At 40.8% G+C, this 144,179-nt stretch overlaps 1 pseudogene; it reads right to left on the bottom strand.

Annotated features, from left to right (window-relative positions):
- Positions 1 to 37,651: 37,651 nt before the first annotated feature.
- LOC132499578 (uncharacterized) lies at positions 37,652 to 102,874 on the bottom strand (annotated as a pseudogene).
- Between the last annotated feature and the right edge of the window lie 41,305 nt (positions 102,875 to 144,179).

The raw sequence follows: 144,179 nt of genomic DNA on the forward strand, positions 1-144,179 counted from the left end.
GAGATCAGCTCGGTGCTTTGTGACCACCTAGAGGGGTGGGATAGGGAGGGTGGGAGGGAGGGAGACACAAGAGGGAAGAGATATGGGAACATATGTATATGTATAACTGATTCACTTTGTTATAAAGCAGAAACTAACACACCATTGTAAAGCAATTATACTCCAACAAAGATTAAAAAAAAAAAATAGAACCACCATATGATCCAGCAATTCCACTTCTGACTATGCATCTGAAGGAAATGAAATCACTATCTCAAAGAGATATCTGCACCCCCATGTTTACTGCAGCACTATTTACAATAGCCAACACATGGAAACAACCTAAGTTCCCATCAGCAGATGAATGGATAAAGAATATATGGTATGTATACACAATGGGATATTATTCAACCATAAAAAAGAAGAAAATCCTGCCATTTGCAACAAGATGAATGGACCTTGAGGGCACTATTCTAAGTGAAATAAATCAGACAGAGAAAGACAAATACTGTATACTCTCACTTATATTTGGAATCTAAAAAAACCCAAACTTATAGAAACAAAAAAGATTGGTGGTTGCCAGGGCGGGGGTGGGATTAGGGGAGGGAAATGGATGAAGGCAGTCATTGGGTACACTCTTCCAGTTTTAAGCTGAATAATTTTTAGGGATGTAATGTATAGTATGGTGACTATAATTAACAATTACTTTATTATATATTTGAAAGCTGCTAAGAGCGTAGATCTTAAAAGTTCTCACCACCCACCCCCCAACCACACACACACAAAAACTGTAACTATGTGTGTTGATGGATGTGTTAACTAACATTATTGTGGTAATCATTTCGCAATATACAGTCAGCCCTCTGTATCTGTAGGTTCCACACCCACGGATTCAACCAACCCCAGATTGGGGATTGGGAACATGGAGGGCTTGACTGCACTACACTATTTTATATAAGGACATAAGCACTGATGAATTTTGCTATCGGTGGGAGCTCCCAGAACCAATACCCTGTGGATAATGAGGCATGACTGTATACATATATATCAAATCATTCCCTTGTACATCTTAAACTTATACAATGTTATATGTCAATTATATCTCAGCCATGTTGTAAAAAAATAAAATTAAATAAACAATATTTAAAAAATAATAATATGGGGGCTCCCCTGGTGGCACAGTGGTTGAGAGTCTGCCTGCCGATGCAGGGGACAGGGGTTCGTGCCCCGGTCCGGGAGGATCCCACATGCCACGGAGCAGCTGGGCCCGTGAGCCATGGCCGCTGAGCCTGCATGTCTGGAGCCTGTGCTCCACAACGGGAGAGGCCACAGCAGTGAGAGGCCCGCGTACCGCAAAAAATAATAATAAAAAATTAAAAATTAAAAAAATAAAAATTAAAAAAAAATAATATGGACAAGTTGTTATTTGCCTAGTGTCATATGGAGTGACCCTTGTATTTTATAATTTTGGGGTAAAGAAATTCAAAAACTTATTTTACCCCTACTATGTTCCAGTAATATGCCTCTTACCAGTAATTTATAAATGTATACATTTTTTTCATTTTCCATTCATTTTTATAAAGTGTCCATATTTACACAAACATTTTCAAATAGGTAAAAATAGTGTCTCAACTTAAAATGCCTTCTTTCTGCTGCAAGCAACAGAAAACAGTGGCTTCAACACATAAGCATGTGCTTTTTTCACATACTGAGAAGCAGGAGGAATTTTGTCTAGGGTAATGTAGTTGCCCAACAATGCTATCATAGATTTAACTTCTTTCTATCCTTCTGCTGCACTACCCTTAAAGTAACAGTATCATTATTGTTGCCTGATGGTCACAAGGTGGCTGCTGCACCAACAGGAATAAAGTCCATCTGCATTTCAGCTGGTAAGTAGAAGCTTTCTGGGTACAGTTCTTTGAAATAGCTTTCCCTGAAGTCCCACTCAGTGACTTCCATTAGAGCTCATTGAGTCACACACGCATACCTAATCAAATCTCTGGAGCTAGGAGAAAGAGAGTTACAGAAAGAGAGAGAAAATTTATACCAAAGAAGGCTGAGGACCATGTATGAGGATTGATAATAATAATAATGTAATATAGCTAGCAGTAACAAATATTTATCTGGGACTTGCTATACACCAGGCACTGTTCAAGACACATATATATGGTAATTACTTTATTTAATATTTGCAACAACCTTATGAGGTAGGTACTATTATTTTTCCTATTTACCTATGAGGAAACCACAGCACAAAGAAATTATTCAATTTGAAGAAGATCCCATGGTGTATAAGTGCTCAAGTTGCAACTGAAATAGGTGGAACAAAAATTCCAACCCAGTTTTCGTAAGAAATAAGAAAGGGACATTTTGCTTCTTTTATCTTCTCTTTATAATAAGGTTTTCCACTGAAAGTCAACAAATGTTTAACTAGTCAATGTGAGTCTGAGACTTAAATTTCCATAGTCACATGTCCAAAAATATCAGAACAAGAATACCAGTCAGTCCATTATTTAGCAAAGAGCCCATCTGATTTGGCATCTGGTTATCCTAAATGGTGGTCCTGAGCGGTGAAATTTGCCTTGACTATGAAATTACTACTGTTACTAATAGTAGTAATATCCTCTCTATAGGCCTTTTATACCAACAGGTATGAGGACATTTTAGAGGACAGCAGATACAGTGAAAGAAAGGACCACTTTAATGAACGTGGCCTAGAATGGAGGCATCATCTCTTCATTACCAGAAGAAACAAACCACAAATCTTAGGGAGCCATAACTCCCATGAAATACCACCAGCAACAAGATGTCCAGATACAAGCTCACATCATATAGGTTTAAAGCAATGTTTTAGCCTTTTTTTCATTATTTATCCCTATGGAGCTTGTATAAACATTTTTCCTAATTGCCACTACTATGACATTTAAATACCACCATATACTATATATCTGTCTATGTAGTGTGAACCTTAGAAAAGCTAAAAGTTGTAAATTTTTTCACCCTCCAAGGACAAATTTTCACATCTCTGGGTAATATTGCCCTTGTTTAAAGTAATTGACTTATGACTTTAAAAGTCACTCTGAGAAATGAAACTGCCTCATGGCCCCACCAAAATTCTAATAAGGGATAAGATTCCCCAAAACACTTCAGTTAAAACCTCACCACTCTCAGTGTAGTAGTCATTACTGCTACCAATACTTTTGGAGCACACAGTAAGACTGCCAGCATACCCCCATGTGGTTTGGGAAGTGCTGTGTCTAGTTCTACCCACTGAGTTGTAAGTGAAAGGATCACATATCTCTTCCAGGTCAGAATATTCTACTGCAATTTAGAAACACAGAACTCTCTTTTCCTCTACATTCAAGATGAAAGCTGCTTTGTCAGCCTGGGTTCCATAGAAAGGAGACGTGGAGTGGAGCAAAGCCCCCAGCTGACCTGCAACGTACGAGAAATAAACCATTAAGATTTGAAGGTTGCTTGTTATTGCAGCACAACCCAGCCCACCCTGACTGATACACTGGGTCATTCATTTACTCATTTAAATGAATGAGAACCCACTCTGTGCCAGACACTGTCCTAGGCATTCTTAATATAGCAATAAAATAGACAAGTACTTGCCTTCCTGGAACTTATATTCTAATGGAAGAATCTAGTGAGATCTAATTCAGCCACTCTTTAGCCCAGAAAAGAAGGGATATACTGTAGAAGAAAATTACCCCCTCTCCTTGAAGACAAGGCTAAAACTAGAAAATTCCATCCTGTAATATACGCTTAACCATATTCTCTCAAATGAAGCCAAGTCCAGAGGGCATTGGTCCCCTGCTCCTCCCCAGGATACCAAAGGGACGTTAAAATCATATTTTAATTTTGCATTTTTAAGTTAAATGATTTGGAAAGGTTACAGATGGAAATGCCTGGAGAAAGGGCAGGATTTAGGAAAGTGTGAAGGTGTGGGGGGGTCTTCTAGACTGCAGAAGATAAAAGGCACCGAGATGTGAAAGTGTGGATTCTTCTCCCTCAAACCAAATGGACCGCAGAAGCACCAAGTTATAGGATGAACTAATTCGCCAAAACATTAACTTGAGCTCCCGAAAAAGGTATTTCATTCCGCCTAAGACCCTATATTACTCACAGAGAGATGTTCATTTCCCACAGGCTGAAGCCCATTCTTCCTTGAGAGGAATCCTGAGCAGATACACAAATAATTAAACTGAAATAGACCGTTTTAACCCCCACTGCAGTTCAAACACCCCAGCCATCAAAGCGGGCCAGCCAAAACCAGCTGCTTAAGATCATCCTTTGAGGTTCAGTGAACTAGGGCTTTGTTAGACCAGGAGTGAGAACGGATTTCAAAGACAAGGGCCCTCCTTGGGAAATGATTTCCTGATGACCTCTTCGAATTACATGCTTTTTCTCATAATACAGTTAGCCTCCTAATCCTTATTCCCTCCACTGTGAATCTCTCCTAAGCCCCTCAGCCAGGCTAGAAGAGAAAGACGGGAGGAATGGCCATATCTCCCCAACCCATGACAAAATTTCTCAAATTAACCTTGTACTCCATAACATAAAATGAGCAAGAGACAAGTTTTCCTGCTTCTGACTCTGTGAGCTGTAGGTAACTTGAGTCTGTGTCTTTATATAATGGTTTAATTTCAAAAACAAAAAGATGCTAAATTTTAAGCCTTGCAATTATATCACTTTCAGATGCCAGCATCACTGTCACTTTAATAGCTCCATCTACAACAATTTCTGAAGATTTTTAAAACTTCAGTAATTCTGTTTGGATTTTTTAGCTAAAAGCAAACACATGTTTGAGTTTTAACATCAGGTGTTGCTTTTTTCTTTTCTGTAAAGTTAAAATAATTATAATTTTTAAAAGGATACATACCATGGATTCAGCTGCCCAGCTTTGACCTAAGACTATTATTATTGCTCAGAAATTTATCAAAGGACTTTCTATCTAAGGAGTTAATATTACAATACTGGAAGAAAAGGGAATCAGAGGAAATGAATATGAATTCAGTTCCTAGAAGCAACACAAACCCTGGAACTCAATATCAGTTATGTTGAGAGTGTTCACAATAATCTGTTGTTTAAAAAAAAAAAAAAACAGCTTGCCTGGAAAACAGGACTGGGGGTGAGAATTCTGTTTTCGGACATTAGCTTGTTGGATGACCCCAGGAAAGTAACTCTGTGCACTGACTGTCTGCCAGGCATCGTAGGAAGCATTTCTCATGAATTAACTCACCTACTCCTCATGTCATCACCTATGTGGCAAGTATTATTATCATCCCCATTCATGAGATAAGGGAATCTGATGCACAGAGAGGTTAAATAAGTTCACAAGTTTCAGAGAAGGTTCTTGCCTGTAACTTTTTCACCATTGGATGTTCTTGAAAGTCTCATATATGTTCACTGTCATAAGCTTCCAAAATCTTTAGTTCTGAAGCCACACCCTACTGCTTTGTTTTCTAAAATTATGTATAATTCTACCAGTGACAGTGTTTTATGATTTTTTTCTTTTAAAAATATTTTCTTTTGAAGACTGCAATCAAAACCTTAAATGAAATCTTTGGCTTGGGTTAAAATTTTAAAGGAGAACATGAAAGATGAGGAAGAGAGAAAACTCCACCAATTATTTCTTTGTATTTTTAATTTTCTTGTTTTTTTTTTTTTTTTTTTGGCTTGATCATCTCAAGGGAGCCACTTTTAGCTCTATGTGAGGTCTTACTGATTTATCTCAAGGGGACTGGGGCATCATCAGTTCACTGAAAAAAAGCCTGAAGCGATAGAAACCAACAATACTCATATAAGCATCTATTCATTCCTTTGTATTCTTGTTTTTGTTTTGAAATAGCCCCATTAAACCATGAATGATCTAGGCCCTAACACATCTCACTTTCATTTTAAATCTTGCAAACCAAAAAGGCATTACAGCATGGTGGCTCAGCTCAAGGATTCTGGAAGCAAATGCCTGGTTTAAAAAAACCTGTCTCTGCTACTTGTTCAGAGTGTGGGAATGTTATTTCACCTCTCTATGCCTCAGTGAACTCATGAGTAAAATGACGACATCAGTACTGTTCTTCCAACGTTGTTTCGAGGTTAGCACGCCATGGGATGCTTATTAAGCACACAATAAATATGTGATGGCTATTATTCTAATTATTTTATAATTATGAGAACCCAATTACGGGCTCTAATCATAAACTTCTACCTTTTTTTTTTTTACGCGGGCCTCTCCCTGCTGTGGCCTCTCCCGTTGCGGAGCACAGGCTCCGGACGCGCAGGCTCAGCGGACATGGCTCACGGGTCCAGCCGCTCCGCGGCATGTGGGATCCTCCCGGACCGGGGCACGAACCCGTGTCCCCTGCATCGGCAGGCGGACTCTCAACCACTGCGCCACCAGGGAAGTCCAACTTCTACCTTTTCTGAAGCAAAACTTTTCTTTCCTTAACTCTAAACAAAGGAAAATTAGTTACCCAAGAACTATTTTTAAGCATTTTCTATAAACCAGGCACTGTTCTAAGTGCTTTACAAGTATTAACTCAGGTAATCTTCCTTCCAAGCCCACCAAGTAGGTACTGTTATCACACTCATTTTACAGCAGAGGAAGCTGAGGCACAGGGAGGTTAAGAAATCTACCCAAGGCCACTAAGGTAGTAAGTGATAGAGCTCGGGCTCAAATCCAGGCCACTGGTCCCACGGCCCCCAGTCCTACCCCACTCTGCTCTGCTGGGCTCTGAACTCTCACCGGCTGCTTTGCTCCTTCCCTCCCACCCCGCCCCCACTCAGGACCTTTGCATAAGCTGCTCCGTAGGCCTGGAACACAACTGCACGGACCTGGAATACCTATTCACTTGGATAATTTTACCCCTCCCCTCCCCGAGGACCGGGCTGGCTCTTCTGTCACCTCCTCCTTTACCACCAGGTGCTCAGCATGCCATTCATGCCTCCCCTAAGGCTCATCGCTGGAGTCCAGCAATCACTCTTCATTGTCATTATCGCTGCTGTGTTCTTTGCGAGAGTCCCCTGCAGGGCCCTGATCTCCGTAAGCGCAAGAGCTGAGCTTCAGTTTTCTTGGTGCCTACAACCATAATACCTGGGAACACCTTAGCTTATACATAATATTATATAATATACTGCATCATAGTATATATAATATTGTTTTTATATATTGTATAATATTTATACATAATATATAATTATAAATATTATAATATATAATATTTTTACATATAATGCACATATATGCAACTCTTACAGGGTTGCTCTGAGAATTAAAAGTTCTTTCACGGAAAGTGCTTAGATCAGTCTTGCCCCATAGTGAGTGCTCAGAATTCCAACTCTTATTATGGTTAACTGTTATGGACCTTATATTCTGAAGGCGGGGTGGGGAGGGGACAGATAGATCCTGTCCCCAACTACAATGCGATGGCATAAGGAGATATTTGGTCAAACAATTCGAAGTCAGTTTTGTAGGTCAAAAATGTTTAGAAAAAAGAAATGGTTAAAAAGAGGAAATTTTGTTTGACACAAATTAAAATGTTCAGAGAACATAGAGAAGGGAGTAATTAATTTGCTTGGAGAAGTAAAGAAAAGCTTTACGAAGAAGCTAGACCTTGATGGAGCCCTGCAGGCTGAGTAGACAGTCACTGAACAGAAAAAGGGAGAGATGAGAAAGTGTGACTGATAGACTCTTATGGTCAGAGCTCAGAATCCACTGGGGGGATGCCCAAATAAAGGCCAGAAGAAACCAAGTTACAGCTCTTATTTGAAGCTCATTCACAATATAATAAGAGATATTAGTGGTTTTTGAAGAGTTAAGAAGACATTATGACATAAGGAAAAGAGTACTCATGAATCTTGGTGCCAGATAGACCTGGTTTGAATCCCAACTTCACTATTTACTAAGTGAACTTGGTCAGGTGACAACTTCCATGAGCCTCATTTTTCCTTATCTGTAAAATGGGTTCAATAGGACTTCACCTTTCAGGAGTGTTGTAAAGATTAGAGATGCTGTAGATATAATCATCCCTTGGTATCTGGGGTTCTAGGAGCACCCTCACCCCACCCACAGACACCAAAATCCACTGGATGCTCAAGTCTATTATACTCCACCCTCCATATCCACAGTTCTGCATCAGCAGATACACAGGGCTGACTTTATATAAAGCACTTCATGGATTACCTGACACATTAATGGTTTTCAATTAAGAGTGACTCATATTATTATTAATGTCTTGGAGGACTCAGTGCTTCATAGGAACAAATTCACTGGCAACCTGCAAGGATTAGTAGCACAAATTATAGTATGTCCAGGCAACTAAAGGTTAAATACTATGATTTCCCAACCAGAAGACTTTAAAAGGCCAAGGGCTTCCCTGGTGGCGCAGTGGTTGAGAGTCTGCCTGCCGATGCAGGGGACACGGGTTTGTGCCCCAGTCCACGAAGATCCCACATGCCACGGAGCGGCTGGGCCCGTGAGCCATAGCCGCTGAGCCTGCGCGTCCGGAGCCTGTGCTCCGTTAGAGGAGAGGCCACAACAGTGAGAGGCCCGCGTACCGCAAAAAAAAAAAAAAAAAAAAAAAAAAGCCAAGAACTAATGTATTGAGAAGATGCATAATCCAAAAAAATCAACTAATATTTGAGTAGCAATTTTCTATATGTGAAGCACTTTCCTATGGATTAATTCATCTGCTCATCTCAATAGCCTTATGAGAGAAATTTCTATTATTATCTCCATTTGAGGGGAAATAAACTTCAGAAAATACCCCAAGATAGCAAGTGGCAGAGTTGGAAGGCTCAATATAATTGAAAATGTAGCCCGTGTCTCTGTCTATTCCTTACAAGACTGAACACAGAGTTTGTTTGAAGGTTTAGGAAGTTGTACCCTGATGGTCTCAGTTAAGAATGATAATGCAGGAGATTACACAATCATAAAATTTTGTGTGGGGTCCATCAACAATCATCTCTCTTAGTCTTCTCACTTTACAAAAAAGAAATTGGAGAAAAGAGCAATTAAATGACTCTCCTGTACTCACTTCGAAAATTCATAGCTGTGCTTCTAGTTAGAGATGGCAGATTTAACATATGCTTTACATTACACTCCATCTCCAAAACCCACTAAAAAGACAATAAAGGGATTGATTTTAAAGACATTAACCCATAAGGACAAAAAGAATGAGAAGGAAAACAACAGTAACAACATTTTGGAAGATAGAAAGCAGATGGTTGAGTGGTAACTGGCTTAGCAGACCCATGAAGCTGAAATTTAAGTTTACAGTGGGGAAAGCCCAGAAGCAACCTGATTTGCACTGCAAAATCCAAGAAAGGCTCAGAAAGTGGCAGCAAGTAGTACCTCTGAAAGTGGGCGCGCAGCTGAAGCTGATGTAGGATTTGCTAATAGTGTGTTTTAGAAGTGGTCTGTTCACCCTCCTGGGAGAAGACTGAAGACAGACTCTCTAGTGAGGCTGTATCAGAAAGATCCTAGACAGAGGGATGGCAGGCATTACTGAAAGAAGAGATATCCTACTGAGAACAAGGAGATTCACTAAAGTACACATTCTGAATGGTGAGAATCTCAACTTCTTGTCTCAATTTAGCTCCCAGAAAACTCTGACAGCCATGCTTTTATCCCCTAGACCGAAGGTTGAATGATTCTGGTCTGGGGACTCTGACCAGCTCAACATTAAGACTTAAAGATACTGATGGCCAGGTATCCTCTAATGAAATGGCCCAGCTAGATCAGTTTAGTGACACCTAGGAGTCAGCAAGTCTTATCCATGTACACAGATCTTTCTTCAGCTGCTTTATGCTCCTCTCTAAAGCTGGCCAGATTTAGCAAATAAAAAAATGTGATATTTGGCACATGCTTACACTAAAAATGTATTCATTGTTTATCAAAAATTCAAATTAAACTGAGAGTTCTGTATCTTATCTGGCAACCTTATCCTCTCTGAGATAAGAATGGACAGCCAAGAATCACCCAACATTTGAGGAAAGCCTCAACACAGAGACAATGACTAAAACATACAAATGGGGGAAAAGGAACATAAAGACCAAAAAATGCAAAGAAAAGAAAAATTTCAAGAATTGTGCCATTTGTTTTCTCAGCAAGTTAAGAAAGGATGTTGTACCTTTGAAACCAGATTAGTTTGTTTTAAAAAGAAATAGTAAAAAACATCAAAGAGCTGTTGTTAATGAAAACTATGATAGCAGATATGAAAAATTCAATAGAAGAGTTTGAAGGGAAAGCAGAGTTACAGAAAAAAGAAAACATGGGATGAATGGATAAAGAAGATGTGGCACATATATACAATGGAATATTACTCAGCCATAAAAAGAAATGAAATTGAGCTATTTGTAATGAGGTGGATAGACCTAGAGTCTGTCATACAGAGTGAAGTAAGTCAGAAAGAGAAAGACAAATACCGTATGCTAACACATATATATGGAATTAAAAAAAAAATGTCATGAAGAACCTAGGGGTAAAACAGGAATAAAGACACAGACCTACTTGAGAATGGACTTGAGGATATGGGGAGGGGGAAGGGTAAGCTGTGACAAAGCGAAAGAGAGGCATGGACATATATACACTACCAAACGTAAGGTAGATAGCTAGTGGGAAGCAGCCGCATAGCACAGGGAGATCAGCTCGGTGCTTTGTGACCGCCTGGAGGGGTGGGATGGAGAGGGTGGGAGGGAGGGAGATGCAGGAGGGAAGGGATGTGGGAACAGATGTATATGTATGACTGATTCACTTTGTTATAAAGCAGAAACTAATAAAAAAAATTAACCTAGAAAAAAATAAAAAATTAAAAAAAAAGAAAACATGGGGAATGGAGGAAAAGAAGTGATGAAAGAAATAATTCAAGAAAATTCCCCAGAACGGAAGAGTATGAGTTTTCAGGCAGAAAAGACCCTCTGAGCAAAAAGGATGACAAAATGCCCCCAGTAATGGAAAAGTATAAGAAAGAAAAGGAAGCAAGGAAGGAAGAGAGGGGTTGAGCCAAGAGATATGTTTATTTTAGTACCAGGAGGTCAGAATGAAAGGTAAAATGCTTGATAAATATTAAACAACTTGTTTACAGCTGCTCTAGTCTAGAATTAATACAAGAGTTTAATAAACCTATCAAGCTTTAAGAAATGAGGTTTCATAATAACAATGAGATACATGAATAAGCACAATGTAGTGAAAAGAACTCTAGATCAGGGGTCAGAGATACACATTCTAGCCCTGTGTCTGCCCCTGTGTGACTTTAGACCCATCACTTCATGAGGGTTTTATCATAACCCTTTTATCATGAGGGTTTAGAATTTTTAGAATTCTATTTAATTAAGCAGTCATCAAATATATGATATTAACATAATTGAGTATACAATGAAAAGAATTTTAAAAATCCATATCCCAATAGTACTTCTTAAATATACAACCTCCTCTTTCTCAAACTGCATTTCCAATCCTCTTTTTCTTAGAGAGTACATATTATTTTATTTTTATATGATGACAAATTCACATTTCCATAATACTCCACAGGTTTCATTCATTCATTCCCCAAATTCCAATTGATGTGAGGTATATAGTAATGAATTCTACAGGCATGGTACCTGCCCTCTTAGAGCTTTCATTCTAGTGGGGAAGATAGTAATAAAAAAATTTTTTTGAACAAACAAATAAATACCTTTCTATGTGGGATAAATGCTATGAAGGAAAATAAGATTCTATAAAAGAAAATAGTAAAGGGAACCACTTTTAGAGTTAGTGGTTAGCAAAGGAATTTTGGAAAAACTGGCTTTTAAAATAAGAATAAATAAGAAAATAAGAGTTTAGGCAGGCGAAGGGCACGAGAAAGAGCCTGTCAGGTAGAGGAGAAAATATATGAAGGCCTTGAGGGGGAAATCACACTTTCAAGGAAATGATGGTTGGCCAGCACAGAGGTGTGAGATTCTCCAGAGGAAGAATGGTGTGGGATGAGGCTGACAAGGAGGCAGAGACTAGATTATTCAGGGTCTTTGAATCCATGAAAAGAGGTTGGATTTTATTTTAAGGGCAACGGGAAGGCACTAAATTATTTTAAGCATTGGAGTGACCTAACCTAATTTACAACTTATGATCACTCTTGCTGTTATTTTATCTTTTTGGATCTTTGATACTATGCTTTGAGATAAACAGTGCAGATATTTACTGCATTGAGAAAATGAAGCACAAAGAGGTTGAGTGGCTGCCTTGTGGACAGATCCAATGGTTAGTTGATATGGGGTAGACCCAGAGCAAGACCTTGGGTTTTCCAACACTACTTACTTAGTATATTGCCTGACACACAGTAAGAACTCAATAAATATTTGTTAAGTGAATGTACATCACACCAGGACATTCTAGCTACTGAGACCCATGGGTCTTTTCTAAAGAAAAATGTGTTAAGTCAGCCGCCAGGGGGAGTGTATACTTCCCCCATGTAACAGAAACATTGACCTTGGCAAAGACAACTGGCAGGAAAAAAAAATCTTCAACTGAACAAAGTGCTTTCTCCAGTTTATACCAAAAAAGATTTCATGGAATAGAATTGGCAACATCACAACAGACCCTTTGTTATGTGTTTGAGCCGGCCATCTGTCCATGAGAATCAGCTATGGACAGCCTCCTGACTTAGAGTTCTCCTGATTTTGTTTAAAAGAAAAAAATGGTTCTTCCAAAGTAAAGTGTAATGAAATGGAAGTAGCAATATTTCCTGACACGATCCGAACTGTACATGCTGAACAAAAGACTTCTTATTTTTTTACCCAACCCTGCTGTTTTGAATTTCCTTGAACTTGCTTCAAAATAAAGTTTGGGAAGAAGAAAACTTTCCCTGTGGCAGAGAAGTGGTCCAAGATGGCTAGAGGAGTCTACCTGTTGAAGAGGGCTCCAATCGCCCCAAGTGAGATAGAACTACTTGTTTCCATTCTGCAGCCAGGGGAATTTGTAGTACATACAAATGCATCTGGAAACAAAACACACACACACGCTCACACACATGCACACAAATACATCGTTTAAAATTGGCTTTAAAAGACTTGGATCCCGAGACTTCCCTGGTGGCACAGTGGTTAAGAATCCACCTGCCAATGCAGGGGACATGGGATCGAGCTCTGGTCTGGGAATATCCCACATGCCGCCCGTGAGCCACAACTACTGAGGCCACATGCCTAGAGCCCGTGCTCCGCAACAAGAGAAGCCACCGCAATGAGAAGCCCGCGCACCACAACGAAGAGTAGTCCCCACTCGCTACAGCTACAGAAAGCCTGCACCCAGCAAAGAAGACCCAACGCAGCCAAAAATAAATAAATACATAAATAAAAAGATTTGCATTCCACCTGCCAACCACATTTCCCCCCATTTAACAAAGATGTAATTTTGTCAACAACATTTTTTTTTTTTTTTTTTTTTTTTTGCGGTACGCGGGCCTCTCACTGTTGTGGCCTCTCCCGTTGCAGAGCACAGGCTCCGGATGCGCAGGCTCAGCGGCCGTGGCTCACGGGCCCAGCCGCTCCGCGGCACATGGGATCTTCCCGGACCGGGGCATGAACCCGTGTACCCTGCATCGGCAGGCGGACTCTCAACCACTGCGCCACCAGGGAAGCCCAACAACCAATTTTTTGACAAAATTTTCTTGTGGCTCTCAGCCAATACATGAACCTGGATACAGATACACATGTTGTCAGCTTTCACCTGAGTTGAAGGATTTAGGAAAGTTTCCAAAAGAGTCCCTTAAAAGTAAATCTGCCATCTATAATCCATCGATGAGAACTGATTCGTCATTCACTATGTGTTAAGATCAGGATTTAATCCTGTGGGAGAAACAAGCAAGGGATTGATATGCACTCAATAGCCAACTCTTTTTTTGTTAGTTATTAAGGATATTTTCCCAATATTTCTTTTTTTTTTTAAACATAGAGAACCAATATCCAGGTAGATGACTGAGTTTTATTTTTTTCTTCTGGAGGTACAGGGTCATGAAAAAACATACAAAGACCAGTAAGGGATCTCCTTAAGGTTTTGTCATGAGGTATAGACCCTTCTGTTATTTGTCTTTCCTTAAATCCTCTTACAGGCAGAACGAAGGGGATAAGAATGGGTGTTGGGAAAGAGTCTAGGGAACTTTATGCTCAGTACCTTGGATGTCGCATTATTACAAAGCTTTGGGCATTTTTTTTTTTAAATAAGAAGTACCAATTCCATAACATCATAGCCTAGAAGCTTCTGGGTACATTACAATTGGATTTTTATATTTTCTTTTTCCACTAACTTATTTAAATAGGAATTCATGATCACTCTAAAAATGTTAGTGAGAGTAGAAGAGAAGAGCATAAATGAGTTTGTGGTGAGAATGTTTATGTGTGGTGACTAGTTTCTAGTGCTTTCCAGTTATTAATTAGAATAAAAAATAAATGGAAGAAACAAAAACTTTTCAAAGCAGAAGAAATGGATTTTAAAGTTTCCTAAAATTATAGTGATTTTTAAAAAATTCAACATCTCACAAATATATATCAGAGATGACTATGTAGAAGACACTGGCCCAGATGCTGTGCAAGCTTCTAAAAAGCTCTATGATATACTATTTGCCCCCAAAGCTCTTAGGAACTGGAGAAGAGAGAAGCAGAGAGGTCAAGCTCTCAAAATAGGCAATATTAAGCTGACAGTGGTCCAGAACACAAGGAAGCTCAGACTAAGTTTTGTAGGTCTTCAGAGAAGAGACACTCCCACTGCATTGAGTGAACGTGTTCTTGAGGGTTTTGGGCAAAAGAAAGAATATAAACAAAGGGACAGAGATTAGAAATCACTCTGGGCATAACTAGGAAATCCTGTCATCTCACTTGACTAGAAAATACGTTAATTACAGGACAATACTATTAAGCTTGGAAACATCTTTAGGACCCAACATATGGAAAGCTGTGAATGGCATTTAGAAGACTCCCAATTTAATTGAGCAGAGAGGTGAAACCATGAAAGACTTTCCTCAGAAGTAGGCTTCAAGAAGATTGATTTGGCTGAGGTGCATGAGACAAATACACAAGAAGGACACAAAATCTAGGAGATAACCACCTAACAGGTTATTGCAGTAGTCCAGACAGGAAGAGAACATGTGCAAGGAAAAGGAGGGGGCGGAGCTAAGAGAAAATTCAGAAAACAGCCAAACATAAAAAGTGAATTAAATAAATGGGGTGAGACACAGCAAAGGAGTCAAATAGTTTCGGTTTGCATGACTAATGTAATATTTGTAGCACTTACAAGAATAAAGAAGCCAGAAGGCTGACTAGGTTTCGAGGAGAAAAGAGTGATTTTGGTACTGAAAATTCTGTGCGGAGATGCCAGCAGTGCATATACAAGGAGAAGTCCAGCAGATTGTTGGAATTATGGGTCTGGAATCCAGGAGGCAAGGGAGTTCTGGAGGAAAGTTCTGTAGAGGGAAAGAGTGGTCACTGAGTCCATGGTAATGGATGACACTATTGAGAGAGAGAAGAGGAGGGGAGGGAAGAGGACAGGAGAAGGAAAGGGAGCAGAGGGAAAGAATCTTGAGAATGCCTTTTTTTTTTTTTTTTTTTTTCCTCAGCCAAGGAGGAGCCATTTAGGAAACTTGAGAAAAACTATTCTTTGTTGCAGGAGGAGACCTATTACTATCACAGTGTACAGGAACGATTTCAAGAAGAAGGGAATGCCCACAGGGTCATATGCCCTGGAGTGGGGAAAGGTGAGGGTAAGATTGAAAAAGGAAGAAAAAGCTGGCTTGATGATTTGAGTCGAAGTTGAAATAGGTATTTCGCCAACTATTAAGATTGTTTCAATGATGTCATTTGGGCAGAAGTCAGATCACAAGGGTGTATGGAAGAGAGGGGAAGAGAAAGAGGAGCCAGCCAGTGGAGATACTAACTCAACAGTTCCAGTGAGCAAGGAAAGGAGAGGATTGGTGTGCTAGTGCATGAGCGTTAAGAGGGTATTTGTGTTGATTTTACATGCTGGGAAGGACTGCGGGTCCTTCTTACAAAATGGGGAAAGGAGGTTTTGGAAAGCATGAGCCTGCCCGAGAGAGGAGAAACGACCCAAGATAGAAGACCATGGGGTGATATTTGATGATGAGCCCAGGTGGGTGCGTTCCATTTGGCAAAGAGGGCAAAGGTTTCCTCAGCCAAAGGGAAGGATGAGAATGGGTAAGAACAGAGACAGAAGGACACATCTTTGAGACAGAGAGGAGTGGTGTGTGAGGGAGATGGATCTTCTCAATGAAGTGGCTGAGAGTCAGGTGCCATGGTGGGTCTGATGGTTTGAGAATCGCAAAGAAGCATTAACGCAACCCCTTGGGTGGGGGTCAGGGGACGCAGGATTGTTTCTCTCTGGGCTCCTAGACCCTTGGGCCCCTCTGAGTCCTCACTTTCAGGCCTGAGACTGCTCCCCACCAGGCTTCAAAGCCACAGGGTTGGAGCTCTTAGCTTGGTAATTCCAAGCATTAAGACCATGCCACCCGAGACTGCAGTGAGAGGCTTTTCCAAGCCCCTCCTGCAGGAAAAGGGACGCCAAGGAGCAAGGCAAAGAAGTATCACTAAAAAAAAACAGGATTGGACCCCAGCCACCTTTCTACCACTGTCTGCGCTAACATGTCAGAATCAGGGAAATGCCTGACCTCGTTTCTTGGGAAGAGTGAGGTGTGTATCAAAATACATAAATCCTAAAAAGCTCATTGTGAGGGGCAGAGCCCTCATCATTTGTATTTTGATCACTTTTAAATATTTTTAAAGTGAGCGCTTCCAGGGGTAAGGTAAATAGTCCCATTTTGTGGGACGCTTGATTAAATTCCAAACATATCAATGTTCCGGGGTATGCCTGGTGATTCTGATACCTTTGGGCAGGTTTGCCAAGAAAGTGCAAATGTGAGAGGAGCCACAGTGAAACAAGGAAACTATTCTCCCAGTGGCAGGTTTCAGGGCTGTGCAAGCGAGAGCCGTCAGACTTTTGTCTCCCCAGTGAAGAGGAGATTAGAATGGAATAAATTAGCGATGTGGGCAAGGGTTGTTACTACATAACAATAACACTTTGTGCTCCATTCAAGGAATGCCAAGCCCTTTGACAAGACTCTTGCTTTCTCTTTGGACTTCAAGGAGGCACTGCCTAAGCGCCTCCCAGGTCCAGAGACAAGTGTGTCTCCCCACCCACCTACAATATCCTCACTCTCTGCTCCTTCTCAACCAACTTCTTGCCTTCCTTTCCTTTATGCCCACCTCTGCCCACTCTTCATCACTAAGAAACCTGCCCAGAAGAAAACAAAACGGTACTGAGCATCCACTTTATAGTAGCAACCCAGGCATTCACTTATTGAGCTGATTACGTGATCATCACAAAAACTGTATAAACAAGGAATAGTCAAGCGATGGTCAAAAATATTTGACCATTGGTTTGGCACAGCTACCTACTAACCAGAAATGATATGGAGCTTGCACTGGAGTGTGGAACTTTCATCAACTGGAACAGAAGTATTTCAGTGTTTAGACAACCAGTACTGTTGAATCTTAGCCCTGACTTATCTCCATATTACAGATAAAAATGGGACCACAGAGGTTTTAAATACTTCACCCAAAGCCATGCATTGATTATAGGATTGGGACCCAGTGACTCAACTGCAAGCTTTTTTCCACCCACCTGGCTGGCTCTCTGCCTTCTGTCCTTTGTCATTTTGCACTTAGAGAGGACATACAAGGGCACTAGAAGATTCTCTCCCACGAAACCTCTAAAGCTGCATTTATTAACTCTCTGCTGGTGCCATGGAAACTCTTCTCAGTAGTGGCAAAGTGGGAGGGGAGGGAGTGAGGAAAAATTGACTGAAAAGAAAGCCTATATTTCCTCTTTTCCCCACAAAGAGGCAAGAACCCTGTTTATTTTGTTCCTCACAATACCCTCAGAGCCCAGCATGTGGTTGATGCCCAATACAATTTAGCTGAATGAATGAATGAATAATAATTTCTTCCATTTCTGTAACACTTTATATCCTTGTAAAGAGTCGTTACACTGGCTCTCATTGGACCCTCAAGGAGTTCAGCAGGATTATAGGGCAAACATTGTTATTTCTGTTTACAGGTGAAGAAGGTAAGACACAGAGAGCTAAGGTGGTTTGCCTGCATCACAAAACCAACCATGGTGGAGCCAGGATTGGGCCCTGCCAACTCCTGGTCTGGGGCTCTTTCTCCCACATTGCAGTGTCTCCTAAATATGAATAAAAGTTAACATAATCGAAAACAAAACAACATAATTTGCGACCTACCACATACTTGGTGATACAGTGAAAGAGCATTGGGCAAACAGGAGACCTGGGTCTCCCTTGTTCTCTTGCTTTTCCCACCCTCACCTCAATTCACTAGATCATCAGATCCAAGGAAGTTCCTCGCTCTTTCCAGGCCTTAGCCACACCATCTGCATATAGCACCTAGCTTTATATTTTTTCATTTTTAAGTGAATTACCCTGGGGAATTCTTTTTGTGGCCTATACCAACTGGCACAGGTCTCCCTTCCTTACTAAGTTCAAATATGACATTTCATAGACAGAAAAGAATGTCAGTCAATCTAACTATGGACAATGCCTACTCACCAACTCCCTCTCCAAGGCCTCCAGAAGGCAAGGGAACTAGATGACTTCGGACAATGGCCATATCTTTTACCTCTTTTTACCTATTACAAGTTCCCCAGTGTGGTTTCTGGACCAGCAGCATCAGTATCACCTGGAACCTTTTATAAATGACAAAATCTTTAGTTCTAGACTTACTAGAATCAGAGTCTCTAGGGGAGGGGTCTAGTGATCTGTGTTTTAAAAGACCTCCAGGTGATTCTGATGCATGTAAAAATGTGATGGCTAACATCCTATTATATCTTATTATTTTCCTACCTGAGCCAGGGAGTCACTTTGTGTTCCTGTTGGGTCCTCTGGGACCTTCTGCTCACTCAATTCTCTAATTCTTCTTCTCTCCACATGAAAGCCTATAGTACAGTCTTGTTAAGGACAATGTTAATTTACTTCCCTGGAGTAAGGGCTGGACTAGATAATCTACTGAGATTTTTTCAAGTCAAGAAGCTCTGATTCTTCAGGGGAGTCACAACTAAGCAGAGGGCCTTAAAGGAGAGGAGTATGATGTTAGTTGTGGGTTTGTCATACATGGCCTTTATTATGTTGAGTTACTTTCCTTCTGTACTTACTTTATTGAGAGTTTTTATCATAAATGGGTGTTGAATCTTGTCAAATAGTTTTTCTGCATCTACTGAGATAATCATATGGTTTTTAAACTTTATCTTGATAATGTGGTGTATCACATTGATTTGCCGATGTTGAACAATCCTTGCACCATTGCAGCCTTATTTATAATAGCCAAGATATGGAAACAACCTAAGTGCCCATCAATGGATGAATGGATAAAGAATATGTGGTATAGATATATACAATGGAATACTACTCAGACATAATAAAAGATGAAATCTTGCCATTGTGACAACATGGATGAACCTTGAGGGTATTATGCTAAATAAGTCAGGTGGAGAAAAACAAATGCCATATGATTTCACTCATATGTAGAATATTGAAAAACAAGCAAACATAAAGTAAATGAACAAACCAAACCAAATGAAATCAAACATGCAGATACAGAGAACAGAGTAATGGTTTTCAGAGGGGAGGGGACCAGAGGGAGGGCAAAATGAATAAAGGGGATCAACTGTATGGCAATGGATGGAAACTAAAGTTTTAGTGGCGAGCAAGCTGTAGTATATACATAAGTAGAAATATAATGTTGTACACATGAAACATGTAATATTTTAAACCAGTAATATCTCAATAAAAAATTAAATTAAAAAAAGAAGAAGACAGAAAAGGACTTCTGCCTAGTGAGCTTCCTTTGCTGCAAGCTCCAAGGCTGGAGTGAAGTGAGGACATAGGCCAGTTGCCAACTCTTAGTTACGGCCCCAGGAGATCTTTGATGTTCTCCCCTTGCAGTCTGGGGTCCCTGTTTTCAAGAATTTATCAGAATGACCCAGACTTAGCAAACTTGCTCTATGTACCTTGGACAAAATATCCGCTGAGTCAATTCTGTGAGGAGCCTTGGATTGTCAGCCTAAAAACCTGTTTATAGTTGACTTCCTCTGGCAAAGTGCTGTCAGATGCAAAAAAAATAGCGTCACCCATTTGGCATATGCTGGATTATTCTCAGAATTTGCATTAGGTATGTAGTCAAGCAAGAGCAGGTAGCAAATATAAAAAGAAAGAATCTAGTCCCTGCCCACACGTCCCTCACCATCCCCCTCCCTTCAGTCCCAAATTCCCATCCCTGAAAAGGCAAACTGAGAACTCAACAGGAGGATGATTTCTCTGCATCTGCATATTCTAACAGTTAAGAGAGAACCTAATCTCTGTTCAGTTGCTGGGTTCTGATATGCTTTCCCTATTTAAGCTTCTGCAATCTACCGCTCATGAATCCATTTTGCCAACCACAAACTTTAGTTAGCTCCTAAGCTTTTGGGCTTTACTTTCCTCCCTCTTCTAAGTTCTTTGAGTTATGAAAGCACAATGAGTGAATGGAGAGAGGGTTGAGTAGGATAAAACAAAAATGTTACAATCTCCATTGAAGACAGCAAGCGAAGGTCCTGGAATTGGAGTCATAAGACTTGGGTCTACAGCCAGGGCTTTGCCACTGGTGAGCTGGGAGATTGAGGCAGGTTACTGCCCCAATGTGGGTCACTGCAAAACAAGGGGCTTGAACAAAATAAATCTCTAGGCTGTTTTCCAACTGTTTGATACTGTGAGTAGAAAGACAGGACATAGTTATATCTTATTTGGGAGTTTTATTGCCCTTGTCTGAAAACCCAGGTTTGGGGACAGCAAGTAGACTTCACCTTGTTCACCAATCTGATCTATTGGTATTGACTGCCTGGAATGTGGGAAAGGGTGTCATCATTAACTATAGGCTCTTCCATGGGCATGACAGGGAGACATGGGAGGGTCAGGTCGTTACATTCCCAGTGCCTTGTTTGTTTCTTTCCTGCCTCTTTCACAGCTAGCAAGCATTTTATGTATATGTCTGTTTAGTTGTATCTTGGCTGCCTAAAATACAAATACCATCAGATCATAGAGCCCAGTGTCTAGTACAGAGCCTGTTACCTGACAGGTGCTCACTAATATTTTTTGAATAAATCAATGGGTCTAAATAGTGTAAGGGCATATCTAGAGCAATAGTATAACAGCAGGAGAGGACTACATTAGCACTGGACTCATGTAGAGAAAACAGTCCCATTCTATGTGTTCTCTAAGGGTCCTTGCTAACTCTGATTTTTATTTTCTCTGAGACTGAATGTCTGCCTTCAACTTGAGAGAGAAGAGGATAGTAATGATGGGAGGAGGAATTTTCCTGGGATTCAGTGAACACTTCTTTTGGATATTGCTCCATTTTTGAATGTTTTCACTGAGTTTGAATAGGAGGCAATCAGCTTGAGAAAAGATTCAAAATGGAGTCTAACTACCCCTTATTGCTCTGATTTTCCAACCACAGGTGAACTTTCCTTGCATCTTAAAGACCTCATTCTGTTCCCCTTTACTCTTCGTTTGTGTTGGAGGGTGCACATTATTATAGTTGGGTATTAGGCTTTTCAGAAGGCTGAGAGAGAAGGAGGCTTTCTTGGTAAGCTTGGCTCTGTGGCTTGGCAGTCGCACAATAAAATAACTTTATCCCCAAACCAGATGTTCAAGTTGTTTTAATAATATCTTATGATCCCTCCTCTAAATAAAACAAAAACTCAGTCTATCAGAATGTCCTCTGGGATTAGAAGGTGGATCTCTGCTATCTGGTTTTACCCATCAGAGGGTAGCACCAAGACGAATTTGGAATAAATCCCTGGCAAAACTCGAAATTGGTTTGGGGTGATGCACTCTGGATTCTGTGTAAAATACCTGATAACATCAAGAGAAGTCCCTAATTGCCTCATAAAGTTTCTAGGTAGACACTGGTCTTTATTTATTACCAGGAATAGTGTTGGGACATTGAGTAAATCTCATGAAGTGGGACTGATTTGCATTTTTCTTACACAATCAGTTCACCTGGAATCTAAATGTGAGCTTTTCCAGTGTACGTAAAGTTGGATTCCTTGATTGTTGTAGTCTCTCTAACTCAACCACTCTAAAACTTTTTTAGGAATAACTTATCGACTTGTCCAGACTTTCCAAATTTGCATTCAATTGTAGTGGCTACTGACTCAGAGGCATAGAGAGTCAAAGGATGACCTACTTGACCCTTTGGTAGGATTATGGGTTTTCTCTGAGACCCAGAGACCTTTACCTTTTTTTTTTTTTTTAATATTTATTTATTTGGTTGCGCTGGTTGTGGCAGGTGGGCTCCTTTAATTGCAGCTCGAGGGCTCCTTAGTTGTGGCATGAGTCTTACTTGTGGCATGCATGTGGGACCTAGTTCCCTGGGCAGGGATCAAACCTGGGCCCCCTGCATTGGGAGTGTGGAGTCTTAACCACTGTGCCAGCAGGGAAGTCCCAGGGACCTTTAACTTTAGTTTTATTTTTTCACATAGCATTCTGTGCGTTTATCACATAGCAATATCCTGATTTTGTAATTAGACACTTCTGATTAACGTCTCGACCTCCCACAGTAGCCTTTTATGAACAGGAACCATGTATGTTTTACCACTTCAGCCCCTAGAAGAATGCTTAACACAGATAGATTCTCCCTCAATAAATATCTATTGAAAAATGAATAAATCAGTGGATGAAATAATGAATGAATAAATATAGCTAGCAATAAACATTCTTTTGGTAAGGCTCTTGAGAAGTTGGAATTAAATTGCAATTTTTTTCTTAAACAAATATTTGTTGAATAACAGATGCTAGGCACGGAGAGATATGTTTCTGTCTTTAAGAAACTCACAGACTCTAGGGGAAACAGACAAGAATTAGACTATTACAATTGATGCCACATGAAAAATAAGAGCAAAGGGTTTTGTGGAAATACCGAAAGCAACATCTGGCTAAGTCTGGAAGAGATCAAGGATGACTTTCCAGAGGGGGTGATGCCAAGTCTTTAAGAGTAGGTGAGGGAAAATCAGTTCAAGAAATGTCTCTAACAACAGATCTTCAACACAAGAGGTGAGGTGTTTTGATCCCTTCTTGTGCATAAACCTCCTGGGGTCAATAGCCAAATAAGGGACACAATTAGCAGAGAAGTTAAGAGCAGAATCTCTAGAGGCAGATTATCTGGGCAGGAATCCTGCTTCTACCCCACTCCTATGTTGTATGACCTTGAGCAAGTTACTTAAACTCTTTGTGTCTCAGTTTCTTCATTTTAGAATGAGAATAATAGCAGTATCAGCCTCATAGGATTGCATGAGGAATAAATGAAATGAAACATGCAAAGCACTTAGAATAAACCTTGACACATGGAGAAACCAAATAAATATTGGTTGTCATGGTGGTTGTCACCACTGTTGAGTACTTCCTGGATGTGGCACATGTTGAGGGCATGGCTTAGGAACAATGAAAGAGAGAGCAATGAATCAGGGAAGGACCACACTGATTTTAAAAAAAAAGACAAAAACTGTATCAACTGTGTCTAAATAATGATCACTAATTTTCAACCACCCACCAATACTCCATGGGATCATTCTGACATCACTGATTGTCTGGAGAACAAAACAGAAAATCTATGGATCTCAACATGTCACTTTCAAACCTGCCTCCTCAGTGCCTGGAACAGATTGGGAAATTAAATCATCATCATCATATTTATAAATAGGTGAAGACTCATCCACCTTTCCAAATTAAACATTGTTTGTCAAATCCATTTAATCAGCCTTCATTGAGAAACTTCCATATGCAGGAGAGTGAAAGATGACTATGACATGACCCCTGTCTGCAGAACTCAGAGTCTTATGAGGCAGATGGATGTCTGCACAGAAAACTAAAGCATAATAAATGTGCTGAGTGCCAGAGGAGAAGTCTGCATGAAGGGTTACTGAAGCATCGAGGAGAGGGTAAGATGTCCACCTGGGAGTCAAGAAAGTCTCCACTGAAGATAAGCAGGGATATGATGAGCAAACACGGGAAAGGCAAGGCCTCTCAGATTCACTCTGCTGTACCCAGTAGGCTTAGCAAAGCACCTTGTCACAAGGATTCTCAATAAATAGCTATATTATTGGGCTTCCCTGGTGGCGCAGTGGTTGAGAGTCTGCCTGCCGATGCACGGGACATGGGTTCGTGCCCCGGTCCGGGAGGATCCCACATGCCGCGGAGCAGCTGGGCCCGCGAGCCATGGCCACCGAGCCTGTGCATCCGGAGCCTGTGCTCCGCAACGGGAGAGGCCACAACAGTGAGAGGCCCGCGTACCACAAAACAAACAAACAAACAACAACAACAACAACAACAACAAAGCTATATTATTGAATGGATGACTAGAGAGGACTGCCCATCCTTCTCTCCCCCCTCTTCCCAGTGACAGCTTCCCACACGCTCTCTTCAACCCCAGGGGCACCCTCCATTTCATTATCATCTCTTTCACTGCTTGGTTCTTTGCAAACCTCTCAAAAGCCTCCTCTAATATCGGTCAACAAACGCAGGTGTCTTGGGAGAAGCAAAGAGCATTTAAATCATGAAGAAAACCTGACACAAATGAGCATCTCCCACTAATTTTTCACTGGAGAATGTGAAGTGTCTAATCAGGGGAGGACAGTGTGTGCTGTGTGGTCACTGTGATAACCATGCCACGTCTCACCTGGCCTTTCCCCTGAACCTCCCCTGCAGAGAATAGTGTCAGGTCTGCTGAGTTTCACGACTATGCACACAGACACAAAACACACACTCCCCCCGGTGCCAAGAGGGCTGAACCCAGCATGCCCTGTGTCTCCTTACCACCTCATCAGAAAGAAAGGAGACCCTGAAGGAATCTAGGAAAATGGGACCTCCAAACCATCCCACAGCTGCAAGCAATGTAATGCTTCACTCAGGGCCAGATGCTGCATCCTGGCCAATCCATCCTTCCACTCTGCATCAGCCCCACCCCCTCTCCATCCTTTCTGCACCCAGATTTCATTCTCAGTGCTAGACAGCCAACAGTCTAAAAGGTCTTCCAAGCAAAATCACATTTCCTTCTCTTTTCATCCCCGCAGCATGGTGTATCCAAACCACGCGGCAACTTCACTCCTCATAAATCAATTGTTTAATTGACAGAAGAGGGGATTTGTTTAGAGGCTCCCAAAACTCAAAATTTCATATGACCCATCTTTCCCAAATGCCCAGAAGACCTTGATAGTCTATTGTTTTCCAGGGACTTTGCAACTTCCAAGGTCTGGAGAAGGGTCAAGTGCCTGCACTCCAATTTTCTCCCCATTTCTCTGGTCTGAGAAGAGTATCATCTGGGATTTGTGGCCAAGGATAATCTGTGTGGCCTCTTTGCATGAGGATGAGATGGAATGTTTGGATGAATAGTTTTTTTTCTTATCCATAGATTGCCCACAATGTTATGCAGAGAACTTTCCAAGTTTTGGAGTAAAACAAAACAAAACACAAAAAAACTTTCAAATATTTGAGGAGAGTGCTGGGGAAATAGCAAATGGTAAGATTACAGAGAAAAAGAAATGGAGAAAAGAAAAGAGTTGAAGCAGAAGGAAAAAAAGGAGGACAGGACAATAATGAGAGGAGGCTTATATCCAGAAGCTTCTGCCTTTGAGCAGATCTTCCATTTAAATGCAATTCTAAGTTCAGAGAGGAGGTAGTCAAAATTTGTGCACTGATTTCGGTAGAATCTTTTAGAATATTGTGGAGTGATTGGTCACTGAAGAAGTGAAAGATGTCATGTTTCAGGGAGAGCTGTGTTATTTTATAATCAGAAAATGTGGGTTGTTGTTTCAGTTCTGCTGGTAAAGCCAGTGATCTCAGGCACATGCTTACCGGGCTGGCCTCAGATGTACCTCTTGTATCCAGCTCAAGTTCAACCAAATCTCACCACCTCCTCTGTAATCACTGTGGTCCTCATCACCATAATCTTCCTCCTGGGGGATTGCAACAGCATCAGAAAGGACTGAAAAGATCATCGGCCCAGGATCCCCAATCTTGAACACATATTAGAATCACCTGGGCAGCTTTTAAAACTACCAAGCCCTGGATGTCACCCCAGATCTGATGCATGGTTAAATGGGCATCTCTGGAGGGTGGCCCTGGGCACTGTATTTTAAAAAAGCCCTCCAGATGATTCTAATGAGCTTGCCAGGGTTGAGAATCACTATTCTAGCCCAGTCTCTGGGAAACCACTTATTCATGTATTCAAAAGATATTCCTGAGTGCCTACAGGGTATCAGGACCTGTACTGGGTATTTAACAGTGAACACGACAATGTCCTAAGCCCTTTCACACTCAGCTGGAGAGGGGGAAGACAATATATCAACAAATAAATATACCACATAGTTTCAGATAGTGATATATGCTGTACAGAATATAAGACAAGGTGATATAATAGAAAGTAACTGGAAGGGTACCTGAGTGGTCAGGTAAGACTGCTCTAGACTGTACTGTGGACTGAATGAGAAAAGAATCCTCCCAGATGATCTAGGGAAAGAGCATTCCCAGGCAGAGGAGAGCAAGTGCAAAGGCCCTGAGGTACATGGCCAAGAGACTAAAAGACCAGTACTGTTGGACTAAAGTACCTCAATGAAACAGGGAAGGTGACACCTGCCCCAGAACTATCACACTGTTATGTTGCAAAGATGTGTGAGGTGTCAGGAAGCATTTGGAAAAGAAAAGCCCCACAAAAATACGAGGGGTGTGCTGTTTCATTGCTGTTACACCATTCTAATGTAACTCAGTGGTCCAGATACCAGATGACAACCCCATGACATCCTACTGACTTAGCTGCGGAACCCAATCACTACACCATGATACAATTGCAGAATCCAGGCCTGGGCTTCCCTGATAAGTACTGGATAGATTTTGCATGGATGCAGCTATAGTCTAGAAATCTGAGATCAAATGCTGAGGCAGATTTCCATTTATTGGATGCTACTCTCCTGACTCAAGAGACATAGTTCAAAGTAAAAGTTGAAAGTCCTTCAAATGAACCGAAGGAAGATGAGTTACCATGCTGCCTAACTGGGAGATGGCCTCCTCTCAGGGAAAACTGACAGCTTGTCTTTTGCAACATGCCACACCTTCACCCAGTGATGGGGATAGAGAAATTCCTATCATATGATCACTTTCTACTATCCCCGAGAAAGGTACTTTGGAAAAGGGAGGTTAATTTTTTGGCTAAAATTTGTTTCATTAATGTTTTTAATCATCTTTAATTACACAAGTAATACATGCTTGCATTTTCCTTATTACCAAACTATAATATTATAGAGAAATAAAAAGTGTCTTTGAACACTACCCTGGTCCCCAAAAGTAACTACTACTGATGGTTTCTATGCATTTGTGTACCTATGTATGTGCCATGCCATGGAAAATGTGCAGAATTTCTTTTCTTTTTATATAAATGTCATCACAGTGAATGTCTCCAAGGGGGCCTGCACAAGGATGCTAACTGCAAACATTGTAAAGTAAAGCTGCCTGTATGGCTACCTGCAGGGGAATAGTTTAATACAAGGTGGTACGTTCAAATTACGGGATTCTATGCAGCTTTTTAGAAGAATGATGCAGCTCTAAATGCACAATTAAAGCTTCAAGAGGTGTTGCTGAATTTCCTTCACTTTTTTGGGACTTGCTTTGACAGTCATGTCTTGGGACTCAGGGGGGTATGGTCAGTTGAGGCAGCTGGGGGAAGGAATAGGAATAGGCTCTAAAAGAGGTGAAGTGGTGAGACACAGTGAGACAGAGGGTTCAGTTTGGCAAGCCAAGTGTGGCATCCAAGGGTATCTTGTCATGGTTCAGGCATATCAGTAGCAATCAGGGGATAGCAAGGGAAGATACGTTCCAGGAGGTGGATGAAGCCCAGAAATACAGAAGTCAAAGTAGATGCTACTCTGACATGCTCAGCAATGGGCAGCCCTGTTAGTGGTAGCTGGGTTCCAAGGTTAGGCTGGAATTCAAGGTCAGGACTGCCAGTCCTCAGAGGGAGGGAAGGAAGAGCAAGACAGGGCCACTATCTGTTGTTCCATTTATGAATGTATGTGTATATGTATTTATCATCAAACATCTCCTATGTGTTAAGTGCTGTTCTAGGTGCTACAGATACAGCTATTATTAAGACAGGCACAGTTCCTGTCACATTATAAATGCGTAAAAAATATATTTTCAGAGAGTGATAAATAAATAAGGACTTAGAGAGAGTCAAGTGCGGACTACATGAGATAGGAGTCAGAACAGGCCTTTCTGAGGAAGAGACATTGTGACAGAGACGGGGATGAAGTGAGGGATAGAGCCAGATAAACAAATCTAAGAAGAAATAGAGAATGCTTAAAAATAGGGTTACTCCAATGCAATTGGAAGGAGATGGTTTACTTCAATCCACCTTGTTTTATTTATTCATTCATCTGTCAAGTATTTGTCAAAGGCCCACCGTGCAAAACACTCTGCCAGGACTCGGGGATACAATCATAGACTAGGCAGATATGGCCCTGCCCTCATGGAGGTTATAGTCTATGGAAGAGAAAGAAGCTAACAGGCATAAGAAACACCGTGTGCAAAAGCCAGAAGTATGAAAGAACTTGAGTATTTGAGGAACTGAAAGAAGACCGCTATGGTTGGGGTCTGGTGGTATGGGGGGCGTCTGGGAGAGCGACGCTGGAGATCGGAGAGGTTGGTGGGAGTAACGTCTTGCAAGATCTTATAAGTTAGGACAAGGAGTTTGCATACATTCCAAACATAATGAAAAGACATTGAAGGCGTCAAGCAGGAGATGGGGAGAGGGGATGACATGACACAGTTTCTATTTTAAGACTACCTCTCCTGTTAAATACAGAGAGTGGATTGCAGAGAAGCAATATGGCAGCAGGGATATGAGCTGTTGGAATAGTCTCAACCACAGTGATGGTGGTGGAGAAAAAAGAAGATGGCATATTTCAGAGATACCTCAGAGATGGAATCCAAAGCCTTGATGGCAGGTTGGACTAAAGGATGAAAGAGAGAGAAGACAGGTTGACTCTGAGAAGAGTGCCTGACAGAGGATGGGTGGATGCTTGTTCCATATCTGAGATGGACATGACTGGGGGACTCCACTGACTTACACACATCTCTTCTGTTTCTCTGAATTACACCTACACCCCTTTAAATAGTGCCTTTTGCAATAGCTACCCATTAGCATCCTACGATCACTTCAGATACTTCTAAAATTAATTTTATTCTTATGTACATTTACATGGTTCAAAAAATTTTAATGATATGTCTCATAGAATAAGGTATACATTGAGAAGTCTAGCTCCTACCCTGTCTCCAGCTACTGTTATCCACCCATCTCATCATTTTTAGATATCCACTTATATCAGCTTTTGCTGTGCAACAAGCTTAGTGGCTTAAAATAACAATTTAGCTTGTGATTCTATTGTGAGCTGAGTAGTTCTTCTGGTCTGGGTGATCTTGGTGGAACTCTTCTGAGTACACTCCATGTTTCTGGAGTCAGTTGGCTGGAAGGTGGTGATCTAGACTGGCGTGGTGGTTTTGCTGTATTCATTTAGCTGAATTGCTAGCACATGTCTTAGGATTCCCTTCCCTGTATAATTCTGGATTCGAGTAGAAAACACAGGATACCTGCATGATATTTGGGGGGTAGAAGTGAGGCAGCGGCCATTATGCTTGGAATATTGGTGCAGGGCCTGAGGCACCAACGTAGCCCATGATTTTTTATGGTTTTTTGGGGTTTTTTTTTTTGTTTTTTGTTTTTGTTTTTTGCAGTACGTGGGCCTCTCACTGTTGTGGCCTCTTCCGTTGTGGAGCACAGGCTCCAGACGCGCAGGCTCAGTGGCCATGGCTCACGGGCCCAGCCGCTCCGCGGCATGTGGGATCCTCCCGGACCGGGGCACGAACCCGTGACCCCTGCATCGGCAGGCGGACTCTCAACCACTGCGCCACCAGGGAAGCCCTAGCCCATGTGTTTTGTCATTGACCCACAGGCTCCCCCTTTCGCCATGGGGCAGCAGCAAGACCCACAACTCCTACCGCTCCCATGGATCCCCTCCTGCTTCTTTGCGTCCTGGGCCAGGCACAACTACAGCTCCATAAGAAAGGGATTAGATGGAATGAAAGACAGACAGAGTTTCCAGCTCGGCCTCCATCTCCCTTGCTTTGTGTTCACTTGTTCTTTTTAATAATCTACCCTGCTGACCTTGGGTGACTTTCAGGAATAGCATAAAATACAAAAGTATCAGTCTTCTATAGACTTCTTTACCAGCTCTTCCTTGTGGTCTCTGGCTAATGATTTTCAGTTATGCAAGGTCTAATCCCTACAGTAAGTCCCTTATTCCATACCGCTCTGCAGTTGATATGCTGCTGGCTAGGTTAGGGGTTGGGAAGTGAGGTAGGCAGCTGGTCATGTGTCCCTCATCATCCATCAGGCTAGCCTGGGCTTCTTCACATGGCTCTCACAGGATTGCATGAGCAGCCAGAGAAGGCAGCTCCCAAATTCTGCTTGCTTCATATTGGTGAAAGCAAATTATGTGGCCATGCCCGGAGACAGTGTGGAAGGCACTACCCAAAGAGAGTGGATAAAGAGAAGTGTGAGTAGATTGGGCTGTTACTGCAAACAATATGTCACACCACTTTTGTTGATTTCTTCTGTATCCCTCCAGCATTTCTTCATGGGAACACAGCAAATATGAACACATATTTTACTTTCCCCCTTTTCTCATGCAAACGACAGTATACCATATATATGCTATATATAAGCTCAGAACTTTGCCTTTTTAACTTAACAACATATCTTAGCAGTATCTAGTTTTCTATTCTTTTATAAAACTGCATAGTATTTCTTTGCCTGACTCTGTTGTAGTTTGCTTAATCAGTACATCATATGTGGACACTTCTGCTATTCCAACAATGCTGTAAGAATCAACTTATACCTGTGCCAGTTTATTCATGCTGTTGCCTTTTTAATTTAGCATATTTTATAGTTTCCTCCATGGATTGTTTTATAGAGCTGAGATTTCTCCTTTGTCCTATAGTTGTCGTGTTGGTGTCATACAGTCTGGGTATCTGATTTCTCTCTTGATGCTGGACATTGGGAAGGACATCTATGCACTACCCTTAGTGCAGTCACTCTCAAACTTTGATCTACAAAACAGTCACCTGAAAGGCTAAATAAATAGCTAGTGGGAAGCAGCTGCATAGCACAGGGAGATCAGCTCTGTGCTTTGTGACCACCTAGAGGGGTGGGATAGGGAGAGTGGGAGGGAGATGCAAAAGGGAGGGGATATGGGGATATATGTATACGTATAGCTGATTCACTTTGTTGTACAGCAGAAACTAACACAACATTGTAAAGCAATTATACTCCAATAAAGATGTAAAAAAATTCATATTACCAGGTGCCAGTCCCCAGATCCTGTGAGAAGCCATTCTAGAGTGAAGCTTGGTACCTGTATTTTAAACAAACACCTCAGATACTTATGAAGCAGCTGATCTGCCACACACAGAGAAGTGGGTTTTTAAGTATTGGTTAGCTGGAATTATAGAAGGCAAACATACCGAGGGTTCAGAAGAGGAAGATACATTCTCTGGGGAAAAAATCCCACAATTTAAGGCAAATATTCCTTTGTTGATTCATTCATCCTGCCTCTCTTGATAATGCCTATCTCCCGCTGTGTATTATGGGGTGGGAGTTGTTATAGTGATGGGATAAAGGTGCAGAATTAGAAGGTGATTGTGAAAGATTGTTTAATTTGGAAAGAAGCCCAACCTAAGTACAAGAGGGCTCTGAGATGCCAAGAGGTAGCTTGAGTTCAATAGAGTCTTCTTGGGCTTCCCTGGTGGTGCAGTGGTTGAGAGTCTGCCTGCCGATGCAGGCGACGTGGGTTCGTGCCCCGGTCCGGGAAGATCCCACTTGCCGCGGAGCGGCTGGGCCCATGAGTCATGGCCACTTGGCCTGCGCGTCTGGAGCCTGTGCTCCGCAAAGGGAGAGGCCACAACAGTGAGAGGCCCGTGTACCGCAAAAAAAAAAAAAAAAAAAACAAACAAACAAAAAAAAAAACACCCCATAAAGGCAATAGAATCTTCTTATACCCAAGCCAGACTGGGCTGTCTCTTTCCTGTGTTTCCCCACCTCCTCCAGGAAAACAACACTATTGGCTGAGCAGAGTAGATCCCAGTAGTGCCTGAAAGCAAGGTACTAAGCAGAAAGCCCAATACAAAGTGCAGAGGGAGAAACGAGATTCCAGAATAAAGGAAGGGCTCTGTTATTCAATCGAGGGCTTTAAGATAGAGTTGGACAGGCTTCTTGCAACTATCCACATTACCTGGGTCTCTGTTTCATACTTAGTCCATTATCCATTAAATAATAATTATCAAAGAATAATTCCTTCCTTGTGCATTCTTATAGAACCATGCTCCCTGCCTCTGAAACACATCTCCCATCTTTTTAGTGTGGTCAATTGATTCTTCTGTCTCTGCCTGGCAGGCTGAAAGCTCAATGAAGGCAGGAATATGTCTGAATTTTGCTTCTACTGCTTACCAGGTTGACTCAGTGGTGTTCCAACAGTAAGACAAAAACCAGAGGTTTTATCTAGATAGGAATGTGTCACACAGAGCCTGGGTAGGAGAGGGGTAACCAGGTTTGAACCATACAGAACCAGAAACTAGTCTGCTGAAAACTTTTCTAATCATCACACACATAAGACTGTAAGCAGAGGATTTGGTTCTCATAGATTCTTAGAACAAACTTGAAAATGCAGCCATGTGCATTTATAATTTTTCTTTTTTTAAAATGGGGAAACAAAGGAAATAGAATTTATCATTACACCTCTTTCTTGTAGGGCACAAGCCTGTATTGGTACTATAAGTAAAGTTGATCAATACAAACATTTTTCTATTCTCTTTTCAGAAAATAATATTATTGAGACATTGTCATATGAAGAAACTATCAAAGAATATTCAATCAAAATTTAGTTAGAAAAAATATTATATCAATGTGCCAGAGAGCTAACAAAAATTTTATTTTGTGATAAATGTGTTATTTGTCAGCTTTTAAAAATCTTCAGTTTGTTGTAATTTCTTTTCCTATAAGCACAGTTTTATATTTTTCTTAATGATGATCCCCCAAACCAGGATCTGCCTGTGGTCATGACTCATGAACTTGCTGTACACACTTAGGTAATAAACAGTTGTACAATTACTTTAAATTGAGAACATAGTCTCAGTTTAGAAAGGTTAATGAGAATCTAAGATATCACTAAAAAATTCTAAATTGATTTAGAGTTGCTTCTTCTTTCCTTATCTCGGTATATTTCAGAAATATATATTGGGTATATTTGGAAAACTGCAGTCAGAAAGGGGAAGGTTGGTTGATTTCTTCTATATTTTTCTACCTCATGCTTCTCTTCTCCACCCCCTCCCTAGCTGGCCATCAGTGACCCCTCCAAGGTCAGAAAGGACTGGTGAAGAAAAGTCTTAATGGAACCCCATGGGATGGTTTCCTATTCTTTGTGCCTGGCAGATTCTACTTCTATGCAGGTATTTCAATAGGTTCACAAGACGTTCTACACTGGTTTCCTCTCCCTAAAGATCCCTTGATCCTGGGAGATGTGAATATACATTTCTTTTGAGTGGTTGCTGCTGGGATACCTCTGTACCTCAAGGATCAGAAACAACCCATCTCTCTTTCTCTAGGTTGGTCCACATTTGGTCCTTAGGAAATCCTCTTGTAGCCTTTGCTCCAACATGCCCTGAGGAGTACAGGCCAGTCCCATCATGGAGTTCTCTCCTGACTCCAGTGCCAAAACTCTGGACAGCCCTCACCGTCTTACAGATTCCCCAGGAAAGGGTCAGACTCTGCTCCCAGCTACGTAGTGCTTTCCTCAAAGTTTCCTCTCTCTAGAGGTGACGGAATAGTAGATCACCTGCCACCCCTCCCTTTTTGTAGTCTTGACCTGTCTGAGAGGTCAAAAATTCATCAACCAGTTCCTCAGGATCATCATTTCCTTTGTGAACATGCCATTGATGACTTGGTATCTCCTTTTGGAATTTTCCACCGACTGAATTTTGGGACCTGGTCATAATTTCAATTTTAACATCCTGTTACAGTCTTAATTGCCTTTGCTTCCTTTTGTGGTGTGCAGCTCCTTTGTTCCTTGGACCACTAAATTGACTAGTGATAAAGAAGGGCATGATCTTTTAAAAAAGTTAGACGTCATGTGTTCAAATTAGCTCACTCTTCCTCTCACATTTGCTCATTTTTAATTCCTTTGGAAGGAATCAAATTGCACTGAAATACTTTTGGCCAATGCATGAGCCTATTTAAATACACAATTATTTAATTAGTTAATTCCTTTAACATCGAGTATGTATGGAGTGTTTCTTTTGTGCAAAGTACTCTGTTAGACACAAAACAATCAACACACAATAGAGGTTATGTGAAGGGAGTTTGTATAAATTATTCTACAACTATTTCCCATCCCATCAACCATCTCTCTCTCTCTCTCTTTTTTTTTTTTTTTTTTTTTGCTTAAATACTTCCCAAAACCCAGAGAAACTAAAGCCAGACTGGTAGGAATATGTTGCTATTGACACATCAATGCCTCCCTTCAATGTAGGATTAAACCCTGAGTAGACTGGAACTGAGAATCTGTCTCCCTCATATTCCCAAAAGAGAGTTACCCTCTTAGCAGTTCTTGTTCATCTCACAGGTGCTAGGTTCCAATGTGGTACATCCAATGTGAATTTTCATCTCTCCCTGGCACCTGAATCTTTTCCTTGATTTCCCACCTGAGCTCTCATTTTGAAATTGGCTGTTTTTGAAATTAGGGCCCTTACGCTGCATAATTTGATGGAATTCTTCACAGGTCCAAATGCTAATGCAAGTTGGTTACTGATTCCCAAGTCTTAGGAAAAGGACTTTTTCTATCTTGGGGTTGGGTTTGGCAAAGATCCTTTTCAAGAGCCCTGAAAGAAGACAGAATCCTTTTCTTGAAGTGTTAACTTCCTCGATCAAGACAGGCTCTGTTGAGAGTTGGATGTCTCCCCACTGCTCTTTGCTTTAGTTGAGGGGGAAGGGGGAAGGGCGGTAAATTGCTTTCCTGGTACCCGGGAGAATAAGGAGTGACCTTAGATGTCTTTTTCCAGAGACTTCTGGGAAGAAGTTGCAGCTGCCATTTTAGTTTTCTTACAGACAGTATCTTGTGTCTTTTTTTTAAAATGCCTTCAAGGAGTAAAATCAAATATATCTCCTTTGTGACTATGCCAGGTTCTGCATTTTGCTAAGCACTAAAGGTTTTCTTGGGTCTTAAAACAAGTGTCAGGGGTTTTAATTCTATAAAAAAGAAAGAACTGAATGTTCTGAAGGCAGACCACATGGTCACCACTTAAAAGTACAAGTTCATAGCAAATGGTTGAAACTTTCTAGTAATGCTGAAATGATTTTGTATAAGTGTACTGTTTCCAAATATTTTTCAGGATTCATTTGGGAATGATTAAGCTAATGTTACATCTTTTCAGTGTTACGAAAAAGATGACTTTCAATCAGAGAGAGATTTCAGCAAATCAGTAAGGAAATAAAACCGACCTGGTCCTCTTCTTCCCCTGGTATGTGGAGGGAGTGGGCTTTTATTATTAGGGCACCTCAGGACACTCTGGATGTCTGCTCTGTATCCAAAAGAATGAAGAACAGGCACCCTCTGGAACTCTCTGGGGAGTTTAGAACTGACTTTTAGTTAAAGCACAGTATTGCTATCATGCCCATGACAACCTTGGAACTCTCAGAAGGCATGCCACCAATTTGCTCTGCAGTCCCAGCAAGGATATGCTTCACTGCATTATACAAATATACAAATGAAATGAAAAGGACTGGTCAGAACCATCTGGGAATAGCTCAAGAGAGGAATCTGCAAGTCGTCGACAGCCAACAGCTGAATGGGTGTTGTGAGGACAGTGTGCCTATTGGGGGGACCCCTGCATGCATTTGGACAACCCCATGCTGACAGGGAGGTCTCCTGAATGTTTTATGTACTGGCTACATTCCCACGAATGCTAGCCTGAAGTCACTGATACATGATGGAGAGAGACACAGCTCACCCAAGGTAAGATCCAAGAGAGTAAAAAGCAAAGCAGATGCAGATAAAAGATAATTTATAAATCTCTGGGTTGGTGCCCTCATTGGTTCAAGGAAGGAAGAAGGCAGGGTTGGAGAAGAAGGTCTAGGATTTCTAGAAGACATTTAAAGACTAGTCTTATTGCCTATATTAATCCACTTCCACCTTAATACAGTCATATAAATCTTAAGGACATGCTACTTTATGGATTCACATAGTGTGTGTGTGTGTGTGTGTGTGTGTGTGTGTGTGTGAAGAGAGTTATTATAAGAAATTGGCTTACAAAGTTATGGAGGCAGGCAAATCCCAAGCTCTACAGGGTGAGCTGGCAAGCTACAGACCCAAGAGAGCTGATGATTTGGTATAGTTCCTGTATGAAGGCCGGCAGGCTCAAGACCCAGCAAGAGCCAGTGTTTCAGTTTGAATCCAAAGTCAGGAAAAAAGCTAATGCTTTAGTTTGAAGGTAATCAGCTAGAAAGAATTGTCTCTTACTTAAAGGAGAGTCAGCCTCTGGTTCTATTCAAGCCTTCAACTTTTGGATGAGGCCCACCCACGTTAGAGAGGGCAACCTGCTTTACTCAGTCTACCAATTTAAATGTTAATCTCATTCAAAACATCCTCACAGACACACCCAGAAGAATGTTTGACTGAATATCTGGGCACCCTCTGGCCCAGTCAAGGGAACACATAAAATTAACCATCACAACTCCACCCTTTGTCAACTTGGCATCCACATGAATCTCCTTAAACCATACTTAATCTCCAAATGAAAACAATAACAAGATCATAATCTCACCTAATATGATATAACTATCCTGCGTTCAACCTAAAATGCACTAACCCCTTCCCCAGAAAAGGAGATTAAAGTCCTTGAGTGATGTTTATTCTTCCCCTTCATAGCTCATAACTAAAATACTATGATGTAAAATTAACAACACTTAAACACTATGATATAAAGTCAATGCATCTTATACCAATGATAAGGAGCTAAGAGAGGGAAGAAAACACACACACACACACAAAATAAGGAGTAAATACTCATGACAATGACAGCCCTTACTTTTATAACAGGTCATGTGGTTGTAACTGGTATTTATAACTACCTTCATCCATTACCCATTCCATATTCCCTTTGCCATTAGCAAGTATTTCAGCTGGGCATGGTTCTTCATCTAGTGAGGGTGATCTAAACTTTTATTACTGAAAAGTCTGCGGCATTACTAGTCCTACTTGGGTTGGGTTGTAGTTTTCCACTGTCCTTAAACACAGGGCATGGTGATACTAAGAGACAGCCTAAAGGATCTCTTGTATTGCAAACATACTCTTCCTTACCTTCATTGTGGAGTAGTAGTCCAATGTCCCCTTGGTAGTCAGGATCAGTCACCAAATCAGCACCATAACTCCCTTCTTTGCTTGTTGATTCTGAGGCATCAGGCAGCAGTCTTAAATTCCAGTTCAATGAATCTTTGTTGTGTCTCTAGGTGTAAGCACTCCTCTTTTGGGAGCCAAGACCTCTAGGCCAGCAGAGCATAAGGACATAGGAACAGGAAGCAAAAATTTTGCTAGTGAGTCATTAGGGGCACTAGGGAGTTGTGCCACTGCCATTTCCACCCCTGAATTGTTCCACCTGTGGATCCTGGCTCTCAGAGAAACAGCATATATATTGGGTGCTGATTCAGAGCATGTATAGCCTTCTAGAGAACCTTGCCCTGGCCCTGCAAGGTATTGCCACCTACCTGACACTTTAACTGAGTCTTCAAAAGACCATTCCACCATTCTATCAAGCCATTGGCTTTCAGGATGGTGGGGAACGTGTAAGACCAGTCAGCGTGGGTCCATTGCTGCACTTCTTTTGCTGTAAAGTGAGCTCCTTGATCAGAAGGACTGCTCTGTGGAATAGCATGAGGGTGAAGGAGGCATCCTGTAAGTCCACAGATGGTAGTTTTTTCAGAAGCTCTGCACACAGCAAAGGCAAATTTGTATTCAGAGTAAGTGTCTATTCCTGTAAGAACAAAGTGCTGCCCCTTCCATAATAGAAAAAGGTCCAATGTAATCAACCTGCAGCTGATCAGACAGCTGGCTGATCCCCCGGGGGAACGGTGCCATAGCAGGGACTCAGTGTTGGTCTCTGGTGCTGGCAGAGGGGCACTCGGCAGCAGCTGTAACCAGTCTGGCCTTGGGGAGTCCACGTTGCTGAGCCCATGCATACCCTCCATCCCTGTCACCATGGCTGCTTTGTTCCTGAGCTTATTGGGTGATGACAGGGGTGGCTGGATAAAGAGACTGACTGGTATCCACAGAATGGGTAATTCTATCCACCTGATTATTAAAATCCTCCTCTGCTGGGGCCACCCTTTGGTGAGCATTCACCCAGGATACAAATTTCTTCATTTTTTTTTTTTTTTTTTTTTTTTTTGCGGTACGTGGGCCTCTCACTGTTGTGGCCTCTCCCGTTGTGGAGCACAGGCTCCGGACGTGCAGGCTCAGCGGCCATGGCTCACAGGCCCAGCCGCTCCACGGCATGTGGGATCTTCCCGGACTGGGGCATGAACCCGCATCCCCTGCATCGGCAGGCGGACTCTCAACCACTGCGCCACCAGGAAAGCCCCATGTTTTGTTTTTTGCCCATTCAGAGAGGTCTATCCACATACCTCTTCCCCAGATTTCCTTGTCACTAATTTCCCAATCATATTCTTTCCAGTCCTTCACCATCCAGCCAAACCACTGGCCACTGCCCATACATCAGTATATAATTGCCTGTCTGGCCGTTTCTCCTTCCAAGTAGAGTGACCAGCCAGGTGCACTGCTCAGAGTTCTTTCCACCAGTAAGATTCCTCTTCACCACTGTCCTTCAGAGAGATTTCAGAAAGGGACTGTAGCACTGCAGCTGTCCGCTTCTGGGTGGTGACGGCACACCGTGCAGAACCATCTGTAGGCCAGGCCCAAGTCTGTCAACTGCTGATAGAGCCCTCCTCTGAGGCACAGGGGCAGGCTGGGAGAGAAACGATAGGACAGCAGGAGTGGGGACCATGGGTATTTAGGCTGCTTCTTCATGTAACTTACTTGTGCCTTCAGGGCCCGTTGGGCCTGATCATCTATGTACCACTTCCATCTGATGATGAAGTGCTTCTGTGCATGCTCAATTTTATGCCTTGGTGGGTCAGATAACACTTAGTTCATGATGGGCAGCTCAGGTTATATGGTAACTTAGTGGCCCATGGTTGACTGTCCAGTCTCTACTAAGGTAGCAGGCCAAGAGCTGTTCCTCAGAAGGAAAGTAGTTATCTATCCACAGAGGATAGAAGGGCTTTGCTGTGATGCACTTGTAGAGACCTGCAAAGGACACCAAACAGCAGACATAACTGCCACTGACACTTCAAGCACCATTGGATATGCTGGGTCAAATGGCCCAAGTGACAGAGGGTCTTTCCAGCAGCCTGGACCTGTTGCAGAGCCTTCTCTTGTTTTGGGCCCCACTCAAAACTAGTAACTTTTCAGTTCACTCAACAATGGGCTGGAGTAACACACCCAAATGAGGAATATGTTGCCTCCAAAATCTAAAAGGATCTACTAGGTAGGCATTGTGACTCTTTTTTGGTTGTGGGAGGGACCAGATGCAGCAACTTATCTTTCACCTTGACATGCTTCACACAACTGGATCCCTAGAAATTTCCCTGAGATAGAAAGTCCCTGAATTTTAGTCAGATTTATTTGCCATTCTCTGACATATAAATTTCTTACCAATAAGTCTGGAATGGTTGCTACCTGTTGCCCACCAAGTCCAATCAGCGTAACGTCATCAATATAATGATATCTTATGGAAGGAAAAGGCAATCAACATCCCTGCAAAGTAAATAATGCATAGAGCTGGGGAGTTGCTATACCCCTGAGGTAGGATGGTGAAGGTGTACTGCTGGTCTTGCCAGCTGAAAGCAAGATTCTGCTAAGCCTATGGACAGGGGTGAACAAAAAGGCATTCGCAGATCAATAGCCACATACCAGGTACCAGGGGATGTGTCACTTGCTCAAGCAATGATGACACATCTGGCTCAGCAGCTGTCACTGGAATCACCACCTGGTTAAGTTTACAATATTCTCCACATTGACCAAGATCCACCTGTCTTCTGCAGAGACAAAATAGGCAAGTTGAATGGGGATGTGGTGAGGATCACCACCCCTGCATCTTTCAAACTAAATCCCATAATTTTGTTCCATCAAAAAGAATTTTTAGAAAACCTCTCACCTGTATCTTTACTCTTTCTCTATCTCTCCTAATTATTTTCCCTTCCCACAGCTACATTCTACCTTTAAGGAGAGAAAAAAAAAACCAACAAAAAACAAACAAAAACTTCTCAAGCCTGTGTATTTCTCTAAGTCCCATTCTACTTTCTGCTTTCACTGTTGCCTATTTAATATCTAGAACAAGGAGTCTACACCTGCTTTCTTCATTCTATAACCTCCCATTTCCTGTGTAACCCATTGGAAGCTGCCCTGTGCCCCTATGTTACCACCAAAATAATCCTGCTCCTGTTACCTTCAATTTCCTAGTTCTTAATCCAATGGTCTTTATCTTCGCTTGGCACTGATGAGGGCTTCCTCATTCTTGAAACCTCTCCTCTCTTGGTTTATGGCATTCCTCTTTCCTGCTTCTCTCTTGCTTATCCTGGGGTTCTGTTCACAGGCCTCTTCTCTTTCCATTCTTCATGGTAATCCAGGTAATATCACCACCATACTGATCTCTGTCCAGTTAGTATCTCCACCCTAGAACTCTCCTCAGCTCTGGACTTGAGTATTCAAGTGCTTCTTGAACATCTCCAACTAGATGTTCTACGGACATGTAAAAATAACTCCCTCATCTTCTTGCCAACAAACCACTTCTTATCCTGTTGATCCAGATGCTCAAATCAATAACCTAGGAGAAACTCTTCACTCTTACTTTTCTTTTGCACCTAAGTTATATAAATTTTACCTCTTAAAAATATATTAAGAACACCCTTTCACCATTCCACTGCACTGCTCTGCCTTACACACCTCTCCTTTCCCATTCACTAAGCCTCTACAATGACCTATGTCTTCCTGACTCAGTCTTACCCTCTCAAATCTGTCCTCCAGAGAGGCCTCTCTAAAATATATCTTGCCACTTTCCTACTTATATCTCTAGTGGCTCACCTGTTCCCAGAAATCCAGACTCTAGCATGTCATAGAGAGTTATTCATGATCTGATTTCTGACATTTTGCCCAATTATCCCTACACACACCAGCCACCTCCAACTATTTACAATCCCTGGAACACACCACGCTATCTTACCTCTGTGTCTCCTTTATGCACACTAGTTCCTCTGTCTAGAATTCCATCATTTATCCATTTGAAAACTCTTGGGCAGTCCTCAAGCCTCAGCTCAAGAGTCACATCCTTAATGAAATCTTTTGTGACTCCCTCAAGCTAAGGTCTTCCTTCCTTCATGCTTCCATTTTTCTCATAGTTATTTGTACATCTGTAACCCCATGAGGGCTGCACAAGGCTCTCATTTATTGATTCAACAAAAATTCCTTGAGCTGGTCACTGTTCAAGGCACTGGGGACACAGCAACAAGCCAACCATACAAGCCCTGTCCTCGGAGTACTTGCATTCTAGTGGGCTGGGATGGTTTTACATTTCAACAACTTTTTGCTGAATGAATGGTCAGCTATTTCCACAATCTCACTTTTAAAGTCTGCCATTGGGAGATGCTCTTGGATCCCAGTAATTCATCTAAGTATTTCAATCTCCTTCAATCACAAGGAAAAAACCTCACAGAATCCTCAAGGACATTTTTAACTTGGAAGTCTCCTGGCCTAGTCAGGAGTCCAGATATCTAATAATGTCACTGAATGCGATAAAAAGTGATGACCTTGGTGGTGAAATTAACCAAACTGTGAATGCACCAACAAGCACTCAAAGCCACTCTGCCTGAAAGAGACCTGCATGTCTCCAGAAAAGGTGAGATGAGGTGAGAGACAGCAAAGATGACCTAGATGATAAAAATGGCCAGTAGCAAAAAAAGCTAATAAATAAATAATGTGTGGGAAGCAAGGATAAGTGATACAAGGAGGGTCTGTTGGGTTACAAGGCTCATATCTTGGTCCAAATGAACATGGTTAATCAAATGGCCAAAGGAAGACTCTAAAAACTAATCTTGATCAAGTAGCTATTGTATGTCTACTGTGAGGCCGCCCCACTGCAGGTCTGATGCTCTGAGGACAAGGATGAGATGTTCCTGCATTGCACCTGCCCAGCAGAAAGCTGTGGGCCTCAATTAGCAAAAATAAAGATCCCAATACAAAGCAATTGAGAACCACCTGGTGTGGGACACCTCTGCTCTCCCATGTCTTTGGAATATGAGGCAGGTATTATCATACTCATTCTACACATGAGGACACAAGTTCACAGAGATTAGGTGACTATTTTAGGGTCACACCTCTAGCAAGTGGCAGAGCTTCATTTAAACCCAGGTCAGCCTGATTCCTAACACCATCCACATGCACAGCCTGGATAACTTGAAGGGTGAGGCATTTCCAGACTTGAGAGCATGGGGGTCTGTCTTCTCTGAGCAGCCATTTAAGCCTCCTTGCTCAAAAGGGGTCAGGTAACTGAATTTCTGCAGATTAACCCCTGGCCAGTCCCTTGTTTATTTAATTCACCTAATGTGCATTCAATTGTGTTATAAAGCTCTGGAACACGCAAAGGCTTTTGAAAACAATTAGAAGAAAAAAGTTCTCCAGCCCACATTTACACTTGGCAGCCTGAGCTCTGGCCTGAGGCAGGATGTGAGAAAAAATATAATTAGCATCCACTCAGGCATAGAGTCTCAGGCCACAATTTCTTACCCTGGTGTTAATCAATGCACATTTAGCCCTAGCCAATGTCCACAAGCCCAGGGCTCTCAGCTTCTTCCTCTTCTCCATCAACCCCCTGGCTCAGACACACAATGGAGCTAAAAACAGCTTTCAGGTAGAGCCCTGGTCCCATTAGCTCACTCTGTGGCAAGGGCAGGGGAGTGTTTGGGATGGCAGGTTTTCCAACCCCTGGGGAATCCAGATCCAGACAGATACCCAGAAAGCAGCCAAGCATTCTTTGGTGGAGAGGGTTCCAGCAGGCGGCTTCTTAGTTTGGTAATTTTTCGTGTACCACAGGGGCTCCACTGGCTGTGCTGGGACCCCCCAGCTACAGCTGCACCACCATCACCTCCAGTCTAGACGGACGAAGGTGACAGTCCCTCCCTCTGTGTGTTCCGGGAACGCGGTACCAGAGACAGGGAGAGGGCTTTGACTTCTTTGTCCCCTTTTTTAAATGCTTAAAATAAAGCGTATAAGATTACAAAGAAAGCCAGTTGTACTAAAATAATTATCAAATATTTGAAAAATCAAATTTATCATGTAGTCATACATGTGCTTAATAGTGAATTAAATAACTAGATCTCACTCCCCCCCTTTTTTATTTAAATCAGGATTAAATTTCAAGATGAAGAAAATTAATCTCAATAAACATAACTGCACCCAGCAATTAAAGTTTTAAGCATTCCACCACTGTAATCATGTATAATATTGTTCTTTCATACTCATTCTTCACTTATTTGTTTATTCTACTAAAAAACGTGTACTGGGCAAGGTATTATGACCATTCCTGACCAGAGGTCAGAAAATGATATGCCCTTTGGATAAAGCTGGCCATACCTACTCATTTACATTTGGTCAGTAACTGCTTCCACATTATATCCACAGTGTTAAATAATCGTGTCTGAGGCTACATGGCTTTCAAAGTCAAAAATATTTGCTATCTAGCCCTTTACAGAAAAAGTTTGCAGACTTCTGAACCAGACATAGGCCTTACCCTTAAGCATTCTTTCACAGTCCACAGGAGAAGAAAGATAAAAACAAATTTCAGTACAATGTTATAAATGCACCAACAAAAATATGTCTGAGATGTAGAAATTACTAAGAGAGGAATGAAGGGTGAGGAACATGGAAGTTTTCCTAGAAGAGGTAACATTTGAGTTGGTTTTGAAAGTACAGGCATTTGCCATGGGCACTGGCTTCCTGGGCAGAGAATATCACATGAGCAAAAGCAGGATGGCATAAACAGCATTATGTTCTAGAAATGATAGACCCTTCGCTATCATTGAAATATAGAGCTCTAGAAGGGAGTGACAGGAGATGACTGAAGAACAAGGCAGGATCAGATCCTACAAGACTTTATGTGTCATGTTAAGGAACTCAATTCTTCTTCCATAGGTATCAGCAGTGTCGTCCAACAGAACTTTCTGGGATGATGGAAGTGTTCTATAGATGTACAGCCAATGTGATATCCACTTGCCCCAAGTGGTGACTGAACACTTGAAATGTGGCTATTATAACCAAGGTACTGAATTGTTAGTTTTCTATCATTTTAATTAATTTAAATTTAAATAGCCACATGTGGTTAGTGGCTACCGTACTGAACACCTCTAGGTGATGGAAATTGATTTTCATACACTGAGGTGGAGTGAAAGCCATCATGGACCATATGTAAATGATTAGGCGTTGCCAGCCTTAGCCAGTGGCATCATTTTCTGACCTCTGGTCAGAAATGATCAATACCTTGCTCAAATGTTTTTGAGTAGAATGAATGAATAAATGAATGAGTGAGTATGGAAGGACAAAACTAGACATAGTTAGAAGGGTGAAATACTTCAAACTTTACCACCACAAGAAATAATTCTGGATGCCATTATGTGTACTGAAATGACTTTTCATGATCTTGAAACTTAATTTTGGCTTAAATCAAAGAGGAGGAAGGGATTTCCCTGGCGGTCCAGAGAAATTAACAGGGTTAACAGCGGTTAATTCCCTCTTCCACATCTTTCTAAGGGTTGTCTACTGTAGAAGTTCTTAATATATTATAGATACAAGCACTTTATCCAATACATGTGTATTGCTTATCTCTTCTCCCACTCTTTGACTTGCCTTTTCATTCTCTTAGCTATCTTTTAATGATAGAAATTCCTAGTTTTAATGTCCAGTTTATCAATTTATCAGTCTTTTCCTTTGTAATTAGCACTTTTTGTGTCCTATTTTAAAAAATGTTCATCTTCTCCAATGTTGTAAAAATATACTTCTATGCTATCTTTTAGAAATTTCATTACTTTACCCTTACCAATTAGATATGTATTGCATCTAGAATTGATATTTGTGTACAGTGTGAAGTGAAAGAGTGAAGATTTATTTTTTCCATATGAATAGCCAATTGACCTAGTGACAGTTATTGAAAAGATTCTTTTCTGCGCTGTATGCAGTATTACATTTGTCATATGTTGTGGCAGTGTACGTTGCATCTTTTTCTGGAGCCTCCCATTTTGTTCCACTTTGCCTAGTTATCTGTCTGTGAATATAATATATCCCTCTACTTAGGTCTTCTCTAATTTCCCTTAAAATATTTTATAATTTTCTCTATAGAGGTTTTGTACATCTTTTGCTGGATTTATTTCTGAGATTTGATGTCATTTAATGCTATCCAAATGGCATCTTTAAAAAATTTTCATTTTCCAGTTGGTTTGTATCTGCAATATAGAAATATAATTAGTTCTTATATATTGATCTTGTGTTCAATAACTTGCTGAATTCAACTTACTGATTTTAATCCCAGTAATTTTTAAAAGCAGGATTTTATGAATCAACTATACTTCAATAAAAAAAGGAAAAAAATGTAAAAATAAAAGCAGGATTTTATCTTCTCCACAAGTTTTACAGCCACAATATATTGAGAAAGGAAAAAACTTTCTCTGGGTAACTAAAATATGAACAAATTCCTGATTTTAATTTTCTTCCTGTCATCATCAGCACAATGGCATGACATTTGAATGAACCACAACTGGATTTCAAGGACTCGCCCAGCCTTTAGATGTTCTCAATGCCACTTATTTAGTGTCAGTGATTATTACACCTAGTGTAATAATGAAACAGCCCTAATCCAGTCTTACTGTCACATCAAATTATTAATAAATATGGCAATGCCTGCAGGTATACTTATGCAAAGGGAAACCTACTTTGCTTAACCACAAAATTTAATGATCAATAAAGCAAAAAATAATTTTTTGTTGTTTTTATTTTGCTTTGTTTAGTTTCTTAAGGAACTTCCTCAGTGAAGGACATCATCAAGTAAATGGCAACAACTACTGGTGACATTTTGCTGCCTAGCTCTATTAGACACTGTGGTTATAAAAGCAGACAGTTAAGATCAAAGAAGGCTTAGAATTAATCCATTCTAATAGACTCTTTTAAAAATTAGTTTTTAATTTTTTATTGAGGTAACTGAGTTATAACATTGTATATTTCGTGTGTACCTTATATTTCTACTTCTGTAGACCCTACAGTGAGCTCACCACCAAAACTTCATTGTTCAGCCATCACCATCACCCATACACTTTTTTTTTTATAGATGAAGAAATAAACCCAAATAGATAGTGAATTACTCAACATTTCAGAGCTGGTTAACAGTAGAGCCAGAACTATAGCTCAGGTGCCTCGATTTCTAGCCCATTGCCTTTTCATTAAACCACAGTGTCTCCCAGGCTCAAGAAGAAGATGCAAGTGAGGACCCAGGGAATGCCCATGTTTGGGAGGTGTGGACAGATTTCCATGATATGGTGGGAGCAGGGCAAGAAGACTGACTTTCATTAGCTATCTCCCACATGCCAGGCAAGAGTCAAGGCATTTTCCACACATTATTTTATTTAACCCTCTCCGAAATTTATAAGACAGGCATTACTATTCTCACTTCACAGGCGAAGCTATGAATCTCAGCTCTGTGAAGTGGTTTGCACGAGAACCCATGTCCAGGGAACCCCACTCTCATCTAGAACTGCTTAACTCCAACCCCTGAGCTTTTTTTTTTTACTGTTGAGAAGTGGAAATGTGGGAGTTTTACACTATAAAAAGTTTTATTTTTTAAATACTGTCAAGAATGACCAGAATTACAACAAGGCATGCAATAGGCCAGCATCCCTTTTTCTAAAAATGATTCTGTCAGTTGGAGATTTTGAGAATTCTGGCTTTGAGTCTCACCCGCCTCCGACACTGGGCTACCCATTCACCTGAGAATCCATGGCAGCATCACTGGGACGAGTGATAGGATTCGAATCCAAAATGACCAAAGGCAACAGGATAGCAGCTACTTAGATGAGTATGTTCTGCTTTGATTATCTATAACTTTATAGTTACACCGTAAATCAGAGATTTATAATTCAGCTTACAAAATGATCCCCCAGACAAAATGATACCTTTACGAAACATACACACCCATCCACTTGCATTGCCATTTTCTCATTCTGTGTGAATTAAATCATAAGTTAATAAGTTAATAAAAGACTTGCTTCAATAATCTGGGACTATCTAAAAGTATGTGGATTAAAATCAGCTATAGGGGGCTTCCCTGGTGGCGCAGTGGTTGAGAGTCCGCCTGCAGATACAGGGGACACGGGCTCGTGCCCCGGCCTGGGAGGATCCCACATGCCACGGAGCGGCTGGGCCCGTGAGTCATGGGCTGGGCCCGTGAGCCATGGCTACTGAGCCTGCGCGTCCGGAGCCTGTGCTCCGCAACGGGAGAGGCCACAGCAATGAGAGGCCCGCGTACCGCAAAAAAAAAAAGAAAAAAATCAGCTATAGGAAGGATTATATTTGTAGAATACTGAGCACAGTGCCACTTCATTCATACATTCATTCATTCACACATTTATTACTTTAAGATATTTATTGAGCACTTATATAAATCAGGTCCACTACTAAGTGTTAAGGAGACCCAGATGGATAAGACACATCTTTGTTTTGTAATAACTTGTAAATTACATGGAGACATGCAAGTAAACTTATCACTAATCGTGACTGAAGTATAGGTCCCAAGAGTGGAATGTACATAGCACAGTGAGATCAACTCTGTGCTTTGTGACCACCTAGAGGGGTGGGATAGGGAGGGTGGGAGGGAGATGCAAGAGGGAGGAGATATGGGGATATATGTATATGTATAGCTGATTTACTTTGTTATAAAGCAGAAACTAACACACCATTGTAAAGCAATTATACTCCAATAAAGATGTTAAAAAAAAAGTACAATGTGCAGTCTGACAACACATTCTACTTCCTCTCTTTAGTCTTGCAGGTACTTGTCGATAAAAAAAAAGAGAGAGAGGCATGTGCAAAGTGCTTCAGGAACACTGGGAAGGGATTGGTTCTATCTGCTGGTGGGGAGGGAGAGGCAGTGTCAGGAAAAGTTTCACTGAGGAAGTAACCTTTAAATTGGGCCTTGAAGGGAGAGAATGATTTCCGCCCTTAACTCTTACCTGGAGACCTTCACCTGCCTTTTCAATGGCCTCCCTGACCTGCCCTTGTCACTCCAACCCATCCACATGGCAACCAGGTGATCTCTGTAAAACAATTCAGACTGTCTTCTTTGCTCAAGTCCTCCAATGACTTCTAAGTGAAATGAGAGTGAAATCTAAATTCCTAGATAAGACTTTATGATACAGCTTTGGCTGCTTCTCTCCTCATTGCCCTCCAGCCCCTCCTCTCCCATCCCCCATTACTACACTTCAGCTACTCTGGTTTTCTTTTATGTATGAGTCCTTTCTAGATGTCAGATTTATATCCAAGTAAATCTTTAGGCCCTCAAAATATTTATTATTGAAAAAGAATCTAAAATCATAAAATTAAAAGTCTAAGAATGTTTTCCTGCTTCTGGTCTCAGGACCTTTGCACTTGCTGTTGCTTCTACTTGAACTACTCTGCCCCAGAGGTCTGTAAAGCTGTGCCCTGCTCTGCATGAGAATATCCATTACTGAGAGGTTTTCCCTAATCATTTTAGTTACAACACCCTCCCACCACTTGACCCCCCCATACATTCACACAAACTTCCCTTTACTTCATTACCCTCTTTTCTCTTCTTCATTATCTTAGTACCAGAATCGTGGTATTTATGTGTTTTTCTATGCCCACTCATCTTCATAAGCAGAATGTAAGCACCTTCAGGTTAGGGACTATGACTATTTTTCTGTTTTTTTTTTTTCCTCCAGGGTCTAGGATAGTGCTTAGTAAACAATAAATGATCAAGTGGAGAAGGGGGGGAGCTTACAATAAGAGTTCTTAAAGATGCTACTCTTATTATCTAATGACATAATAAATTTGTTTTGTGGGTAGCAAAAGTTTTAGGGAGATAAGCACTAAAAATATGCAAACAGTTATGTAGCAACCTCTTGAGACATTCTTGTTTGAGATGACATCAGTTCACCGGAATGGTTGAGGATACAGGGAACACATTTTCCCCATGTGGATCAGTAAAAATCACAAAGTAAATCTTGGCTTTTTGATTCTGTTTTCACTGAAATTCCTTGCTTTTAACAGCCAATTGCCCAGCTTTCCTGTAAAGCATTTTTGGACAGGGGAATGATGTATTTAGGGAACTGTCAAAATGAAAATTGATGTTGTCATAGGTTTTCAGCAGTCAATCCCTATGAAGCAATAAAAGCCATGTTCATGGCTTGGGTGTCAGAAACTCCAACCAATACTCTGCTGTGTGCCTTGTAAACCTTAAAAGGCCTTTTAATAGCTTTAAATATGAACTTTGTCTTATAATGCTTCTATATGATCCCCAAAGAAATCATAAACATGGTGAGCTGACCCTCCATCTGCTAAAATTATCATGTATCTTTCCCCTAGTACTGGACTTTTTAAGGTTCCCAGAGCCATTTATTATTCCATTATGGCCCTATCCGTGGTAGAAGGGTCTGGTGATCTCCCACAATCTGGGCAGTAGATATCTTCAGACTTGGGGTAAAAGGGAACAGCCTTAACATGGATTTTTGGTTTGAAGAGATCTTCCCAATGTGTATTTCCTGTCCACAGCTTGGAGGTGGAAGGGAATTAATAGATAAAGCAGTTCATGAGGAGATTAAGTGAACTAAGCTATGGAAAGTGATCAGCCAAATCCTGATTATAGTAAGTGCTCGACAAATTATAGCAATTAGCTATAATTGCATCTATATACTACCGCTTAATCCATGGTGTTAAAATCTGATTATGTATCTTTCTCCCATCAGACAAGAGACTAGAGGTCATGGGGTTGATTTCTGCAGCACCAGGAAGTAGCAAAGTGTCTGAAATGCATTAGTCATTCAATTTATGCTTCCTGACCTAGACAGGGCACTGGCTTCTGGATCCCACACTATCACTGAGTAGCTGTGAAACATTGGGTAACTTTGCTTAGCCTTACCAGGTCTCCCTATCCCCATTGGTAAGAGGAAGAGATTGGATTTTATGGTCTCTAAGGCCCTTTCCAATTCTAGCATTCCATGGCTCTACTAAAGCAGTGTTATTAAGCTAAGAAAGATTATTAGGAACTGTTGGAGCCAAATTCCATTTCTCTTTGCCTGTTCTGACAAAGTCCTCTACAATGATGAGCTAATTTCCAAGCAATCCAAGTGATTGTTTTGCTGTTATTAAGATTCCATCCTAGACTTTCAGAGTTTATTCCAACCCAGAAAACATGGTGGAAGGTGGGGATGGATATGAACCAAATGTTACCCTGATCACTTTGCCCACTCAGCTTCCTAACAGCCTATGTATGGTTCATAGAGGCCCATGGTCTCAGTTAGCAAATAGTTATTTAATTGTTTGGTTAAACAATGGTTTCATTTTTTTAAATGGTTTAAGTCAGTGCAGCAAATAACTGTTGCATGTCTACTGTGTGCCAGGTACTGTTTAGATTCTACAGATGCAGATTAAATGAAAAAAAATCAAAATGTATGTTGACTAAAGAATGCTATCTGCAAGACTGATACTTATTCACAGCCAAATTAAACATTTTCTTTTCCAGATAGACAGCTAGATGCAGAAATCCAAAGCCAAACCAGTTAATTCCTAAAATGAGTGAAATATGAGAAACACAGGTCTCTTACTATCGCCTATGATCACATGTGTAAATACTTAGCACAGTGACTAGAATTCAATAAGTGTTATTTTCCTTCTCCACCTTGTTCAAATTGACACCTAGAAGTCATTTTGCATTCCTCTGCCACTCACCCCCAGGTTGTCAAGTCTGCCTTATTAATATTGCTGTATTTTAGCTACTTCCCTACCCTCCAACTTATAACAACCTTCAAGCTTCTACTGTCTCTCTCTTTGCACTAATCTTCTAAATTTTTCCTACGGCCAGTCTTGCTCCCATTAATCTGCTTTTTATTACGTTGAGGCTGTAGTGTTTTTTTTTAAGTTCAGATTTGTACTGCTTCAACCAGAGTAAGTGAGAAAGGGACAGAGTCTATAAATATCTAGAGAAATAGCAATCAACAATTGGCAGTTGAATACATTTAGGATGGAGGGGCGAAATTTATGGAGAAGAAGGAGTCAAGAATGACTTCCACTTTACAACTTCACTAAACAGAAGGATGGTGGTGTCACCAAAAGGAAAGGAATGAAGGAGGAAGAGATTTGGTGGGAATGATGCTATAGGGAGTGCTATGGCTCACTGCACTGGGTTCCCTCAGTTTCTGGAAGTGTGGCTGCGGAGGCCTGCTCCTGAGTAAAGTGTTATTGTGGTATGTAAGAGGCAAATTACATAATAATGCTCCTTTAAATTGCTTAGAATTGCGGTATGACTTCATGGTCCAACCAAGTCCTGCAGTCTACTGTACGTCTCTGGTCAGAGTGCATGGCTTGTGCATGAAATGACTAACACTTTGGAGGGGAAGTATAGTGTAGAAGCAATACATTAATCTTCAGCTTCAGTGCAATTAATATTTTTTTACTCGGTGAAGACTTGTTTTGTATGACCAGGCAGACAGATATTTTTAGATGACACAGAATAGAAAGTGGTAGAAACCAGAGAACTGGTAAAGATGAGATGGAAGAGGACAGTCTACAATGATTGACAGGCTAAAAGAAATTAAAACTGGCCTTCCTAATTTGATGATCATGGGACTTGTTAATTGCACAACACTGATTAGAATTTGACCTTAGTTGGGTAGCAGTTCTCAGAAAATCCTGCAACAAAGTTAATAGTCAATAGTCAAAAGTACAAAGAAGTCACGTGCTGTTGGCTCAGATTACAATTAAAAGTTGACTTGCTGGTTACCTTGGGTTAGCCATGTTGACCTTTGTTACACTGGATCTACATTATAAAAAAAAAAGAATTAACAAAAGAATATAATTTACTTTTTTGTGAATGGCCAGAAAATTAATAACTATAGAGATTACCTGTTATCAATAAATTAATACTAATTTATTAATTCTAAGAGATTAATAACAGGTAGCCTCTGTAACTGGTTTGCTACATGCCAGGCACTGTGCTAAGAGCTTTACATGTGTCTCATTTATTTCTGCCACAATTCTATGAGGTTAGTACTATTATTAGATCCATTTTATTTTAGGTAAGGAATCAGAAGTTTAGAGAATTTTAGGAAATTTTCCACATTCATACTGGCTAATAATAGCAGAACTAGACTTTATACTCAGGTCTGTCTGATCCCAGAGCTGCTTCTTTAAATCACTAGGCCAGAGATTATTGGGATATCTTGGAAATTCCCTAAAACCCTCAATAGAGTTAACATGAACCCAATATTCTATTACCCAAAATTCTAGTGATTGTCACTACTGTGCATCTGTCTTTACAGTTCAGCATTGAGTATCCATCAAGCCTCTTAAGGAATATAAAAGTACATTGTCTGCACCTTTAAAAATCTCATAAATGTATCATGAAGATTAATTGCACAAACAAGTGGAAAACAATACAAAAGAGTTGTGTGATCAAGAATTTAAGTAAGTCATAGTTGGCTTGGTTAGTTCACACATTAACACCCTACTTTATTTCAAACACATAGACATGCTGGGCAAAACATAAGAAGAGAAAATCAGAGAGACGTGGCTAAACTATATATTTAGAAAAGAAAGCATTTCAGCAAACTTGAAATGGAACAATAACACCAAATAATAAACAGACATACTGGACTCTGGGTCTAGAAACAGATAACAGTGACCAGAAGTTTGGCACCTGTGGGCTAATGGGGAGAAAAAGGCTCTGTGTGAGAGAAGGAACTAAAATTAGACTTCCACTCATAATAGTCGTTCCAAAAAATTTGCTGGCAACTGCTGTCTAGTGCACTAGGCTTATAGGATGTTTGGGTCCAAGGGAAGAAGGAGGGCATAGACATAACTTTACTACCAAAAATTTAAATAGCCATCCAAGCTTGGTGACAAGATAAGTGAAGACTGCAATAACACCGTAGCATAAAATCCCTGTCCCATCACTCACAGACCTACTTCTTTAAGTTGGGGGCTGGGGAACTGATTGAGGCCATTGATAAGGAGGGGTGAATACATAGAGAGAGAGAGAGAGAGAGAGAGAAATAAAACACACCCCACTCAAAAGGAACCTACAAATCAATATTTCAAAATACTTAAAGAAATCGCACGATGTACAAGACAGTTGTAGAAAATACTGTAGATTGACTTCCTTAACCTCTATTCCTAACCTCCCTTTAACTTTCCTTCCTCTACTATAGAAGCTAGAAAAAGAAATACTATTCCAGCTTCCCTTGCAGGAATAGAAGGCATGTGACACAGTCCTGGACAATGAGACTAAAGCAGAATTCCCTGGTGAGACATTTTTTTTTCCCCAAGTGAAAAGAAAGCCTCACTGAGAGAAGGCCCTTTTGACTTTCACCTCTCTTCACATCTGGAATGTATTCATGATGCTTGGAAGCACACATCCATCTTGTGAAAATGAGCACAAAAGATTATGGAGCAGAAAGACCTAATAGACCTGGATCATTGGTGACATTTTTGAGTAACTGCACAGCCCTGAACTGCCTACCTTAAAACCTCTTGTTATGTCGAATAAAAATTTCTGCTAACACATACAGACTCATACAGCCTCCCTCCCTATCAACATCCTACACCAAAGTGGTACATTTGTTACAGTCAATGATTCCACATTGACACATCATTATCACCCATAATTTATATTAGAGTTTACTCTTGGTGTTGCACATTCTACGGGCTTTGAAAAATTTATAATGACATCAATCCGCTGTTATAGTATCATACAGAATAGTTTCACTGCCCTAAAAATTCTCTGTGCTTCACCTATTCATTCCCCTTGCCTCCAGCCTCTAGCAATCCTTGAACTTTTTACTGTCTCCCAAGTTTAGGCCTTTCCAGAATGTCATATAATTGGAATCATATTCAGCCTTTTCAGATTGGCTTCTTTCATTTAGTTATATTTCTTTAAGTTTCCTTCATGTCTTTTCCTAGCTTGAGAGAAAAGTTAGGAAAAGGCATTTCTTTTTTAGCACTGAATGATATTCCATTGTCTGTCTGTACCACAGTTTATGTATCCATTCACTTACTGAAGGACATCATGGTTACTTCCAAGTTTGGCAATTATGAATAAAGCTGCTACAAGCATTTGTGTGCAGGTTTTTGTGTGGACATAACATTTCAACTCCTTTGGGTAAGTACAAAGGCCAGATCATAAGGTCAGAGTATTTTTACTTTTGTAAGAGACTGCCACACTGGTTCCCAAAGTGGCAGTACCATTCTGCATTCCCACCAACGAATGAGAATTTGCATTGCCCCCCTTCTTTGCCAACATTTGATGCTGTCAGTGTTCTGGATTTCAGCCATTCTAATGGTTATGCAGTGGTATCTCATCATTGTTTTAATTTGCATTTCCCTGATGATACATAGTGTGAAATGTTTTTATATATTTATTTGCCATCTTTACATCTTCTTTGGTGAGATGTCTGTTCAAGTCTTTTGCCCATTTTTAAATCAAGTTGTTTATCTTCTTATTGTTAAGGTTTAAGAGTTCTTTGTACATTTTGGGTAACAGGTTTTTATCAGATAGCTCTTTTTGAAACATTTTCTCCCAGTCTGTGGCTAGAATTCTCATTCCCTTGAAAAATAGAAAAATTTTAAGTAGAAAATGTCATTGAAATTAAACACACACAGTAGACACAGCTGAACACAGTGCTAGCAAATTGGAAGACAGATCTGAGCAAATCACCTAAAGTTGGAAATCATATAAGTGCTGTTAAAATACATGAAATAAAGAGTGAGAAACTCTAACAAATGTCTAACAAGAGCTCAATAAGGAGAGAACTGAGGAAATGGGCAAGAGGTGATCATCAAAGTAATAATGGCTAAAATTTTTCTAGAATTGAAGAAAGACATAAAATACTTATCTTAACACACTGTGGGAACCTACAGTGTCAAAGACAAAGAAAATATATTAAAAGACACAAAAGCCAAAAGATAGATTTTCTACAGATGAATGTGCTCTATAATTAGACCTAGAGAAAACTTTCCATCGGTACTAAATTTGTCAGAAAACAGTGAAATGTCTTTGAAGTGATGAGGAAAATGATCTGTGAGAGTACAACTCTATATTTAGCTCAATTACCTTTCAAGAGTATGGGTAAAATAAAGATAGTTTTTACATGCAAAGACAGAAAATTTACTAGTCACGTATCTTAATAGAAAGATTTATTGACTCTAAAGGCTGTAATGCAGCAACGAGATATTAAATCTAGGAAGAAAAAGTGGGAAACAAGATACAATGGTAAGCAAAAAAATAAGTATTAACCACAAAACAATGATACGTTGCTTATTTTGGGGTGGGGGAGAGGAAGGTGGGTGAAGAATGTTAAAAATCTAGTGGAAATATTTTTTTCCAAAGAAATGGCTAATTTTTCTAACATTGTTTATTAAATAAATATGTTCTTGATAGAAATGAAATATCATCATATATCAAATTCTTATGTACATGGTTTATGTTGGACTTCTTATTATCTTCCCAATGTTATTTATCTTTTGGCAAACCAGTATCATACTATTTTGATTATAGTAGCTGTATAATACATTTTAAAATCTGTTTGAGGAATTTCACCCTTTTCTATTTTTTTTCCAAAACTGTCTCTTCCACTTTTATTATTTATGCTCTACACCAGGGGTCAGGACACTTTCTCTATAAGAAGGCAGATAGTAAATATTTTAGGCTTTGAGGGCATATAGTTTCTGTCACAACTACTCAACTTTACTGTTGTAGCATAAAAGAAGTTGTAAACAATATGTAAATAAATGGATGTGGCTGTATTCCAATAGTGCTTTATTTACAAAACAGGCAGCAGGTTGGATTTGGCTGGTGGGCAGTAGTTTGCCTTGTTCTCAACTATTTCTTACTTTCAGTTTGTTTTCAATACTAACCTGGCTTTTCCAATATCCCTTCTGAGTTCTGCTTTCAGGGTTGGTTAATCGTCTAAGTATCTGTTTTCCATGTGATCTTGGCTATCTCACCACTGTAGTACCATCGTACTACTTTTGAAGTCTATGTATGGAGCTTACCTAGTTGAAGGCAGGGACAATCTCTCCCTTATCTTTATGACTCCAAGATCTAATAGAGTGTTTCATACAGAGTATTGGGTTGGCCAAAAGGCTTGGTTGTTTTTTTCCATAAGATGGCTCTAGTAGCACTTAGTTGTCTTTAACTTCATTCGAAACAATTTTATTAGATTGTATGTGACAGCTGTCATATCAGCGTGCATACAAAAAAAGTCTTATCAAAATTGGTGAATTTTTGTGTAGCTATTTTAATATTGAAGATGGAAGTAAAAAAGCAACATTTTCAGCATGTTATGCTTTATTATTTCAAGGAAGGTAAAAATGTAACTGAAGTGCAAAAAAAAAGATTTGTGCAGTGTATGGAGAAGGTGCTGTGATGGATCAAACATGTCTAAAGTGGTTTGCAAAGTTTCATGCTGGAGATTTCTCTCTGGACGATGCTCCACTGTCGGGCAGACCAGTTGAAGCTGATGGAGATCAAATAGAGATATTAATTGAGAACAATAAACGTTACACCACGTGGGAGATAGCCGACATACTCAAAATATCCAAATCAAGTGTTGAAAATCATTTGCACCAGCTTGGTTATGTTAATTGCTTTGATGTTTGGGTTCCACATAAGTTAAGCAAAAAAACCCCTTCTTGACCATATTTCCACATGCGATTCTCTACTTAAACGTAATGAAAATGTTCCATTTTTAAAACAAATTGTGATGGGCGATGAAAAGTGGATACTGTACAATAATGTGGAACAGAAGAGATCATGGGGCAAGCGAAATGAACCACCACCAACCACACCAAAGGCCAGTCTTCATCCAAAGAAGGTGATGTTGTGTATATGGTGGGATTGAAAGGGAGTCCTCTATTATGAGCTCCTTCTGGAAAAAGAAATGATTGATTTCAACAAGTACTGCTCGAATTAGACCAACTGAAAGCAGCACACGACAAAAAGCACCCAGAATTAGTCAACAGGAAAAGCATAATCTTCCATCAGGATAACACAAGACCACATGTTTCTTTGATGACCAGGCAAAAATTGTTACAGCTTGGCTGGGAAGTTCTGATTCATCCACCATATTCACCAGACGTTGCACCTTCAGATTTCCATTTATTTAGGTCTTTACAAAATTCACTTAATGGAAAAAAAATCAATTTCCTGGAAGACTGTAAAAGGCACCTGGAACAGTTCTTTGCTCAAAAGGATAAAAAGTTTTAGGAAAATGGAATTATGAAGTTGCCTGAAAAATGGCAGAAGGTAGTGGAACAAAAGGGTGAATACGTTGTTCAATAAAGTTCTTGGTGAAAATGAAAAACATGCCTTTTATTTTTACTTAAAAACAGAAGACACTTTTTGGCCAACACAATAGATGCTCAATGAACACTGTCAGAAGATGGAGAGAGAGGAATCTGGAATCCACTCTAACTCTCTTTTTTTTTTTTTTTTTTGCGGTATGCGGGCCTCTCACTGTTGTGGCCTCCCCCGTTGCGGAGCACAGGCTCCGGACGCGCAGGCTCCGGACGCGCAGGCTCAGCGGCCATGGCTCACGGGCCCAGCCGCTCCGCGGCATATGGGATCCTCCCAGACCGGGGCACGAACCCGTATCCCCTGCATCGGCAGGCGGACTCTCAACCACTTGCGCCACCAGGGAGGCCCTAACTCTCTTGTTTGATGCTATGGAAACATTCTTGCTCAGATTTATAAAAATAAGTTAATGACAAAATGGAGAGACAAGTAAAGAGACAATTGTAGTACAGAGAAGTAAGGGTTAGAATTAACATAAGAGTTCTGTGGAAACTTATGACTGGCAGGTGGAAGTCAAAGAGAATATCATGCGTAAACAAACATCCACAGGATGAACAGAAATTTGCCAGGGAAAAGGGAAAAGAAGAGGGGAGAATGCTCCACAAAGAAGGGAAGGCACGCGTAAAGGCTTAGAAGTGAGAGAGAGTGTGGCCGATCTGTAATAGCTGAATGGGACTGGAGCTTGGGGTGAGAGATGAGACGGAGAGGGAAGCAGAGGGTGGAGAAAAAATAGACTCAAGGGAATCAGAGGATAAGGAGCAACCTGTAACTGAAGTCTAGGCTTAGGAGCAAACTCATTTATCTATCAGGCTGAGCAAGCAAAGCTCTGGATGAAGTAAAGGGGATGGGTGTATCCAAGCAAAGAAAGATACTAGAGTCTTGGGCAAATTGTGATTAGCCTGAAGCAGGGGAATGGGATGAAGCATTGGTGTAAGGGACCAGAGAAAGCATGGCCACTCAGCCAGTTGAGAACATCTGCTCACAACTGAAATGGGAAGAAAGGGAAGAGGAACACACACACACCCAGGAGCTCACCTGCCAAACAGTCGTCAGTGTGGGATTCTCTTGTTCCTGCTCATGCTCTCCTGATCAAACACACAGCAGCCACACCATGTGTTCTCTGGGACAGAGAAAGTTTTCGGCAACTGCAGGGCAGGGGAGGGGGGAGTGATGGGAACACCTGCTCTGTGAAGTCACTTGAAAAGTCATCTTCTAATCACTTGCGGAAAATATCTGGGCTGCCCACCCCCAGACCACCAGTGGTGCAGTAAGCAGAGAAAGATTGGGGGAATCCATGAGGAAGGAGGCAAAATGGATGCAGAGTGAGCTGTGAGCTAGAGGAAGGCCAGGGGCTCAGGGACAGTGGAGTGGCCCCTCTGGAGACATCGGTCACTTGGGGACTCTCTCAGGCAAGGATCAAACGCAGATGAAATTTTCACCCACTGAGGTCACTGAAAAGGGTCACTTGGTCCATGCCACGTGGAAAACCATGCCCAACCCTTCAGACGTCAGAGCTCTAAACACATCAAGTGGTGAACAGCTAACATGAGAAAGAAAGAACAAAGCTTCTAAAGGTCTCACTCACTCTTAGGAAGCTGTGTGTGGACAGGGAAGAAAAGAGCCAGAACAATTTTTGAGATGCATAGACAAGGCTCCTTGAATTCAGCATGTTTCTCACGCTTGAGCCCCCATCTTCAGTCAACTCATTAATTTGGAAAATTCAACTTGAATTACTCAAGGTGCATTAGAACATCATAGGTTTTCTTCAATTCATCCATCAACAAGTATATTACTGAGTTTCTGTCTTTTTCTTTTTCTTGCACTGTGCAAGACTCTGATGCCAATTAAGAGAAATAACTTTTAGTAATTAGGAATTACATAGAGTTTCTCAATTTTCAAAATCTGGGAGTTTAGGCATACGACACACAGGGAAGTAAAACTCCTTTCAAGGATCATGTGACTTGGTAAAAGAGTAGATCCTGGACTGAATTAGGCTTTCTGGCCTCAATTCTGGTATAGATTTCTCCTGCTATCCGAAAGTAGAGCATTCCTATGAAACCTCTTGTAAGCCGAAATTGTATAAAGGAAGAAGCAATTACCTTAGGATACATCTTGCTAACAGATACACAAAATAAATCAGGATAAAGCACAGATGCTCACAGACACAGTTCAAAGCTGTGATGGGTTGATGCTGAGATGCTGAGTGTTTCCCGGGGAAGGAGCTTGGCGGGGCTGCTCTCACTGCTGGGGGTGTGAGTTGCCTCTAAAAGGCTCCCACAAAACAAACATCGAATGCTATTCCTGCTTTTCTCCTTGTTTTTGTAAAAGGAAAAGTCCTCTTCAGATTTCTTTCCATTAGTGCAAACAGGTACTAATGTAGGTAAAAGTGAGGTGGCATAAAGCAAAGTTTGGAAAAGCAGGGGATACCTGTATTCTTTCTAGAAGCCCATGTTTTCTTTCCTAGGTGGAAAGGCAAGAAAAGTCCTTTCTAGCTGGCAAGGTAAGATGGCCAAGCAGGGACTAATTAGAGAGACATGGCAAAGCTCAGCCTGGAACAAAGTGTTTGCCTTGCTGACCATATAATACTAGCAAAAGAGAGAGGCCAGTGGGCAGAATAGAGGGAGAAATGTTCTTCTTGGGGAAAGAAACCTGGATAAGGCAGACAGGGGTGGCCTTTCCCTATATCTGAATAAGCTCTATTTCAGACACATCTTTGTGCTCCAATGTCTCTTTTCTGGATCTTCAAGGTAGAACAACAGGGCACCTCTATATACCTAGGGCCCATTGCTTGTAGGAAGGAAGCGCTGCAAAGGGGCCAGTGAAAGGCATGAACCCAGTTACGTGGTATTGTGCCATCACTGGGTCAAGACACTATGTTAGGTTCCTTACATCTTCATAACAACCTCTAAAGTGGGAGTTACCTCTGTCACTTTATAAAAGAGGAAACTGAGGCTCAGAGAGATCCCACATCTAGTGAGTAGAAAGGGAAAGCTAGAAGCGATCGTCAGCATCCTCACATCACAAACGCTTTAGGGTCCATGACTGGGGTCAGCCATGCTGGAGTTCACTGCATGTGGCTTGTTACAGAAATGCAGGCTTGAGTCACATCACATCACGTTACCCACATGTTACTCCTGTTTCTCTACCCAACATTGTATATTTGACAAATCAGTTTAAAATACACCAACAAAGGGCAGCAGATGCAAACTAATCCTGAAAGGGTAGCCTTGTGTGTGTCTGAACCTGTTTAGGGCTTGCTCTGTTCATTGCAGCTGGTGGTCCAGTTAGCTGGGAATGCAGGGAACTGGAATCAGAACCATCATCTGGGAGGAGTAAGGGTGGGAGAACAGGCCCACATGTAGGATCTGAGAGGGAGTTCAGTTCCACGTGCAGAACCACACCTGGAAGAAATGGCAACAGGCAGCAGGTGGCGGGTCAGGAAAGCAGTGGGCATTCACTGGAGAAGGCCAGGGCCAAGCACAGCATGTTCTGACCCATGGAAGGAACATATTGAAAAGGGATGCTGGGAACAGACAAGCATGCATACTTGAACTTGCTTGACTAATGGATGGGACCTTTGCCTAAGCATGCACAGCTTCAAAGGAAACACATTTGGAACAGGAAAGGAAAAGAATTAGCCGAATACAAGAGCAGCCTATGCCAGGAAACCCAGGCAGACAGGCAGAGGCAGCTAGCACGTGGAGAGCAGAGGCCCACCCACCAGAGACAATGATTCTAGTTCTTGGGAGGTGACTGGCAACAATGCAAGACCTGCAGTGTGGATGGGTTAACAAGGGAGAGACTCACACACAGGAACAAGATAGGCATCCAATTCCCAAAAGGATAGGAGGAGGTGGAGAAGCCTACCTCTTTACGTGAATTCCACCTATCCCTCAAAACCTGTTGGATAACAAATGTTCAGATAGTGGGAGCCTACAGTCCCTTATTTTAAAAGATAATAATAATAATAATAATTTGTATCCCTCTTTAAACCCCAAACAATATCCCAAAACATCACTGAGTAGCCACATTGCAATCTGTTAAGGATTCCTGCACAAGTAAACCAACAGTACTTTAATAATTTTTCTAATTTTCTCATGCATAGAAAAAACTTGGATGCACCATAGATGAGGACAAAATTGTGATACACATCTATTTTTTTTTTACTCAGTCACCTCTCTCAATATACTTTATACCTTCTTATCTTTCTTCCAATGAGTGAACTTTCCAAAGCATCTCAGGCCCATCAACTTTATAAGCTTTTCTGTTTTCTTAGGAGACATCATCACTTAATGTGGTGAACATGAGAGAGATAATGCATAACATGTTGAAATAATGAGATGCAATTATATTAGACCAGCTGAGATTCAGCTGTAACATACTTGTGAGTGTTCTCTCACCTATAATCACATGTGACTTAAGCGATTTTGCTGGCATACATATACTGATGCTTTTTTCAGGGGAGGTAAATATTTGAGTAATGAGAGTTTAGACAATGAGGGATTCCTAATCAAAGGAGAAGCAGGTCTTGGGAGGTAACGGTAGTAAGGTACAGACCCATGATTTACAATGTTCGAGTCCTTTTTACACGCCATGCGTATGAAAAATGGTTAAACTTGCTATATCAGGCTTTAGGTAGAGTCTAATGAATTTGGAAAGCACAGGGTTGCTCTGCTCCAAGGTTAGAAAGGGGCGGTGCAGACAACTGGAACTCCTGTGTCCAGGTATCAATCCCCAAACATCCAAACTTGAGTGGGGTGAGTAATCATGGGTTTTTATCACGAAGTACACACTTTATTGCCTCCATTTTACAGGTAAGAAAAAAAGAGGTAAGACGGCTAATGAACAGCAGAGGCTGGTGGGAAAAGAAGGTGTGTAAGGCCCCAAGACTGTGCACTGAATGCCAGACATCCCCCCTGAGAACTCCGTACATAACTCTAACTCCAATCAGTTCATAAACATTAGATACCTAAGCCAGTGTTACTTAAACTTGAGTGATGGAAAGCATCCTTGAAGGCAGGGGTGGGCTAATTTCTCTGTAAAGGGACAAATAGTAAGGATTTTAGGTTTTGTGGGCTAGACATTCTCTGCTGCACCTACTCTAACTTTGTATTTGAAAAGTAACCACAGACAATATGTAAACAAATGGGCGTGGCTGAGCTCAATAAAACTGAATTTACAGAAGCAGGTGGGGAGCTGATTTAGCCTGTGGGCCATAGTTTGCTGACTTCTGTAAGGGAAAAATATTTTCTCTGATACCCACAGATTTCTTTTAGGATCCTCAGAATCTACGGCATTGAGTTCTAAAAATTTTGACTTGAGACAATTCTTACCTCATGAATCTACTTTTGATTTGCCAATGACAAGATGATATTTTTCCTTACAACCAGTGAAATGGTTTTGTTCAAGGTTATCCTTGAAATGAAGGAAGCAAAAATTCTCTTGTACCTCAAGGATTCCCAGCGTCTCTCTTACTACAGTTGGAGAAGTACTGTCCTGAGTGATTTCCCTCTTCCCACTTTCCTGCAGCTGGATGGGAGAGAGGGGGGTGCGGATACACAGACCAAGCCTGGTTTTTGTTACTATTGGGAGGCACGAGGCTTGAGATCTGTACCACAGAGAACAGTCCACCAAGGGGAGAATCAGAGAATTTTCCATAGTTTTCTGACCTGCGTCACTCCCGGCCCTCATCAGAATTGAGGAGTTCTGATGACTGTCAGGTATTGGATGCTAAGGACGGAGCTTTTAAAAGGAAGAAGAATTACTCTCCTGACAGGGCGAAGGAGTTAAATTAAAAATCAGACAGAAGCAGTACCCCAGCCTCATCCTTTACAATTGCCCCCTAATGCCCCTTGCTGCGCCTCTTGCTGTCCTTGCTAACTCATGCCCTTCCCACTCAACAAGGGCGATACTGATAATCCTGTACCACCCCTTCTGTAAATACCTTTCAGGCTGTGGGTATCACCCTATCTGGTTCCAGGCCTCTGATACCCTCCTTTCCCTATTTCTGCTTCCACTCTTCCAGCTTCATATCTAACTCTGCCCTAGCTTAGAAAAATAAGCGCTCAATAAATGGTTACTGTCATTATGGGAATGCCTCAAAAGCATTCAAGACTCCAAACCCCTTGGGTGGTAAAGCAAGACTTCCTTAATCACATGTTCCATCCCCTTGGACTTTAAATTCCATGGCTCTTTTCCCATCCCTTTTCCCTTCCCCACTCATTTGTCTTAAGACATTATTAATGTCATATCACTCTTTGATCAGGGTAGGACTTTTCACTATTTTGTGCCCTAGGGTAGGCTGCTTCAGGGTAGAATGCCAGTCCCAACCCTCCCGCCATTTTTCACTTGGCCAATCCCTACTCATTCTTTAAGACACATCTCATGTATTGACTCCTCTCTGGAGTCTTCCCTGGCTTCCTGAGCCAAAAGTGTTTACTGCTTCTGGTGTTCCCAATGCACTCTGTTCATACTCTTATCCTAGCACCTTCTACATTATATTGCAAGTCATCAGTTTACTGTGAATTTCAAGAGGGCAGTGATGTGTCTTGTTCATCTTTGTGTTTCCCAGGTCCTAGTGCCTAGTAATACAGAGCAGTCAGTAAGGATTGCTTGATCAAATGAATGGATATCTTGATCGCTGTGACAATGTCGATGTGGAAACTCTGTTAATGACCCAAGACCAAATACTCCAATATTTATCTTGGAACTTATTCCTCAGACCATTATTCAGAAGAATCTTTTTCTGTGGCACTCCAAGACCTTCCTTCATTCATCCATACTTCTTTCAACTCTTTGGAACTCTGACAAGACTAGGGTTGCTCAGGGCATACTATCTCCTCTTCCAAGAGAAACGTTTTCTTGGCCTCTCATAGATTCCTCAGGGATGCCTTCTCAAGAGCTATAAAATGCTCTGATAACAGATACCAGATTCATAATCAGCCAGTTACTCTGCTCAGTATATTTATTTGTGGCAGCCATCATTCAGGCTGTCCTGTTTTCACAGTTTCTTCCCTAGTCCTCACTAGTACTTGTGTGTATGTGTGTGTCTGTGTGTGTGTGTGTTCATTATCATTTGATAGCACTGCTAGATTTCTACCTTGGAAAGTCAAAACACAAAGATGAACTCTATATACTCTAAGTAGTTCAATCACTGCTGAAGAATTATTTACTCCTCCCCACCTCCCCACAAAAACATACAAAATAAATAAGCGAAACATCGCTGCCTGCTTTAGTTTTAAAATATTTCTAACTTTTGGGACTTCCCTGGTGACGCAGTGGTTAAGAATCCACCTACCAGTGCAGGGGAGACAGGTTTGAGCCCTGGTCTGGGAAGATCCCACATGCCGTGGAATAACTAAGCCCTAGCGCCACAACAACTGAGCTTGCGCTCTAGAGCCCGTGAGCTACAACTACTGAAGCCCCCGCACCTAGAGCCCATGCTCCGCAACAAGAGAAGCCACCGCAATGAGAAGCCTGTGCACCACAACGAAGAGTAGCCCCCGCTCGCCACAACTAGAGAAAGCCCCCGTGCAGCAACAAAGACCCAATGCAAGCAAAAATAAATAAATAAATTTATTAAAAATAAATAAATTAATTAAATGTTTCTAACTGGTCTAGCTGACCTCTTATCTAAGTAAGGATTTATGAGGCACCTAGCATTTTGGTACCCCAGGCACACAGAACTATTTATTTCATCTCTTTCTTGCCAAAGAAACTGTATATCTACTACTAGTTTGGCAACACACATCCACAACAATGGGCTTTTTACATACAGGCATAGAGTCAAATACTATTTCTGATCTGCACTTTCAAAGCTACTCCCACGGAAGGGGCCAAAACACATGAGAGGACAAAGAGATGATAATGAAATCAGACAATTAAACTTCTCACCTCCTATCAAACCCCATGATTAGATGTGATTTCAAATTTTGGCATTCCCTATCAAGGAGAAACTCATTAGAATATTAGATTCATCCATTTTTAAAGGCATATTTATTGAGCACCTCCTTTGTGCCAGGCATGCTAGAGGCACTGGAATACAAAATTAAATGAGAACATCAAAATCCTTGAGAAGTCCTCAAGGAAAAACAGTCGGAACAACAGCCCAGGCAAGAGACACTTACAACCTCCTGGGGCAAGTGCTATAGTCAAAGGAGGCTCAGGCTACCACAGAAAGGCGGCCCGTGCCTGCATCCCCAAGTAGGTCAGGAAAAACTGGGAGGGGAGGGTGAGGAAAGAAACTTGATTTTGTACTACAGCAAAATGACCAGAAATGTGGTTGGGATCAGTACAAGGGGGGAGGATATATTTGCTCACAATGACAGGAATAAAGTCACTGCTGGTAGCTTTTCCATCTCCTCAAGACTTTGCTCAAATGTTACTTCTTAAATGAGTCCTCCCATAACCACCATACTTAATTCTAAAATTCTGCCTCACCCACACTCCTGAACTCCTGTTACCCCGCTCCACATTTTTTTTAAATTTTATAAAATACTTTTCACTTTCTGCTGTACAATATAACTTGATTTAATGTTATGTTTAATGCCTCTCCCATGCCTTCCTGTCAATCCACAGCCAGAAGTTCCACAAAGACAGGGGTGTATTTTCATTCCACAATATATTCCAAGTACCTAGAACAGTGCATGGCACAAGAAGGCATTCAATAATGAACTTTAGAGATGCAACTCATTGAAAGAGCATAAGGGTCTGATGCTTCACTTTGAGTGAAACTTTTTAAAATACTAGTGTTGTTCCTTAGACTAGCAACCACCCATTGTCATACAACTGAGGAATTCCAGAAAATAAAAAATTGTCCCATGAAGAGCAACTGTGCACGCCCCTCTTGTCAAAAATAACAATAAAGGCCTTCCTAGATGGGATGTGTGACGTCTCTGTTTTTGTCTTATACCCTACAGAAAATTTGACCCCTCATCAAGTTTACATATTAAAAAATATTTCAAAAGTGTCCACCTTCTCCATCCCAGATGCCACAACCCAGGTTTAGGTCATCACCATTTCTTAGTAACACCAATAAGCAGGTCATAAGTGCTTATTCTGGCTCCAACCTTGCCTACATCCAATCCATTCTCTGGTCTGAAGCAAGAGGGACCATTCTAAGGCACAAATCTGTTTCTGCTTAAAAACTTCAAGCATTCCCATTCTCCTTATGATAAAGACCAAATTCTGAAATATGGGCTATGAAGAGCTGATTCATAGCCACTGGCTTGTGAGAGCTGATTGTGTATACCTCTTCCCAATTCTGTAATTAGTAGAGTCACGTGGGTAGATTGAAATTCGCCATGCTGGGAGTATGTTTGCCACGTGGAAATTGGCAAATGGTAGAAATCAGGGCTTTTTAATCCAAAAAGCAGTTTGTTAAACAGTATACCACTGGACAAACACCAATATCCTTTTTTTAAAATATGGCTAGATTTGATGTGTTAATATTTTTGTTGAGGATTTTTGCACCTATGTTCATAAGGGATGTTGATCTATAATTCTCTTGCTGTCTTTGTCTAATCTTGGTATTAGAGTAATATTGGCCACATGAAATGAGTTGACAAGTGTTGCATTATCTTCAGTTTTCTGGAAAAGTTTGTATAAAATTGGGATTATCTCCTCCTGAGATGTATGGTAAAATTTGCTAGTGAAACCATCTGGCCTGGAATTTTCTTTGCTGGAAGGCTTTTAATTACAAATTCAATTTTTAAAAATAGACTTATTCATATTTTATATTTCTTCTTGTATGAGTTTTGGCAGTTTGTGCTTTTTCAAGAAATTAGTCCATTTTATCTAAGTTGTCAAAATTATTTTTTTGTAGTATCCTATCTATCTATCTATCTATTTATTTATTTATTTATTTATTTAATTTAGCTGCGTTGGGTCTTACTTGCAGCACACACGCTCTTCATTGAGGCACATGGGCTTCTCTCTAATTGTGGTGTGTGGACTCCAGAGTGCATGGGCTCAGTAGCTGCAGTGCATGGGCTTAGTTGCCCTGCAGCATGGGGGATCTTAGTTCCCTGACCAGGGATCGGACCTGCATCCCCTGCATTGGAAGGTGGATTCTTTACCACTGGACCACCAGGGAAGTCCCTAAGTTGTCAAATTTAATGGCATAGCATTCTTATTATCTTTTTAATGCCTGTAGGGTCTGTAGTGATATCCTCCTTTATGCTTGATGTTGGTAATTTGTGTCTCTTCTCTCTTATTTATTTTTTAATTTTCTTGGTTATTCTAGTTAGAGGTTTACCAAATATGTCAACTTTTTTAAGAAAAAAATTTGTTTCATTTATTTTTCTATTTTTCCAATTTTATTAATTTCTGCTCTTTATAATTTCCTTAATTTTTCTTTGAGTTTAATTTGCTCTTCAATTTTAGTTGCTTAATGTACAAGCTTAGATTATTGAATGAAAAGTGGTATTTTCTAACATGCACATTTAATACTATAAATTCCGCTAAAAGCACTATCTTCAGCAGCATTCCACAAATTTTGTTGTGTTTTCATTTTCACTCAGCTCAAAAATATTTTCTAATTTCCTCTGAGGCTTCTACTTCAACCCACAAGTTATTTAGAAGTGTGTCTTGAATTTCAAAATATTTATGAATTTTCTAGGTATCTTTATGTAGTTGGTTTCTAGTTTATTTATGGTCACAGTACACACTCTGGGTGATTACAATTCTTTTAAATGTGTTAATTTGTTGTTTTCCTTCTTATGGCCCAGAATATTTTCTCTTTTGGTGAGTGTTCCATGTGCACTTGAAAACAATGTGTTTTCCACTCTTGTTGGGACTGTTCTATTAATGTCAGTCAAGTCAAGTTGTTTGATAGTGTTGTTCAAACTGATTTTCTTTCCAATTGTTTTATCTATTATTGATAAAAGAATGTGAATTTTTCTATTTCTTCTTTTAGTTCTATCAGTTTTTGCTTCATGTATCTTAAAGCTCTGTTACTTGGTGTATGGACACTTAGTATTGTTATGGCTTTTTGGTGAATTGACCCTTTTCCATTATGTAAGGTTTCTCTTTGCTTCTAGTAATTTTCTTTATTCTAAAGTCTACTTTGTCTACTTAATATAGTCACTCTAGCTTTCTTTTTATCAGTGTTTGCATAGTATATATTCTCTATCCTTTTACTTTTAATCTATCTACTCATTATATTTAAAGTAAATTTTGTATAGGTAGCATAAGTGTGACTTTATTTTTAAATCCAACTCTATTCTTTAATTGATTTAGATTTCATGCAATTATTGATATGGTTGGATTTTTATTATTTGTTTTTGTTAGCCCCCTCTAGTTTTTTTTTTTTTGTTGTTGTTGTTCTGTTCCTTCTTTCCTGCCTTTTTAAAATTTAAATATTTTTTATTGTTTTATTTTAATTTCTCTATTGCCTTCCTGGATATATCTCTTTATTTTATTATTTTTTTAGTGGTTGTTCTAGAGATGACAATATTCATGCATAACCTTTCACAGTATACTTAGAGTTAATATTTTACCACTTCAAATAAAACATATAAGCCTTACAACCAAATAGATCCTGTTAGTCTCCTCTTTCCCATATAGTTGTCATATGTATTATATCTATGTATATTGAAAAATCCCATCAGACAATGTTATAAATTTTCCTTTCAACAGTCATACAAATTTTTCAAGAATTTTAAGGTGAGGGGAAAAAATCTATTATATTTACTCAGCTATTTGCCATTTCTGTTGCTCTTTCTTCATTCTTGAAATTTCAAGTTTCTAGTAAAATTTTTTTCTTCAGCCAGAAGAACTTACTTTACCGTTTATTTTAGAGTAGGTCTGATGGTAACAAATTCTCTCAGTTTTCCTTCATCTGAGAAGGCTTTTATTTTATTTTCATTCCTGAAGGATATTTTTGCTGGATATTGAATCCTGGGTTGATAGTTCTTTTCTTTCAGCACTTTAAAGATACTGTTCCATTCTCTTCAAGTCACTCTGGTTTCTGATGAAAATTTCATGGTTATTTGACCTGTTGTTCTCCTAACCTTTGTATATTAAAGCCATTGAATTTTGGGGTAGTTTGTTACACAGCAATAGAAAGATACTCAAACTCTATAATCCACACTGAACTTCATTTAGTTCTTTGAAAGCCCTTCACTTTCTTCTGGGATTTTGCACATGTGGTTCCTCCTTCATGAGAACTATGCCATCACACATGTTCACATTCCATTGCACACTCCCAAATGAGACATATTACCTCCTCATCTTTCAGTTTTTGGGGTTTCTTCCTCCAAAAGTAGCTTCCTTGACTCTTCCCTGCTTTACAAGTCTAGATTAAGAGGCCCTATTACACATTTCAATAACAAACTGTGCTTTCCATATCATAGATTTTAAAGTAAAATAAAACATGTATTGAGCACTCACTACATACTAGACCTTGTTCTAAATGTTTTGTAAGAGTCTATGAAACAATCCTGTTATTGCCTCTCTTTTCCCAATGAGGAAACTAAAGAACAGAATGGCTAATTTACCTGCCCATAATCACAGAGTGCAGTTAATTAGTGGTTGAGCCAGGATTTGACCCAGACAATCTGGCTTCAGAGCCATGTCCTCAACCACTATTTTAAGCTGCTTTCAAGTTACCTCACTGTATTATAATAACCTTTATACTGTTCTGTATAGCCAACAAGACTTTAAGATTTGTAAAGAAAAGAACTATATCTATCTTGCTCATTTTTAGTATCTTTAATGCTTAGCCTAATCCATGAAACTAGATGGCAATCAATAAATATTTATCAACTGCATAGCATCAAAACACTGTTGTTTTATTTCTCATGTTACGTGTGTGTGTGTTGCCTCTATATTTTGAGATTCTAGAGGTCAAGGATCTTCAATTTTCATGTATTTAGCTCTAGATTCACAAACCTGAAATATGATAGATTCTCAATAAATATTTTGAGCACATGACTGTTCAGTGAAGAGAAAATATATAGGGCAGAGTTAAAATGTCTTATGGAACAAAAAAGGTGCAGAGGCTCTACTTAGAGAAGCCAGGAACTCAACATCAGTAGAACATAAATAATGGTAAGTGCAGAAAAATAAGGACCAAGTCTTCTGGAATCACTTTTCTATCAAAGGTTATAAAACTCACCAGTTATCCAAGTAATGGGTTATAAATTAGAATATACCATTTTTGGCCTACTAAATTATCAAACTGGAATTAATAACATACAATGGTAGTAAGGGTATAGTGAAATAATGTTAGCATTATCATGCTTGTGGAGATTTAAATCAGTATATTTGTTTCAATAGTCATCAAAAATATTTATATAATGGAGACCCTAATTTCTCTTATAGGAATCTATTCCTAAAGAAATAAGGGGAAATATGGGCAAAAATTTAGGTGTCTATGTTAGTAAAAAATGGTTAAAAAAATCAGAATCAACCAAAATAATATAGCCATTAAATTTTTGTTTAGAAAGATATGGAGACATGCTTACCATATATATGCATACAAAAAAAAAGGTCTGAGAGAAAATATTTCAAAATGTCAACAGTGATTAACTCTGGGTGATGGAATTATAAGTGATTTGAATTTTTATTTTTATACTTCCCTGTATTTTTCAATTTTTCAACCATTGGCATGTATTTTTCTTTAATCAGATAAAAACAATAAATGTTACCAAAAAACTGCAAACTAACTTTGCAGCTGACCACAAGGCCCATCATAAATAAACAAGCTGGAGCAAGCCATTTCAAGAAAACAGACGTAATAACTGACAGGGTGGTGGGAAAGCATACAAGCCAAAGGCCCTTCTCCTTCAGCAAAGTAAAAATTATGTTGCTAAAGACACCATGGGAAAGCAGTACAAGCATCAAGGAACACAAGGATCCAAGACTTGTTGGATGGAGAACATATAGGTTTACATCTGCCTATTAAATATTTCTTGGAGGAAACTTTAAAGCAAATAAATCCCAGCACTCCAGTGGTCTAAGTGAACTGCCAATCCACAGCCAGAGCCAATTCAAGCTTTGAACCCTTGATTTGAAGGTTCTTAGTGAGAAGAGAATTGGAGACCTAAAACTTTAATTCATAGCCCACCCCTCTTCATGTGCACTCTGGTTGACTAGCACTCTGCTGAGGGCCTGCTTGGATGATAGTTTCAGGCTGTTGACCTCCTTCCCCTATGCCCTGATTGTGTCTTGTCACCAGACGTTTAGGAAATGATGCAAGCACTCTCTCTAGTTCTCCATCCTTGCCTTTGAATTGTCCTGCAAGAAAATAACATATTTCCATACATCAAAGCCTGGTGCATAAAGAAAAGTCAGGGTTTCATATCTTCTTGAGTCTGTACAGAAAACTGACTATGACAAGGATATGTTTCTTCACAGCTACATTGTAAGAGCAGTGTCTAATATGTTAGTCAATTAGACACTAGACATTTAGACGCCTTTACTTTCTCATGGGGCTGAGCCTGGTTTGGGTCAATACTTTATCCAAGTGATGGAAGATGATCCATAAATACAGAATGATTAATTGATTGATTGATTGACTGACTGATGACTTTCCATTTTCCACAGATAGGATGACATATGCATTCACTGCACTGGAGTTGTCATTCCTCCTCCAATACCATCAGTGGACCTCAAAATTTATTCACAGAACTCTTTCTGAAATGCAAAGCTTCCCAAACAGTGCTCCAAGTAGACACTACCAATGAATTTGCACACAGACCGAAGTCTATTTGCCATCCATTCTACAGGATAAAGTCTAAGCTCCTTAGGCCCCAACAATCTGTTCAAAGTATGTTTCCCATTACACGACCACATGTCTCCTGCTTATATGACCAACCCCAAGCAATCACCACACTGTCTTGCTTCTCAGTCCCCAGTTCAAATCACTATCTTCTTTTCTATACTCAGCAATGTGCTTATAGATCAGTTGTAGTATTTATTTAATTCAATCTTGGAGTCTTAGTCTTACTCATGATAACCTTCACCTTTGAAAATCAGAATTCTTTTCTTTAACATTGAAAACTTTCATGGATTCCCTTATTATAGGAAGACAGGGACTATATCCATTTTAACCACATTTGTAACTCCAGTAACCAACAAAGTGCCTGTCCACATGGTAGATGCTTGGTAAATATCTATTAAATGAGCAAATGAAATACATTAATTGAAAAATTTATAATAACCGAAAGCTACTATGAATTGGTATTTTCTCACAAATTTGCATTTCAGAAATTACGTAAATATCTACATATCTTTTAAATAAAAATAGGCAGATTTGAAATAATAATAAACTTTCTCTTTAGGGGAAGGTTCTGGTTATTAAAATATTTAAGAGTTAAAGGTATCTATGTTATTCAGCAATTACTAACACCTAAAGACTTTGAAGACAATAAAACAGACTTAATACTAAAGTTCGACTGAACATAACTTCAATTTTCTTTGATGATTCAGAAGGTACTTCATGACCAAGCAATACCCTAGGGCCATAATTATGTATCAATTACACTTCCCAGCAATAACGGTTAATAGAAATTTCTGGTAGTTAAATGCCAGATTAACAAGCTGTTCCTGCCTTTAGAGTCCATGTATACACAGACTCTGCCAGCCCCAGGCTGAATGAAGTATTTCTTGATTCTACTGCTTTTAGAGTTTTCCCAGTAGAGTAATTCAAAGTCTAATTGCATTTGGGGGAATTTCAATTGGTCTTCAACATGGCCAGTTTCTACGCCCACTTCCAAAAAATAAGATGTCATTTATTAAGTGTATTACAATTGGCACTGTATAGCAATCCCAGGCACTACTTTGTGTGACTATGTGTGACTTTAAAAAAGTCACTAACTTCTCTCTTGTGTGGTTCTCTTATTTTTTAAAATTTTAAATTCTTTATTATTGCTATTATAATTCTCACTATCATAATTATCCCCTTATCTTTAAATAGGGATAATTATAGTATCTACCTCAGATTATTATTGGAGGGGTTACACACATTGAAAACTCTTGTCAGATGGTAGTTGCTCAAATAGGCTATAACTATTATTATTGTGATGTTGCTTATTCTGTCTACCATTGAATAAAACTCTTGACAAAAAAAAATCATCTCCTACCCATCCAGAAACCCTTATTGATTCATTCAATTTATTCAGCATTTATTTTGAGAGTGCACTGTGCTCCAGTCTATGAATCAGGCATCAGAAAAATAAAGACAAAAGAGTCTTAGTATCTCCTCTAAAGGAGCTACAGTCTAATGGGATAGACAGACATATAACCAGGACAGTTCTAAAACAATGTGGTGTGTGCACACCCTCTAACTGGATTGACTAGTCTCAGGGAGGACTTTCTTTAGAAATGATACCAGTGTAAGTTCTTAACAATAAGAGAGGGGGCAAATGGGAGGGGGTGGAAGAGGGGGATGATGAGCATTTACTGCGAAGACAGCATTTCAGATAGAAAGAACCCTTAAAAAAACCAGAGAGGCAAGAAAGAGCATAGCTTTATTTGGGGAGGATGGGGACTTCAGATGGTTTGGAATTGCTGGAATATAAAGAACAAGGCAAGGAGTAGTAAGAGATACAATGGAGGTGTAGGCAAGGACTAGACCACAGTAGATCATGAGCCCCTGAAGGCTTTAAAGCCAACAGACACGGGAATCAGAAGTGGCGCCTCCCACTACATCACTGTCAGAGTTCTCCCGTTCTTTAACAGGGTTCTCAGGACAGTATAAGGTTGAACTATGGCAGTTTGCCTAGGGCAGGGGGCATAGAAAACTGTTTACTCCTGAAGTTATGAGGCCAGTGGTAAGTCTTTGGAAGTGGTGAATTTGGGTTAAAATTCTCAAGAATGGAAGATTCCAGAAATGTCCATTTGACCTGGACTGTCTCTCTTTCCCCAGTGAAGCACAAAAGCTGGTCAGACAAATAAGCATGTGTAGTGAGTCTCTATATCTTTGAAGAAGTCCAGAAGAAAACCCTTGCTTCATGGAAGCTGTGTGTGAAGGCCTGGCCTTAGTCTACCCATCTAAGTTAAAAGTCACCAGAGTCTCCTCTGGGTTTAGGCCATAGTTAGTGGAAAGCCAGGGGTCGGCACTTACAGACCAGCAAGGGTGTTATGCTTATAGGTGCCTCCTAGACCCATGACCCATGACTTGTAGCCTTGTATTCCAAGAAGTTTAGCATCCCCACAGCTCAGCCAACTTTGGACATAAATGTCCCAAAATCAGCAAATAAATGCTGTACTGTGGCCAAGGCAACAGCAGCTACTTCTGAGAATATAATGGGGTAAAGAAGGGACACAGAATGCTTTGCTAAATTCTCTTTCTACAGGAAACTGGAATAAAAGTGAGTTAAAACTCCAACACTGGGCTTTTATGGTTAATAACCCTTAACAAAAGATATATATATATATATATATCCCTTGTACTTATGCAAAATAATGTGGAGAATTTGTGGAGTTCTTGATCTAGATGATTACAGCCAAAAAAAATTTTTTAACATATCCACCTAAAACGTTTGGGGGGCTTCCCTGGTGGCACACTGGTTGAGAGTCCGCCTGCCGATGCAGGGGACACAGGTTCGTGCCCCGGTCGGGGAAGATCCCACATGCCGCAGACTGGCTGGGCCCATGAGCCATGGCCGCTGAGCCTGTGCGTCCGGAGCCTGTGCTCCACAACGGGAGTGGCCACAATAGTGAGAGGCCTGCATACCACAAAAAAAAAAAATAATAATAATAATAATAATAAATAAAATGTTTGGATAATTGAGGAGAAACATCATGTATTTTCTGAATTATCTGAAACGCTCCACTTCAGTGGACTGTATAGACACAATTCTGAATTAATTTATCCAAGAAATGCTGCTTTGAGAAAAAAGATTGACATTGGAAGGGAGGGATGGGCCTCCTCAATAAAGTCCAAGATTGTTTTTAGAGAAGATTCAGAAAAATCAAGAGGAAAGGAAGGGGTGATATGAAATGCTTTTAACTTTACTGTCATTCTTGAGTACTTACAGATCCCCCCATCTCCATGAAGTAGAAACACACTCCTTCAAATTCAAATCAGACTACCTGAATGATCACATTTAAGTCCTATTTAATGTGGAAAAATGTGAGCCATGCATCTGCCAGAACATCAATAATGAATTTGGTCACTTGGGCCTGGAGAAGGAAAGTCATCCAAAATTGAACAAGGATGGAGTCTTTGAAGGTGGCCATGATGGAGCTAGTCAGTGTGTTAACAATCTTAGAAGCATTTCTCTAGAAGAAGCCAAGGCACAAATGGATTTGAATTTTCAGAGAACAGATCATCCAAATGAGTGACATCAGCCCAAAGATTAAGGATTAAAGCCAGTATGTTAACCATTCTTCTCCTCCTTCTCAGTGTCCTGGGTCATTCAACTATCCCAACATTTAAGTAAAATTTCAAAGCATCAAGAACATACATCATCTATGGACAGCTTCCCAGGCACTGGGGAGGTATCATGCTAGTCCAAATTATCTGGTTTTCTTGTATCTCTTCCATACTTAAACTGCCCAAGTAGTATACTCACCCATGCACAGACATATACACCAGATAATACTATTATAATTCTTTTGAAGCATGTTAATGGATTATACCAAAGTATAACACTATTTTTTGTCACCCAAAGTCTATAGGAACAGTCAGATTAGCCCTTCATGTGCCTGGCAGCTCCACAATTCTCCTCGTACCAAATCTCAATACTAATAATATTAATATACTAAATAATATTAACTGACCTTCTAATTGTCTCCTGTGGTTAAGATTCTCCAACCATACTGGAAGTTCCTGGAAAGCAGAGGCTGGAGTTCTACCTTTGTTTTTTTCCTCTATAGCAAAGTATTGGTAATGGAATGGGCTTGATGAAAATTACATGTGAATTGACTGGTGCACATACAAACATGTTTGTTTATGACATGAACCGACATGCTGTTTATGATATGGTCCAACCAGACAAATTAATTTGGAAAGACAAAGGGTTTAACAATGGCTTTTGTAACTAAGGAGTTGGCATTTTGAGGGTAATTATATATCCTCAGTGAAGAAGAGACTTGGCTGGGGTCACTGTAGCTCTGAGCCCTAATATAGCTCATGCCATACTCTAGATCATTACAGAAAGACCTAGAGCTCAGAGCTCAACTTCTAAGAAGTGAGTACAGGGGCCCTCTCTGTTCTAAGGAGTTGATTAATATTTTCTATCTGCCAGTTCGGGCACATTTTACTATGAGAACACAAGTTCTAAAATCCCAAAAGAGTCCCAGAAGATCACCAAGCTAATCAACAAAGCAGATCTGGCTTTTATATATATAAGGGGATACATCCAGGGGAACTTTGCAAAACTTTAGTATATGGAATAAGCAGCTCTGGTGATTCCAAAGAGGCCAAGGGAAACAAATGAGGCTTTATTTGGGGTTATATAAAATGAGACCATGTCAGAAGCATAAATCACTGGGGGGAACATTTCAAATCCAAGGTAAACCATAGCTAAATGTTCTCTGTCTGGACAATTTGCCCTCCAGGAGATCTGAATTTACCCCAGGTCAAATGAAGACCAAGGTCAGAGACAGGACCTGGAATAGAACCCTTCATTCCCAATTTGCAGGCTATAGCTCGAAGCCCAGGCTAAGGATTACATTCAAGGCTAAAACAAGCATTGTATCAGAAATCTGCACGTCTTTAGTAAAATGAAACAAGTTCATTGAAATCATAGAAATCCCATCTTCGAACAACTGATTTATGGGATGTGATGATTTGGAGGGGTGAAAATGAGACAATATCATGTATGTGACATGTATGACACCTTCTGAAGTGTCTCTTGGGGGAATTCCTAGGATTAGGCAAGCCACTGTGGGTATGGTAGAAACCACAGCTTAAGATACTCCTTGGGAGACTTAAGCCAGGCAGATCCTCATGCTGATATAAAGCATGAACACTGAGATGTTCATGTTTAATGCTGTGACAAGACATCTTATAGATATTATCCAAAGCTGGAAATGACAAATGCTACTGAAAAATAAGTAGAATTTTTTAAAGGACTTTGGAAATTGCCCACATCAAATGAACCTTGCTGGTCTTGACAGAACCTATCTGTATCTGATGACTCTGTGGGCTATTCAGAAGATTCTGTCTTCTTAACAGCTACCTTGCTGAAGAGGAGAAGAAAGGGGGACAGACCCCTGCCTTTACAAAGAAAGGGATCTTAGCAATAATGGAAGTAGGAAAGACAAAACAGTCTGATGAAATCGAAAGGAGATGATGGGAGACCCTTTCCAGATTGAAGACAACTTTCCTCTTTAATTTACAGATTACCTATAAAAGCTAGATCAATACTATCTAGCATAAATATGTATCTAGATAAATAGTATCTGATATCTAGATAAATTTTATCCAGGATTTCACTTTTTTTAAATGTTATATAAATATTATCATGCTACATGTATCATTCTAAAATTTCTCTTTTTTTCACACCCCCACCCCCACCCCCTGCCGCTTTCCCCCCTTGGTGTCCATACGTTTGTTCTCTACATCTGTGTCTCAACTTCTGCCCTGCAAACCGGTTCATCTGTACCATTTTTCTAGGTTCCACATATATGCATTAATATATATTTGTTTTTCTCTTTCTGACTTACTTCACTCTGTATGACAGTCTCTAGATCCATCCACGTCTCAACAAATAACCCAATTTCATTCCTTTTTACAGCTGAGTTATATTCCATTGTATATATGTACCACTACTTCTTTATCCATTCGTCTGTCGATGGGCATTTAAGTTGCTTCCATGACCTGGCTATCGTAAATAGTGCTGCAATGAACATTGGGGGTGCATGTGTCTTTTTGAATTATGGTTTTCTCTGGGTATATGTCCAGTAGTGGGATTGCTGGGTCATATGGTAATTCTATTTTTAGTTTTTTAAGGAACCTCCATACTGTTCTCCATAGTAGCTGTACCAATTTACATTCCCACCAACAGTGCAAGAAGGTTCCCTTTTCTCCACACCCTCTCCAGCATTTGTTGTTTGTAGATTTTCTGATGATGCTCATTCTGACTGGTGTGAGGTGATACCTCACTGTAGTTTTCTTTTCTTTTCTTTTCTTTTTTTTTTTTTTTTGCGGTACGTGGGCCTCTCACTGCTGTAGCCTCTGCTGTTGCAGAGCACAGGCTCCAGACGTGCAGGCTCAGCGGCCATTGCTCACGGGCCTAGCTGCTCTGCAGCATGTGGGATCTTCCCGGACCGGGGCACGAACCCGTGTCCCTTGCATCGGCAGGCGGACTCTCAACCACTGTACCACCAGGGAAGCCCTCTCACTGTAGTTTTGATTTGCATTTCTCTAATAATTAGTGATGTTGAGCAGCTTTTCATGTATTTCTTGGCCATCTGCATGTCTTCTTTGGAGAAATGTCTATTTAGGTCTTCTGCCCAGTTTTGGATTGGGTTGTTTGTTTTTTTAATATTGAGCTGCAAGAACTGTTTATATATTTTGGAGATTAATCCTTTGTCCGTTGATTCGTTTGCAAATATTTTCTCCCATTCTGAGGGTTGTCTTTTCATCTTGTTTATGGTTTCCTTTGCTGTGCAAAAGCTTTGAAGTTTCATTAGGTCCCATTTGTTTATTTTAGTTTTTATTTCCATTACTCTGGAAGGTGGATCAAAAAAGATCTTGCTGTAATTTATGTCAAAGAGTGTTCTTCTATGTTTTCCTCTAAGAGTTTTATAGTGTCCCATCTTACATTTAGGTCTCTAATCCATTTTGAGTTTATTTTTGTATATGGTGTTAGGGAGTGTTCTAATTTCATTCTTTTACATGTAGCTGTCCAGTTTTCCCAGCACCACTTATTGAAGAGACTGTCTTTTCTCCACTGTATATCCTTGCCTCCTTTGTCATAGATTAGTTGACCATAGGTGCGTGGGTTTATCTCTGGGCTTTCTATCTTGTCCCATTGATCTATATTTCTGTTTTTGTGCCAGTACCATATTGTCTTGATTACTGTAGCTTTGTAGTATAGTCTGAAGTCAGGGAGTCTGATTCCTCCAGCTCTGCTTTTTTCTGTCAAGACTGCTTTGGCTACTGGGGGTCTTTTGTGTCTCCATACAAATTTTAAGATTTTTTTGTTCTAGGTCTGTAAAAAATGCCATTGGTAATTTGATAGGGATTGCATTGAATCTGTAGATTGCTTTGGGTAGTATAGTCATTTTCACAATATTGATTCTTCCAATCCAAGAGCATGGTATATCTCTCCATCTGCTGGTATCATTTTTAATTTTTTTCATCAGTGTCTTATAGTTTTCTGCATACAGGTCTTTTGTCTCCCTAGGTAGGTTTAATCCTAGGTATTTTATTCTTTTTGTTGCAATGGTAAATGGGAGTGTTTCCTTAATTTCTCTTTCAGATTTTTCATCATTAGTATATAGGTATGCAAGAGATTTCTGTACATTAATTTTGTATCCTGCAACTTTTCCAAATTCATTTTTTCACTCACTATCACATTTCTGCACACTAACCTATTATTTTAACCATTGTATAACATTTCAACTTATGAAGGTAACATAGTTTATTTATTCATTATCCTACAGATGTACATTAATCTGCCTCCAAAGTTTTGCTAATATCAAACAATACTGCAATAAACTTTCTTGTTCATGTGTCCTTATGCACCTGTAGAGAGATACCCTAGGGTATATCCCTAGAAGCAGAGTTGCTGGGTCATGGAGTTTGCACATTTTCAAGCTTACAGGGTATTTGCCAAATTACTCTCAAATGACTTTCTTATCCTTACTCTATTTCGTTCACACACTCTCCCAGAGCACAAGAAAAGTAACAAGAAAAGCACACCACGAGAAAAGTAACAGGATTTTGCAAAAAGAGAGTCAGCACACTAGTGTTCTAAGCTCTGTGGCCTTAAGATAGTCACTGAAAATTTCTGAGTCTTAGTTTCCTCAACTGGAAAATAGGAATGATAATTTTTTTTACCTTATTCCCTGGGCTTTGGTGAACAAATAAAATTGTGATAGTGAATGAGTTTTGTAAACTAGGAAGTGCTGGATCGTGTTAAATATTTTTGTTAATAATCATATACACACGAATCAGTCACCTTCACTCATTACATATCTGAGTCTCTACTATGTAAACAGCCATCAGATGAAGACTTAGCTCGTACTCAAAGAAAAGGAAGGTTAGTATACATTTATTTTTTTTTTTGAGTTCTTAAGTGCCATGGTGCTAAGTACTTTATAGGCAATTCCTGGTTATTTATGATTCTAAAATGAATTTGTCAATTGGTTACTTGAAATTTAAAACAAAAATTTCAAAAGGACACTAAGATCAAGTGATCTGGGTTCAAACTTGCCTATAAATTAAGTGTAAGGGAACCAACATATACAGAGTATCGGCTGTATATAACAGAAGCTGTGCTAAATAGTTTTGTATACATTATGTAATACACTCTCCTTAACAACCTTGGGATATAAACTTTTAATAATCTCATCTCACAAATAGGCAGCTTGAAGTACTGAGAAGTTAACTAACCTGCCTGAAGTCACACAATTAGAAAACAGTGGAGTCAGGATTTGAACCCAGGACTGGTGGTACATGCTCTTTTTACTACTTTACATGTATACACAGTGTAGTCATGACTTACAACACTGAGTCTATAGAAAAGTGAATGCCAATAAATGGCAAGAAAAGGTGGTGGTAGCTCAGAGAATGTGTGTGCCCCTGGCCAGAGCCACCTCAATCTCCCACTAACTCGTAAGCAATAAATGTGACAACTCAAGTATTAGTTGTCTTTCCAGCAATGCCCCAAGAAAGCATTAACAAGAGAAGGAACTATAAAGAGAAAACATTTCCCTGGGATTGGAGACAGAATTGTTTCCCAATCCTGTCACAGCAGAGTAACCATTCTTGTAATGACTAACATCTGTGTCGTTCTCTATAGCTTATAGACAGACGTATCTGTAAAATGTAGAAAGATGAAAGGGAATCTTGATGTATGATGGTTTGGACCTTAGAGGCTGTTTTCTCATCCTTTTTTTCCTTTCCAAGTAAGATACTCAAAAATCAGAGTATGTCTGCACGATATAAATTACTATAAACTGGAAGTTATGAGAGAATTATTGAAATCATACATGAAATTAAATAAATCCCTTCAAGGACAAAGTCCCTTCCTACCAAACTCCACTAGGTTGTGCTGATTTCAGAATTATTTTAAATGGAATTTTATTTGAAGCAGTAATAACCAATTAGAACAAGTAATAGGAAGAAAGTTCTCATTCACCATAGGGGAAAAAAAAACGTATAAGCTACCTATGAATAAACATGGAAACAAAAAGAAAAGTATACACCAAATCACACCTATGAACATACTTTGTTTTTTTGTTTGTTTGTTTAATAGATCTTTATTGGAGTATAATTGTTTCACAATACCGTGCTAGTTTCTGTTGTACAGCAAAGTGAATCAGCCATATACATACATATGTCCCCATATCCCGTCCCTCTTGAGCCTCCCTCCCATCCTCACTATCCCACCCCTCTAGGTCATCGCAAAGCACCGAGCTGATCTCCCTGTGCTATGCTGCTGCTTCCCACTAGCTATTTTACATTAGGTAGTGTATATATGTCGATGCTGCTCTCACTTTGCCCCAGCTTCCCCCTCCTACCCTGTGTCCTCAAGTCCATTCTCCATGTCTACATCTTTATTCCTGCCCTGCAACTATGTTCATCAGTACCATTTTTTTTAAGATTCCATACATATACGTTAGCATACGATATTTTTCTCTTTCTGACTTACTTCACTCTGTATGACAGACTCTAGGTCCATCGACCTCACTACAAACAACTCAATTTCGTTTATTTTTATGGCTGAGCAATATTCCATTGTACATATGTGACACATATCCTTTATCCATTCATCTGTCAGTGGATACCTAGGTTGGTTCCATGTCTTGGCTATTGGAAATAATGCTTCAATGAACATTGTGGTACATGTCTCTTTTTGAATTATGGTATTCTCAGGGTATATGCCCAGTAGTGGGATTGCTCGGTCATATGGTAGTTCTATTTTTAGTTTTTTAAGGAACCTCCATACTGTTTTCCATAGCGGTTGTATCAATTTACATTCCCACCAACAGTGCAGGAGGGTTCCCTTTTCACCACACCCTTTCCAGCATTTATCGTTTCTAGATTTTTTGATAATGGCCATTCTGACTGGCGTGAGGTGATACCTCATTGTAGTTTTGATTTGCATTTTTCTAATAATTAGTGATGTTGAGCATCTTTTCATGTGACTCTTGGCCATCTGTATGTCTTCCTTGGTGAAATGTCTATTTAGGTCTTCCACCCATTTTTTAGCTGGATTGTTTGTTTTTTTGGTATTAAGCTCCATGAGCTGTTTGTATATTCTGGAGATTAATCCTTTGTCTGTTGTTTCATTTGCAAATATTTTGTCCCATCCTGAGGGTTGTCTTTTTGTCTTGTTTATGGTTTCCTTTGCTGTGCAAAAGCTTTTAAGTCTAAGTCCCATTTGTTATTTTTCTTTTTATTTCCGTTACTCTAGGAGATGGGTCAAAAAAGATCTTGCTGTGGTTTACGTCAAAGAGTGTTTTTCCTATGTTTTCCTCTAAGAGTTTTATAGTGTCTGGTCTTATACTTAAGTCTTTAGTGCATCTGGAGTTTATTTTTGTATATAGTGTTAGGGAGTGTTCTAATTTCATTCTTTTACATGTAGCTGTCCAGTTTTCCCAGCACCATTTATTGAAGAGGCTGTCTTTTCTCCATTGTATGTTCTTGCCTCCTTTGTCATAAATTAGGTGCCCATATGTGTGTGGGTTTATCTCTGGGCATTCTATCCTGTACCATTGATCTATATTTCTGTTTTTGTGCCAATACCATACAGTCTTGACTACTGTAGCTTTGTGGTATGCTTTGAAGTCGGAGAACCTGATTCCTGCAACTCCGTTTTTCTTTCTCAAGACCGCTTTGGCCAGTCGGGGTCTTTTGTGTTTCCATGTGAATTGTAAAATTTTTTGTTCTAATTCTGTGAAGAATGCCACTGATATTTTGATAGCAATTGCAGTGAATGTGTAGTTTGCTTTGGGTAATATAGTCATGTTCACAATACTGATTCTTCCAATCCAAGAACATGATATATTTCTCCATCTGTTTATGTCATCTTTGACTTCTTTCATCAGTGTTTTATAGGTTTCTGAGTACAACTCTTTTGCCTCCTGAGGCAGGTTTATTACTAGGTATTTTATTCTTTTTGTTGCAATGGTAAATGGGAGTGTTTCCTTAATTTCTCTTTCTGATTGTTCATTGCTGGTGTATAGGAATGCCAGAGATTTCTGTGCATTACTTTTGTATCCTGTAACCTTACCAAATTCATTGATTAGTTCTAGTAGCTTTCTGGTTCCATCTTTAGGATTTTCTATGTATAGTGTCATCATCGGCAAAGAGTGACAGTTTTACTTCTTTTCCAATTTGTATTCCTTTTATTTCTCTTTCTTCTCTGATTGCTGTGGCTAGGACTTCCAAAACTATGTTGAATAAGAGTGGCAAGAGTGCACATCCTTGTCTTGTTCCTGACCTTAGTGGAAATGCTTTCAGTTTTTCACCATTGAGTATCATGCTTGCTGTGGGTTTGTCATATATGGCCTATATTATGTTGAGGTAGTTTCCCTCTATGCCCATTTTCTGGAGAGTTTTATCATAAATGAGTGAGGAATTTTGTCAGTTGTTTTTTGTGCACCTATTGAGATGATCATATTTTTTCCCTTAATTTGTTAATATGGTGTATCACATTGATTGATTTGCATATATTGAAGAATCCTTGCATCCCTGGGATAAATCCCACTTGATTATGGTATATGATCTTTTTAATGTGCTCTTGGATTCTGTTTGACTGTAGTTCAGGATTTTGCATCTATGTTCATCAGCGATATTGGCCTGTAGTTTTCTTTTTTTTGTGACATCTTTTTCTGGTTTTGGTATCAGGGTGATGGTGGCTTCGTAGAATGAATTTGGGAGTGTTTCTTCCTCTGCAATTTTTTGGAAGAGTTTGAGAAGGATTGGTGTTAGCTCTTATCTAAATGGTTGATAGAATTTGCCTGTGAAGCCATCTGGTCCTGGACTTTTGTTTGTTGGAAAAGTTTTAAATTACAGTTTCAATTTCTTTACTTGTAATAGGTCTGTTTATATTTTCTAATTCTTCCTGGTTCAGTCTTGGAAAATTGTACTTTTCCAAGAATTAGTCCATTTCTTCGTGGTTGTCCATTCTGTTGGCATATAGTTGTTTGTAGTATTCTCTTATAATCCTTTGTATTTCTGCAGTGTCAGTTGTGATTTCTCCTTTTTCATTTCTAATTTTATTGATTTACGTCCTCTCCCTTTTTTTCTTGATGAGTTTGGCTAAGGGTTTATCAGTTTTGTTTATCTTCTCAAAGAACCAGCTTTTAGTTTTATTAATCTTTGCTACTGTTTTCTTCATTTCCATTTCATCTATTTCTGCTCTGATCTTTATGATTTCTTTCCTTCTACTGACTTTGGGTTCTCTTTGTTCTTCTTTCTCTAATTGTTTTAAGTGTAGGGTTAGATTTTTTATTTGAAATTTTTCTTGTTTCTTGAGGTGAGACTGAATTGCTATAAACTTCCCTCTTAGAACTGCTTTTGCTGCGTCCCACAGGTTTTGAGTCATCCTGTTTTCATTTTCATTTGTTTCTATGTATTTTTTCAATTTCTTCTTTGATTTCCTCAGTGATCTCTTGGTTATTTAGTAGTGCACTGTTTAGCCTCCATGTGTTTATGTTTTTTTACAGTTTGTTTCCTGTAATTGATTTCCAGTCTCATAGCATTGTGGTCAGAAAAGATGCTTGATATGATTTCAATTTTCTTAAATTTACTGAGGGTCGATTTTTGAACCAAGATGTGCTCTATCCTGGAGAACGTTCCATGTACACTTGAGAAGAAAGTGTATTCTGCCACTTTTGGGTGGAAAGTTCTATAAATATCAATTAAATCTATCTGGTCTATTGTGTCATTTAAAGCTTGTGTTTCCTTATTTATTTTCTGTTTGGATGATCTGTCCATTGGTGTAAATGGGGTGTTAAAGTCCCCTACTATTATTGTGTTAGTGTCGATTTCTCCTTTCATGTGTGCTAGTATTTGCCCTATGCATTGAGGTGTTCCTATGTTGGGTGCATAGACATTTATAATTATTATATCTTTTTTTTTTCTTCTGTGGTATGTGGGCCTCTCACTGTTGTGGCCTCTCCTGTTGCAGAGCACAAGCTCCAGACGCGCAGGTTCAATGGCCATGGCTCACAGGCCCAGCCACTCCGCGGCATGTGGGATCTTCCTGGACTGGGGCATGAACCCGTGTCCCCTGCATTAGCAGGTGGACTCTCAACCACTGCACCACCAGGGAAGCCCTATAATTATTATATCTTGTTCTTGGATTGATCCTTTGATCATTATATAGTGTCCCTCCTTATCTCTTGTAACAGTCTTTATTTTAAAGTCTATTTTATCTGTTATGAGTATTGCTACTCCAGCTTTCTTTTGATTTCCATTACATGGAATATCTTTTTCTATCCCTTCACTTTTAGTCTGTATTTGTCCCTAGGTCTGAAGTGGGTCTCTTGTAGACAGCATATATATGGGTCTTGCTTTTGTATCCATTCAGCCAGTCTGTGTCCTTTGGTTGGGGCATTTAATCCATTTACATTCAAGGTTATTATCGATATGTATGTTCCTGTTACCAATTTTCTTAATTGTTCTAGGTTTGTTTTTGTGGGTCTTTTTCTTCTCTTGTGTTTCCCGCCTGGAGAAGTTTCTTTAGCATTTGTTGTAAAGCTGGTTTGGTGGGGCTGAATTCTCTTAGCTTTTACTTGTCTGAAAAGCTTTTGATTTCTCCATCGAATTTGAATGAGATCCTTGCTGGGTAGAGTAATCTTGGTTGTAGGTTTTTCTCTTTCATCACTTTAGGTATATCCTGCCACTCCCTTCTTTTTTTTTTTTTTTTTTTTTTTTTTTTTTTTTTTTTGCATTTGGAAATGTAGCTTTTTATTCGAGAAATTATCTACAACATAAAGAAATGCACATATCATATACCTTTAAAAATTTTTTTAGGAATCTCATATCTAGGAAGGTCTGGAGATCTGGCTGATTCTCAGCTCACCTCCATACTTCCACATTGCTGTACCTCTCCACTTTTTCCCTCACCAAATTTGCATTATTAGCTAAACATTTAATTTCTACAGTTAAAAAAAATCTTTTTGGATATACAGGGCATTGAAATAAACTAAGTTTTCATTATTCTTCTTTGCTAATTACTACTGTAATCCTCATCTTCTTTTTTTTTTCTCTTATCTAATGTGTCTTTCTAAGTTGGGTTCCTATTGCAAAATCAGTCTTAATTTAGTGCTGGTACCTCCACTCTCCATTTTCTTATACAGATTGGCCTGTGGACCAGGAAAAAATTTTTTCTCATTTTCAAATATGATTTTATTATTTCAATATTTAAATATATGTTTTATTTCATTTTTCTAGGTTTAGGCTGAGAAGAAAATACTTCAGTGTGTGCTCATTCAATTCTATTTGTATTTCTAAATGTCTTTGCCTTATCTAGTTCAATATGATAGTATTTGGCTAGAAAAGGTTCATGATAGCGATATCTTTATTGTGTGTCAAAAATAATTATTTGTGATATGTAATGCTTTTACTTGCATTTTGCCTTGAAATTAATACTACAATCTCTGTTTTCTTTCTCATTTAATAACATTTATCACTGCTCATAATTTTGCTTTTAAAATTTAGAAGATGTGTTACATATGTTCCTTGCCAAGAAATAAATAATTAGATTCACAAAATTTAGTTCAAGGCTCTATCTTTTAATAAAGCAAATTTGACCATGGATGCTTTTGGTTAAAACTAGCATATATGATCTGCAATCTTCTTGTTATATATACCTATATAGCATATAACATATATAACATGCATATATGATCTGTATAATCTTGTATTATTTTGCAGTTTTTCTTTTATTAATTCTATAAATTCCTACTTATAAGATTATCAAAAGGGCTTTGTAACCTCTAGTTATTTTTATCTCAGTTAGGAATGAGAAAATATCTTTTGAACTTTCTAATATCTTTTTAATCCTCTAATTTTCTTCCATTCTTTCCTCATTTCAACAAAGACCATGACAGTTTCATGGTCTTTGTTGACATAAGCTTGGATTTTAAATCTAAGTTATTTATAACATAATAATATTGCTCATTTGATATTTTCAATTTGAGAACAAATTAGAAATTGACTTTGAGTTCTATAATCATATTTACAGTATTTTTGTCATATCTACTTTCTACTTTCACTGGCTTCAAGTCTTATGTCCAAAACTTTTATATATTTACTTTGACAGGCTTGATCATTTTTGCTTTGCTTCATGTTTCAGTAGGTTAGAGAATGTTTTCATACACAAATTTTCAAGAGGATGCATGGTCAGTCTATTTTCTCAGTTCAAGATATTTATATATATATGTATATACATATCTTACTTATCATTGTATCTAAAGGGCCTGACATCTAATAAGAATGGCTATATTTGCAGAACACATTAATTTAAGACATTTTAGTACTTTCCCATATGAAAGAGTAAGATAATTTGGCTGGTCATAAAATTCTTTGTCAATAGTTGTTTTATTCTCCCTCAAAATTTTGTAAACATAAAATTTATTGCTATGAAGAAGAATAAGCCTAGACTTGTCCCATTAATCCTTTTGCTACCTCAATTTTCAGTGAAGTTTTCTTTGTCCTCCTAGTCCAGAAATCTTGCTTGGATGAAAGTAAGTTAATTATTTTTTCACGGATTTTTCTCCTGGAAGGGAGTGAGCCTTTAAATCATTAAACATGCCTCACTTCACCTCAATTAAGGTTATTTTGTCTTATATCTTTAATTAATAATTTGATTCTATTTGTGTTTTTTTTTTTCTTTTCCTGTTCAGGAGAATAATTTTTTTTTTTTTTTTTTTTTTTTTTTTTTTGGTTCTCTGGTTTTGGTTTCCATGTCTGTCATCTTCTTTTTCAATTTTTAAGTCCTTTGAGCTTCTTTTGTACATTCTAGGAGACAAGATCAAATTTAACTCTCAAATCATGTAATGATTTTATACAGCATTGATTATGCTCTCTACTGCCTCTAATTCGGATATTAAAGTTTTTGTTAATGTAGTTTCAATCCTTATCTCATCAGTTCCTTTCTCATTTTCTCCTATTCTCTTTTTAATTTTATTATCATATCCTGTTGTATTTCACTTTATCCTCTTAATTTCATTTTGGTACATTTTAATTGCTGCCTGCTCTTTCTGAAGGACTTTTAAATTTATTTATTTATTTATTTATCTCTATACACATAGCATGGTGCTAGTTAGCCACTTTCAAGCATAACATAGGGCAGTGCCATCTAAAGTGTGGTGCATAGACAGGTACAATCTGAAAACTGTTCGTTGCTGGTCAGCGATAAGATGAGTTGCTTACCTCTAAACTCTTATCAGTGCATAACGAGATAAGATAAACACTCTCAACTTAGGTACTTGTTTCACTGCTGATTGGTGACAAGAATTCCCAAGACTAGTGCTGTTCTGAACCACACTCATTGCTCTAGATGATTGCAGAGTAACAAGATAGAAGGAAACTGTATCCCTTAGAGCTCCTTTCCTATCCTTGACAACCCTGCCTCTAGACCATTATATGAAAGAGGAATAAACGCCTTTGAAACACTGTATTTAGGGCTATCTTTTTTTTTTCAGCTTTACCTATACTTAAACTATACACTGCAATAGGTCAGTTTCTGAAATAGGTTATTCCTTTGAGTCTTTCAATACTTGTCCCTTTCCTTTATTCTACAGTATTCATTTTCATAAACCCTACATTGGTTTTTTCCATCTTTTCCCTCTTTTTTTTTTTTTTTTTTCGCGGTACATGGGCCTCTCACTGCTGTGGCCTCTCCCATTGCGGAGCACAGGCTCCGGACGCGCAGGTTCAGCGGCCACGGCTCACGGGCCCAGCCGCTCCGCGGCACACGGGATCCCCCCAGACCGGGGCACGAACCCGTGTCCCCTGCATCGGCAGGCGGACTCCCAACCACCGCGCCACCAGGGAAGCCCCATCTTTTCCCTCTTTATTCATTCTTGAAAATGGAAAGTAGTTTTCAGACAGAGCGTGCAGGTTGCCTTGGCTTATATTCTGTAATATAATGGAAAAATCTCATTTTCATCTATACAGCTGTGTGTGGGTGCAAGGAGGAAGGTAAACAGTGGTGAAGTTAGGTCAGGGAACTTCATTCCAATCCAATCCCTAGGTTCTATCACAATTTCACTTAACACATCTCTTACCCTACACTCATCACCTTGTTCTCTGATACTCTGAACTCATGCTATTTATTTAAAACTCAATGTCCATCATCCACTGTTAGTAGAGTTCTTTATTTAAGCATCTGCCTCCTCTGCCACACACACACACACACACACACACACACACACACACACCCCACACCACACACACGCGGGCTTTTCATTTTGCCAGGACCTGTGTGTTGGATAGGAGACGAGTATAAACCTATCCCAATTGCACCAAAGGTGAGGGATGTGCAAGAGAGATGAAGCTTAAAGGTTTGGGGCACTAAATCAAATATCAATGGGGATCCTAGCTTTTTCCCTATTATCTTCACAACAGGACTTGGTGACTGACTGGATATTAAGGGAAAGGGAGAGACAATACTTCAGGATAATTCCCAAGTTTCTAGTGTGAATGACTGGGAAGTTGGAGAAGGTGATATTTTTTGAAGGAGGGGCAGATTTGGCTGGAAAGAGGATGATTTATGTTACATACACAATACTATTCTTACATCCAGGTAAAAATTTCTAGTAGGCAGATGTTTGTGTACTCGAGAGCTGTGGACTGACTGCATAGATTTCAGAATCACCAGTGTATGGGTAATAACAGAAACCAGTGTCATGGGTGGGACCAACTTAAATAGAATAAGAGAGAAGGTGGCCCATGAATAATCCTAAGAAAACTGCTAAAGAGTCAAGTAGAGAAGGAGGAACAGGGAAAATGGACAAAGACGTAGCTAGAGAGGTATGAAAACTATCAGAAGAATATAATCATGCGAGCCAAAAAAGAGACTGCTTCAAGAAAAAAGGAATAGCCCACAGAGACAAATGCCTATTCGGAGGGTAAGCAAAATAAGTATTTAAATCAACCCTCTTGATTCTGGAATTAAGTTGACTACCAGCCTAGATTCTCAGTGTTATTCTGAGTTGTTTCTAAATCCTTTAATTTATATGTATTTTTGTGGGAAATCAAGAAATTCTGCAGTGGAAGCTGTTCTCCAGCTGACTTTTAAAACAGAAGTCTACACTAGAACTGGGTTTTTTGTTTTGTTTTGTTTTTAGTATTCTTGCAATCCTTCTTTTTTGGTCAAGGACCATTTGGTTGCAAATAATAGTATCCTATTCAAATTAGGGTAAGCCAAAAGTGGAATGTTTTTAAAATAATACAAGTGTAATTCATAGAACCCAAAGTCAGGAAGTCTAGTGAGGCCTCATGGGGGACTGGAATGAGGAACTGGAAAGTTGTCAGGGACCAAGATAGCCACTTTCTCTCTGTGTCTATCTCTCTCCAGACTCTGTGGTCTCCTGTCTCTGCTTTTCTTTGTTCATCTTCTTAATTCACTCCTCTCTGCAGTCCAGAGCTCTATTTCTCTGTGAACAGGAAAGAAAAGTGACCCACAAGGCAATTCTTCCTACCCTCTCTCTTTCAGCACAGGCTGAGCCTACATAGCATTCCTGGATCCCTATTCCAATTTTCTAGGAGAAAGGAATTGATTGGCCAAGTTTGGGTCATGTGTCCATTCCTAGTCCAATCAGCTGTGAGAGGATCAAATCCTGTGTTCTTTCTCCATTATGAGAATGGAGAGTAGGAGAGCCCACTCTGAGAAAGAGGAATGGGCAGGTAAATTAAATAAACTGCTGTATCTCCCTCATGTCACCCAGTTCCCTTTTCTGCTGAACTTATTGTCTTCACATTTTATTTTGTATTTTCATTTCAGAATGGTCTCTTCTCATGATTCTCTGCTCTTATCTTTAAAAAGCCAATGTTTATTTGTATCTTGTTAAAAATTATTCTGGTTACCATTAAAAAATAATTTTTGAAGATAAAGATCTTTATCTTCCAGTCCTCAGAAATGTGTTCTTTTTTCCACCATGAATTTTCATAGGCCTAGAGGATTCCTCTTTTACACAGTATAGTTTCATACTCTTTGGAGGTTTTTCTTTTCTTCTCTTGAAAAGAGGACAGATCTATAACCGATGTTTGCTAATAATAGGATATGTGGCTTGCACTTGTGTCTACTCACGAAGGCTTGGAAGAGACCCCCTATCAAAATATTCTGAGTGGAGCACAAATTGATGTGAACAAGTTCTTGCCCAAACACCACTGTCTACCAGGACTTCTTCTGGTGCAGTTCTAATGAACTGAGATGAATTTCTCCACCTTGGTGCCTTTCCCACTTATTCTCTAAAGTAGTCAAGGGCAGAAAAATTTATAGTCCTCAACATGCAAAGTTCCAGAAGATCAGAATCCTTAAGATACTTTTATCTTTAATTTGTCAGAGCTTCATAGAGTGTATAGTAGATGTTCAATAAAGGTTTTAAGTTGACTCTTTCTAAAATGCCAATTTGATCCTGTCATTTACCAGCCTGCCTATAATGCTTTAATGTGTCCCTGAATGCAGAGAGAATTTGAGTTTCTTAATTTGGAATTCCCAGACCTTAAAAAATTGGCCCCTACTTCTCCCACTCATAGGAGAGAAGCTTTAACTGTATCCTCATAGACATGCTGATGGGTCACATCAATCTACCTGCAGTCCCACCATATACAATGCACTCTTACACTTCCATGTCTGTATTACCTGCATCATTCCCTCTGCCTCAAATCTTTTTCCCTTCCTCCTTCTGTCTGCATGATAAAAACTCACTGAGCCCGGCAGCCTCAGGTCCATCATAACCTCCAACATCTGGGGCAACTGTCAGAGTGAAATTCCCATCCTCTCTTCCCCTACAGCACCTGCATCTATGCTTCTATTAATGTACCTAATGCACCTTGTTGGAATCACTTTATTTTTTACTTGTCTGTTTCCTAACTAAACTGGGAGCTTTGTGGAGACGGAGACCACATATTTTCTTCTTGGTATATCTAGCTTCTACTTGGAACCAAGTAAGAATTCCATAAATGCTTGATAAACAAATCCATTAGTGTCTAGGTATTAAGCTTGACAATATAAAGACAAGAGTACTTAGGTTGGTAAAACAACCCAAAGTCATTAGTTAAATGTTAATTAATCCACTAGCTAACTGTTCAGTATAACATGGTCAACTAATTTCCAGGAAGCTTGAGGAGTTACAGAGCCTCTTAATCCTAATTCACAATAACACATCTGGATCCATGCATACCAGTCAGCTGTAAATTATGTGGTCAGAGACAGGGAGGTAATTAAATGTGTGTGTACTGGCAAAGCTCCTCAGCCTTCTCTTTGTCACATACAAGAGAAAAATGGATTTTTCCAGTAGCTCATGAGGGAAACACTAATAAATACCCTCTTCTTTTGAATAACATTTTAAAGCTTACAAAGCGCTCTCACATCCCATGTAATCCTTAACACAATCCTGTGAGTTAGAGTATCATAAACCTACTTGATAGATGTGGACACTTTTAAGGCTCAAGAAGTAAAATGATCACTCTGCCGAAAGGTCATGAAAGTAGTACTCAAGCTCAAATCTTCAACTGCTATGTTTAAATCAGGGGCTCATTTCACTTAATCAGTTAGTAGAGAAACCCAAGAAACAAATACATTCAACAACTTGGTTCCCAGAAAACTACGTTATCAATAACAATTTATTGGTTTACACTATATATGCTATTCAGAGGGCTTCAAATCCTGTCATTTGCTTCATACAACAGCCCTGAAGGTAGATGGACAAATGCCCTTATGCTTGTTTAGTTGACAAGAAGTCTGAGGTTCAATGAGTCTAGGTGACTTTCCACAGCTTTTTTCAAAATTAGTCAGTGAGAGACCTGATTCCTGATTCTTTGCTCTATCCATTCCCCTTGTTAACCAATATCTTCATATAATTGAAAGGCTCAACAGCTATCAGAGAGTTAACCCACTCTTGAGAAATCAGGAAAGATAAATAGAAATAATGAGCTCATGTCTAGACAGCTCTAGACTTGTCTCAATAACAGCAATGTCCTATGATGCTGTCCCTTTTGTCCTAATTCCTCAAGGGAGTGTCCAAAACAGATCTGTCATACTCCCTGTGATGCTTGATTTATAGCAGCTTAATGCTGAGTATGAGATGCATTTCTAGTTGAATAGGATGTCCTATACTATTAGTCTAGGGTAAATTTAAACAGCCATCTTTTAGGGGATATATTTTGAGCTCAATGAATTCATACACTTCCCTTAGTTGAACTTTAAGCCTGGAATTTGTGTATTTCTTCCCTTCCATCTGAGCACATGCACGCCCCCCAAGTTGCATGCTCACTTCTGTACTTGCACACACAGACCACAAATAAATACACACATGACTTTGCATAATCATCCCTTGTACACACAAACTTTACATTTACACACACACACACGCACACACACACATCTTTTTATTATACTCCCCTTCCCCAACACGGAAGGCACATATGGACACTTAACACATATCCATGTCCCTCCGGATGTCTCTCCTGCTCATTCCTACCCCACACCCCTTTAATTAAGTATACACATAAGCTTTCACTCACACACAAAATGTCAAGTTTCATTTGCGTCATACAACAGCCCTGAAAGTAGATGGGACAAATGCCCTTATGCTTGTTTAGTTGACAATGATCAAGTTTCACAATGATCAAGAGTCACGTCAACTGTTAGGTTCTGAATGTGCATGGTAAATTCTTTGAACTGCACCCTAGGGACTGAGATTGCTCCTCAGGCCAGAGAGGAGGGAGGGTTTTTACACCCCGGAGCAGGGAGAATAGGGCAGCACAGTCGGAATGTAAGATGGGAGATTCTCCTATTAATAAAGTCAAAGCCCAGAAAATAGTCCAATCAAGAGCACCAATTCATAAATATCTCCCTGACTCAGATAACACAATACTTTAGAAAATTTCCCTGACAAGCTTACCTTGGACATTCTTAGGGTTCTCTTCCATCTAAGAAAAAGTCTACATGGAGTAGAGACCATTGAACACTGGAGACAGACCTCAATTTAAAGCCCAGACCTATCTCTTAAACTCTCTGGGCTTCAGTTTCCTCATGTATAAAAATGAAATGATAATACCATTTAGTTTTGTAGTGAGAATTAAATAAAGTATGACAACTTATATAAAGTACCTACCACAGTCTCTGACACATAGTAGGCACTCAATGATAGGATGAGTGTTATATGATACTCTATAAACACATGAGATGTTACACAAAGCCAAGTTGTCTAAGGGCATGTAATGGGTGCTTCTACAAAGAAATGGCATTTCAGCTGAATTCCTCATTGCAACACTTTTTAAAGATGGGAGGAAAAAACAAAAATTGGATTCGTGATAAAAAAATTAGTCAAAGATTTCAGAATTCTTTGCATGGGGCTTTGATTTCCAAATAGATAGAAAAAAAGATTATTGCTTTGCCAGAGAAATTGAACTTAACCATATAAGTTTTGGTAGAAGAAAAAAAACAACCCAGATTTCCCAGCAAAGCTGACAAATAGGATCCAAGAATCTGGAGATGTCAGTGCTTTTCTAAAAAGATAGTAACCTGGAGTTAGGTGAGACTAGAAAGAGTATTCACAAGGCAAATTGTGGTAACAAACAGCCAGTGTAACTCTAACCTCAGCATGTATGTCCTCAGTAGTTTTTATGTTGCCTGTAGAAAAATAAGAAAGGATGTTTCAAAGATCGATTGATAACTTGAACGATCTGCACCTCAGACCACCAGGCAGTGAGGTCCCTATGATAGAGTAAAAATAAATTAGACTTGAAGTCAGAAGTTTGGAAAACTTAGGTAAGCCTTAGTTTCCCCATCTATAAAATGAAAAAATGGGGTTGATATTTGTATTCATCTAGTGTCTTATTATAAGGATTAAATGAGATATTGCACATAATGTACTTAGAACAAGGCTTAGAATATCTAGTAGTGGCAGTTATTATTTTTACCCAACTCATAGGTTTATTGTAAAGGTGAAATAAATACATTATAAAATATTATTTTTAGTTTTATAAAGCATGCTTAATATCAGTTAGATGTATTTTGAGTGGCGGAGGGGCTCCTAACCCATATGTTCACTTTCATCCAAAGTAGACCTCCATAAAATTTTTTATTTTTATTTTTTACATCTGAAAAATTGGAATGTGGGCAGGCTCCTCCTTCTACTCTCTACTCCCCTGCTTTCATAATCACCCAGCTCTACTGTGCTTCATTAAAGAGAACCACTCCTACCCCACCTCCACAAAATGTCAAAATGAAACATGGTTTTACCCAGAAACTGCTTACCAGCAATATTTGTAAAACATTTTTGCTCATCTGTCAGACTTTTTGGCCAAAATGGCCATCCTACAAAGCTGTACTAAAGTATGAAATAAAACTTTCCATAAAACATTTAATAAAGTTGTAAAAGTTACATAGCTCATAATAAGCAACCATATAAAAGCATGTAGCCCAGCTCTCGGTCATTAACTTTCCTTAAGGTTTGGAGGAAAACTCAAGCCATTCTTTCAAACTGCCCAACTTACAGTGTGGAATTGAATCAAGGGTATTGTTCCCAGGATTCTCTCTACTTTGAAGCCAAAGGCATTTCACAATTGTTTCGCTGAATTGAATCTAAGATGATCAGATTCTGATCACTGAGGTAAAATTAACTTGCGGAGACTTACTCAATCTCTTGGAATTCCTGTGTTAGGTTTGAGAAGAGAGTGGAATTTTTTTGCTTATTTCTCTAAGTGTGATGTTAAGCAAGAAATGGGTATTGTTTTTGGCTGCGCAGCATCCAGTTCTCCTTCCTAACAATGTCCTCTTTCCTTTCAGGGAGATTCCATTATATGGATTATTGGAGGACTGGGGTGTCCCCAAAAAACAGGTGCCACCTTTCTCCAGACAAGGATGAAGCATGTGACCAAGCTAATCAGATCATGCCTCCCAGGATCTACTACCATGAATCTGATCAGAACAAAAGCAACAGGAAGCAGATAGGAAATAAAAGGTTGGTGCCCACTGGTTGTCTCATTGAACAGTGGCATCTTGATGGGTCCGTTCAGTGGTTTCTTCTGCTTAACCTCACAGACTTGTTCAGATCCCTCTACTCCTCAGCGTCCAATGTCTGGCAATCTCTTTGATTTTGTAAGTACCTTGTATCCCTCTAATAAATTCCTTTTCTTCTCAAGTTGTCTATGGTTGTTTATGCCAAAGGATCCTAATTGCCACAGAGTATCAAGTGATAGTTGTCTTTGATTCCTAGCTATTTTCAAGAAAAGAAACACACGTGGTGCAGGAAAACACCACCAAAAATAAGAATTATGCAATGATAATTTGCCTACCTCACCATTCTTCCCGTCGAAAAAACAACGACTAAGGTTTGTCTATTACAAATTGTACTAAAAGAGATTAAACCAAATGGTTGTCAGAATACAGAAGGTTTTAACAAAAGGAAAAGCATAAAACTCATATCAAAAAAATTTAACTGAGGAGGTATAGACAAGAAGTTTCTATTCCACACAAAATGATTTTAAATCCCCTAATAGCTGAGAACTTCATATAAATATTTGCCTAATGGCTTGAAAGGCATTGAGAAGAAATGAAATCCCTGTGAATTGAAACCTTATAGATTACAGTTGGTGGCTCCAAATTGTTTGAGGTTAAGAGGATTTATAATTTATAAAAGGCTAGTATTGTTAGCCCTTGCATAAAACAGCTACATCTCACAGGCTCATTTTTACCAGGAGCAGTTCCCTGGAGCCAAAATGATATACAAAATGCAATGCCAGCTTCTATACTTTGTTCAAATCCCCTCGCCTTTCAGGCCAAGATATCTTAAGTGAAAAAAAAATCAGAAACTTGGGAAGTAAACTGGTATTTAATACAATTCCATCAGATCCTTTTCTCTCCCCCTGAAGTCTTATTCACTGAAGAAATCTTAATTAAGGAGAAGGCAGGGAATTGGTCTAAATGCATATGTGATGTATTAAATATCTGACAGACCATTTGCTCGCTGACCTTGCCAGGGAACCAGGGTGCAGCACAAGCCTGTAACTAGGCTCGAAGGCAGCCTGAAGCCAGGCTGCTGTCTTTTTAAAACTCTCGGAGGTTCACATTGTAGATTTCCTTCCAGTTTCCAGTGGTATGAGAGACACCGCCAGTATAAATCTTGTTGTCACAAAAGAACAAGTTATAGTATATATTCAACCACACACACACAAAAACTTTCAAATAACATTAACTTAAACCCACAAAACCAAGGGGAGTCAGAAGCGAAGCTGAATCTCTGTCCTTAAGTCACCCCATTGTGTTTAGATCTTAAAGAATACCCAACTCATCAGAGGGCATCACCATGGCTGTGTCTGCACAATACTAAGACAACAAGTCAAACTGGTTAAAGAAGGAAAAAAAAAAGAAAAGAAAAGGAGAGGAAAGAAACAAAAAGAAGAGAATCTTGTAGCTCGTCTGGTTGACAAAGAAAATATAAACCAGTCTCTTTTATAAATTTTCATCTCAATGTGTGGAACTATACCCCCTGTCCAGCTGCCACAGAGCACCAAATGCTGAAAGAAAGGGTAGATGAAGCTTGATGCAACTTGGAGATTTCATTTCTACCAAGCAAAGGTTTTTATAAAACAAGTGTTATTATTATTTGATTGAACAATATATATCCTTTCTTGACTTATTCATGAATCATATATTCTAGTTTCCCAGAGTCACGTGACCTAAATAGTTAAGAGGCCTGGCTATCTTTGGGAATCCATTCTGAAGAACTACAAGCATTATCAAATCTGAGACAGAAATGCTGTATCTGAGGCAGTAAATCTTAATTTAAGATTAAGCTCAGGGGCCTCCCTGGTGGCGCAAGTGGTTAAGAGTCCGCCTGCCAATGCAGGGGATACGGGTTCGTGCCCCGGTCTGGGAGGATCCCATATGCCGCGGAGCGGCTGGGCCCGTGAGCCATGGCCGCTGGGCCTGCGCATCCGGAGCCTGTGCTCCGCAACGGGAGAGGCCACAACAGTGAGAGGCCCACATACCGCAAAAAGAAAAAAAAAAAAAGATTAAGCTCAGGTCAAGGACCTGAGCTTTAGAGCCATAAAGACCTGGGTTTCCAACCCAAGCCAGCAGTCACTTGAATCAGCTGTGTGACCTGGGACAGGGTGCTCACCTCTCTGAGTGATGACTATTTCACTTACAACATGAATGGAGTAACTCACAGGGTTGCCAAGAGGATTAAATGAGAGATTTGTGAAGCCCTTAGCACTATGCCTGGAGCGTGGCAAACCTTCCGTAAATGGTACCTACATCTGTGAGCATCAAAATTTCCAAAGAGGAAAAATAAGACAAGACATCTTTAAGATCAAGACTGGAAGATGCTGAAAGCTTCTAGATGCAAAGAGAATTTGCTTTCATTACATGGAAAATAACCTTCACACAAGGAAAAGGCTGCAAAAGTGAATCATTCATTCCACAGATATGCCAACTACGTGCCAGGCATTGGGGAATTCAAAGACGAATAAGATAGAAATATGGTCCCTGCCCTCCAGAAAATAACAGTCTGGAGGGCATGCAGACACAGACAAGGGCAATTGCAGCAAGCGGTCTGGTCAGTGTCCCATCTCTCTCACACAGTGCCCTGGTGCTTCCCACCCCCCCAACCCCATCAGAAACCACACCAGGCCCCCGTGCTCACACCCCACTTCCTGCCAATCCAGGAAGAGGACTTGAAATCTTTGCCCCAGGCATTGCTGGGCCAAAAGAGCTTCATAAGTTGAGCAACCAGCTTCCAACCAATGACTGAGCCTTAGGACTTGACCTGTTTTATGCTGCTGTTATGAACGAAATTGTCTCCCCTCAAAATTCATATGTTGAAGTCCTAACCCTCAGTACCTCAGAATGTAGCTGTATTTGAAGATAGGGCCTTTACAGATGTGATTAAGTTAAAACATGGCCAATTTAAGGCACTGGAGTCCTTATAAGAAGAGGAAATTTGGAGACAAAAAATAGAAACACCAGGGAGGCATGCACAAAAGGCCACATGAGGACACAGTGAGAAGGCGACCACCTTCAAGCCGAGGAGAGGCCTCAGGAGAATCCAAAGCTACCAACACCTTGATATTGAACTTCTAGCCTCCAGAACAGTGAGAAAATAAACGCCTGTTGTTTAAGCCATCCAGTCTGTGCTACTTTGTTATGGCAACCCTAACAAACTCATACAGTTGCTTTCCTAGGCGAAGCAGGGGATGCAGTGGAGAAATAGGAACCTTTATGCCCAAGAGAGGACAGAAGTGCATTGAGTGAATGGCAGAGAATGTTGATGCTGATTTCAAAAGCGTGTGATGCCCAGTGAAATGAGCCATCTCTCTAAACAGGTTTGCTTAATAAGGATATTGCCCAACGTCCCTTTTACCCACCCAAGCACATACATAATTATCAACAATTAGTTCAATGGGATATTTTCCTAGTCCAGTGAGCCCAGCCAGATGTCTGCAACAGAAGAGTGCCAAGCATATAATACTAATGGTTTATATTTTATTGAGCACGTACTACAGGACAGCCACTGTTCTAAGCACTTTACATGTTTTAACAAATTTAATCTTCACTACAACTTACGCATTAGTTCCCTAGGGCTTCTAAAACAAATTACCACCAACTGGGTGACTTAAAGCAACAGTAATTTATTCTTTCACAGTTCTGAAGTCCAGAGGCTGGACTACAGGAGGGAAATCCAAAATTAAGGTGTCAGCAGAGCAATGCTCCTTCTGCAATCTATAAAGGAGAATTCTCCCTTGGCTCTTCCAGCTTCTCATGGTTGCTGGCAATCCCTTGTGTACCTGGCTTGCAGCTGCGTCACTCTAATCTCTGCCTTGTTTGTCACATGGCGCCCCCAGCACCTCCCCCATGTGTTTGTTTTCTCGTAAGGACAACAGTCATGGAACTAAGGCCCACATTATTCCAGTATGACCTCATCTTAATTCAACCAGTTACATCTGCAAAGACCCTGTTTCCAAACAAAGTTACATTCTGAGGTTCTGGCTGGACATGAATTTTGGGGGACAAAATTCAAGCCAGCTTGTTGTTATATCAGCTTTAGAGATGAGAAGACCTGAGCACAGAGATGAAATCACTTCCCAAGTTTGCCCAGACAATCCATGGAAGAGCCAAGATACAGCTCCAAAGTCCATGTTCTTAACTGCTACGCTCTGCTACCTATCAAAAAATATTTCCCAGATGAACAAATAAGTAGTCATAAATGGTCGAACGCTAGCATGTTCAATTATGGTGCCAGGCTCACTCCTCATCATCCCTTTCCAAGACCACTGCCCCAGCCTCACAAGTAATATCCCTGTTCTCCCTTCTCCCTTGTCAAGTCCATGTGACCATAAGTGTGTCTTTTCAAAACACAGATCTTACTACCATTCTTAAAAATTCAAATTCCCAACTTAGCACAGCAAGCCATAGCCTTTGCTCTTTGGACTGAAAGCTCCATGTAGACAGAGACTGTGTGCATTTTTGCTCCCCACTGTATCCTTAAGAAAAAACACAGGTCCCTAGTACCTAGTAGACCCTCAGAAATCATTGTTAAATAAATGGAGAAATGAATGAATGAATGAATGAATGAATGATCTGGGTCAGCCTACAATTCCAACCTCAGCTCCTGATGCAACTGAGTGCCTTTGCTGATGCTGTGCCCTAGGCCAGGCGTATTGTAATCACTGCTTAGGACCCAGCTGAAACCTCCTCTCCCCATTAGGTACATTTAGACAACACACGCAAACACATCCCATGCAAAAGTTGCTTCCACTCACAACTTTGTGATGTCACTGATGATGTAATATGTTGGGTTTCTTCCTAAGTCCACTCTTGAGAGGTCCTTGGGGGCAAGGGCTGTGTCTTCTCTGTCATATGTCATCAGGGATTATCAGAGAGTAGACACTCGATAAATGTTTGTTGGATAAACTACTGAATGAACAGTCTAATGTCAGTGTGTACATAAACACAGCTTTTATTTCTATTTTGACTAGGGCTTGACTGTGCATATATGGAATCCAATTCCCAAATGATGAGGCAACTTCTTGGCTTTCCAAACCACCCAAGCGCAGATGTCACACAGCTAAGAGAAGGTTGAAGCCAAAGGTTCAAAAACAGACATCCTAGGGGTAAACTTACTACAGTGCAGTGGAGGCCCTGGGTCCTCCCTGGATTCCTATGTGTCTATGTGATGGGTAAGTGAGGTGAAGAGATGAAGAAATTGCCAGTGCGATTCCAGCCCTGAGGACTGCTTTTACATAACTGACGTAGCTTTATAGCTTTGTTGTTTTTTTGATCACATCTGGAGTCCATTTCAAAGTTAATAAGCCCACTTACTTCCCACTTAACGTAATTATGGGGATAGCATGGCATGGAGATAGAGAGCATGGGTTTTGGAATCAGAGAAACCAAACGTGCTCTAGTGACCGCATCTGTGACATGCCTGTGAGCAGGTAGGAATATATGTATGCACGGATATGCTTTCCTTGGCCACACAGCCTCCTTTTTTCGCCCTGTTTCAATGCTCTCCTTTACAGCAAGCCTCTCTAAAGAGTTACTGACACATACTTATACATACGCCCCACTTCCTCACCTCACGTTCTCTCCAGAACCCCAGTTAGGCTTCTGTCCACTCACACTGAAGTCAATTCCATCAAGTTCAACCCTGTCCTGCATGTTGTCACCTCCCTGTCCTTACCTTATTTACCCTTTCAGCACTAGTCCACACATAAGGACCACCTCCCTTGTTTGAAGTATCTCTCTTCTCTCTGGGCTACTGTTAACCCCACTTTTTCCAAAGCTGTCTCTCCCCACCATCTCCCGGACTGTCCTTCTGGCCTCAAAATCCTGGTGTGCCCCAGGACTCAGGCCGGGCTTTCTTTGCCTTCCTGTTTCTCTGCCACTGGGTCTTGTCCAGTGGTCTTACTGGACAGGCTGATGACTCTGCCTGTCCTGGCTTTGTCCTTGGACTTCTCACTCATCTACCTAAAAATTCTCTTCCCAGAGAGATAATGGAGAATAGAAGGAAGCATGTGGCCCATGGAACCAGCGTGCCTGAGTTCGAATCCTTACTCTGCCACTTTGTGAGAATTTATAAAACCTGTTACTTCATCTATGAAATGGGGAGAATGCCTCATAAAACTCTTCTGAAGGTTAAATGAGTTGATATCTTTAAGGACTGTATACCAGTTTTAAGAACGTGGTAGGTACTCAATAAATGACAGCAATCATCATCACCAGTAGTAGCAATAGGAGTGTCTTCTCTTAGATATCAAAGAGGCATCTCGAAGTTAATGTCCCTAAAATAGAACTCTGGGTTCTCCTATTAAAACTCATTTCTACTTTGGTCTTCTCACATCCCTATCATATTAATTTATCTTATTTTCTTCATATAACTTATTACTATCTGAAATTTCTTTATGTATGTCTTCAGTTGTTCATCGTCTGTACTACCCCCAGCTAGGAAGCTAGGATTTAAGCTTCATGAGGGCAGGGCCATGTCTATCTTGTTCACTGCTGAATTCTGCCACTTCAAACAGTGACTCACATTAACATATAGTAGATACTCAATACACAGCTGCTGAATAAATGGATGGAGGAATGAGTGACTGAACAATCTGACGTGGATTTGGTACCTATACCCAGCACTCACTAGTTATGGAACATTAGGAAAATATTTAACCTTTATGAGCCTTAGTTTGCTCGCCTGTTAAATGCTTCCTTACAGGATTACTGTGCACATTAAATGCACTTAACATGCACAGCACAGTCCCTGGCCCAGAGCAAGGCTTCATTATGTGGTAATGAAAAAATGAAGATAATCATTCCTATGAACCACAGAATAGCGTTTAAGAGGAACTGGCATCTAAGGAGCATAAGTCGAGATATTGCCAGAAAATAAAAAGTGTAGTATATAGAATCATGGACTTTTCGAACTGGAAGGAAATTCCAGGAAGAAACCTTTTAATCTATTTCAGCTAACATGTATGTAAACACATGTCTGGAGAACTAGGTGATCTGTCCAAGACCACAGACATAAAAATAGAACTAGAACCCAGATCCACAACTCCAAGTCCATTTCACACGACACATTGCTCTACCTTTCTCCAATTACTTTGATTTGACAATGAATCTACATACACGTACCTCATGCATGAACTCCAGGTTGAATTGCTTTCCATATAAGGATACATTGCAACTCTTTGAAAAGTATTTCTGCAGCTGGCAAGATGTGAAAATATGGACTAATGTGAACATATACATACCCATTATGTCTCTCTCCATCATTTCTTCTTTCCTTCTTTGGTCACCTACCACATGTTCAGTGCTGTGCTTGATGTAGAAGAAAACAAGTGGAAGACACAGTCCCAACTTTCAAGGAGTTCTGTGCATAGACTAGTGAGGAGGATATTTACTGATGTTGTTCACTCAGCAGACTTGGTTGGTTACCCAACAGATGTTGAGGCCCTGCTCTGTGCAAGATTCCAGAAATGCAGTTGGTGAGTTAGAGTGAGGTTAAGCTACTGTATCAAGGAGGACTGAAAAAACTCAGTGGTTTGAAGACTGAAGTGAATTCCTTCCTCTGGTAACAATTCGAGGTGAGGTTCAGGCTAGTGGGTAGCTCCACTCCACTGGGTCGTTTGGAGACCCAACTTTTTTCCCTCATCTTCTGCCATCCTCTGAGGCTTGGCATCCATCCTCTGCATAGTGGACACTGGGTCACAGTGGCAAGAAGAGGAAGGAGTAATAAAAGTGACATCCATCTTTTGTGCCCGCATTCTATTTGTAGAAACTTAATTAGGTGGCCACACATAACTACAAGGGAAGCTCGGCGATGTAGGCAGCTGGGCAGCCATGTGCCTGTCTGTAATCTTATCACCATGGAAAAGACAGCCGTCTTGGCCTCAGTGACAAAGCCTTCACAGTATCCCACCAGGTGTGCTCACAATCTAGGGCAAGACAGAAAATAATCAAATCCTTACAAACTATGGTAAACATCATGAGGGAAAAGTAAATGGGGCCAGAGAGCACAGAATGGGGAGACTGACTTGGTCAAGTCCAGAGCATTCAGGAAGCAGGAACAGCCTACAGAAAGGTCTGACAGCAGATGGAGAGGGTCAGTTTAGAAATCCAGACTCTGGAGCCAGACTTCTGAGTTTGAGTCTTAGCTCTAGAACTTACTAGCTGTATAATCTTGGATGAGTTATTTAACCTGTTGAGCCTTAGTTTCCTCGCTTGTAAAACAATAATTGTTATTATTATCACATTATAGTAATTATTGTTATCATCATCATTATTAGTCTATTGTAGTTTCCTTTGTTACGAGGATTAATTGTAAGTGCTATGCCATAGGCACCTACTGAAAACAGCCAACACTTCCTAGGGGTTTGGGGAAACATACAACAGGAGGTCAGGAGTTTAGCAAGTAGTAATCTAGGTGAGTTACCTAGTGGTGGTTACTTGGGATTTTCTGGACAAAAGCACAGGCATTTATTCCTCTGAGTAATTCAAGAGTTTCTGTCTTTCAGTCTGTGAAAAAGCCCAAGCGGACTAAGTGTACCCAATATATGCCAAATGAGGAGAAATGTCTACCCCGTAAATCATTGAGCTTCTGCCACAGGAGTAGGTACGAATATTATTTGCGCTCTGTACATGCGTATGGGAAATATCAAGGGATGGCAGGTGGGAAACTCAGTCTCTGCACTCAGGGGGATATTCATATTCCTTTGTGCCTCTTCCTTTGTGTTTCAAAAGCTCACTAGTCCCAGTTCTAAGTCCCCATTACACTATGCGTTTGGGGTATTCCACCATGGTCATTTTGGGGTCTCCCCTCGCACCTGGTGGGTTCCAGGGTGTTAAGGAGCACCCTGACACAGGGAAGCCCTTTTATTCACCAATCACTGTCCTGATCAGTTAGTTCTGACCTGTGTTTTCTCTGTGCAGATGGTCTCCTCAGGTCGTGGGATCGGGACTGTGCCTTTGGAGAGCTCATTGTTTACTCTTGGCCTCCTCCGCTGCTGTCCCCTCTGGGATCAGGCCACCTCCTTGGAGCACTGCCAGGGAGTGATGGTGAGGAGAAGCCTGCTCACAGAAACCACAAACCTCTGCCCCCTTCCTCCAGTCTGAGAATTATTTTTTTTTTAGTCTGGGAGATCTCACCCTTTATGGTTTCCTCAAGGCCATTCCCCCTCTGCTCAAACTCTCTAGACCAGGGGTCTCCAACCCCCGGGCCGTGGACCGGTACCAGTCTGCGGCCTGTTAGGAACTGGGCTGCACAGCAGGAAGTGAGCAGTGGGCGAGCGAGCGAAGCTTCATCTGCCACTCCACATCACTCCCCATTGCTCGCATTACCACCTGAACCATATCCCCACCCCATCCCGTCCATGGAAAAATTGTCTTCCACGAAACCAGTCCCTGGTGCCAAAAAGTTTGGGGACGGCTGACCTCCCACTGAGTGGGCAGAGAAGGACAGGTGGTAAATTTCTGCAACACAGTGTAGTGAGCCTGTGATAGATGTAGGTGTGGATGCTCCAGAGGAGGGAATTCTGTCCAGTTTCGAGGTATATCTGGAAGGTATTCTTTAACAGGTAATGCCTGAGCTGAATCTTCAAGGATAAACTGAATGTAACCCAGTGAGGAAAGTGGAAAAGTACATTCCAGGCAGGGAGGTCATTTTGAGCAAACCCAGAGACCAGGAGAGCCCTGATGTTGCCTAGAAGGCAATTGACTAACTGCCAAGTGCCAAGCAGGAAGAGGTGAGAGATGAGACTGGAAAACAGGTCACCAGGGCCTTGTGTGGCCATGCTCAGAAGCTCAGACTCTCAGACTTTCTTTTGTAATCACTAGCAAGTCACTGAAGCATTTTAAGTAGAAGCGACAGAGTCTGATGTGAATTTTATGTCAACTGTAAGGAAAGAGCAGACAGAGCAGCTGCAGGGACACCACTTACAAAATTATTGCAAAGATCAAGGTGAGGGTTGACCAGGGCTTGAACTACAGCAATGGGAGAGAAAGGGAAGGAATGAATGGATTTAATACATTATTAAGAGATAAAACCAATAGGATGTGGCAATTGATTGAGTGGGGGAATATGAGGAGTCTTGGATGAGATCAAGAAGCCAAGGATGACTTCCAGCTTGGGTGATTGGGTGATGCCAACTAAAACAGGGAATACCAGAGAGGGAAGAAGATGAATTTGGCCTTGGACATGCCAAGTTTTAGATGCCTGTGGAATATCCAGATGGAGATAATACAGGAAGTGGGGCTGTTTGTAAGACCTTCAAAGTCCCAGGCACTCTTATTTCTGGAAGCCCCATCCCACATCATAGCAAATATATTAAATTCTACCGACATCCCACATTAGATCTAACTTTTGCAATAAAAATGTGAGAAGATTTTTATAATTTTGATTTTTGAAATTATTTGCAACTCATTTAATTTTTGACTGGTTATGATTTTTTAATTGTTTACAAATTGACCTTTTTAAGTAACAAATTTACTTTTGTAATGAAACTGACATAATGCTGTATTTTAAATAACACATTAACTTAGCTTTTGCAGGGTTGTTTTCATATTTTGGAGCTAATTATTCATTTATTTAGGTCTCACAGGAGTTGTTGCCCCTTGAAAAGCTCATAGGCTATAGCACCAAGCTCATCACACCTGATATAAAACTCCCTTGTGAGCAGACAGTTGAACATATAGGTCTGATGTTCAAGGAAGAGAGAGATTTATGAGGCAAAAAAATATGTAAGTTCTAGGTAAAACCATAAGAGTGAACTTAATTGGCCCAAGAAAACATATAAATTGAGAGAGAACTGGACTACTGAAGAGAAGAATACCAACATCTAAAAGAAGATCAGGGCTTTGCTGGTGGCGCAGTGGTTGAGAGTCCGCCAGCCGATGCAGGGGACATGGGTTCGTGCCCCCGTCCGGGAAGATCCCACATGCCGCGGAGCGGCTGGGCCCGTGAGCCATGGCCGCTGAGCCTGCGCTCCGCAGCAGGAGAGGCCACAACAGTGAGAGGCCCATGTACCGCAAAAAACCAAAAACCAAACAAACAAAAAAGAAGATCAGAGGAACACGGATTTCACAAAGGAGATGGTGAAAATGGTGAGAAAAGTGGGGAGAAAATGAGAGCGGAGAACCAAGAGAGCAAAGAATATCAAAGAGATCACAGCTGATCATTGAAGTGGTACCAAGTGAAGAGGAGTGGTCCATCCAATACAAAAGGGACTGAAAATGTCTAGATTAGGCTAGTGCTCTCAGCTGCTGTGGGGAGGTCATCATAGATTGTAGAGGGAATATCTCCAAGGACAAGGAGTAGTAAAAGCTAAGGGTTGGGAGGGTTGAAGGATGAAAGATAAGAAAGTAGAAGTGATAAATGTAGAAGTTTGGATAAGATTAGATAACTGAAGGCCAGTAGTTGGAGTGAGACATTGCTCACATTGAGGTCATCTGTGTTTGTTTAGAATAGAAAAGTTTTGAGTGCTCTTCTGAGCCAAGGAGAAATATCTAAGACAGGTGGAGATATTAAAGTTAATAGAGAAAGGACGTAATTGGTAGACTAATGGCCTAGAAGAAAGGGGTGGAGTGGAGCGAAAGCCCAGGGCCAGTGTCTCCCTTGATTGGGTAAAAGCATGTCTCATCTCCTGGGGACAATTGTTGGGAATTCAGCATATGCTCATTTGTACCATTATTTCTCAAGTTTTGAATGTGTCCTGTCCCCCAACAGAGCCATGAAGTCCAAAGAGGGTCTGATCTCTTAACCCAGCCCTTTATGCCACATGTAGTAGAAAAGAACCCTTTTTAGGGTTAAAGGACCTTTGAGATCATGTAGAAAGTTCTCTTTCAGTTATTTCTTAGAAGGAAAAATTTCAAAGAATATATATTTATGTCTTCTAAGTACATAATAGTGGAAGAGATTCTCCTGATTCCAGGGACAAGAGTCTCTCTTTCTTGTAATTTACATAATTAGAAGAGGAAGAGGAGAGGAGAAAGAAGTGGAGGGTCTATAACTTAAAAGAAATGGAATCTCCCTTCCTAATCAGTTACATATGAATCATCCGTGAGTTTATCAAACCCTGTTTGGCCCTATTTATTGCATTCATTTATTCAACAAACATGTGTGGGGCTTTCCTATGGGGAGTGACCAATTCTGAATGAATACTATTCAATACATAATGCCAGTACAGATGAACCAGTTTGCAGGGCAGAAATAGAGACACAGATGTAGAGAACAAATGTGTGGACACCAAGGGGGGAAAGCGGCGGGGGGGATGAATTGGGAGATTGGGGTTGACATGTATACACTGATGTGTATAAAATAGATAATAAGAACCTGCTGTATACAAAATAAATTAATTAATTTAATCAAATTTTAAAAAATACATAACACCAGTCTCTCTTCTTTACCCCCAAATATTTCCTTCCAACTTTAAAGGGTGCCTCACTGCTCGACCATTCTAGAATTTGATGAGCATTTCTCTGCTGCCCTTTTCCCAAGCGTTTTCCCTCCACCACAGAGCAGATACAAATACAATTCACTTTGAAGAGTCTCGGGTTGGCTCTAGGATGGGAGTGGGTTTGGATTGGTTGTGTGGCGTGAGCTACAGAAGATGAGAAACGAGCATACTGACGTGATCCCGTATTAGTCAGGAAAATTCTAAGAAACTGTTCCCAAAGAGAGGCGGTAAGAGGATTTTTTCTCCTCTATTAGACTTATATAACTCGTAAAATAACAGGCTGCCATTTTAGAATAGTTGGTGTTGGCATGCTGTTGTGAAAATTACATGAAACTATTCTTTTTAGAAAATACTACTTCAGGTTTTAGGTTAAAGCCTGATGCCAAACACAGATGAGTATTTGGTTTACACAATTATCGCCTTTTTCTTAGAAGTAAAGGCAAAACCTCAAAACATGCCACAGCAGAAAAGCTATTTCTGTCACTGGCTAACAATTGAAGGACATCCATAAACCTTTGGAAATTAATATCCCCTAGGAAAATCTATTTGACGAAAGTCACAAGGAAGTTATTAACTAGAGTTAAGTCACTGACAAGAGATATTATTAATGATCTCATCAAAATTTCAAGTGCATTTAACTATCCCATTGCAAGCCTTATTATTGACGACCCAGCGAATATTGAACTATTTTACAGTAGTTACTTGGCTAGAGATCAAATGAAAAAAGATGAAAAGCTTAAGTTCTAGGTAATTCCATAATTCTTTAGGCTTCACACAATTAAAAAGTTAAAGTCATTAGCTTTTCTGTCTCCCTCTCCTCTAAATCTACCCATTGCTAATATAGTCGGTTTCTTTTCATTGTTAATTGTCCCTTGATTCTCTTCCAAATGCTGACGCAGGCAGGACGAAAGTCAGAAAAATCCTGCAAGCCTTGGTTTTCCAAAAGCAGTTCAGGAAGCACAGTCTATTTTCAGATTGGAAGAGACACTTTCAAGTATACTGGATCTTCAATCGCCATCCCTCAAAGACGTTTTCCACAAGGGAGAGAGGCATTCTTCTTCCCACCCAATTCTCTCTCTGAGATCTCGATCCAACCTTTAGGTTGACACCAGGTTAAACTTTATGCTTTGCCTGCTAGCACCTTTGTCAAGTGCTAAATCTTGATCAAGCACTGATGTTGCATAATAAATTGTATAGATATAGGTAAAGATATAAATATAGTGCCTTTTTTGAAAAGAAACCTTTTCAGAAATAGAGGTTTTCATAAGGCTTTTCTAACTTGTCAGTTGATCTGATTACCTAAGACAATTTTGTTCTCACCTCAGAGCCCCTAGTTCAACAAACATTTATTTAGTTTCTATAATTCACGTAACACTGTACTAGGAGCTGGAGAGACAAAGGAAATGTGAATTGGTTCCTAGCATTCAAGGAGATCCAGAAATAAAAACAGGCCATTCAATCCTATGGAATATGCCAGAAAATCTAAGACACAGAGAAGAGTGGAAACCTAGCCCAACATGGAAGGAATGAAAGGCAGTGCAAGGAAAGCGCCCTGAAAGGGGTGATGCCCCTGCTAAACCCTGAAGAATCGGTAGGAATTAAGGAGGGAAGAAACTTGCATTTGTTAGTGTCTGCAACGAGCAAGTGCTTTCCACATGGTTTTCTATGAAATCCTTTCAATGACCCTAGAGGAACATCATTATGTTCTATTTGCAGATGAGGACACTGAGGCTTAAAGAGAATATATAACTTAGTCAACTTGCAAATGGCAGGCGTGGGACCCCAAGCTTCTGCTCGTAACCACTGTAGTCTGCCATCTCTGGCGTTAACCCCCCATTCCTGTTCCCTAGGTCTGCCATTCTGATCTCTGCAAAACTTGTAGACAATCCCTCTCCACACACAGACTTGGCAAACCACTTGCTGCAGTGTGTTTCAGCCGGTTTTCTGTGGGCCACTGTGGATGACCACAGAAGATCAAGTATTCTCTGAGACAGAAGCCCTCCTGCAGGTTCAGGAACCCCTCTCTTCCATAGTGTATGGCATTCAATGCATGGACCACATCCTTTGGCACTTTATGAAACCATGCTTTCCTTGCTGATTGGTCCAGTCATTTGTAATAAGATGGAGGATTTTTTTTTGTCTGTGCAGCTGGTCAGAGCATTCTTTCAGAGGAAGGACAATCCTTTTTTAAAAAAAATAAATTTATTTATTTTATTTATTTATTATTTTTGGCTGTGTTGGGTCTTCGTTGCAGCACGCGAGCTTTCTCTAGTTGCAGCGAGCGGGGGCCACTTTTTGTTGCGGTGTGTGGGCTTCTCATTGCGGTGACTTCTCTCATTGCGGAGCACAGGCTCCAGGCGCGCAGGCTTCAGTAGCTGTGGTGAGCGGCCTCTAGAGCGCAGGCTCAGTAGTTGTGGCGCACGGGCTTAGCTGTTCCCCGGCATGTGGGATCTTCCTGGACCAGGGCTCGAAACCATGTCCCCTGCATTGGCAGGCGGATTCTTAACCACTGTGCCGCCAGGGAAGCCCCAGGACCATCCTTGATAGGAAAATGTCTTGAGAAGTCATCTTAGGATAGATGAGTCTCCATGGGGCATACATGTCAGCTGGTGCCAAAGCTTCAAAGAAGGGAGTTTCGCAAATCCACCTTAAGACAAAAAATTTAATTGCTCCTGGAGTATTGGAGGAAGAAATGGAGGGGAAAGGGAGGGGTGAAAGGGGCAAGGGAAACACATGGTGTGATATGACTTTTCTGTGACCCTCAATTTCCCAGCTAAATCTCTTGTCACACTAAATGCTCAGTGAGATTACTGGACTTATGAAAACCAGTGAAGGAGCAGCTTCTGTACACAGAAGCCCAAGCAGAAGGGGTCCCCAAAAGATAAGTCATAATTCTCAAAGAGGCAACCAAGAAGAAGAATGTGGTTGATTTATAGAGGTGTGTGTGTTTTGATCCATCACGATGTTTTCCTGCTATTTTCATTTCCTGTTGTTTTTAATCGGAATGAATTTGACAACATTGTAAAATTTAGCAGATCTCACTTTTTAAAATGCAGACTTTCAGCTTTTCTTGAAAATGAGGAAACAATGTGGCAATTCTGGGTCTACAATACCATAAGGAAACAACTGGTGAGGTTGCCCTGTTAGATGAGGCACACACTCCAGTTTGCCACGGTTCCCACCACTCCCTTTTACCCTATATAACTGAGTGAACCTAACCAATTTCCTTCATTTGCCCTTCATTTGACCCCTGCTGTAAGGCTGAGAAACTATAACAGATCTCTTGGTGGTGGCAATTGGGGTTGCAGGCAGTTTCTTCTTGAAGACAAGGGTTGTACAGTTATGCTTTGTTTCTGCAGCTAGGCAAAGAAAATAATTATTAAGTAAGTAATTTAAATACATTGAATCCTCACCAAAACTGTGGTAGGTAAACATTACAATTATCTAGATTTTGCAAAGGGTAGGTAAACATCACGATTATCTAGATTTGGCAAACAAAGAAACTGAGACTCAAAAAAAAATTAAGCAACTTGGCCAAATCCAGCCTTCTGTAGATGAGAATTCGGATGAGAATCTGGGACTCCACTCTTTGCTCTGTCTTAGCCCTTCTCTGCACTGTGAGATCCACCGTGTCTTTTGCATTCTCCCTCACTGCCCCAACTAACTGCCTAGTGGGTGGACAGTGGCGACCTTTACTGAATTTGCTGGTGGGAAATTGTGCAGAATGCTCTGGCCATGCTCGAGTCCTTTTGGCTCTGAGCCAACTGGACTGCTGCTGGAGAGTTGACAAATCTTGGTACCCTCTCCAGGGGCTCTGTCCTTTAATTCTATAGCATGTGCCTCCTTGTCACGTTTTTCCATAACATATCCAAGATTTGTAAAAATGGTGGGGCAGAGGGAGGATGAGGGGCTTTTTGGATGAGCTTGGAGAGGTACGGCCAAAGGGACGAGCCTTTTTTTTTTTTTTCGCGGTACGCGGGCCTGTCACTGTTGTGGCCTCTCCCGTTGCAGAGCACAGGCTCCGGACGCGCAGGCTCAGCGGCCATGGCTCACGGGCCCAGCCGCTCCGCGGCATGTGGGATCCTCCCGGACCGGGGCATGAACCCGTGTCCCCTTCATCGGCAGGCGGACTCTCAACCACTGCGCCACCAGGGGAGCCCAGGGACGAGCCTTTGAAAGTCATGTAGCTTTGAGAACAATAACTGAGGAATAATGACTGGGCAAAATGGGAGAAAGAAAAAAGGAAGTAGAGAAGGGAAAGACTGACAGATAGGAACAGAGACCACCTAAAGGAGAGAGAGAAGCAGGAGATAAGAAAAAGGAGGAGAAAGAAAGAGAAATATGTAGGAATCACTGAGGGAGACATTCACCCCCACAAATAACACAAAATCTTCCACTGGAGAGATGAGAAAGAGAGAGGGAGAGCTTCTCCCTTGGTCTCAGACCATTTCTCCCCACATCTTCACATCACGGGGCATCATAAATCCTTTCCTTACCTCATTTACCATACCCATCCTCCATTCTGTTTCTCTTTACAGACCCAAACTGGATAAATCTTCTCCTCTCTGCCCCTTTATCACAAGAGACAAGCTTGAATTTTTAAAAAGAACTTTACTAAGAACTAAGGGGAGACAGAAGGTAATAGACAAAAACATGGCAAATGGTAAAACACACCACTACAGTTTCTAAGCTTAAAATAGCTAAATCTGATCTGCAAGTTGCCTGATCCAAACTGAGTTCTTTCATTCATTCAGCCAATATTTACTGAGCACCAATTATGTGCCAAGTATTTTTCTAGGTATGGGTATAAACCAGGGAGCAAGATAGGGAAGTCTGTGCCCAGACTCCTCTCTCCTGTCTTTTGGTCACTATATCTCCTTCTGCCTATACCTCCTTAGAATAGTTTGTTTGCAAGTGCTGAAACCCAATTTAAGCCAGCTTAAGCAAAATTGGGAATTTATTGGCTCATATTACTAATATGTTGGCTTCAGGTGTGGCTAGATCCAGCATCCCAATGCTTTTCCTAAGGAGTTTTCTCTCTCTCCCTCTCAGTTCTGGACACCTCTTTTTGGCTTCATTTTAGACAGACATTCTTCATATGGTGGCGAGATGGTTGCTGACAGCCCTAAACCTACCATATCTTTACAGTGCCTGTAAAAACATGCACTGAGAAAGAGGAAGCATCTTTATTAATCATGCCGATAAGAGTCCAGTGGAGAACTCTGATTGGTCTTGCTTGGGGTCACATCACCATCCCTGAATGAATGAAACCAATTTCAATCTCACATTGTCCTAACTTATACAGTAACAGTCACACATGTGAAGCCACAAACAATCAGTGCACCATAGTATCTTCAATCCCTTCTCTTCTCAATTACTTAGGATCTAAGAATCAGGAATTTTTGAACCCCACAAATCCAAGGGAGTGGAAGAATTCCTAAACAAGACTGGGTTGAAGGACATACCCCGTGAAAAACAGGGTCATTGACCCAGCTCCGATCTCACCTTCTCAACTTCTCAAAGTCTCCTCAATTGACAGTGAGGTGTCTTCTTCATCTAAAGAGCATGACAGTGTAGTCTGCCTACAGCGGGAGCTCCAAAAGCGTTGGCTGAATTGCGTGGTGAGTGCAGGAGAGGGGAGACAAGGAGAGAAGAGGAGCGAGGCAGTGGGACGACGTAGGAAGGAGCAGGGAGCCCAGCACAGGGGTTCAGAACCCCACACCCCGAAGTCCAACATCTCGATGATCAAACTGCACACCGCCGTCATCTTGAGAACACGGACAAGACATGAACTACTCCGAGCCTTCGTGGCGTCGTAGCGGAAGGAGGGAAGTACTTCCCTTACGGGAGACTTACGAAAATTACGTGCAGTGATGGCTGTAAAGCTCTTTGGCTCAGTTCCTGGTACATGACATTCATTTAATAACTTCTAACGTTATCCTTCTTTTAACCCCAGTGTTACTGTTGGGGGTGGACTTACAGGAAGGGACAAAGTCCGGCCTCTTAGGGCCTCAGAGAGCTCTCAGAGGCCGTGAACAGCTCTCTGAAGAGGTTCGAAATGTGTTCTGGGAAAAAAAATCTGCAACCAAAAAACTCAGACCATTTCTAGAACCCAATCCAAACCAAACCTTCCTGACGGTCATAACGTGTTCTGAGGTTTCATTCCACTATTTTTCACTTATACAGTCCTCAGTCCTGCCAGGGCTGAGCTAGGATTTGAGCTCGGCACAGCCAAATACCACAAGGGGAAGAAAGTCCAAGCCCTTTGCCCTGAATGTATTTCAGGCCAAGAGAGAACTGAAAGCCCTGGGAAACCCTGGGCAGCCAGTGACCCCAGCAGCTACCCGGTAGCTTCAGAGCATCACTCTGCACTGGTGCTAACCATAGCCCCTAGCTTCTTCTGGTACCTCCATGGCCAGAAATGCAGAAAAGGCTCACAGCAGTCCTTGAGCTCTGACGACCCAACCGCAGGCTTGGTGAGAAAGGAAAGCTGCCAAAGTGGGATAACCTGACTGATTTTTCCAGAAAGTATCTTCCCTCCAGCAAGGCCAAAGTAGAAGGGAGTCACAGAGCTGATCCGTGCCCATTCTTTATAGAAAAGAATTCCCTTGTTCTCAGTGCACCACATGTTTCACAAATTCACTTCTTGCAAAAGTAACAGTATGGAAGATGAAATGTGATGGACCTATTTATGAAACTGAGTGGGACCACTGCTCAGAGAGAAGCGGGGAGGGAGAAGAGAGTGAGGACGAGGGAGGGAGGGAAGGAGGAGAGACAGGGAGAGAGAAAGAGAGAGGTGAGAACAATCTTTTGGAGGGAAATGGATATACTGTGCTACCTGATAACACATGCATTCCAGTGACACCTGTGTATTTTTCTGGAAGTGTGGAATACTTAGAGGAAGAATGGGTTCTAGGGAAGAGCCTTTCTGCACTTAAGATGACAGGAATCTCTTACTAAGATAGGTAATGGCTATCAATTAGGCCAATGTTTAAATAAACATTGATAAAATTGTGTGTGTATGTGTGTGTGTGTGTGTGTGTGTGTGTGTGTGAGAGAGAGAGAGAGAGAGAGAGAGAGAGAGCATTTTTTTTTTGAGAAAGAGAGAGAATCTAAAGCTTTCCTTGTATACTCAGCCCTATAACTTAGTGGTTTAAGAGTTTAGAGACAAACAAGTCTCCATTTGAATCCCAACACGACCGCTTACTATCTGTGTGACTTTGGAAAAGCTATTTAACCTCATCTTTCTCATCTGGAAAATGGGCATCAACTAGAACCAATTGATAAGGATTAAATGTGATCACATATGAAAGTACATGGTGTTGGGGACATCATAATCATTCAATAAATAACTGTGATAATAAAATTATTATTAACAATATTATTCTCAAAGAGGTCTAGCACTCCAAAAAAGTTACAAACCACTGATCTGGGTAGGTGCCAAGGCCAATTCCAGTTTGAGTAGTGTGTGTACCTTCCTAGCCCAAGTTCCCCACCTGCACTTAGCCCAATGTACCTGAGAAGAAGGAGAAGGTTACTCCCCTCTCTGGTCTTCCTCTTGACACCTCCTTCTTCAATACCTACACACTCCCACATGCACCCTCTGACCAAGCGCGGTGATTTCAAGAAACATTGTTTGCATGTGTGTGCCGAGCACTGGGATCCAGAGCATGAGAGCGGTCTCTACAGTGAGGTGGGCTCAGGATAAGAATGTGTCAGTCATGGTCCATAGAAGTGGTTCTCAAACTTGAGTGAGCATCTACTCCTCCTGAGGGCTTGGGGAATCACGGATCACAGGCCTATACTTCAAAGATTTGAAAGCAGGGGCTAGAACAGATATTTTCACACCTGTGTTCATAGTAGCATTCTTCTCAATAGCCAAGCAGTGGAAACAGTTTTAAACTAAGTGTCCACTGGCAGATGAATGGATAAACACAATGTGATATATACACTATATATATTTAGAGTCCTCAAATTTATAGAACAGAGAGTAGAATGGTGACTGCCAGGGGCCAGGGGCAGAGGGGATGAGAAGTTGTTTAATGGTAAAGTACACTTGAAAATGTTAAGTGGAATATTTGATGTTATGTGTATATTTTACCATATTTTTTAAAACAAGGAAGAACAAAATACAAATCACTGAGTCCCACTCTCAGAGCTCTGAGTGGGGCCTGAGAATTTGCCATGTAGACAGGTTCCCAGGAGATACTGTTGCTCAGAGCTGGGGACCACACTGAGAACCCATGCGCTAAGGATTTAGGAGCCTTACCCCAGGCAATACCGCAGCCGTGGCTGGGAGCTGGTACCTTAGAACTGGGAGTCGCTATAGTGGAATTGTAGTCAAAGTCCTCTGGGATTCTGTTCCAGATGCTGGACTGGCCCCCAGGCTCTTGAGATACTGGGAAAGGAAGGATAGAGACAGCTAGCTAATGTTTCTAATACAACTGCTTGTCTCAGCGTTTATCCTGGAAGCCCCTCGAGACAGGGACTTGGGGCCCCTTAAGACAGGGACTGTCTTAAACTTCCTGAGGTCTCCCCTTGCTTCTAGCCTCAGGTTTTTACACAGTAGATGTTAATTAATATTCACTGATTCATTCAGAGGAGGGACCTACCTGCACACTTGGACCACAAAAAGCAAAAGGCAATCACTCAAGAATATTTATGGTGCACCAACTTTGTATAATTTCACAGGGACCTAACTGCAGCTGTTCTTTATTGACTGTTACCACTATTATTGTGAAATGAGACCTAGCACAGTGCTTGCACATAATGAACCCTCCATGAGTGTAATTTTCCTCCCAGCACCTTGTTTACCAAAGTGCTGTTACAACCTGCAGTCTTACTCCAGGATCCTAACACTCTTTTCCTCCTCCGGCAGATGACGGTTGCTAATACTTCTTTGAGATTATTATGAAATTTCTCAATTTCCCACCCCACAGCCACAACTACAAATATACTCATTTCTCTAAACATTCTTATCTTCTTCCCTCCCATTTTAAAAGGAGAAATGTCCTCGAAGCCTAATCCTTTGTTGATCCCTGCCTTTGGTCTACTCAGGCCCTTATATCCATCAGTGGTGTCCCTCTTCTTCCTAAATATTGAGCCTCTCTCTCTCTCTGATCCCCTCACTTTAGAAAATAAACCCAGGCTTTAAAAAAAAAGCAAGGAGGGACTTCCCTGGTGGTCCAGTGGTTAAGACTCTGCGCTTCCACTGCAGGGGGATCGGGTTCCATCCCTGGTCGCGGAACTAAGATCCCACATGCCTTGCAGCCAGGCTCCAAAAAAAAAAAAAAAAAAAAAAAGCGAGCAAACAGGCCAACAAAATGCCCCCCTCTACCCTCCAGCTCGATGAGTTCCTGCAGTCTCCCTCGGCCTCCCTTCCCCTGCAAGTTCTTGGAAATCTAGGCCACCCCTTGCTGATTTCACTTCCTCCTTTGCTCAGCCACAGCAGGCTGGCGTCCAGCAGCCTCTCCACTCGCTCTGTTCTTGTCAAGGTCACGCTGACCTCTGTATTCACAGATCCAATGGTAGCTCCGCATGCCTCCCCTTACTTGACCTTCCTCAGGCATTTGGCACCTGAAGCACTGCTTCCCTGCAACTCCTCTTCCCCTGAATCTATCCCCACGTCCAGCTCCCTCCCACAAGCCTCTGCCCCTTTGCCCTATGAGCACTTCAAAATCAGTGTCAGAACTCAGCTCTTTGCTCTTCCCTCCAAAGCAAACTATCCTCTTCTATTTCGTTTTTTTTTTCTTAAGTGCTTTTAAATGTAAACTTTATTACCCATTCCATTTCTATTAAGCACTGAGCTCCAGAGAAAGCATTCCGGGATATGGTAAAATCTATGTGATTTGAAGGAGAAAATATGCCCACTGTGAAAGAGATGGGAAGGAGTCCTTACAGGCGGGAGACCAAGAATTCTTTTCCTATAACATTCTGTAGGATGAGATGCAGGTCTAAATCCTCTCCTGTTTCTTAATCTTGATAATGGCACCACCATCCATCAGCTTACCCAAACCAAAACTTGGAAGTCATCCTCGGGTTTTCTTCCTTTACAATCCATATTCAGTTCTTCACTGAATTCCATTATCTGTGTTCCCTTAATAGCTTTGGGGTTCATCTGGGTCACTTCTTTCCGCACGTGCTGCCCTTTTTCAGGATATCATAACACATCCGAATTATTCCAATGGTCTGCTAAGGTGTAGGAACATCTCCAGCCCCTCCTGACACCACGTTATCTGCCATAAAGTAAATGGCAATAGAGCACAGTGGTTAAGGGGACAAACTGCCTCTGTTCAAAGCTAGGCTCAGCCCTTTACCAGCTGTGTGATACTGAGCAAGTGATTTGTCTTCTCTGGGCCTCAATTTCCTCAAGTGTAAAATGGGGTGATAATAATGGTAACTTTTGTTTTAGGATTCTTGTGATATCAAATGACTTTAAAGTATTTAGAATAGTGCCTGGGCAAAAGTATATACTGATTAAGTATTAGTTATTACTACTATGATTTACTGCTGTCAGAGTAAGCTTTAAAATAACTGAAATTAATTGTCACTCACTTTAAAATAAACCAGTTCTACAGCACGGCAGACAAGGTCCTCCGTGTTATGTTCCCTACCTGCTGCTTCCTCTTCATCTCACGCTCTGCACCGATTCACACTCGGGTCTTAAAGTGCAAATCATGCACTCTTGAATTCCTGAAACTCTGTACATGATTTCCATGAGCCTGGGATGTTCTAACCCTCCTAGTATACCACGTAAACTCCTATTCATCCCTCAAATCACCTAGATTGTTTATGAAATCTGGCTATTTTCTACCACCCCTAAATAGAAAAAAATCACTAATTTCTATACTACTTCTGTGCCTTACATATACATATGTGTAAATATATGTATGTGTGATATTTACACACACACATAAATCATGCTGAATTGCATGTGTGTATCTCTCCTTCTAGAATATAAATTCTTAAGGACACATATTATCTTACTTACCTCCAGGTAGATAGACCTGGCATATAATGTGTCTTTACATTCACATTTTACATTCCTGTGTGCCTCATCATTTCCAAAATCATATTTGTAGCAGATGGTCTCCAGAGATAGCCATCCTTCACATCTTCCCTTGTTGCATGTACATGCTGCTCCACCTGTCAAGAATTGGGGACCTTTTCCTCTCCTCTTGAAGTTAGGGTGGTTGCATCTCTACTTTGACCAGAGGAATGTGGTGGAAGTCACGTTTTGGAACTTTCAAGCCTAGATCTTAGAACAACTGGTAGCTTTTTCTTTCCCCTTTAAAAAACCAGCCACCATCTCAGAAGTCCAGCCACCCTGAGATGACCATGCTGCAAGGCAGCAAGGCCTGTGGACCAGAGGAAGCCATCTCATCCCCATTTTTATCATCACTGCTATCCAGGAGAAAAGCCCAGCCGTGCTTCAGAGCCAGTCTGCTCCCTCCTTTAGCTAGGCTGACCAACTGTCCCGATTTACCTAGGATTTTAGCACTGCAAGTCCCATATCCCAGGAACCCCCTCAGTCCCGGGAAAACCAGGACAGTTAGTCACCCTACCTTCTGATTCCTACCACTGTTGATATGCTCTCCTGGATCTCCGAGGTAAGTCGTTCAACTGTTGCCCCCGGAAAGCTCTAGGTTGGAAGAGGACATTTATTACCTCTAAGACCAATTTCCTCATGGGCCAAAGAATCACGCTCTAGTCTATTTCCCACCTCCAGTCATGCCCAGACACACGATCCAGTAGAGCTTTCCAGAGGTTATACAATGAACGCAACTAATACAATGAGGACGATCCCAAAGTTATGTAACAGAAACTGCCTCTAATTATTCAATTCCTAGTGAAATAAAAACCTAAAAGTTAAACCCCAAATGAAGTCCCTTTTTAAAGCTCAAAGTACAAAAAGTTAAACACATAAACTCAAAAATCCTCCCCTCTCCAACTTCTGTCTCTGCTCAGTCTCAGCCTGATGGCATTTGGGTTCCTTCAGCAGCTGCTGCATTATCTTCCCAAGAATTAATAAAGCTCCTCTACCTCCTAAGGTGCACAGCTTCAGCTCTGACCCCACCAACTGCAGGTGAAACCACCACAAGCAAATCTGAACCCCCATAGCTCTCACTGCATAGCACGGTGGTCTCCTCAGCACCCCGCATAGGTAATTTAGACCTACCTATGGCCAATAGAGGTTATTGGCCATGAACCACAACAGAGACATGATGCTATCTAGGAGAAGGAGATTCAGAGAAAAAAATAAATAGACGAAACTTGAAAGGTAGTTCTTCTCATCCAGCCCAATGAGAGACTGAAGGCATCACTCCAGAGGTCTTGCCTCAGTCTGTGACTCTCCATTCCCAATGTCCATGTAAGCTGGGTTTACTCATTGCCTGCCTTTGCAAGTCCATCAGATTTCTCCTTATATTTGAATTAGTTTCTGTGAATTTCTGAGAACACTGACGGAAACACCATTCTCAAGAAATTGTCTGTTATGGGAGGTACTTTTCCCTACACCAAAGAGCCCATTCACTTGGTTCCCTGAATTAGCATCTTACACAGATGGAAGAAGCTTTCAACAAAGCCCACATTAAATACAATGTGAAAATGAGTTCTGAGAACATAACTGAGTAAATGAGAAGCACGAGCAGAGTTTCTTAAATTTTAATGACTAAATTGCATTTTTACTCATTTATCGACTTTTTAAAATATTAACCCTGTGGGATCTCTAACAGCATTTCTATTTTAGGGGGAAGCTTCCTCAGACATGGATCATGGTGTGATTTAAGATTTATGGAATTCCAGAATGCTCAGAAATATATCTGCCCAGAATATAGCCCTTATTATGGTTTCCAAACGACAAACAGGTGAAGTAGATGAATATACAACAGATGGATCCAAGGACATTAGATATCTTTTCTTTTACTTACTTTTTTAAAAAAATTAATCAATTAATTAATTAATTTTTTGGCAGCATTGGGTCTTCATTGCTGCGCGCAGGCTTTCTCTAGTTGCGGCGAGCGGGGGCTACTCTTCATTTCGGTGCGCAGGCTTCTCATTGTGGTGGCTTCTCTTGTTACGAGCACGGGCTCTAGGGCACACAGGCTTCAGTAGTTGTGGCTCGCAGGCTCTAGAGCGCAGGCTCAGTAGTTGTGGCGCACGGGCTTAGTTGCTCCGCAGCATGTGGGATGTTCCCGGAACAGGGTTCGAACCCGTGTGCCCGTATTGGCAGGCGTATTCTTAACCACTGCACCACCAGGGAAGTCCAGATGTCTTTTTTAAATAAAATAAAACCCTAGGTGATTCAAGGATGACAGTGAAGAAATAACCTCTCTATTCCAGTGGGAGTAGGGAAGTTGGATCTTGTAACCATGGCGCTTATACCCAAAATCCACCGTCCTCAGGAATATCTCTCTCTCTAAGAACAGTTGCCACTACCCTGCTCACCTGAGGAGGTGGAAAGGGGCCCTTCTTTCCCATTTCACTTTTGGTCCAAGTGTAGACCAAAAGTGAGCCTTCCTTCATAGTCTGTACTGGAGCTTGAGACCATGTTGGAATGTTTAAACAAGACTTTTCTAAAGGCTCAGGAATAACAAAAGGAAAGAAAATGCAGATGTAAGCTGAAGTTCTCCCTATCCTTTTGTTCTAGAAAAAAGTCCTTTAAACCACCTGCTAGGTCCCCTCTGTGGCCAATTACCACGACCTGGGAAAGTCCAGAAACTTGTCAGGACCCTACAGCCTCAGGTCCCTTCTGCGCCAGGTGTCCTGTTCACAGATGCTGTTTCTGCCTTTGCACTGAATCAGACAAAACACAGAAATCAGCATCTATTCACATTCTCAAAAGAGGATGCACACTCACATGTACACACAACGCAGCACCACACAATCTAGACTACTGAAGATTCTATACAGGAGCCCAGGGGAAGTGAGGGCTTATATTACGTTTTCAAATAAGTGAAAAATCCCTTCTTGAACATTTTTTATCCCCAAGTTCTCCTTTGGGGCCAGTAGGTATCTCACCGTCTTGCCCTGGAGCAAATGCCCATGCTCCTCCACTCGTCTCTCATTTCCCACTCCTTGTGGCCTCTTAACACCTCATCACCCCAGGAGCCACACAAGTTCCTTTCCTTGTCTCATGCATAGCAGTTTAGCGACCATCTTCTGCTATTTGCACATACACTTGGGATCTCATCCTCCACCTCTTAAAATTTATCAAAGAATTTCTTCCACATGGTACATGGTGTATTTCTAAGGATACTTCTGCTGAATAACACTTTCCCTGCATTTGTACAGAAATAAACCCAGAAAATGATACAAAATTAGAGAATCCACTTTGCAAATATTAATTGCCCTCAATGGTCATAGACCTGATCCTCTCCAAGTTTCAGGCCTGCCTTTATGTGGGGGGCATCACGTGGAAACCACCACCCTCCAGTGGCACAAGTTCCTTGACATCTCAACCCAGGGCCCTACAACCAGAACAAAGAAACTTAGGAGGTATCTTTTAGTATCTGGCTTTCTATCTGAGGATCCATCTATACTCACTTGATTGACTCAGGAAATCCTTCCTTTCTGAGAAAACCATGCCTTCTCAAGTGGACATGACTTGCCCCAGTAAACTATACATGGTACCATGGTAGTAGCAGCATCAGGGCCAGCTTCATAGGCATGAGACCTGGGCAGTCACACAAGGCCCCCCGCTCAGAAGGGCACCATGCTTCATTTAATGTTCTGCAGTCACTGTCTTCAACATCTTAATAGTCAGTGAACATTTTCATTTTGCACTGGGCCCCGCAAATGATGCAGCTGCTTCTGCCCAATATTTATATAAGAGGTACACACACAGGGAATAGGGGGTGGGTCTTTTCCTTACAGTGGCCTTAAAAACAACAGCAGAAATGACCTAGGTAGTCATTACATACAAAGCATCTTCGTCAGATGAGAGAATGGAACCCTGGAGATGAGAAGTAAATGGTCCAATTCCCAGAGCTCATTGGTGGGAGGGCCATTGCTTTGTACATCTCCAGGGGCCCTCAGCTTCATTACTTTATAGCTGCAGAAGTCACCAGCCACCTTATTTTCTCTGTGAATAGTGGTCCCTAGAGATGTGCCACACAGAGACTCAGGACCGGGTCTCCAAACCAGCCCCCTCTCTCCCTAGCACTGCCCTAGCTCTGGAGCACATCCCACCTTCTGAAGCTTTTGTTCTCCTTCCTGTGTCCACAAGGAACATGCACTTGGGCAGAGCAAAGGCCATATTGGACATCTCTAGGAAGAGGTACTCGGAGAACTGGGGAGGATTCTAAATGATGGAAGAAACCAGAAATTCATAAAGAAAAGGAGGCTCGGGGAACAATTTTTTGTTCTGAATTAAATTTCCTAACGCTGGCAGGAAGATGAAAACACTAGAAAGGCAAAGCCGGAGTGGGTGGCTGACAGCTGTAGGCAGCTGGAGTGGAGGGAAAGAATAGGAAGACCATTACTGTGCAGCAGTGGGTAAAAGACCTGGAAATAATGAACATAAAACCCCACTGAGGAGTGAGGTGACACAATTAGAGACACATAATGGGCCAGTAACACAGTAACTTAGTGCCTTTATTCTCTGCTAAAGGAGTTTTAATTTGCTACTAAGAATTTTGATGTGCTAACATGTGCTGCCCCAGGAAAGGAACACTCTGTTCAGATCTCAAGGTCATTTGAACTGGGTTTTGAGGCTTCTCCAAATAAGGCATATCTGAGTCCACCTCTGGCAGGAGGTTTGATTGAGGCAAGACTTGCCCCGGGGAACAATCCTCCTGTATTCATGTGCAGTCATTGTCTGGCCCCTGGGATGCCTCTAGTGTTTGGGAATTCTCTTTCTATTGGGAGATTCAAAGAAAACTTTAAAAACTTACAAACTACAGCCCAGATTAAAGCTCAGCCCCAGGGGTAGTATCAGATGGGAAATATGAATTTAATGAAAAAGCATCTGAACATTTGGAGTAAATTTGAAAACAGAACCATCTGTTGAATAATCAGATCTGGTAGACTCCACACTTTTTACCACCAGCTGCTGTCAAATAGGAGATTATGAAACCTTGTAATAAGTGCTCCACTAAAGCCTGTTTTCTTGTTTCAGGGTTAACTTGGGGCAGAGTAGCAAGGCTGGAGGGATGACGTTCTGGAGTCTTTTCATGTCAGCACTTCTTCTCGGTGTACGTCTTTCAATTCGGTCATCCATTGCGGATGTAAAAGTAACCCCAAGCCAGATATGTGAGGTTGGAAGAGGGGCATAAAGAAGTGAACTCCCTCGCTCCTCTTCCTCTCTTGAGTGTAAATTCTGGCTTCCTCTCCCGCCTGCCCTTTCTCCACCATCTTCCATTCTCTGCTCCTCCATGATCCCACGTGGTGGGTTACTGCCGGAAATGACAGGGGAAGGGAAATTGAAATGGATGTAAGGATCAATATTTCCGGGCTTTTTTCTTCACTTCTGGCTTTGCCCACAGATATGAAGAGATGTTAGTAATCATCTCAATGAAAAGACAAGAGGAAAAGAAGCTGGAACAGTCTTCCCACTTCTACTCCACAACTTTTCTTATTTCTTTGGTCCATCTCTCGCTGCCCAAACTCTTGTTCTGAGTAGGTCTTGCTGATGTTGATGGCTGAACTACCCTGGAGGTGGACACATAAAAGGTCCCTGTTGATTGCAGTTTCACAAGACAACTCAGATTTATGAGAATCTGAAGCAAAGAGTTTATTTAATTCGAGAGCTTCCTTATATCCAGTCAAAACGTATGTGTTTTTCTCAGCTCCTTGCTTTCTCTCATTACCCACATCTACTCCATCAATGGTCCTTTTGCCTTTGTCCTCAAAGTGTATCCCAAACTCTCTCCACCCCTTCTGCACCTCTGGTCTGGATGACTGGCTCTTAACTAGTGTTGCCCTCCCCAAGCTTGCTCCACCTCAGTCCCTGTCTCCAGCCAATAGCAAGAAGGGTCTTCAAGAAATTAATTCAAATGATGTCATCTCCCGCTTCAAATCCTCCAATGGTTTCTTTTACACCTAAAATAAAGTCAAACTCTACGTGCCTTATATGATATGGTCACTTCAGCCTCATTTATTACCACTGTTCCCCTCAACCACAGCATTTCAGAGACACCAGCCTTTTTGTTTCTTGGATAGGGTGTTTTAGTCCCTAGTTCACCATGGGGAAACTGAGGTACAGTGACATTAGATGACTTCCCACAAGGGTACAAAGACAGGGAGGGAACTTCAACTCAAGCGTTCTGGCTTCTCACTCCTCCAGGCTACCTCTCTTTATCTCATCTGATGTTCACGATATCCCTGGGAGGTCAGAAGGGCAGGGTTGTAATCCCGGTGACATTCCAGTGAAATTTTCATGTGACACATACGCATGCCAACCCTGGCTAGGAAACCCCGGTCTGCACAGATCAAACTGGGAAACAGGATTCCAAGGGGTTCTCTCAGTGCCACACAAGTGGTAGGGCGGGCCCTTCTAGGTTGCTGTTCTGTCTGTAGCACAGATGAAAGATGGACTCATGCTTGCTCCAGCACCATCTACCCCAGTGTCCAAGTCACCGCCTCCCTGGCGCCTCTCTCTCCTTTACCCACCTACCCACTAAGTCGCCACGCAGGGTCACTTCTCCCTCCAACCATCATCTCTTAGCTGTCAGCCAGGCTGCCAGCATGCGTATCCCTGCTCTACACTTACTAAGTGGTGCATGATCTTGGCAAGTTATTTAACTTGTCTGTGCCCCAGTTTCCTAATCTGTAAAATGGAGGTAGTAAGTAGAACTGATCCCACAGGAGTGTTATGAGGATTAACTCTGTCAGTGTCTACAGAGCACTCAGCACAGGGCACAGAGCAAGTGCCATGGAGCTATGGGCTGTAGTCATCGTCATTAGTCTTTCTGGGTCCTCGTTAACACTCCTCTGGATTCTCCTTTCAGCCTCCTAGCAGGACCCCTAACTTCCATGTTTCCCACCCCCTCCACTCACCACAGAGCTTCTTAACATATAAAATGGCCCATGTCACTCCTTGGTTTAGAACACTCAATGACGTTCCACTGAACTTTGGATGAAATTCAGTTGCTTTGTCTTAGTCCACAAGGTCATGGTCTGGCCACTTCATTCTTCTCCCATCTCACCAATGCCACCTCTACTTTAGTCATCTGGTTACAGACTTACTGGTTTTCTGCCAAGTTCTAGAACATACTAAGCTCTTTTATACCCCAGGCCTTTTGCACATGCTGTTCCTGGATCTTGAACTCTCCTTTCCTTGTTCTTCTGGCCTCAGCTCACAGCAGCCTTCCTGTCCACCTATTTTGAGAGAGGTCACCCACATCCACGATCTTCTGTCTTGGTCCTAAGATTATTTCTTAACAGCACTTATCGCACTTCCTAATTATTGCATGTATCTGTTTCTTTGCTTATTTCTGCTTTCACAAAATTTTTTCTCATCACAGAATGAAAGTATCATGAAGCCAATGATCATGTCTATCTTACCACAGCATTAGAAGTTAGAGTAATGCCTAGAACATAGAATGTTGAAACTGTACGGTCATGAACTAGGCAGTGTTTTCTGCTCACTTACAGATAGATGGATTCGAATGCCAGCATGAGAACCACGATAAACATTCGAACCCACTTGAGCTTGTCTGAGACATGACTTATAGAAATGACAGTATGTGCTTACAACTAACACTATTTCTAATCCCAAGGATTTTATTTCTCTTGCAGGTTTTGACCACAGCTTCTATTTTAGAAAAGAAGTAACAGGGGAAAAGTTTCAAAGATGCTTTAAGAAACCAGTTTTGAAAAAAAAAAATTATTTCTTGATGCTACACAGACACACACACTTTTATGCATAAACAGTAATGCTTCCCAGAGGAGGAAACAAAAAGAGAGGAATGATGGTTATAGACCTATAAATGGGCCTGAATAATTGAAATGTCACCCACAAGTTTCGCTAAAGAGAAATTAAAGGGAATTTCATTAAATTTCTCTAAGTTTTGAGGGGAAAGGAAATGAGGCCTATTAAAATTGATTGTGTTCCTCACAGTTGAAGCTGTGGCAGTGTGAGTGTGAGTGAGTGTGTGTGAGTGTGAGTGTGTGTGGAAGGAGGTGGGGGCCCAGGGGGGAGAGCAGACCATTAAGACCAGAAAAACCTCCTCTGCTGTGATGCGGTCCCGCTGAGCGGCTCATGCACTTTGAAGATTTCTTTTGAGTTTGTAACTACAGAAAAGGCCAACTAGGTTGGGTTCCTTCCTTCCTTCCTTCCTTTATTCCTTCCTCTCTCCTCCTTCCTTCCCTCTCTTACTCCCTTCCTTCCTTCCCCTAATCTTGATTGAGTTTCTTCTCTACACTAGTATTTTACTAAGTACTATTAAATCAAAGATGATAGACCTAGTCCCTGCACTCAGGAGGCCCACATATCTGTAGAGAAGGCAAATCCTTAAACAATCAATGAGCCCAAAACATCACAACTACAGAAGCAGGTTCAAACTACACTAGCGGCATGATGAATTTTATTTAAGGGCAGCTAGGGTACAGGGTTGTAGTTAGGAAGGCTTCTCAGTGGTGGTGACAGCTACACTGGACTTTGAATCTTCCATGGGAGTTGGTGCATGACCAAGTGAGGACAGGCCAGCTGGACAGAGGCAAGAGCCAGGCGGAGATCCTCTACTGGATCCTCCTGGATCCCTCAGCGCTCTCTCTGTCTCTGTCTGTCTCCCTCTCACCCTCTCTCTTGGCTCTTCAAAATCGACACACATCTCTGCAGTACGAGGAAAGTGCACTGTCTACAAGTTCAAGGCTTTGCTGCTTCCTGGCTGGGTGACTAGAAGAAAGCTACCTGGCTTCTCGGGATCCCAGTTTCTTCCTTGGTAAAATGAGAGTGAGGCTATTACTGACCCACTTTGCAAGATTCTGTGAGCATAGTAGATAAAAGATGGCCGTGTGTGTAAAGCTGCACTTGCACTTGATGGGACTTATAAAAATCTGTACTCACAACAGCAAGGCAGCAACCAGGAACAAAGGTCTGTGCTGCCACAGGTGGACCACATGGCCTGGGCTGCTCCGTCCTCAAATGCTAGAAGGTTTAACACACGGAGCGCCCTTCCGAAGGTGCCTGGCGAGCCCTTCAGCCCACGCATGCGCTTCATTCTGGCGCAGGCTTTCCGTGGCCCGGTGGTCATGCTGCCCTGCCCTGGATGCACATCTGCCCAGGATCACAGAGATGTCAGGGGAAGCCGCTCTGACTCCGTCTCAGGCGCAACCTGACACTGGAGTTTCCTATCACCAGCCAGCGAGGAAACATGTGGGATGAATTAACTAAGCCAACCAGGGAAATCAACAGCAGGCGGACTTGGGTCAGCTCCCAGACGATGGAGCAGGGTGGGCCCATCTCTGCCCAGCGCCGCAGGGGCCTCAGAGCACACCCAGCCTGCCCTCGCCCCCAGGAGTTGCTCTTTGGTCAACCCTCAGGCCTAGGGATGTGGGATTTTAACCCAGGTGGTCTGGCTCCTAAGGAATTGATGGCAGCGAGAAAGAGTACTAGTGAGCAAGGCAGAGTCAGGACCTCATGGGAAGAGCAGGCTCAGACCTCAGCTTCACATTCGCAGGTCAGCAGTACAAGGGAGCCAGGCCAGGAGGACAATCAAAAGCCCGACAGTTCTGCCTCACAGCCCAGATAGAGTTAGGGCTGGGAGACTGTGCACAGTCAAGGAACAGAACACCTGTAGCTGCGAATGCTCCATCACATGTGGAAGTGGCTCTTTTCCCACCTGCCCTTGCCCACAGGTAAGTCTTTTTCCCTACAGGTTAAGCAGTAGCTCCTGTCCAGCCACACGTTTCCCCAGAGGGAACGCCACCGAGTTCTGGACTTGCTACTGCCTCTCTCTCCTCCCAGCAGCCAAAGCGTCCTGGATCTTCAGCGCCAACCCCTCTCTTCCACTGGCTGTCCTGACAGAAGGCAGGTTCCCCGTGGAGACATGTTCTGCCTCGGCAGGTGATGTCCGCTTTGTGAAGTGCGGTCAGCGCTGACAGTCGTCTGCCAGGTGCTCACACACGCCGGACATGGAACATCCTCTTCCTTTAAGGGACATGATGTAAGAAGCTGGTTAAGGAGAAAGGCTGCCCCTTACCGGACAAAGCACTTGAAATGAAACCCTGAAAGATGCTGATGGCTCTTTCTCCTAACTGAAGATCACAGTCTTAAACCAGGCTGGCAGACAGCTACAGCTCAGGTGCTTTGGTGACATCCTGCTGCTTTCAGTCAAGCGAAATGATTTTCTCTCTTCCTTGGGGAGGTGGGTTTATCTCAAACAGGCTTAAGAGGGGGTGGCAAAAAGTCTAAAAGAAGGTTAAATACAACTGGCATTGAAGCGGAGTCTTGGATAACTTTGGAAACTCCAGTGTGATTATTACCTCTGCTTGCATCTGAGTTCCATACCCCTCCTTCTGCCAGAGCATGCTTCTGGCATTTTCCTGGCTCTACCAAGTTCCCTCTGAAGGTGAGGCTTCGCAGTGAGGCCGTCTTCACGTCCTGGTCTCTGTGACCGATGGCCACCATCATCCATCCTTCCCTAGGAGCTTCCAGATCTGGGCGCACTTCATTAGGTTGTGAGACTGGAATGGGGGAAGGAACACCAGGGTAACTGATGTTGTGAGAGGTTGGACCACACTGTATAAATGGTTCCAAGAGGAGGCAGCCATAAGCTCGGGCAAGTTCTCCCAGATACAGTCTTCACGGGACCCCAACCACTGTGAATAGTGGATTTTCAGTCACACAGGGCTTCCTTTCTTGCTTTTCTTTCTTTTAATTGTGGTAAAATTTAAGTAACATGAAATTCACCATTTTAACCATATCTAAGTGTATACAGCTTAATGACATTATGTACATTCACATTGTTGTGCATTCCTCACTACCATCTATCTCTAGACTTTTTCATCAGCCTAAACTGAAATTCCATGCCCGTTAAAGACTAATTGTCCATACTCCCTCGGCCTGGCCCCTGGCAAACACCATTCTACCTTCTGTCTCTATGAATTTGACTCCTCTAAGGACCTCATACAAGTGGAATCACACAGTATTTGTCCCTTGTGTGTCCAGCTTATTTCACTAAGTATAATGTCTTCAAAGTTCATGCATGGTATACCATGTGTCAGAATTTTCTTCCTTTTTTAGCACTGGGTAATATTCCAATAGATGTATATACCACATTTTGTTTATCCACTCATCTGATAATAGACACTTGGGTTGCTTCCACCTTTTGGCTATTGTAAATAATGCTGCTGAGAGCAGAAAATATCTCTTTGACACCTTGTTTTAGATTCTTTTGGTTACATACCCAGCAGCAGAGTTGCTGGATCATATGGTAATTCTATGTTAAGTTTCTTAGGTAACTGCCATATTGTTTTGCATTGTGGCTGCACCATTTTACATTCCCACCAGCAGGGCACAAGTATTCCTATTTCTGTACATTCTCACCAACACCTGTCATTTTCTGTTTTGTTTTGCTTTATTTTGTTTTTCATAATAGGGCTTTCTTTCTTTTGGTTTTCCTTCCAAATGGGCAATTCATTTTTTCCAGGGTGAAGAATTTCCAGTTCATCTCCTTTCATTCCCCACGGCAGGGCAGTTATCTCACCAACAATATTTTTCTAAATGTTGTGGAAACCCCTTTTGTGAATGCCACATTCCCTGCAGCTCTGAATTTGGGGCTGAAGTGCTTTTCCAGAGTTCAGAACTTTCAGAAAATGTGTTATCTCTAAAATCCTGCAAGTGGTTGCTCCTTCCATTTTTGCTAAGGAAAGTTACTCTCTTTTAGGAGAAGGGAAATAAATCACAGGAATGAATAATGTGGGGAAGAAGAAGACATGCAGGCTGTAGAGTTAGACCTCTGAGAATTTCTCCCGTGCACTTGATACATGGCTGTGTGGCCCTGGGAAGCCACCAAACTCACCGAGCCTCAGTTTCCCTGTGTGAAAGTGAATAGTCATGCTTGTGCTGTAGGATTGATGCCACATTTACATTAAAATTTCTTCTTAACCTCCTACACTGTTGGCAGGAATGTAAATTGGTGCAGCCACTATGGAGAACAGTATGGAGGTTCCTTAAAAAACTAAAAATAGAGCTTCCCCGGTGGCGCAGTTGTTGAGAGTCTGCCTGCCGATGCAGGGGACATGGGTTCATGCCCTGGTCTGGGAAGATCCCACATGCCGCGGAGCAGCTGGGCCCATGAGCCATGGCTGCTGAGCCTGCGCGTCCAGAGCCTGTGCTCCGCAACAGGAGAGGCCACAACAGTGAGAGGCCTGTGTACTGCAAAAAAAAAAAAAAAAAAAAAAAAAAAAAAAAAACTAAAAATAGAGTTGCCATATGATCCAGCAATGCCACTCCTGGATGTATATGTGGAAAACATGAAAACTCTAATTCAGAAAGATACATTCACCCCAATATTCATAGCATCACTATTTACAATAGCCTAGAAATGGAAACAACCCAAGTGTCCATTGACAGACAATTGGTTTAAGAAGGTGTGATATAGATATAGGTATAGATATAGATATATAGATATAGATATATGATGGAATATTGCTCGGCCATAAAAAAGAACAAAATATTACCATTTGCAGCAACATGGATGGACCTAGAGAATGTCATACTAAGTGAAGTAAGTCAGACAAAGAAAAATATCATATGGTATCGCTTATATGTGGAACCTAAAAAATAATACAAATGAATATATATGCAAAAATAGACTCATGGGCTTAGAAAACAAACTTATGATTACCAAAGGGAAAAGGGAGGAGGAAGGAATAAATTAGGAGTATGGGATTAATGGATCCAAACTATTATATGTAAAATAAATAAGCAAGGAGGTGCAGCCAAGATGGCGGTGTGGGAAAATGCGGAATTAGAGTTTCCCCACAACTAGGGCACCTGCCGGCCACTGGTGGGGGACTCTGATGCCCAAGGAGATGGGAGGAACCCCATAGTGAAGCAGTAGGAAGTAGGGGGACTGAGGGGGGGAGGAGAAATGGGGGCCAGACAAGATCGGTGCCCCTGAGGCTTGGGAGAGTAGGAGAGGCAGGCAGGGGGCCCTCCGAGAGGAGTGGGAAAGAAGTGGAGGGTGATTGCCCAGCCCACTTGGGCCCGGGGAGCCTACTGAACTCTCAGGCAAATCCCCTGCCCTCCAAACCCCCTCCAGGTCACGTGGGTCCTTGGGAGCATAAGAAGGAGGCCGAGGGGAGAACTGGAGAGGCAGGCGGGAGGGGTGCTCTGGGAGGGGCAGGAGAGGAGCGGAGGGGCTCGAGGCCAGGAAGCCTGTTGGGCTCCCAGGTGAGGTCCCCTGTCCTCTGAGACCAAGGGTGGGGGGAAGTCTGGGTCCCTTCTGTTCCTTGAGCCTAAGCCCCACCCTGCACAGCCCCCAGCACCTTTTCCAGCCCTGTGGGTCCTAAACATAGGCCCACCTACTGCCCAAACCTCACCCTTGCTTAGGCCCCACCCTCCACAGCCAAGTCCATTTCCCCCATTTTTTAAATTTCTTTTCCCTCCTCCTTTTTTTTTTACTGTTGTGGTACTGATATACCTTCCAGTTGTTGATTCATCTATATTTTTACTATTATATTCTTTCTAACATATCTGTTAGTTTCCTAGTCTATTTTTTACTTTGTTATTGTTCTCTCTTTTTTTTTTTTCCTCCCCATGCAGCTTGCAGGATCTTGGTTCATGAGCTAGGGGTTGGGCCAAAACTCTTGTGGTGGGAGCTCAAAGTCCAAATAACTGGACTAAAAGACAACCTCAGACCCCAGTGAATATTCATTGGAGTGAGGTCTCACAGAGTTCCTCATTGCAGCACCAAGACCCAGCTCTACCCAATAGCCTACAAACTCCAGTGTTGGAAGCCTCAGGCCAAACAAGCAGTAAGACAGGAACACAATCCCACTCATTAAAAATAATAATAATAATAAGATGGCACAAAAATATGTCACAGATGAAGGAGCAAGGTAAAAACCTACAAGACCAAATAAATGAAGAGGAAATAGGCAATCTACCTGAAAAGAATTCAGAGTAATGATAGTAAAGATGATCCAGAATCTTGGAAATAGAATGGAGGCACGGATTGAGAAAATACAAGAAATGTTTAACAAAGATCTAGAAGAACTAAAGAACAAACAAACAGAGATGAACAACACAATAACTGAAATGAAAAATACCCTAGAAGGAATCAATAACAGAATAATTGAAGCAGAAGAACGAAAAAGTGAGCTGGAAGACAAAATGGTGGAAATAACTGCCGAGGAGCAGAATAAAGAAAAAACAATGAAAAGAATTGAAGATAATCTCAGAGGCCTCTGGGACAACACTAAATGCACCAAGATTCAAATTATAGGGGTCCCAGAAGAAGAAGAGAAAAAGAAAATGTCTGAGAAAATATTAGAAAAGATTATAGTCAAAAACTTCCCTAACATGGAAACAGAAATAGTCACCCAAGTCCAGAAAGCACAGAGAGTCCCATACAGGATAAACCCTAGAAAAAACACACCAAGACACATATTAATCAAACTAAAAAAAATTAAATTCAAAGAAAAAATATTGAAAGCAGCAAGGGAAAAACAAAAAATAACATACAAAGGAATCCCCATAAGGTGATCAGCTGATTTTTTAGCAGAAACTCCACAGGCCAGAAGGGAGGGGCAGGATATACTTAAAGTGATGTAAAAGAAAAACCTACAACCAAGATTACTCTACCCAGAAAGGATCTCATTCAGATTCGATGGAGAAGTCAAAAGCTTTTCAGAGAAGCAAAAGCTAAGAGAATTCAGCACCACCAAACCAGCTTTACAACAAATGCTAAAGAAATTTCTCTAGGCAGGAAACACAAGAGAAGAAAAAGATCCACAAAAACAAACCCAAAACAATTAAGAAAATGGTAATAGGAACATACATATCGATTGAATGGATACAAAAACAAGACCCATATATATGCTGTCTACAAGCGACCCACTTCAGACCTAGGGACACATACAGACTGAAAGTGAATGGATGGAAAAAATTATTCCATGCAAATGGAAATCAAAAGAAAGCTGGAGTAGCAATACTCATATCAGATAAAAGACTTTAAAATAAAAAATGTTACAAGAGATAAGGAGGGACACTACATAATGACCAAAGGATCAATCCAAGAAGAAGATATAACAATTATAAATGCTTATGCACCCAACGTAGGAGCAAGTCAATATGTAGGGCAAATGCTAACAACAATGAAAGGAGAAATTGACAGTAACACAATAATAGTAGGGGACTTTAACACCCCACTTACACCAATGGGCAGATCATCCAAACAGAAAATAAATAAGGAAACACAAGCTTTAAATGACACAATAGACCAGATAGATTTAATTGATATTTATAGAACTTTCCACCCAAAAGTGGCAGAATACCCTTTTTTCTCAAGTGCACATGGAACATTCTCCAGGATAGATCACATCTTGGGTCACAAATCAAGCCTCGGAAAATTGAAGAAAATTGAAATCATACCAAGCATCTTTCCTAACCACAATGTATGAGACTGGAAATCAATTATAGGAAAAAAACTGAAAAAAACACAAATACACGGAGGCTAAACAGTGTGCTACTAAATAACCAAGAGATCACTGAAGAAATCAAAGAAGAAATTTAAAAATACATAGAAAGAAATGAGAACAAGAACATGACAACCCAAAACCTATGGGACACAGCAAGAGCAGTTCTAAGAGGGGAGTTTAGAGCAATTCAATCTCACCTCAAGAAGCAAGAAAAATCTCAAATAAACAATCCAATCCTACACTTAAAACAACTAGAGAAAGAAGAACAAAGAAAACCCAAAGTCAGTAGAAGGAAGAAATCATAAAGATCAGAGCAGAAATAGATGAAATGGAAACAAAGAAAACAATAGCAAAGATCAATAAACCTAAAAGCTGTTTCTTTGAGAAGATAAACAAAATTGATAAACCCTTAGCCAGACTCATCAAGAAAAAAAGGGAGAGGACACAAATCAATAAAATTAGAAATGAAAAAGGAGAAATCACAACCGACACTGCAGAAATACAAAGGATTATAAGAGAACACTACAAACAACTATATGCCAATAAAATGGACAACCGTGAAGAAATGGACAAATTCTTGGAAAGGTACAATTTTCCAAGACTGAACCAGGAAGAATTAGAAAATATAAACAGACCTATCACAAGTAATGAAATTAAAACTGTAATTACAAAATCTTCCAACAAACAAAAGTCCAGGACCAAATGGCTTCACAGGTGAATTGTATCAACCATTTAGAGAAGAGCTAACACTGACCCTTTTCAAAGTCTTCCAAAAAATTGCAGAGGGAGAAACACTCCGAAATTCATTCTACAAAGCCACCGTCACCCTGATACCAAAACCAGAAAAAGATATCACAAAAAAAGGAAACTACAGGCCAATATTACTGATGAAAATAGATGAAAAATCCTGAACAAAATACTAGCAAACAGAATCCAAGAGGACATTAAAAAGATCACACACCATGATCAACTGGTAGCTATCCCAGGGATGCAAGGACTCTTCAATATACACAAATCAATCAATGTGATACACCACATTAACAAATTAAGGGAAAAAAACGTATGATCATCTCAATAGATGCAGAAAAAGCTTTTGACAAAATTCAACACCCACTTATGACAAAAGCTCTCCAGAAAATGGGCATAGAGGGAACCTACCTCAGCATAATAAAGTCCATATATGACAAACCCAGAGCAAGCATCATACTCAATGGTGAAAAACTGAAAGCATTTCCACTGAGATCAGGAACAAGAGAAGGATGTCCACTCTTGCCACTCTTATTCAACTTAGTTTTGGAAGTCCTAGCCACAGCAATCAGAGAAGAAAAAGAAATAAAAGGAATACAAATTGGAAAAGAAGAAGTAAACCTGTCACTGTTTGCCAATGACATGATACTATACATAGAAAATCCTAAAGGTGTTTGGATCCTAAATCCTAAATCCACCAGAAAGCCACTAGAACTAATCAATGAATTTGGTAAGGTTTCAGGATACAAAAGTAATGCGCAGAAATCTCTGGCATTCCTATACACCAACAATGAAAAATCAGAAAGAGAAATTAAGGAAACACTCTCATTTACTGCCTAAGGAGGCAAAAGATGTATACTCAGAGAACTATAAAACACTGATGAAAGAAATCAAAGATGACATAAACAGATGGGGAAATATAACATGTTCTTGGATTGGAGGAATCAATATTGTGGAAATGACTATATTACCCAAAGCAAACTACAGATTCAATGCAATCCCTATCAAACTACCACTGGCATTTTTCACAGAACTAGAACAAAAAATTTCCCAATTTATATGGAAACACAAAAGACCCGAATAGCCAAAGCAATTTTGAGAAAGAAAAACAGAGTTGGAGGAATCAGCTCCCCAACTTTAAACTATACCACAAAGTTACAGTAATCAAGACAGTATGGTATTGGTACAAAAACAGAAATATAGATCAATGGTACAGGATAGAATGCCCAGAGATAAACCCACACACATATGGGCACCTAATTTATGATAAAGGAGGCAAGAACATACAATGGGGAATAGACAGCCTCTTCAATAAGTGGTACTGGGAAAACTGGACAGCTACATGTAAAGAATGAAATTAGAACACTCTCTAACACCATACACAAAAATAAACTCCAAATGCATTAAGACTTAAATGTAAGACCAGACACTATAAAACTCTGAGAGGAAAACACTCTTTGACATAAACCACAGAAAGATCTTTTTTGACCCATCTCCTAGAGTAATGGAAATAAAAACAAAAATAACAAATGGGACTTAGTTAAACTTAAAAGCTTTTGCACAGCAAAGGAAACCATAAACAAGACAAAAAGACAACCCTCAGAATGGGACAAAATATTTGCAAATGAAACAACAGACAAAGGATTAATCTCCAGAATATACAAACAGCTCATGGAGCTTAATATCAAAAAAAACAAACAATTCAGCTAAAAAATGGGTGGAAGACCTAAATAGACATTTCACCAAGGAAGACATACAGATGGCCAAGAGTCACATGAAAAGATGCTCAACATCACTAATTATTAGAAAAATGCGAATCAAAACTACAATGAGGTATATCACCTCACGCCAGTCAGAATGGCCATTATCAAAAAATCTAGAAACGATAAATGCTGGAAAGGGTGTGGTGAAAAGGGAACCCTCCTGCACTGTTGGTGGGAATGTAAATTGATACAACCGCTATGGAAAACAGTATGGAGGTTCCTTAAAAAACTAAAAATAGAACTACCATATGACCCAGCAATCTCACTACTGGGCATATACCCTGAGAAAACCGTAATTCAAAAAGAGACATGTACCACAATGTTCATTGCAGCACTATTTATGATAGCCAGGACATGGAACCAACCTAAATATCCATCGACAGATGAATGAATAAAGAAGATGTGGCACATATACACAATGGAATATTACTCAGCCATAGAAAGAAACGAAATTGAGTTATTTGTAGTGAGGTGGATGGACCTAGAGTCTGTCATACAGAGTGAAGTAAGTCAGAAAAAGAAAACAAATACCATATGCTAAGACATACATATGGAATCTAAAAAAAAAAAAAATGTTCTGATGAACCTAGGGGCAGGACAGGAATAAAGATGCAGACATAGAGGATGGACTTGAGGACACAGGAAGGGGGAAGGGTAAGCTGAGACGAAGTGAGAGAGTAGCATTTTCATATATACACTACCAAATGTAAAATAGATAGTTGGTGGGAAGCAACCACATAACACAGGGAGATTGGATCTGTGGTTTGTGATGACCTAGAAGGGTGGCATAAGGAGGATGGGAGAGAGGCTCCAGAGGGAAGGGATACGGGGACATGTGTATGCATATGGCTGATGCGCTTTGTTGTGCAACAGAAACTAACATAGTATTGTGAAGCAATTATACTCCAATAAACATCTATTTAAATAAATAAATAAGCAAGAAGGATTTATAGTATAGCACAGGAAACTACATTCAAGATCTTGTAATAACCTATAATGGAAAATAATCGGAAAAATATATATATATAACTGAATATCTTTGCTGTATACCTAAAACTAACACAATATTGTAAATTAATTATACTTCAATAAAATTCTTATCTATATACCATATATACACTTATACAATATATATCTACAAATTCATTTGCATACACTCATTGTTTTTCCATAAATGCTTAAATGTGATCAATTCAGACACACTGTGATTTTTTAAAATTGAAGTATAGTTGATTTACAATGTTGTAATAGTTTCAGGTGTACAGCAAAGTGATTCAGTTTTATATATATATAAATATATATTCTTTTTCAGATTCTTTTCCATTATAGGTTTTTACAAGATATTAACTATAGTTCCCTGTGCTATACAGTAGGTCCTTGTTGTTTATCAATTTTATATATCGTATATACTGGGTTTTTTTTTAAAGCAATCATCTTTTTAACTTGGCATCTCCCTTCTTATTGTCTCCCCAACCCTTGCAAATATTACCCCCTCTTAACTATGTAGCCCCTGTGAACGATCTGTAGTAGTATGCATCTTCCCATCATTTCCTCCATGCGTCCATAATTGTTTCAATAAATACATGCTTATATTGCATATGGAAAGTGGTGAAAGCCCTTATAAAAATAGGATGTTGTGGGCCTCCCTGGTGGCGCGGTGGTTGGGAGTCCGCCTGCCGATGCGGGGGATGCGGGTTCGTGCCCCGATCTGGGAGGATCCCATATGCCGCGGAGCGGCTGGGCCCGTGGGCCATGGCCGCTGGGCCTGCGCGTCCGGAGCCTGTGCTCCGCAACGGGAGAGGCCACAACAGTGAGAGGCCCGCATACCGCAAAAAGAAAAAATAAATAAATAAATAAATAAATAACAGTTACTATATACCAGGCTCTAATTATAAAAAAAAAAAAAAAGAAAAGAAAAAAAAAAAATAGGATGTTGTGCATGCTTTCCTGCATTTTGGCTTTTCACTCAGAGTTTCCTCATGGAATTCCCTCCAAATCAAGCGGCAAGCCTAAGTTGATCTTTGTAATGGCTTAATCCGTGGTTTGACTGTGCTATAATTTATTCAACCACCCCCTCTTGGTGAGCATTTGGTTTTCCTGTGCACCACATGGCAGCCTAAATGCCACTCACAGATTGTGACTCGGCTGCTGAACGCCCTCCAGAGGCGCCCTCTCACTCAAAATGAATTCGAAAGGCCTCATAGTGGCCTTCGAGGCCCTAAGTGATCCCTCCACTCTCACTTCCCCGCCGTCCTCTCTGTCCCAGTATTCTCTGCCTCACTGTCTATGCTCCAGCCACACTGGCTTCCCTGATGCTCCTCAAACCCAACACCCTCGTTCCCACCACTGGGCCTTTGCACATGCTATTCTCTGTCACAGATGTCTGCACAACTCACCTCCTTACCTTCTCTAGCACTCTCTCAAGAATTTATCTCTAGCTTCCCAGTGTAAATAAGCAACGCCTCTTTCCCTTGGCATTCTGTATCTCCCTTCCCTGCTTAATTTTTCTCCCTAGCACTTATCACTCGTTTATTTGTCTATTATCTGACTCTTCCCACTAGAATGTAGACTGTACAGGGCAGGAATCTGTTTTGCTCAATTCCATGTCCTCAGTATCTACAACAGTGCCCGGCACTTAGTAGGGTTCAATAAATATTTATTAACTGGTTTAATGAAGGCATGAATAAATGAACAAACAAAACTACATAGGTTAATGTGGGATGTGGATCATCACAGGACACAGAATAGCATTGAATTAGAACCAGAACAGAGACAATTTTCATGGCCCTATCAAATAAAAGTTTCACCAAAGTCCTAGCAAAGAGGAACTGGATATAACACCAGAATTGTACTGTGTTTGAGATTTAATCACAGATACACACACATTTAGATATTCACTGAACTATAAAGAGCTTATTCCATGCAATAGATCAGCCAGTGTTGTCCTTGTTAAATCCAGACTAACCCATCTGGTCCCATCACAGAGAGCTCTGTATCCAGTAGGTTATAAATGAAGAAACACTGTGATAATACTGCACAATAGCTGAAAGCCCTGGCCCTGGAGTCTGACTCCCTGGGTTTAAACCCCAGCTCTGCCAATTACCTCTGTGTGAGCTTGGACAAATCGCTTAACCTCTCTGTGCCTCAGCTTCCTATGTGTCCAATGCAAATAAGAAGAATACCTACATCAAAAGTCATACCGGGGGCTTCCCTGGTGGAGCAGTGGTTGAGAGTCCGCCTGCCGATGCAGGGGACACAGGTTCGTGCCCCAGTCCGGAAAGATCCCACATGCCACAGAGCGGCTGGGCCCGTGGGCCATGGCTGCTGAGCCTGCGTGTCCGGAGCCTGTGCTCCACAGCGGGAGAGGCCACAACAGTGAGAGGCCCGCATACCTCAAAAAAAAAAAAAGTGAATGAGTGACATGCTACCTCTGGGCAGCAGCTTTAAGAGCCAGTGCATGATTTGCTGTACTCTCTTTTTCCTGCCTCAGCCACCACAGAGCATGTTTTGAGATGGAGCCTTGATCAGTCCAGAGGGCTGACCCTCTGTGATGATCAGAGTCCTTTTGCTAGCTTGCAGCTGACATGTAACACTCATGAGAAGTGAATTTTGCTTTAATCCACTAAAACATGGAATTGTTAGTTGCATCAGCCTGAAAGCATCTTGGTGTTTTTGGAGCCTGAAGTCAAGGAAGAGAATGTCAAGGGATATGTCTGGTAGGTGGGTGGGAGTCAGATCAGAGCCCTAGTGTGCTCAGGTGCTGAAGCTCTGTCCTGCAAATTGTTGGGAAGATGCTTCCGCCACATCTTCCTGCCCTTGAAGGGCCCACAATCCTGTGACACATTCTTTGTGTGGTGCCGGATCAAGGATCACATAACAATAACCAGCTCAAAATCCTACATGGCTCCATCTTCACCAACAGATAAACTCACAACACTTCAATCTAGCATTTTAAAACCCATATACATGGCCCTACTTATCCCACTCCTTAGCAACATGAATCGCCCACTCTAACCACAACAGTCTGCTTTACTGTCTGCGGCACAGGTTTTGGTGATCCTATATTTCAGCCTTTGTTCACACCTGTCTCTCTCACCTGTGATGATCCTCTTTTCCTCCCAATGTATCAAAGTCCCAGTGGAAAGTTGCAGACGTTTGAGGGATTGGAGCTCTGGTCCTGGTTCATTTAATGGCACCCTGTTAGCAATTTTTAAAAAATTCTCTTAACCACTCTGGTCCTCATCAGGAAAATAAAGATTATTGGACCAGATGCTCTCTCAAAGGTGCTTTTAATAATGCTTAGGATTTTAAATACCATTCAGCCAAAGTTACTGTTCCCACCTCAAAACTCCTTTTCTCCTTATTTTGCACACATAAGATGCTGTCTTATGTTATCTAGTGTAAATGCCTCTCCCACCTCCACCCTCTTCCTGAACTTCTCCCCATGACCTGCAGAATTTGCAATCTTTAATGCATTCATATTTCCCAGGTACAGGAGAACCTCTCTTCTCCAAGTCTCATATTTCCATGTGGAGGAGCCTCCTTAGTTAACATTTCCAGTCTCTCTTGGTGCCTCTGGCCATTTCCCCCCTGGGATAGATGACTAACATGGTTGGTGTTTGGAAGAAGGAACAGGATATTGATGACTCAGCCCCCTTGAAGTGGTTCTTTTTTGGAATCTGTCTGCAGAGGACCCGTTCCTGGTTTACAGATGCCTGCCTTCCAGCTAAGTTCTTCCATGGTGGAGAGAGACTATGTCTCTTCTTACAAGGGCACTAATCTCATTCATGAGGGGCTCCAGCCTCACCACCTAATTACCTCCCAAAGGCCCCATCTCCAAATATCATAGCAGTGGGAGATTAGGGCTTTGACATGTGAATTTGGGGAGGACTCAAACATTCAGTCCTTGACCCCCTGAAATTCATGCCTTTCTCACATGCAAAATGCATTCATTCCATCCTAAAAGCCCCCATAATCTTACTTTATTCCAGCACCAACTCCAAAGTCTAATGTCCGAAGCCTCATCTAAATATCATTCAAATTAGATATGGGTGAGACTTGAGGCACATTTCGTCCTGGGGCAAAATCCCTCTCCAACTGTGAACCTGTGAAACCAGACAAGTTATGTACTTCCAAAATTCAGTGGTGGGACAGGTGGAGGATACACATTCCTATTCCAAGAGAAATGGGAAAGAAGGAAGGGATGATGGGTCTCAAGCAAGTCTAAAACTTAGCAGGGCACAATCCATGAGATCTTAAAGGCTCAAGAATAATCATCTTCGGCTTGATGCTCTGCCTTCCAGACCCACTGGGGCAGTAGTCTTGCCTTGTAGAACATTCTCATTACCAAAACATGTATGAGTCAGGCTCCAGAGAAAAAGAGCCAGAGAGAGAGAGAAAATTGGCTGAGAAGTCTCG

This window comes from Mesoplodon densirostris, chromosome 11 (assembly GCF_025265405.1).
Source record: "Mesoplodon densirostris isolate mMesDen1 chromosome 11, mMesDen1 primary haplotype, whole genome shotgun sequence".
In the NCBI taxonomy this organism is placed as follows: Eukaryota; Metazoa; Chordata; class Mammalia; order Artiodactyla; family Ziphiidae; genus Mesoplodon; species Mesoplodon densirostris.